Source organism: Neoarius graeffei, chromosome 11 (genome assembly GCF_027579695.1).
Source record: "Neoarius graeffei isolate fNeoGra1 chromosome 11, fNeoGra1.pri, whole genome shotgun sequence".
NCBI lineage: Eukaryota > Metazoa > Chordata > Actinopteri > Siluriformes > Ariidae > Neoarius > Neoarius graeffei.
Window position 1 is genome coordinate 50,462,214 of NC_083579.1, and position 144,179 is coordinate 50,606,392.

General features: G+C 41.8%; 1 protein-coding gene across 1 annotated transcript; it reads right to left on the bottom strand.

Annotated features, from left to right (window-relative positions):
• Window positions 1–74,421: 74,421 nt before the first annotated feature.
• On the bottom strand, window positions 74,422–77,442 carry sox11a (SRY-box transcription factor 11a). Its single transcript, XM_060933038.1, has one exon. The coding sequence runs from the start codon at window positions 77,345–77,347 to the stop codon at window positions 76,223–76,225; it is 1,125 nt and encodes a 374-aa protein (XP_060789021.1). The 5' UTR covers window positions 77,348–77,442; the 3' UTR covers window positions 74,422–76,222.
• Between the last annotated feature and the right edge of the window lie 66,737 nt (window positions 77,443–144,179).

The window sequence follows — 144,179 nt, forward strand, 5'->3', positions numbered from 1 at the left end:
CCAGAAAAGCAATTGATTATCATCACGTGCCACTGGATCAACAAAAGAAAAAGTAGAATGAACAAGAATAAATCACTTCAGAGACAAACAAACAAAGCTTCCCTCCATCTTGAGCCTAGTGTTCATTTTCAAGGCCCACAGATGGATAGGTGCTTTAGAGATAGAGGCCAAGATGAGGTCACAGCAATATAGGAAAGTAAAGGCACCTTAATTAACACATTGGTTGTTGCCATAATCAAGGGTCCCTTGATGCAGTAGTAATAGAGGCAGTGGAGCAGGAAGAGCAGTGAGAAAATCCAATGCTTAGTCTTGACACTTGATGATCGATTCACATATATTTTCTGCTTTGGCATAAACCTGCACACTGTCAACAAGCCATGAATTTGCTTTTCATTCTCCTCTGCACTTCCATCTCCCTATGCAATGCATACATCTCCAACACCATAACAATCACACAATGAGAGAAAATGGTCTGAGTACAGAGTTTATTGAACAGAACCTGACAACAAATCATAGTTTGGAAAAACAGGTCAGGTCAAAACACAAAAAATGCAAACATCCAATGAACTAATCCAAAGAGGCAGCCAAAAACAGCAAACATAATAAACAGCCCAAGATTAAAAATAACAGAATGTCCAGCATAAAGTGGCTTGGAATTGCAGGGTAAAATAGGCAAGACTTCGCAAAGACAAACTGTAAACTGGTGTACATTATATAACCTTTGATTGAAATAAATTTATTCAGAGAAAAACAAATCCCTCATCAATAAATAATTATTTTAAACAAAAACACGTGCTACTATTATTGGCAGTCCTAGAAATTATAATGAAGACAATGTAACTGAAGCATGTTTCCCATTTAAATTGTACATTTTTGAGTTGATTGAAGTGTGTAGGGACTTTGACTGACTGGGGTACAAATATGAGGTGACACACAGGCCAAATTCCCTTTGTCATCCATCAACATGGGAAAGATAATTATTTGGACAATAATATAAAAAGTTGACACCAACTGGAGCTGTTACAAACTTGCCTGGAAGAGGACCTAAGTTTATTTTGTCCTCACGTACAGTGAAGAGGATGGTAAGATAGCCAAAAAAAATCTCCAAGTATCACTGTTGGTGAATTACAAGAAAAACTAAAATCTTGAAGGTTCTAATTCTCCAAAAACACCATCAGATGCCACCTCCATGCCAACAGATTGTTTGGAAGGTATGCCAGAAGAAGAAGAAGAAAAAAAAAGCCTTTTCTGTCAGTTAACCACAAACATACATGCCTGGAGTTTGTGAAATGCTGCTACAACTTTGGAACTGTGTTCTATGGTCTGATGTAACAAAAATGGAGCTTTTGGGCAATAAACACTCAAGGTGGGTTTGGCATAAAAAGAAGGACGGCTATAATGAAAAGAACCCTATCCCAACTGTAAAATATGGTGGGAGTTCTGTGATGTTTTGGGGCTGTTTTTCCACCAAAGGTCCTGGAAACCTTGTTAGGGTGCATGGCGTCATGGACTCTATGAAATACAAGGACATTTTAAATCAAAATTTGGCTGCCTCTGCCAGGAAACTAAACCTGGGTTGTCATTGGATTTTCCAGCAGTAGAGTCATCCAAAGCATATATCCAAATCAACACAAAAATGGTTCGCTGACCACAGAATCAAGCTTTTGCCATGGCCATCTCAGTCCCCAACCTGAACCCCACTGGAAACTTGTAGGGTGAGCTAAAGAATAGAGAGCACAAGAGAGGGCCAAGGACCCCGGATGATCTGGAGAGATTGTGTAAAGAGGAATGGTCTCAGATACTCTGCTCTGTATTCTCTAACCTTATAAAATGTTATAGGAGAAGACTCAGTGCTGTTTTACTGGCAAAGGGATATAGACCCCTTGTGCATGATGTTACGTATCACATGATAATTCCTCCTGGAGGACAACCAGACACCGTCTTTCCTGTAAGCAAGGCTTAATCTGTCTTAAATATGGTCCATTTTTGCGCTGTATTTGGTTGTTCCAATTGTTCAAATAGAGAAAAGATAAAAGGTATTACTGTCTTCCTCAAACTTTGTCTTGAATTTCTGATTGTGGCTTAGGAACTTGACTTGGGCATTTCTTTAGAAAGGAAATAGCTCTGATCCAGGAGTAGGAGACTTTTTTCACAGCAGTAGGAAGAACCAAGTATGTCTTTTTATCTGTAACTGTCAGTGAATCCCTTTTTTTCCACTCCAGCTTTGAGCCCACAACAGCGATGCTACGTGCGAACAGCTCTCTCCAAGGTCTGCCATACAGTTGCAGTGTGTGGCCACCATCTTGCTATTTTTTTTCACTGACAATCCACAGAGTTAAAGGTTTTTCAGTCATTCTTTGTGAGTGGTTAACCTGGAATAGAATCTAGGTTGTATTCACTCATGACTTTTGCTTGCGAGTTTACTTCCGGCTAATGAAGTGGTGGTCAAACAAACCAATTCGGCTGCTGTTATGTAAAGAGCTTGTGAAACCATCTCCGACTATTTTCACAGTTTAGAGGCCAATGCACAGTCAAGATACCTTCAGAAAGTTAGGTTAACGTGGGGCAGCCTTGGACTGAGGTGCCCTTGAGCAAGGTACCTGACCCCTGACTGCCCACTGCTCTGGGTGTGTGTGTGTGCATGCATGTGTTCACTGCTTCAGATGGGTTAAATGCAGAGGATGAATTTCACTGTGCTTGAAGTGTGCATGTGACAAATAAAGATTTCTTCTTTCTTCTTCTTTGCCATGGGATAGATCCTTACACATTAACAAGGTAGGATTTTTCCTAGGAGTTGGAAAATCATCCAACCATTGAGTTTCCCGGCATCTCAAACTACTTGGTGCTGCAGACGTCATTCTACATGTACAAACAGATGAAAACCTGGAAGCGCATGGAGGCATACAACTTTTTATATGTGGCTGGGTTAAAGATCTGGGGATCAAGACCCTAAAAGATAAATCCTGTATCATTTATGTCCAGGTAAGTAGGCATTTTTGGGCTTTTTGTACGTCTTTGCGATGGTTACTAGGACGGTATAAGAATTAGCATCAAGTGTAAACAAGCCACAGCTGCTCAATTCTCAATCCTCCCTGCTCTTCTCTTCCAGCAAATGATAAGGGTTTTTTTTAATTCGAACAGAGAAAATGCAGTGAGAAGGTACATTCCACCATCTATGTAAGTAACGCTAGGCCACATATCTACATCATCACTCCAATCATTTTGACGAATGTTGGTACAGAACATAACCACTAATAAACTCTAATTTCCACATATATCTACCCTTTGCTTTCTGACTTCGATTATCCAAGTAATCTGGTAGTAAAGCTTTTTTAGCTGTAGTTTTCTTTGAACTACAGATGTCTGTCAATATCACTTGTCTTCAGTATGTAAACAAAGTTTGCTTGTCCCCCAGGACAAGGGTAGCAACAGTTGCTAACGTAAGTGTGACATCAGTGCAAGGGGTCTATTGTACAATGTATTAAATGCAGGGGTGTCAATAATAGTGGCACATGTTTTTGTTGAAAATTTATTTTAATTATAGGTTAGATTTTCCTAGTCCTTTTTATTATGTACCTTTACAAGGGATGCCAATAATCATGGAGGGCACTTTTATATATATATATACACTTCAATTATATTAATGGCATTTAGCAGAGACTCTTATTCAGAGCAACATACCCAGAGCAGCCTGGAGAACACTTGGGGGTTAGGTGCCTTGCTCAAGGGCACTTCAGCCATTCCTGCTGGTCTAGGGAATTGAACTGGTGACCTTTTGGTCCCAAAGCTACTTCTCTAACCATTAGGCCATGGCCTCATTAAGGTGGTAATGGGAATCAGGTGAGCTATATAACTCAGAAGTGGGTGAGTATTCAAGTGATGGGGACCTCTGGTGGTGTGGTGTAAAGTCATCAGGTGACAGACACCATGCATGAAGTACAAAAGTCTCTTTATTAATGTTTTTATTTACTTGCTTACCTAGTTTGTCTTGCTAGCAATATTAGTGATAAATTGAGATACTGTAGGTGGGTAAATTTTGTTTGGCTGCAGTCAGATTAAAAAAAAAAAAAAAGAAGCCATGTAGAAAAGCTGCTTTAAAAAAAAAAAAAATAGAGCCATAGACTCTGTTCACATCTGTCTAAGTCAGTAACATTTCAGTCCAGATTAGAAGTAGGTGTATGACCATGGAGGGTTGCGAGAAAGGAACAGAGTCTCCACTACTGTTATTTACATCTGTCTACACTTAATAGCATTACACACTCATTCCAGAGCATTCTCAGTTCACTGAGCCTGAGTGATCCTGAGCAGTTCCCAGAGCTTCACCTTGGGCTCGTTAGTGGAGTGCAGTGTTAACAGGGCAAGTGTGAAATCTATTCACTTCCTCCGGTGTGTTTTATTTGCTCCCTCGTTCCTGCTATCTCATTCAGCCTTGTTTACCTGGCAAGCAGAGTGTAACTAAAGGAAATTCCCACAGCCTGAGGTGGTCTCTGAGGGCGAACAGGAGGAGGGGAGCGGGGTATTGCTTAAAGTTGATGTCGCCCACCTGCCTCTGCCCCCATGGTTTAATTAACATGTGCAGCCTAGTGGAGATGAACCAGCAAAGACTCACACCCCTCGTGGCCCTTGCAAGGAGAATTCAGGCCTTCTCTGGCTTTTAGAACTGTTGATTAACTCATAAATCATATTTAGAAGAAGGAGTCCTTTGTTAAGTAATAAAACAGGGTTTCATATTCAGGTTAAAAAACAGGCTTAAACACAAAGTCCACTTTCAATCTGGGGCTGATTATATAGGAAATGTGCTATCGTTGCAGACCCTGAACTCTGTGATTGCAAGACAAGCAAATGATGGAATAAGGCAACATAACTAGCTTCTCCCTCTCCAACTGTCAGGACCTATTTGCAGAGTTTAGGCAAAGTTATGGGTTCACTGAGAAAAAACAGTGAAATGTTAAGTTATGGTGTGGATTTCTCTGGAGCTCTTCAACTTTTAATCCCATTTACTATAGGGGTCACTCCCTCTTTTAGCCACAGTGGCTTCCAGCCATGCAAAGATTAGCCACAGAGCCAAAAGGGCCTAAATGTGACTTTGAAAAAAGTAGCGGTGCTGCTCTACCAATTAGCTATACGTAGAGGACAAGCAAGAAGGACAAAGCTTTGCACAAAATTGAAGAATGAACAGAAAACTCTCTTCTTCTAACCATCCCTCTGGCTTCCAGTGGATCTCTCCATGACGGTTTTCATGACAGAGACCAGAGGAGACTGGCTTCAGATGTGCTTTAAACGCTCAAAAGCAGTTGCATCTCTACCTTTGTGCAGTGCAGAGGAAATAATAAATCATTTTTCTAAGGGTTAGTTTCTCATGAAGAGCTCATTGGGTTTGTGGAAATAAATTGAGAGTGCATCCTGAATGAACAGCATTCATGCAGAGAAATAAGCAGTAATGCTATTGGTCATGGGTGAAAAAACCCAATTTCAGTAAAAATACATCATGAGGTCCTGTTAGGTAAATATAATGTGATTTTTTTTGTATCACTTATGATACATTTATTTGTATACATACAAGACATAAAGGGCAAGTCACAAGTATAAACCCAAAGAATACAGTAAGTGTGTGACACATGAAGATCCATGAGCAAGCACTGCCAATGATATTTGGTAACACTGAGTAACTTGAGTTAATGAACAGACTAACTAGGTACACTCAGGCAAAGTCAGGCGTCACAAAACCCTTCATTTCCTCCTATTAACACAATTCACATTGGTTCATAAAGCATGGTCAGGGAATAGCACAAAGGTGATGGTAACGCTCTGGTGAACTTCAGGCCTGATCAAAGGAAATACCATGTAAGCTTTGGTATAGACGGTAATATCTTACACTTTCAACTTGTGTATATAAAGAAGACACAGAATGGTTCAATATGTTGATGTTCATAGAAGAATTATAATTTCTACTCAGGTGAAATTGAAAAACACTGAAAAAAGTGAATATGTTGTTGATTAATAATATTTTTGTTTTAAATTTCATATTTAATCATTTACAAAAATATTTAAGTTTCTCATCAAAACATGACTTCACTGCTTAAATTTAATTTAAACAAGTATGTAGTCTACTAGTTTGAGTTCTGTAGAGTGAGTGTGATCAATTCACGTAGCATGAATGTGATATAATTATGAAATCTTGCAAGGATGATGGCGCTGACAGGAAGAAATGACCATAGTATTAAATTAACCTGATTAATTCAATATGGCAAGATAGCACACTGAGCAGCATCACAACCTCACAGTGGCAGGGTCCTGGGTTTAATCCTGAACTTGTGTAACTCTGCAGAGATATTCCAGGGCTTTGTATACGCGCGATCAAACCCTGTTGTACAGTATATACAAAAACAAAGTGGGTAAATGCAACTTAATTTATTCATGTGAACCACTGTAAACATTTTAATTATTTTTTTTCATTGTATTGCTGAGTCCATCACTGAAGAGAACAGCCTCTAACTACTTATTCAATGTTTGTAAAAAATACATGAGATACAGATAATGTAAACTTGGGCTCATTATTTTAATTGCTTGTAACTTGAGTCCAGTGGAGAAAGAGTAAAATCAATATGCTATGCTTAATGGTGAAGTGCATATAGTATGTACAGACAGGAGAAAACATTTCAGGCTGTGCAGTTTCTCTCTGAACTACAATCCCGATTCCAAAAAAGTTGGGACAAAGAACAAATTGTGAATAAAAATGGAATACAATAATTTACAAATTTCAAAAACTGATATTGTATTCACAATGGAACATAGACAACATCAAATGGCGAAAGCGAGACATTTTGAAATTTCATGCCAAATATTGGCTCATTTGAAATTTCATGACAGCAACACATCTCAAAAAAGTTGGGACAGGGGCAATAAGAGGCTGGAAAAGTTAAAGGTACAAAAAAGGAACAGCTGGAAGACCAAATTGCAACTCATTAGGTCAACTGGCAATAGGTCATTAAAATGACTGGGTATAAAAAGAGCATCTTGGAGTGGCAGCGGCTCTCAGAAGTAAAGATGGGAAGAGGATCACCAATCCCCCTAATTCTGCGCCGACAAATAGTGGAGCAATATCAGAAAGGAGTTTGACAGTGTAAAATTGCAAAGAGTTTGAACATATCATCATCTACAGTGCATAATATCATCAAAAGATTCAGAGAATCTAGAAGAATCTCTGTGCATAAGGGTCAAGGCCGGAAAACCATACTGGGTGCCCGTGATCTTTGGGCCCTTAGACGGCACTGCATCATATACAGGCATGCTTCTGTTGCTCCTGAGCCCACGAAATGGGCTCAGGAATATTTCCAGAGAACATTATCTGTGAACACAATTCAGTGCCATCCGCTGTTGCCAGCTAAAACTCTATAATTCAAAGAAGTCGTCATATCTAAACATGATCCAGAAGTGCAGACGTCTTCTCTGGGCCAAGGCTCATTTAAAATGGACTGTGGCAAAGTGGAAAACTGTTCTGTGGTCAGACAAATCAAAATGTGAAGTTCTTTATGGAAATCAGGGACGCTGTGTCATTCGGACTAAAGAAGAGAAGGATGACCCAAGTTGTTATCAGCGCTCAGTTCAGAAGCCTGCATCTCTGATGGTATGGGGTTGCATTAGTGCGTGTGGCATGGGCAGCTTACACATCTGGAAAGACACCATCAATGCTGAAAGGTATATCCAGGTTCGAGAGCAACATATGCTCCCATCCAGACGACGTCTCTTTCAGGGAAGACCTTGCATTTTCCAACATGACAATGCCAAACCACATACTGCATCAATTATACCGTAGCATCATGGCTGCGTAGAAGAAGGGTCCGGGTACTGAACTGTCCAGCCTGCAGTCCAGATCTTTCACCCATAGAAAACATTTGGCGCATCATAAAATGGAAGATACGACAAAAAAGACTTAAGACAGTTGAGCAACTAGAATCCTACATTAGACAAGAATGGGTTAACATTCCTATCCCTAAACTTGAGCAACTTGTCTCCTCAGTCCCCAGACGTTTACAGACTGTTGTAAATAGAAAAGGGGATGTCTCACAGTGGTAAACATGGCCTTGTCCCAACTTTTTTGAGATGTGGTGTTGTCATGAAATTTAAAATCACCTAATTTTTCTCTTTACATGATACATTTTCTCAGTTTAAACATTTGATATGTCATCTATGTTCTATTCTGAATAAAATATGGAATTTTGAAACTTCCACATCATTGCATTCTGTTTTTATTTACAATTTGTACTTTGTCCCAACTTTTTTGGAATCGGGGTTGTATTACCATCCAACTCACTTCCAACTAACCATGACAGGTTGTGTTTATATGTAGTAATGGGCATTGTATTGCATACTGATTGCAAGAATATAAATCATGCTATTGAAGATTACAGCATATTTGTGGCCACATGTGTAGTTGTTAAAGTTACTGACTGCAAAGTCATCTGAAATTAAATTTTTTTTTTTTATTGTGCACGGCATTTTCCTATGTCCCACAAGAACAATATCATGCAGACGAGATGTGATCATTTTGATTTGCTGAAGGCCGCTTTCCTCCGTTGTGGGACTGAATATCCTACCTCTTGGAGCCAAACAGTATATCCCCACGGAAACAGCCAAACACGAGGAGCTTGAAGTAATTAACATAATTAACAAAATTCTTGCAGACATCCTTTTGGTTTCTATCACTTTTCTGGTGTTTTCTAGCTGATTTGCTTTCATATTTTTGTCTTCTTTTCTGCTGGCTTTTAGCTGACAGGAGCACAGAGTCCACCATGTTTGCCCATGCCGACTTGTTTGGGTTAAAAGTAGGTCAAACACACTCCACAGTGGTCATGTGATATTGTTGTTCACTTGCTTCGGCGATCTCCAGAATCGTAAAATTCGGGAACGCATTTTATCTTGGCAAAACATTGACACATAGGATACATGGTGTGTGAAGCAGCGAAACATCTCGAAACTACAAGAGAAATAGAACATTTTTGCCCAGAATTCAACTTTGCCGTTGAATTCCTTTAAATGTTAGCATGATAAAAATGCAAATGATTGAAAAAAAGAAGACTTAAAATGACTCATATGCTGTGTTTATATATATATATATATATATAATGTGTGTGTGTGTGTGTGTGTGTGTGTGTGTGTGTGTGTGTGGACATGTGTGCCTTATTGGGAAATACACCATTCATATTTTTCATACGAACTACATCTGGGACATGGAGAACCAAAACTATGACATAAATCTATGTCACTCATGAGGAAATTGATGAATTGTTTTGCTAAATGTGGGTACTTTTTGTTTGTGAATGTGTCTATGTAATAAAAAGAAAATCACATGTTGGTTTGAAGACATGAATTTTATCGTCTCATGTTGAAAAACTCGCATTTTTCAGACAATACATTGTGGTTCTGAGTGACATACTTTGATATTTCACTCTGATTGTCACTTCCAGTGTCTTCCTGCTGAAAAGACGCACGTTGTTAAAATGCTGAACCGGTTCAAAATTAAAATTCTTTTTGCTTAAGTTGCGTATTTTTTTTGGCTGTGTCTATATACAGTGGTGCTTGAAAGTTTGTGAACCCTTTAGAATTTTCTATATTTCTGCATAAATATGACCTAAAACATCATCAGATTTTCACACAAGTCCTAAAAGTAGATAAAGAGAACCCAGTTAAACAAATGAGACAAAAATATTATACTTGGTAATTTATTTATTGAGGAAAATGATCCAATATTACATATCTGTGAGTGTCAAAAGTATGTGAACCTTTGCTTTCAGTATCTGGTGTGACCCCCTTGTGCAACAATAACTGCAAATAAACATTTCCAGTAACTGTTGATCAGTCCTACACACCGGCTTGGAGGAATTTTAGCCCATTCCTCCGTACAGAACAGCTTCAACTCTGAGATGTTGGTGGGTTTCCTCACATGAACTGCTCACTTCAGGTCCTTCCACAACATTCCGATTGGATTAAGGTCAGGACTTTGACTTGGCCATTCCAAAACATTAACTTTATTCTTCTTTAACCATTCTTTGGTAGAACGACTTGTGTGCTGAGGGTCGTTGTCTTGCTGCATGACCCACCTTCTCTTGAGATTCAGCTTATGGACAGATGTCCTGACATTTTCCTTTAGAATTCACTGGTATAATTCAGAATTCATTGTTCCATCAATGATGGCAAGCTGTCCTGGCCCAGATGCAGCAAAACAGGCCCAAACCATGATACTACCACCACCATGTTTCACAGATGGGATAAGGTTCTTATGCTGGAATCCAGTGTTTTCCTTTCTCCAAACATAACGCTTCTAATTTAAACCAAAAAGTTCTATTTTGGTCTCATCCATCCACAAAACATTTTTCTAATAGCCTTCTGGCTTGTCCACATTATCGTTAGCAAACTACAGACAAGCAGCAATGTTCTTTTTGGAGAGCAGTGGCTTTCTCCTTGCAACCCTGCCATGCACACCATTGTTGTTCAGTGTTCTCCTGATGGTGGACTCATGAACATTAACATTAGCCAATGTGAGAGAGGCCTTCAGTTGCTTAGAAGGTACCCTGGGGTCCTTTGTGACCTCACTGACTATTACACGCCTTGCTCTTGGAGTGATCTTTGTTGGTGGACCACTCCTGGGGAGGGTAACATTGGTCTTGAATTTCCTCCATTTGTACACAATCTGTCTGACTGTGGATTGGTGGAGTCCAAACTCTTTAGAGATGGTTTTGTAACCTTTTCCAGCCTGATGAGCATCAACAACACTTTTTCTGAGGTCCTCAGACATCTCCTTTGTTCGTGCCATGATACACTTCCACAGACATGTGTTGTGAAGATCAGACTTTGATAGATCCCTGTTCTTTAAATAAAACAGGGTGCCCACTCACACCTGATTGTCATCCCATTGATTGAAAACACCTGACTCTTATTTCACCTTCAAATTAACTGCTAATCCTAGAGGTTCACATACTTTTGCCACTCACAGATATGTAATATTGGCTCATTTTCCTCAATAAATAAATGACCAAGTATAATATTTTTGTCTCATTTGTTTAACTGGGTTCTCTTTATCTACTTTTAGGACTTGTGTGAAAATCTGATGATGTTTTAAGTCAGATTTATGCAGAAACATAGAAAATTCTAAAGGGTTCACAAACTTTCAAGCACCACTGTAATATAAAGAATGTAACATGGTGACGCAAAGATATGAAGTTTATCTTCTTATGTTGAAAAAGATATCACTTGTTTGTTTCACTCACTCATGATATATCCACTCACCATTCGAAGATAAACTTCATATCTTCTGTGTAACTATGTAACATCCTCTCTATATATTAAAGTGTTACTTCACCCCACCTCTGAGGCTAACTCCACCCACAGCATAATTCTGAAACTAAAAAGTGGGCTAGGGGCTGAGAGAGGGGATGGGGAGGGTATGAGGAGGGAGGCGGGGAGGGAGGGAGAGATAGAGAAAATTAACCAAGTGATCAGTGGGCTGCTGATGAAAGCAGGTGTACCCATGCAGCAGAGCAGAGCTTTGTTTCTTCAGATCTCTTTACTGTGATCAATACTGATATAGCCATTAGGCTAATCTTCATAATGAGTATTAGGACACTTGTCCAAGGAGGAGCATTACTGATTTTTTTAACGCCTCTCTTTACATGCAAACTACAACTCCAATTCCAAAAAGTCGGGACAATCTGTAAAACGTAAATAAAAAGAGAATGTGAAGATTTGCAAATTATGGAAACCCTATATTTCATTGAAAATGGTACAAAGAAAACATATCAAATATTGAAACTCAGAAATTTTGATGTTTTTTGAAAAATATATGCTCATTTTGAATTTGATGTCAGCAATATGCTTCAGAAAAGTTGAGACAGGGGCAACAGACCGAAAAAGTTGTGCATGCTAAACCACCCCCTCCCCCTGCTTTCTGCACATATTAAAACTGCATGGCTCCACAGTAAAAGAGAATGGGGGCTAAACTGACCTGCCCACAGTCCAGACCAGTTCCCCATTTAAAACATTTGACACATTATGAATTGCAAAATATGATAAAGGAGACCCCAAACTGTTGAGCAACTGAAATTGTATCTCAGGCAAGAATGGGGCAACATTTATCTTTCAATACTGCAGCACTTGGTCTCCTCAGTTCCCAAACATTTACAGGGTGTTGTTAAAAGGAGAGGTGATGCAACACAGTGGTAAACATGCCCCTGTCTCAACTTTTTTGAAATGTGTTGCTGATATCAAATTCAAAATGAGCATATATGTTTCAAAAAACAATGAAATTTCTCAGTTACAACATTTGATATGTTGTCTCTGTACTGTTTTCAATGAAAAACAGGGTTTCCATGATTTGCAAAATATTGCATTCTGTTTTTATTTACAGTTTACACAGTGTCCCAACTTTTTTGGAATTGGGGTTGGAATAAACTATCATACATTTCCTTGTTACTGCAATAGTACTGTGGCAGCAGGGGTGTGGTCAAGCATCGGTCTGTGAATGGAGGGCGGAGTCAGGGAAGGTAAGTGGTGGAATCACTGCACCTGACAGGAATTAACCGGTGTTTGTGTGTCTTCCCCAGTGACTGCACCCTATAAGAGGAGAGGGAGAGCGGAGGAAGGGAGCTTCTCACCAACCTGGATACTTGTGTGTGTGCGTATAGTTCAAAGCTGAAAAGCTATAATAAAAGAGTCTTTGAGAACTCAGTTCTGGCCTGCCGTGCTTCTGTGCTCCACCCACCTAGAACACCTGCTACAGTGGTGCCGAAACCCGGGAACGGAGCGCAGGAGAGAACAGCCCCATGGAGTCCTCCCCCTTCAAGGACCTGATCCATGCCCTCGCCACGGCCCAACAGAGCCAGCACCAGGTGCTGATCGCCCTCTGGAAGGAACAGGAGCAAAGGTTCGAGGCCCTGGTGCTGGCGCAGCAGGAAGATTGCCAGGCGTTCCGGCACCTACTCGCGTCGGCGGGGTCCACCACCTCCACGGGCCTTCCCCACCTCACCCTAATGAAGATGGGCCCGCACGACAACCCCGAGGCCTTCCTCGCTCTCTTTGAGCAGGCAGCAGAGGCGTGGGGTTGGCCGGTGGAACAGTGTGTGGCGCGCCTCCTCCCCCTGCTCATGGGTGAGGTGCAGCTGGCCGCACTACAGCTCCCTGCCAACAGCTGGCTGGTCTACGCGGACCTCCACAGGGCTGTCCTTCAGCGCGTGGGTCACACTCCGGAGCAGCAGCGGCAGCGCTTCCGTGCGCTGCGCCTGGAGGAGGTCGGTCGGCCGTTTGCATTTGGCCAGCAACTCCGGGACACCTGCCACCGGTGGCTGAGGGCCGACAACCGCGACGCCAAGGAAATCATCGATCTGGTGGTGCTGGAGCAGTTCGTCGCTCGACTTCCGGAAGGAACCGCGGAGTGGGTCCAGGGCCATCGCCCGGCGTCGCTGGATCAGCCCATTGAGCTGGCGGAGGACCATATGGCAGCCGTTCCAACGGCAGGACAGCGTGTCTCCCCTCCTCCCCTCTGTCTCTCCCCTTCTGTTCCTCGCCCTCGCCCCATTCCCCCACCGTGGAGGCAGGGGCTGGCTCCACCCCAGCCGGCCCGCCGCACCCGCGGTGTCCTACCATTTCCTACTTCTGTGTCTGTCTTCCCCCCCTCAGGTGAGTGATATCTGGAACACCGGTGCAGAGAGAGAACCTGGGCCGGTGTGCTGGCGCTGCGGGGAGCCGGGGCACCTCCAGCATCAGTGCTCGGCGATGGAGGTGGGCGTGGTGGTCCGGATCCCCGACGCGCCAGGAGCCGCCCTTGATCGGGCCGGAGCGTATCGCATACCGGTGAGTATCCAAGGGGATACGTATCAGGCTTTGGTGGACTCCGGCTGTAATCAGACCTCAATCCACCAAAGCCTGGTGCAAGACGAGGCATTGGGAAGAGCACAGTTGGTGAAGGTGTTGTGTGTGCACAGGGATGTTCACAACTACCCTTTAGTGTCGGTCCACATTCTGTTTCGAGGGGAGAAATTTAGAGTACAGGCAGCAGTTAATCCTCGCCTTACCCACTCGATAATTTTGGGGACTGATTGGCCGGGATTTCAGGATTTAATGATGCACTTAGTGAAGAGTGGGGCCTGCCGTAGTTCAGCGGGGGGAGGTCCCGGTGTGGCATTGGCGGAAGCAGCTGTCACAGAGCTATCTACGTCATCACCGCATCAGAGTGAGGAGCAGCAGGCTCCTCCTCCCTCTCTCGGGGAATCCCTCGTGGATTTCCCGTTAGAGCAAGCGTGAGACGAGTCTCTGCGGCATGCATTTGACCAAGTGAGAGTAACCAATGGTCAAATGCTCCAGCCAAATGCCACCCCGTCCTTCCCCTATTTTTCCATTATTAAGAATAGATTATACCGAGTGATGCAAGACACTCAGGCTAAGGAACAAATAACCCAACTTTTGATCCCAAAGAGCCGCCGGGAATTGGTATTACAGGTGGCTCACTTTAATCCCATGGCTGGACACTTAGGGCAGGATAAGACACTAGCCCTAATAATGGCCCGGTTCTATTGGCCAGGGATTCGTGGCGATGTCCATAGGTGGTGTACGGCATGCCGCGAATGCCAGTTAGTAAATCCAGCGGCCATCCTAAAAGCGCCTTTGCGCCCTCTACCATTAATCGAGACACCGTTTGAAAGAATTGGGATGGATCTCGTTGGACCACTAGATCAGTCAATGCAAGAGTATCGCTTTATTTTAGTTCTGGTGGACTATGCAACGCGATATCCGGAAGCAGTGCCGCTTCGCAATATCTCTGCACATAGTATTGCGGAAGCACTCTTCCACGTCATCTCCCGAGTCGGAATCCCCAAAGAGATTCTGACTGATCAAGGCACTACGTTTATGTCATGCACACTGCGTGAACTGTATGGGTTATTGGGAATCAAGCCGATCCACACCAGCGTTTATCACCCACAAACAGACGGCTTAGTCGAACGGTTTAATTGGACCCTCAAAAACATAATTAAAAAATTTGTAAGCGAGGACGCACGTAACTGGGATAAATGGCTCGAGCCCCTGCTTTTTGCAGTGCGAGAGGTCCCATAAGCCTCCACGGGGTTCTCCCCATTTGAATTATTATATGGGCATAAGCCGCGTGGCATCCTAGATGTGCTGTGGGAAAATTGGGAGGAGGTACCTTCCCCGAGCAAAAATGAAATTCAATACGTTATTGACTTGCGCGCAAAAATCCACACACTCACACACCTAACCCAGGAGAATTTGCGGCAGGCTCAAGAACGTCAAGTCCGCCTGTACAACAGGGGCACGCACCTTAGGGAATTCACACAGGGAGACAAAGTACTCTTGTTATTGCCCACATCGAGCTCTAAATTAATCGCCAGGTGGCAAGGACCCTTTGAGGTCACACGGCGAGTCGGGGACGTCGACTATGAGGTGAGGCGAATGGACAGGGGTGGGGCGTTACAGGTATACCACCTCAATCTGTTAAAACGTTGGAGCGAGGAGGTCCCCGTGGCGCTGGTGTCGGTGGTTCCAGAAAAGGTGGAGCTGGGGCCGAAGGTTCAAAAGGGAAAATCGGCATCACCCACCACTCCGGTCCCCTGTGGAGCTCACCTCTCCCTGACCCAGCTCGCGGAGGTCACCCGGTTGCAAACAGAATTTTCTGACATGTTCTCGCCCCTGCCCAGCCGCACCCACCTCATAGAACACCACATTGAGACGCCCCCGGGGGTAGTAGTGCGCAGCCGCCCTGACAGACTGCCCGAACACAAGTAAAAGGTGGTTCGGGAAGAACTCGAGGCCATGCTCGAAATGGGCATCATTGAGGAGTCCCACAGTGACTGGAGCAGTCCGGTGGTCTTGGTTCCCAAGGCCGACGGGTCGGTCCGGTTCTGTGTGGACTATAGAAAAATCAACGTGGTGTCTAAATTTGACGCGCACCAAATGCCTCGTATTGACGAGTTGCTCGATCGACTAGGCACGGCTCGTTTTTATTCGACACTGGATTTGACAAAGGGATATTGGCAGATCCCCTTAATTCCACTATCCCAAGAGAAAATGGCCTTTTCCACACCATTTGGCTTACACCAGTTTGTCACATTTCCGTTTGGGCTGTTTGGGGTGCCTGCTATGTTCCAGCGGCTTATGGATAGGGTCCTCCGACCCCACGCCACCTATGCGGCCACATACCTAGATGACATTATTTATAGTAATGACTGGCCGCGGCACCTAAAACACCTGAGGGCCATCCTGGGGTCGCTGAGGCGAGCGGGGCTCACAGCCAACCCGAAGAAGTGTGCGATTGGGCGGGTGGAAGTAATGTATCTGGGCTTCCACTTGGGCAATGGGCAGGTGCATCCCCAAATCAATAAGACAGCAGCGATTGCGGCCTGCCCGAGGCCCAAGACCAAAAAGGGGGTGAGGCAGTTCCTGGGGCTGGCTGGCTACTATCGTAGGTTTATACCTAATTATTCGGACATCACCAGCCTGCTGACTGATCTCACTAAAAAGGGGGCACCAGATCCGGTCCAGTGGACGGAGCAATGCCAGCAGGGTTTCTCTAAGGTAAAGGCTGCACTGTGTGGGGGGCCACTGTTACACTCCCCTGACTTTTCTCTCCCCTTTGTTTTACAGACAGATGCATTAGACAGAGGGCTGGGGGCTGTTCTGTCCCAGGAGGTGGAGGGGGAGGACCGTCCAGTGCTGTACATCAGCCGCAAGCTGTCGGTGCGCGAGGGCAGGTACAGCACCATAGAGAAGGAATGCCTCGCCATCAAGTGGGCAGTCCTCGCCCTCCGCTACTATCTGCTGGGGTGCCCTTTCACCCTCTGGTCAGACCACGCACCCCTGCAGTGGCTCCACCGCATGAAGGATGCCAATGCGCGGATCACCCGTTGGTATCTGGCACTCCAGCCGTTTAAGTTCGAGGTGGTCCACAGGCCGGGGGCACAGATGGTTGTGGCAGACTTCCTCTCCCGTCAAGGTAGTCGGCTGCAGGCTGGATGGCTCCCCGGCCTGAGTCAGGCATTGGGGGTATCTGGCAGTGGGGGCGTGGTCAAGCGTCGGTCTGTGAATGGAGGGCGGAGTCAGGGAAGGTAAGTGGCGGAATCACTGCACCTGACAGGAATTAACCGGTGTTTGTGTGTCTTCCCCAGTGACCGCGCCCTATGAGAGGAGAGGGAGAGTGGAGGAAGGGAGCTTCTCCCCAACCTGGATATTTGTGTGTGTGCATGCGTGTGTGTATATTTCAAAGCTGAAAAGCTATAATAAAAGAGCCTTTGGAACTAAGTTCTGGCCTGCTGTGCTTCTGTGCTCCACCCACCTAGAACACCTGCTACAAGTACCTTCAATAGTACCTCATCATCCACCTTAGTGTGGATGATGAGGATTATTATTATTATTATTGGGCTGTTTCACAATCAGGGTATACTTTTCAGGTCCACAATAGTCCAAAAATCAAACCTCAGATTTTTGTGTTTCTCTGCTGCCAAAAATTACCTTTTGAGATTGAAATTAACTGCACAGAATTTCAGAGCTACAGGTCATATACTGGAAATGTTACTTGTGGTGAGAAGACAACATAGAGTGTATTTCTAAAATTGATCTACTTATAGTCCACAAGAGTAAGATATACAAAGTGAAAAGCTGTTGAAATGGATGTGATTTTAAGTACAGATTTTCAAGTCCTGTGCAGCAGTGCTTGTCCATGATGGTAACTGTAATAACTCAGCTCAACTCAACTTTATTTATATAGCACTTTTAAAACAACCGTAGTTGAAAACAAGGTGCTGTACATAAAGACATTGAACAATTAAAAGCAATGAAATAAATAAAACAGGCAGTAGAACAGTTGTTTCGTTGTTTTTTAAAAACAATTTGAAACAATACAACAATAAATAAAAGCAAACCATAAAACACTAAAACAAGAGCAGAGTCTCATGCGGAGTTAAAGGCCAAGGAGTAAAAATGGGTTTTAAGACTGGTTTTAAAATCCTGTAATAACAACTGAAGTGGTGATGATCCTTGTGGTTTTCCAGAGAGGACACTTTTTGACAGACACATATTTCAACCTGAAGCTCTGCTGCAAATGTGTCTCGCATCTGTTTTAAGTCCTGTTTTTCCTGTGCAACAACAGAGTATTCTGCTTCAGAAGAAACAAATATTTTCTTAAAAAATCATTTACAACATCATCATATGGTGAGTGTTGTCTGGAGAGGACATTTTTGACGGACAAAGGATACTGCCTGAGTCACTTAGGCTACGTTCACACTGCAGGCTGAAGTGACTCAAATCCGATCTTTTCGCCCATACAGTATGTGACCTGTATCCGATCTTTTATTGACAATATGAACGACACAGATCCGATTTTTTCAAATCCGACCCAGGCCGTTTGGATATGTGGTGCTAATTCCGATTCCTATCCGCTCTTTTCATATGCGACTTCAGTCTGAACCGCCAGGTCGCATTCATCCGACTTACACGTCATCAACAAGCCACAAACGTCACTATTCTGCGCTGAAGTAGGCGGCGGGTCTCTCAAAAAAGTTACAACAACATGGCGCATAATCACGGACGCAGATAGAGGGTGGGACGAGTCATATTTAAATTCACCTCGTTCGGTCCCCCCCACTTATAGGGAGGAAAAAACGTCTATGCTGTCTTTCTTTGCATAAGGCAAACCTCACGGAAAAATCAAAAGACTAATTACCATTCGGTTTATTGAGGTGCACGGCAGTGTATACATAGTTGTAACAACTCACATAAAACAAAACAAAGACTGATATTCGGTTGGTTGAGCTGCGCAGACTGCACAGGTTGCGAGCTCGAGCTTGGTTGCTATGGTTACTAACAACAAGTTTGACAGGCATATCGGGGTTGGGGTTGGTTTGCTGGCAGCTTTGTCCCCCCCCCCAGTTCAAAAAACGTATCTGCGCCCCTGCGCATGACATCAGTGCGAGGGACGCTTCGGGCTGTGAAGGTTCTGAATCTTCTCAATGGAAGGACGCAGAGGTTAGGGAGCTGATTTCCATTTGGGGGGATGCAGCTATTCAAGCTAGCATGAGTCATACCGCAACCGGGCGGTTTTACTTCCGTAAACACTGGCCATGCTCACTGCGTGTGACGTCGTCGTATCCTGCAATGCGCATGCGGAACACTTTTAGGTCGCTTTTCGTTCATACTGAGGATCACATACAAGTCGCATATATTTGTTAATGTGAACGACCTCACAAAAAAATCGGATTTCACAAAAAAATCAGAATTGAGCATTAAGCCTTGCAGTGTGAACGTAGCGTTAGTTTACAAAACAGAATGTGACTTCCACTTAAATATCTTTCTATTGTGAATGAAGGCATACTGTACATCCCAAAGTAAAACCCAGTTAGTGCTAAAAACATAATTTTGAATTTAACCAGTAACATCTAACAATAATAATTATAGTAGAAGTAAATGAAATGACCACAAGGTCAAAACTGGGTTCACATTTAAACATATAAGAGACATTACTGCTGTAGGTAGGGCTGGTGTGTCCCTGTAATATAAGGTATAACAAACTCCAGCATATATATAGTTGCAGGAGTTAGTTTGTGTTATTCAAAAAGACAACCGTGATTGTGAAACAGCACTATTATTATTATCCTTTAAAAAAATAATAGATCAATTTTTGAGAGGGAATAAAACTTCACTGTAAGGTTCGCTACGTGTGGGTGGAGCACAGAGGACGGCAGGACAGAGATCGGAGGGAAATAACGGCTTTATTGCCAAAACTTTTCAGTCTAACAATCGGTATTTAATACACAGAGACACACACGCACTGGCGTCTCGTTCAGCCATCTGCTCTCCTCTGCTCTCAGCTCTCCCTCTTTAAATCGGGTGCGGTCACTGGGAAGACACACAAACAGGTTAATTGCTCTCAGGTGTAGTGATTCTGCCACTCACCTTCCCTGACTCCGCCCTCCTGTCACAGACCGGCGCTTGACCACGCCCCTGCTGCCACATTCACCTGTCAATTTTCCTGGGATTGTGCTCTCCACAAAGAAAGCTAAAGAGAGTACCCATGCGCATGCATACTGTACATTCTGCTAAGGGGACCTGTAAAGTCTAACAAAGCATGGACCTTATATTTATTATCCCACTGGTAAATGATAATGATTGTGGGGGCTTTAGTATTTCCATATGAAGTGGCTTCATGGCCCCAGTAGTCTATGTTGCTAGAAAATGCTTACAGTGTACCTCCAACTCCAATTGTGCCAACTTAAAAAAAAAATGCACTAATAAACTGTATATGCTGTATATTTGCTGAGAATGCAAGGTTACTTTCTGAAAAGAGAAAAAAAGGAAAGAAATAGCAGACCTTGAGCCTTGCAAGTCCTTGGTCAAAGAGATCATCCATGAGGCATGATCCACTTCACCACTACCTTCAGCTCCTGGGACTGAACACCTTCAAGTCACTCAACACTCAAGAGAGTCCAACGTAATCATGTCCAAAATTGCTAACGTGCACAAAACCTGGCTAGACTGAAAGAAAGACATCTGGCTTTGCCTTTGCTTGGATGCTTTGACACATGCTTAAAAAAGAAGCGAATAAACAAAGGTGATATATGCACCAGGAGCACATGGAGGCTGACAGCTGAACTCAGAGAATGCAAGCTTTCTAGTGTGAACTACATGATATCCAAGGATCTTTTAAATAATTAAGTTAGTCTGTATGTTAAATGTTAATCATACAACAGTGCTGTTGAGTTATTCACTTTCTGGAACAGTAGTTCTGACAGTAATATCAATCACAGGTTTATATAAATGTTTGTCCTAGTATGTTGTAATTTCTATAGTAACAGTTTAATGACAGGGACTTGTATGGCGTATATGCACTATGCAATCTAAGGCTAATTATAAACTCATTTTTAAAATGTGTTGCTTTTTAACAAATAAGAGTATATAATTGTTGATATGGGTGGCACGGTGGTGTAGTGGTTAGCGCTGTCGCCTCACAGCAAGAAGGTCCGGGTTCGATCCCCGTGGCCGGCGAGGGCCTTTCTGTGCGGAGTTTGCATGTTCTCCCCGTGTCCGTGTGGGTTTCCTCCGGGTGCTCCGGTTTCTCCCACAGTCCAAAGACATGCAGGTTAGGTTAACTGGTGACTCTAAATTGACCGTAGGTGTGAGTGTGAATGGTTGTCTGTGTCTATGTGTCAGCCCTGTGATGACCTGGCGACTTGTCCAGGGTGTACCCCGCCTTTCGCCCGTAGTCAGCTGGGATAGGCTCCAGCTTACCTGCGACCCTGTAGAAGGATAAAGCGGCTAGAGATAATGAGATGAGAATGAATTGTTGATATGATGACACTTTCTGTAAGGAGCCATTTAGGAAACATTTATAAAAGGTGCCTTGGGTTTCAGAGCTTTGTAATGATCAGTAAGTTTTCCTGAAGGGTAAAAAAAAAAGTCTTCAGAACAGAACTTTGCATTTTCCTGTTTCTCTTTAACAAGACAAGGGTTTTTTTTCTTTTTGTCAAGAGACTGAGGATAGCTGCTGTAATGTAAGTGATAACAGAAACAAGCTTGTGTTCTGTAAAAAAAACCAAGCATGATATGCTTAAAAATTACAATTGCTGTGGTACAAGAGAAATAAAACATTTTAGGACATGCTGCTCTTGAAAAATAATCAGCATCTGCTTCCTAATATTTTTTCCTTTTCTTATGTGCTCAATTTTAATAAACGAAACATTCTGAACATGGCAATCGGATGAGCTCACTCTGCCCCAAGTTCATACTTTATTGGCATCACTGAATATGATGGTTTAGTCTTCCAGTCATGAGGAGATCATGTGGAACTCCATATAGACACCAATCCCTGAACCCTGGAGCTGTGAGGCATAAACATCTACTGCACTCCATGCCACTTGTTTCCTAAGAATTAAGTAAATATTAAATTAAGTGCACACTAATGAATTAATAACTACTGTGATGGTATTAAAAAGTTTCAGCTTCAGTGTCTTATTTATGCTTATTGTACTCGTGTTTACATGCAAAACTATGGCATCAACTCTGCACCCATTTTTTTTTTCTTTACAGCAGAAGCGTCTTTTTAATAGCGTGTCTCTAAACTCACTTTGAGATAGCACTGGGGGAAAAGATAGCTATTACGTTGTATTATTCACACTCTGAGAATAATATGAGTGACTTGCAGCATAATGAGCACAATTTTCCAGATGACAAGGCTTGAAGTCTAAGAAAAATAAAATGTTTTTATTTATTACTTGTGCACATTTTTTCTCTGAAACTAAGAAAAACAGCTTTGTCTCATTAACACAGACCACTCAATGCTGTTCGCCTGGAAACCACAGACAGCTTTCATATTATCACCACTTTCCTTACATTTGATCTATATTTTAATGAGTGCCTTATTTTCTCTTCAACATATGTTATGCACTTGATTGTTAGGAAGATCAGTTTGAGACACTGCTGCTAGATTATGGACCAGCAGGAGTGACAGCAGCTGAATTTTATAAACTCCCTGAATGTGTAATGTGCAGTGCTGTCTGTGTGAACTCTTTCTCATGCTAATACCTGTCAGCTTTTGTGAGGTGTGTGTGTGTGTGTGTGTGTGTGTGTGTGTGTGTGTACTGAGTGGAAAAAAATGCATAGAATAATATAATTACCATGTCAAACTTAACTATAATCAAGATTATTTTTTTCGAGATACAAATTGTAGAGTTGTGGAAGCAATGTGGGCTAAACAGTGATTGCAACTTTCCAGAATATATCCGTGCTTTAACAGTTATTTATGGTCAAAGTTAAATCCAGGCTAGACTCCTATAGAAAACTGTATGGTAGAGTCATCAGAAAAGGTGATTAAGTGTTTGAAAATAGAATGAGGAAAAATGGTGAAATAAGCTTTGGCTCTGAAATATGTGATTAGATCCAGCATTAAGAAAAAAATATATAAAATCCAGTTAATTGCATGCCTGAAGTGAAGAAATGTAAGGTGAGGCTGCGTTTAAAAAATAAATAAATAAATAAATAAAGAAAGAAAGAAATAAAGAACTCCCTGGTTATTTCTTCCCTCACAAATTTTAGTATTACCTTCATTTATTTAGCAGCAGCTACTGTATGTAGGATTCGAGGCATGATTTACTGTCACACCACACCACTGTCTCTGTGTGAGTTCGTAAATCAATCGAATCTCTGGAGAGTAGAAAGCTATTGTTTACGTGAGAATAACTCTGAATCAGCAACCTTCTGTTCGCTTATCATGGATCCGAGTGCCCCTCTGAACGCTATTTTTCTTTACCGTGCCTCTGTGTGATGAGACAATGATCACAGTTGGGATGTCTGCCCCTTACCCTTGCCCCTTGTCTGGCCAGGGACTTTGTTTGTGGTGGGGCAGTTGGGGTAAATTTTCAGCTGCTGGCCTTACCAGTGTGTTTACACACACTTGTTTGGCTTGTTGGTAGAGTCTCACAAAAAAAGAATACATAAGAACTTCCATCCACCCACTCACTGAATCCTCATATCAGTACACTGAGAAGGATTTTCATCTCAGAAATATTGCTAAGATAAGAAATTTAATGTCACTACATGACACGGAAAAACTAGTTCATGCTTTCGTTACCTCCAGGTTGGATTACTGTAATGCCTTACTGTCTGGATGTTCCAATAAGTGCATAAAAAAGCTCCAGTTAGTTCAAAATGCAGCAGCAAGAGTCCTTACTAGAACTAGAAAATATGACCACATCACCCCTGTCTTATTCACACTGCATTGGCTCCCAATCAAATTTCGTATTGATTATAAAGTACTACTATTGACTTTCAAAGCACTGAATGGTCTCGCACCATAGTACCTGAGTGAACTTCTGCTCCTCTATGACCCACCACGCCTACTTAGATCAAAAGATGCAGGCTATCTGCTGGTACCTTGGATAGTGAAGGCTACATCAGGGGGCAGAGCCTTTTTTTTTACAAAGCCCCACAGTTATGGAACAGCCTTCCAAGTAATGTTCGGGAATCAGACACAGTCTCAGTGTTTAAGTCTAGGCTGAAAACATATCTGTTTAGTCAAGCCTTTTGTTAATGGTGTATATGAGGTAAAGGTGTAGATCTGGAGGGTCCTCAGACATAGAGTGTTTTGGTAAACTGGGATGTATGGATGCTGTCAGTCCCCACTCGCTTGCTCACTCAAGTTTGTTGACGGTATAGTAGCTGCTGCTTTATGTCCCGGGGCTCCCTCATGCCTGTGTTACCTTCTGGCTCTCCCCTTTTAGTTATGCTGTGTCATAGTTAGTTGCCGGAGTCCCTGCTTGTACTCAGTGCAATATGTATACTGTTCCTACTTATTCAGGTGACATTGGGCATACCTAACAACCTGTGTTTTCTCTCCCCCCCCCCAAATCTGTCCCTCTGAGTTACATGTCGGTCCTGGGATCAAGATGCTGACCTCTTCTGCTCCTTGGACCTGCCTGATCCATCCTGGTGCCCTGTGTCTGGTTGGAGTCTCATCGCATCGCTCCTGTGGAGGGCGGCCCCATGTGGACAGTTGGGGGTCGCACCTGGAGGACACTCTGGACTCTTGCAGTGGTGCTTTTGTGGCTGGGGACTGCAGTTGACTTGCTGACTTTAGGACTGCAGTTGACTTGCTGACTTTAGGACTGCAGCTGACTTGGTGACTTTGGGACTACGGTTGTCATGAACGGTTTTGCGCTCGGGTTTCCGTCAATGGGGGTTTATAGCATCAATGAAGCTGACTTTATGTTAGGACTGTTAATGTTATAGTCATGTTGTCTGTTGTTGCCCGGATGGGGATGGGTTCCCTTTTGAGTCTGGTTCCTCTTGAGGTTTCTTCCTCATGTCGTCTGAGGGAGTTTTTCCTTGCCACCGTCGCCATAGGCGTGCTCACTGGGGATAGATTAGGGATAAAATTAGCTCATATTTTAAGTCGTTCAAATTCTGTAAAGCTGCTTTGCGACAATGTTTATTGTTAAAAGCGCTATACAAATAAACTTGACTTGACTTTTCAAATATATGCTGTAGGTAACAAAAATATGAACTATTCTGGAAGATTGAAAGAATTGGTCAGTATAGTCAATCAGTCAAGAACAGCCCAGAAGACCAGAAGACAGAATCTTAAAGTATCTGCATAAAAGCCAGAAAGAAGAAGGCAGGAACGTGATAATGATGCACTTAAAGCCTGAAGACACTGGTAGTTAATAGGAAAAAAGCCTGCACTATATGGTCTACTGGGTTATCCTGTTTTTCTTGAAGAGGGCAGGGGTGAGAGGGCCAAGTGGGACTTATCCATATGGATAATTGCTTCCTCAGCATTACGTTTTACCAATTCAAGGATTGCCTTTTGGCCCTTTAACAAAACCGGTAGATACAGGCCAAATCAATCATGATTCATTTTGCACAACATTGATTACATCTCCACCTGCCAGTAAACACAGCAAATATTATTTTTAAAATATTATTTTATTTAGTGATTTATCTGTTTCAGTCCTATTCATAAGGTGCAGATGGTAGTCAGTAGTCCCAGGGGAACTGGTGCTCTGGACATGGGAAGAGGCTATTACACACATTTTGGTGACCTATTAAGCGCCGTATGGTGTCCTGTTCACACATATGTGTATAATCTAAATGTGGAATTGATCTTTTCAAGGGTTGGGAGGCAGAGACACATAATGTAAATCTCTGCAATCAAGTATGAGATTGGAGGATGAAGTGCCCCCGAGTTCTACTCACCAGTGGATGAAATTCAGCTTCTAATGAGCAATGAGGTAATGACATTTCCAAAAAGTCTTACTTTAGTCCATGTATATTTGAGGCAAAAAAAAAGACAGGAAATGACATTATATGCATTACATGGAGTATGCATTACATGAGTCATTAATCGCCTGGTGTGTTGATTCCAGATCCTTTAATTTAAGTAAAATATGAAAAGTTTCACTTGATTTGCAAACAAGAAAGGCATATAGACATTTTACTTAATGCGTTTATATGTATTTGAGGTCTTTTATTGGTCCTACAAACAGCTGTGCTGCCCGGTTTATATGCTGTGTGTTCCTCAGCTGTGGTGTGGGATTAGGATTGGGCATTACTCACTGCCGAAATTTACATGACAGAGGAGGATAGGGCAACTTAACAGTCACCACTGTTTACTGGATTTTGGACGGGCTGTCAGATTCCCGTCTTCCAACAGATGGCTTCTCGGCCACAAAGTGCAGTGTTTAGACTTAGCTCAGGGGCACAGCGGGCCATGCTGACACAGCAGTGAACAAACAGCTCCCATATGCAGAGCTGGTAGGACTGCCCATCGTGTGTGTGTGTGTGTGTGTGTGTGTGTGTTGCTCTACAGCTGTATAGAGGTCAGAAAAACGCCTTTACTTCTTGAGTTACTGCTCAAATTTGAGAAGTTGAGTCAGGGTGAAAGGACACGAGAAGGCATGATAAAAAAAAATCACTGGAGTTAGTGCAGAGAGCTGGTCTGGTTTTTATAAAGGGTCTCTTGATGAGGCGACTTAGTCGGAGAAAGCTGGAGCAATGTCATGACGGGTAGCAGTAGATTTAGCACTAGAAAGTAAACACAGAGTGAACAGCACCAGCTGCTAGCTACATTTAGCCTCATGCGCTGCAGTTTCCACACAAACCTACAAGTGCTTAGTGGGAAACACAGACACACTGACAGAGGGGAGGGAAACTCTGCCCTGACCCTGCTTGACCTTAGATACAAAGCCTGAGAAGTCCTGAAGGCACAGAATTAATTGCAGACAGCTAAGCCTGAAATACATCAGGAATCTTTAGGCAGGGCAAAACAACAACCTGAGTGGGGGCATGGGCGAGACAAACACATATCCTCGATCAATATTAACATAAGAATGCCCGTACCTATCCTATCTATGGCATTCATCCTTACAACACTTTCTCTTAACACTGTCATGGCTCTGTGGAGGGAAGGCATGTTTGGCATGAGGGCAGTTTCCATGCCTTTTCTTATATTAGCTACACTGTGTTTTAAAATGGAAGCTCATCCTTGATCAGTGTAAAAGGACAGCTTATACCAATAAACCATTTTCCTGTTCTTCTGTAGGTCTTTCCCTCTAGGGCTTTTTTTCTCGTCCAAGTGTTTCTGCTGGCTACTCTTCCTGGCCCTACACTATCCGAGCAAGAGAAATTGGCTTCTCGGTGTGTATAGATTTCCTATCAAAGGCCTGCATCTAAGGAAAAAGGCAATGTCCAGAGCTATTGTTTCCTTTCCACAAAATACTTAGTGAGATTAATAGACTAGATAAACACCAGGCACTCCATTTCAGAAAAGAGAAAGTAAAGTGTGGTGAAGGAAAAAGAAGAAGAAGCAAAAACAGCTTATTGGCCAAATCTCAGCCACTACCTTTGTCCTGAAGGAGCTAAATTGCATTACAGTATGTGCCATTAGTCTGAAGGTTAGAGGTTTGAATCCATCAAGAGAAATTTTCCACAGACTTATACTTCAGACAGATGGATATTGTGCTTACAAATAACTTGTCAAGGCGAGTAAAGCATTTAGCACAGTAACATCAGTAGGGTTCAAGGAACCCAGGTTGCTTCTCATGAGTGAGGTTTCAGGGTGACATCAATAGCACCTTGATAGTCTCTGTAGTACAGAATGGATACAGTGTCATGTCAGGTCTGTGGCCAGTGGCATCCTGCGATCAATAGGCCCTGGTGTGGAATCTTAACAGTGCTATCTGTTTGACTGTTGCCAGCAAGAAATGCAGGATTAACCTTTCCATCTGTAGAGGCTGCTCAAGACCACCAAAGGGCATGCTTCACTGTGTACTAATTAACAGCAAAGTTCCTAGGTTCGTCTGATGAAAGACATGATGTGCATATTCGATTTTGTTTTTCAAGGTAAGAAAACAGTATTTTGAGAATTTGTGTGAAATCGAAAAATGTTTTATTCTGGCAGGAAAGCAGAAATCCTATGAATTAAGAGAAGCAGTTATCTCGGCGGTGTTAAGAGACATGCAAACAAATGGCGAGCAGAGCGATTGATTATTTAGGAATGTCCAGCCCTGGCTTTTGTGAGCAGGACAACAAGAGCTCTTTTCTCTCACTAGCCAGTTACCTTTGAGCTGGGGCCTCTCTCAGAGAAAAGCTGTGATCTGGTGAAGCCCAGATCTGGCCTGGCGCATTGCTCTCAGTCAGCAGGAACCTTCTTAAAGCTAAACAAAATTCCCAAAATGAACTCCTTTATACTGACCGACAATATTCATACAAGACATATTTGATTATTAATTTGTTCATATTTGTACCTGTATACTGTGTACAGATTGTTTTTCTTTTAAAATTAAACTTCTGTGGGAGCTGCCATCTTACTTTCTCTGAGAAGGTGAGCTAGTAGGTGAGCTGCCATCTTACTCTCTTCGAGGTTCTAATATTGCACTCTGAATACAAATTACGCAAGAGAATCTGAGATTGTGACATCACTTACATGCCACGTGACTTACCGAGGGTGAGATCTAGTGGATACATCGCTTCTAAATTGTTGTAAACAGCCCTGAAGATGCCCAAGTGTAAAGCACTTGGCTGTAAAAATAAGCCTGATCATTGAAGCAGTGAACACACACACACACACACACACACACACACACACACACACACACACCCAAGCTGTGAGCAGACACCTTTATCCGCCTATAAACGCTCCATCACCAGCTACTCATATTTTTTCAAATAATTAAAATTTTCCTTGTATTTTTATATGACACACTTTGTTTTTATTCACTGAGAAAAGTGATCTTTTTAAACAGCAAGAATCATGTTGCTTTGACAACAGCCATTGTTTACAAGTATTTGTATCAGTACTGCATATGCGTTATCTAGCCGAGTGAGATTTGAACTTCATAAAAGTGAAATCTGTTGATTAATGTATTTTGTTGCCAGTAAAAATCATGTTATAGAACATTTATGATTAGATTTTTAGAATTAGAAGCCTTTATTTGTCACATGTACATTACAGCACAGTGAAGTTCTTTCTCTGCATTTAACCCACCAGAAACAGTGTACACTCACACACACACACACACACACACACACACACACACACACACACACACACACACACACACACAGAGCAGTGAGCACCTGCACTACAGCGCCCAGGGATTAAAAAAAAAAATTAGTATTAGAAGGCTTTATTTGATGGTTCTGTGTTACTAAGAGAAACAGTAATAGCATTTCAGCTACGTCACAAGCGGATATCTGGTTTCAGTGCAAATGGCCGCGCAGAGTGAAGCTTATGCTTAAGAATATCGTAACTTTTAAAATGGATAAATTGTAGTTGTAAAGGGTTTTTTTCATTAAAATGTGCAGGGAGCGCATCAGGGCACTTGCTGTGATCAGCAAATGGCATTTATTTTGGGGTTTTGTTTGGCTTTAAACATAAGCACTCTCTCTCATGCACGCATGCACGCACGCACACACACTTTTTGGTCCTGCTTATGAGGACCTTCTATTATTGACATAATTAATAATGCAGCTAATTAATGTTATGCTGACACTTCAATCATTCAATAATTCAGTGACCAAAAATAAGTATTTAGCTCTTTTAAGTTCTTTTCTTTTTTAAGAAAGAGCTGCAGGTTATTATTTATTTATTTATTTATTTATTTTGGGGGGACACTTTTCCTTGTAGAGACGAGCCAAATGTTCCTGAAATGGTAAAACTGCTAGATATTCTTATCCTTGTGAGGTCATTTGATCCCCACCAAGATATAAAAACATGCTGCAATGTAGGGGCCTGCAGTTTAAGTTGCAAAATCTTATCTCCAAAATCTCCACTGTATATGGCATCCTGTGTGTGTGTGTGTGTGTGTGTGTGTGTGTGTGTGTGTGTGTGTGTGTGTGTTTTGACTGAGCAGGAGTCCCAGGACGCCTAAAAGGATGATGTCATCCTCACTTGGCTTATTTTGCAGAGTCAATGTGACTGAAAGCCCTGCTGATTCCGGAAAGCTCTGCAGCTTATTCGCTTCTCATCAGCCCACACCCAACCTCCAAATCTTCACACATGCAACCTGTAATTATGGAGCAAATGTGTGAATCTTAATACCACTAAATCCCCGAAACCGCAATGGAATAGGACTGCTTCTGTGTATGGAGGGAAGCAATGAACTTATTTCGGCCTGAGGTGGTGAGAACGTGGTTGACATTCGTGAGGGCAACATTCTTGATTCAGGTTGTGAGCTCAGCAGGAAGTGGGTTTGGAGCTTTCTGGGTTCATGGAGGAGTCAAACACTTTTCACTAAACCTTACTTTACATACAAACCACCTGCAGTCACTTTGACTGATCTTTAGTCAGTGAAGAACATCACCCACTGTTCTATGTTTAGCATCCATCATGTTCTACCTCTGCTGGTAATTTTAGGATTTTTACATGACCTAACAATAACAGCATAACAAACTTCGCCATTGTTTCTGCCTGTAGCATGTACTGATGTTCCTCCATAATAGTTTTCTTTTCTCTTCTGTCAATCTTTTAATATTGCACTTGTGCTGTTGTACTGAACCAAAGCAGTGAAAACAAATGAAATAACAGACAACAGCAGCCAATAACCATGAAAATCATTTCCCCTGTTTATGCTTCATTCATGACCTAGTGAACTAGGAGCTACCACCTCAGAGTGTTCCCAAACAGTGCACACATCTAGCCAAAATCAGCACAAATATGTCTGAACAATGTCATTTATTAATCTGAAAGACATCTGCACAGTCTCATTTTATATCACTGTTAATGCATGCTCTTACTATTCTCCTTTTATATAATTTTTGACAAGTTGGTTACTGACAGCAGTCAGTTGTGTGTTTCTCAGTTAAACAACTTCCCCAAAAATTAGCTTACAGTGGTGCTTGAAAGTTTGTGAACCCTTTAGAATTTTCTATATTTCTGCATAAATATGACCTGAAACATCATCAGATTTTCACACAAGCCCTAAAAGTAGATAAAGAGAACCCAGTTAAACAAATGAGACAAAAATATTATACTTGGTCATTTATTTATTGAGGAAAATGAGCCAATATTACATATCTGTGAGTGGCAAAAGTATGTGAACCTTTGCTTTCAGTATCTGGTGTGACCCCCTTGTGCAGCAATAACTGCAAATAAACATTTCCAGTAACTGTTGATCAGTCCTGCACACCGGCTTGGAGGAATTTTAGCCCATTCCTCCATACAGAACAGCTTCAACTCTGGGATGTTGGTGGGTTTCCTCAGATGAACTGCTCGCTTCAGGTTTTTCCACAACATTTCGATTGGATTAAGGTCAGGACTTTGACTTGGCCATTCCAAAACATTTAATTTTATTCTTCCAAAACCATTCTTTGGTAGAACGACTTGTGTGCTTAGGGTCGTTGTCTTGCTGCATGACCCACCTTCTCTTGAGATTCAGTTCATGGACAGATGTCCTGACATTTTCCTTTAGAATTTGCTGGTATAATTCAGAATTCATTGTTCCATCAATGATGGCAAGCCGTCCTGGCCCAGATGCAGCAAAACAGGCCCAAACCATGATACGACCACCACCATGTTTCACGGATGGGATAAGGTTCTTATGCTGGAATGCAGTGTTTTCCTTTCTCCAAACATAACGCTTCTTATTTAAACCAAAAAGTTCTATTTTGGTCTCATTCGTCCACAAAACATTTTTCCAATAGCCTTCTGGCTTGTCCACATGATCTTTACCAAACTGCAGATGAGCAGCAATGTTCTTTTTGGATAGCAGGGGCTTTCTCCTTGCAACCCTGCCATGCACACCATTGTTGTTCAGTGTTCTCCTGATGGTGGACTCATGAACATTAGCCAATGTGAGAGAGGCCTTCAGTTGCTTAGAAGTTACCCTGGGGTCCTTTGTGACCTCACTGACTATTACACGCCTTGCTCTTGGAGTGATCTTTGTTGGTCGACCACTCCTGGGGAGGTTAACAGTGGTCTTGGATTTCCTCCATTTGTACACAATCTGTCTGACTGTGGATTGGTGGAGTCCAAACTCTTTAGAGATGGTTTTGTAACCTTTTCCAGCCTGATGAACATCAACAAGGCTTTTTCTGAGGTCCTCAGAAATCTCCTTTGTTTGTGCCATGATACACTTCCACAAACATGTGTTGTGAATATCAGACTTTGATAGATCCCTGTTCTTTAAATAAAAACAGGGAGCCCACTCACACTTGATTGTCATCCCATTGATTGAAAACAGCTGACTCTAATTTCACCTTCAAATTAACTGCTAATCCTAAAGGTTCACATACTTTTGCCACTCACAGATATGTAATGAATCATTTTCCAAAATAAATAAATGACCAAGTATCATATTTTTGTCTCATTTGTTTAATTGGTTCTCTTTATCTACTTTTAGGACTTGTGTGAAAATTTGATGATGTTTTAGGTCATATTTGTGCAGAAATATAGAAAATTCTAAAGGGTTCACAAACTTTCAAGCACCACGGTATATCAAATATAATCCATTCAGCTAGCATGATATTGAACGAGTCGAAGACGAGTTAATTGGCACTGTATGCCAATTAACCAAATGAAGAAAGTGAAGGAAATTTGAGCTCAATCTGCTTATCACATGTTGAGAGTGTAAAGATTACAGCACTGCTGATTTCAACTCATTGCTCAGGGAGTAAGAGAAAGAAAGAAGCCCTTTTTTAAAAAGATATTCTGTAATATTGGTGTAAAGAAGACACCTCAGTATTCCAGCTTTAGTGATTTACACTGAACCAAATAAAGGTGCATCAGGGTGTGTTTTTATACTGTGAACTGGTGTTCCACAACCAGAGGCATGACATTTCACAATGGAGTGTCGATATCTAGGGTGACATATCTATGGTGTTGTAAATGTGAATACCCCAAGAATACTGGTGCGGCTTTAAAAACAACAGTGGGTGAACTGACTGATGAGGTGCTTTTGTTTACTGTGCACATTTATACCACTCTTCAAACACAAGCAAAGTTACTGAGCATCATCTGCAACATGTAATCTCATCTCATCTCATTATCTCTAGCCGCTTTATCCTTCTACAGGGTCGCAGGCAAGCTGGAGCCTATCCCAGCTGACTACGGGCGAAAAGCGGGGTACACCCTGGACAAGTCGCCAGGTCATCACAGGGCTGACACATAGACACAGACAACCATTCACACTCACATTCACACCTACGCTCAATTTAGAGTCACCAGTTAACCTAACCTGCATGTCTTTGGACTGTGGGGGAAACCGGAGCACCCAGAGGAAACCCACGCGGACATGGGGAGAACATGCAAACTCCGCACAGAAAGGCCCTCGCCGGCCACGGGGCTCGAATCCAGGACCTTCTTGCTGTGAGGCGACAGCGCTAACCACTACACCACCGTGCCGCCCCAACATGTAATCACTTCCGTTAAATAATTCACAGTTAAAGGAAGTAACAACCTCAATATATGTAAAGCTTGCGTCCTTTAGAGCATGAACTGAGCTGGCTTGTCAGAAAAATGTGTCATAGAAAGCTCACTCATAAATGGAGAGAGAGAGGAAAAGAAAGAGAGAATCAGACTGAAAGGTAATGAGGAAGAGAGGAGTGAAGAGTCTCATCTAAGCAACATATTTGTGCAATCAGAAATATGTTGGAGGAGAAAGTGAAGAGAAGTAAGAAGCAACTTGAGGCAGAAAGGCACACAGACCTTAGATGCCGTATACGGAAGACATTTGAATTTACGTTAGTCTTGGAAAAAAGAATGTCAATTTCAAAAACATTACACCCCTGTCCCACCATTCCAGCTGTTCCTTTTATACAGACATCGATTCCGGCTCTGTTACTACTAATCACTCTGGCTCAGAGGCGGAACAACACAGTCCCACATCCTGACATTTTATACAGAAAATGAGGTGGAATAAAGGTGTAAGATTCCTGATGTGAACAGGCAATATAAAAGGGGTAGAGCGAGCACAGTAATATATGGTTTAAACAGGGGTCAGGCGTGCCTGTAGCTCATCCCTCAAACGCCACCCTCCCACTGCAGACACACCCCAACCGATGTTCCCTCAAGTTATTTTCTTGCTGAACAAATCCTATTTCTCTTGGGCATATCCTTCAGCCATTTAAACAGAAATGGTTATCAACTCTTGACAACACTACTCTGTGAAGATTTAATAGGTGATTACGGAGTTGAAAAATTAACATCATGTGCTAAGCTCACTGAGCTAATGTACCTAGCTCACATTATTTATGGTTGAAACTGAATATAAGTGGCAGTGAGACTGTCTCCATTTTGAAAAACACAGTGCCAAGTATACTTGTAGCTGCTCTGAACTGCAATGCAGTCAACTGTCAGTTACTCCAATTGGATCACTGTTTTTCCTGCATGGGAGCATCATCAGCACACATAGCTGAGAGGAAACATTGGCCCCAGTTGCCTATGCTAGCTGGGTTTGTTTGAATAAAAAAAAAATGGCATAAAACAAATAAACACTTAAACTGCCCAGTCTTGTAAGTCGTAAAAGATATTACACACAAAAAGAAACTTGTGGGACTACAAAGCTTAAAATATGACTGGTATAGATACAGTATGCGTACTGGGTATTCTTATACAGTATTGCAACCCTCCAGCCTGGCTGTTACACTTTGCTGGAGAAAGAAAGCAGCAAGTTGTGTGATGATGTAATGTTACAATTTTTAGATTGCAAGCATGTGTGCAGCGAGTGGAGTGAAAATAGGGTGTGAAGAGACAGATATTCAGTAGAGTTAGTAAATGGGGTGGTGGATGTGGGTGTATATGGGGGTTGGGTTTGAAGGGTGTGTGCAGTGTTAGGATGCTTCTTGGGCTGCTCATTCCAGGCCTTCCTAGACAGATGGATGACAGCTCTGGCAGTCGCCCATGACACACACACACACACACACACACAGAGGAATTGGGGAGTTTAATATCTCAGGCTGGGATGCTCTAACTATTGCAGGTGGGAACACAAACACAAAATATGTGCAGCGAAGGGAAGTTTTTTTCCCAGTGCAGTTTTCAGTTTTCATTACAGTCCATATAAAATGAAAACACATGTTATCAGATGGTAAATCCATTTATGCTGGCCTAATTTTTGCTTGTGAGCATTTATTTTTCTAAAAGAGCTAAAAAGCATGATGAAAGAGGTACTATTAGCAAGAGGTACTGCACCAACTGGCAGAAAGAGAGAGGGAGAAAAAACACTGAGTCTGTCAAATTAAGAGAATAATTAGTCAATTAACAGAGGGAAGCCTATGGGCATTACTGAGCAGTGTAGCAGGCATGTCCTGTAAGCCAACCAGCCTTGAAGCATGAACTGTCACATTCTCAAGGACTAACCCAAACACACACACACACACACACACACACACGAAGACCATATGCATGGCCTTGAGTACATGTAGTGAGTTCAAGCCTCAGGGCTTGTTCCTGGCATTATATTTGTGCTCCAGGCCATTTAACGCTAAGCATGAGCTTAGGGATCCCATTGCACCACACAATCTAGCTTTACTGAGCCTTCTGTCCCTGTGAAGGACACATACACACAAGCACAGAGCCATGGGTCTGAACAAACTCAGGGGAAAGAGTATTGCAAGACCACCAATTGTGACAGATCTGTATACCACAGTACACTAGAACATTAGGTTGCAATCTTTTTAGAAATCATGGAGCCATGTGCATTTAGTTTGTTGCACCAAAGCTGTTCAACTCAACTGGCCTGAGTTTCCCAAAAGCATCGTAGCACAAAGATCATCATTAAATGGTAGAGCAAGCAGCACAATGCATGCTCTCTCTCCTAGTTAAGATGCTCTTAGCGTTAAGAGGCTTTTGGGAAACCCACCCCTGATTTCTAAACCTGTGTTGCTCTAGTTTTTATCCTGTGTTCCAAGCAAATGGCCAGGTGTGCCTCTGATCTTATATCCACCTTTAATGTGTTTACTAACTCATCGGACGCTATTTATGTCATATTATGAACATGGTTATATTTCCAAACCTTTCCACTTCACTGCTTCTATGAACACAGCTATAAGAGAAAGAGAGAGAGAGAGAGAGATCTGCCAGGAACCCTTGCTATAAAAGTGCCTCCATCATCATTTAAGAGGGACCCTTCCTGCAGAGGGCAGCGTTAATGCTACAGATACAAAGAAAAAGGAAAAAAACAGTGAGAGAGAGAGAGAGAGAGAGAGAGAGAGAGAGAGAAATGAGTGGAGCATTCCAGCTCCTCCCACACAACTCTGAGTTCTGGCATACTTGGCAGCCTTTCAGAGGTCACTAATAAAAAAATAAATAAATAAAGGGCACTGCAAGAAAAAAAAAATCTCCCAAACCACCGACACCCCACCACCACCACCACCCAAGGGGGTACTAATTTATCATTAAGTCATGGCTGCTTATGGGTGCAATGATTCTATTGCTGCAAATTGCCATCAGTTATTCCCTGGAGCGCTGGATCTAACTTTGGCCAAGGTGTTTCACTGCACTAGCAGACTGTAGCATCTGATATTATTTGGGACTTTCCACAGCAAAAACTTTTTTGCCAGTTCATTTCAAAATATTGCACTGAGTGACGTGAATGATGTGTGATTATCTTGCGAAGATCTTTTTTTTTTTCAAAAGTTGCTTACATGGATATTGACATAAGCATACTGAATTAAGTTTTCATAAATTTTTTTCACTCGAGCCAACATGCTCAGTCACATCCTGTACAGGATTCTTATTCACCCCTCCCTCCTGCTCCTTCCCCTGGCATAGCTGGCATATCACAGCCTCTTCTTGTTTCAGTGTATCAGTGTCATCTCATACTCTCGAACATTTCTTTGGGAATCAGAGCAGATAGCATCGCCAGGGCTGACACACAGGAATACGGGCAAATACCGGAGAGTGCCCACTCCTTCTCCTTCATATTCTTTGCTTCCCTGCTATGTAGTTCTATGCTAGGCTGAGAAACAGTTAAGGAATGTGTTTCAACACTGCTATGTCCCATAGCACTATGAAGGACTGGACAGGACACTGATTCAAAGTGTGTGTCAGGAGCACAAGACAACTAACCCTACATTCAGAGAAGCAAGCTACACAAGTGTTACTTGTAGTTGGTTGCGGTAGGTACATAGTATGATGTATTAAATATATAGAGGATATTACACAGTTGTGTGAAGTTATGAAGTTTATCTTTGAATGGTGAACATATTCACGAGTGAGTGAAGTGAACCAGTGAAATATTTTTCAACATAAGAAGATAAACTTCATATCTTCACACCACTGTGTAATGTTCTTTATATTATATGAACGTATCCACACAAAAAAATATGCAAGTTGATCAAAAGAATTTTAATTTTGAAGCAGTTCACCATTTTGACATGCGTTTAGTCAGCAGGAAAACAATGGGACTGACATCATCAGAGTGAAATATCAGAAATAATTATACATACAGGACACTTTTCTGATGAAATAAAAACATGTATTATATTCCCGTCTAGCGGGTTTCATTCATTTAGTTTGATAGCATGCAATATTGTTAGCATATCGCTTATCCTATGTGTATTACATCGCTCTACCAAATGGAGAATGAGCGTTGAATATGATTTGCGATATTGCATGGTTGTCAAAACAACATGACATCACATGTTAGAGTTGTTGTGAATATTCACTGAGAGAGTTTTCTGCTGCGCAGACTCAGAAGCATTTCTTTGTTTGCTGGGAAAGAGAAAGACGCGCTGAACACCCGAAAGGCTACCAAAACGTCATTAGATATTCTTCACACATATTTACAAGAGAAAAACATACCAACAAACATTAAAAAAACAGAAAAGAGACACATCGGAGACGTAAAACTTCCGCGCTAGTGAGTGACTGTTTGCATGTTTGTTTGTAAACAAACATGGCTGCCAGGTTTGCTTCATTAAATATGGAAGATTTTGACAGAATTTTGAAAAAGAAAGATGCACTGAACACCCGAAAGGAACGTGTATGTGTAATAATAATAATAATAATAATAATAATATTGGCTGGCTTTTTCATGGTATATCAGATATATTTCATTCAGCTAGCATGATATTCAAATCAAATCAAATCAAGTTTATTTGTACAGCGCTTTTAACAATAAACATTGTCGCAAAGCAGCTTTACAGAATTTGAACGACTTAAAACATGAGCTAATTTTATCCCTAATCTATCCCCAATGAGCAAGCCTGTGGCGACGGTGGCAAGGAAAAACTCCCTCAGACGACATGAGGAAGAAACCTCGAGAGGAACCAGACTCAAAAGGGAACCCATCCTCATTTGGGCAACAACAGACAGCCTGACTATAATATTAACAGTTTTAACAGGTATAACCCTCAACTGTCCTCATGGGGCCGTCCTTCACAGGAGTGGGGCGATAAAACTCCGACCAGACACAGGGCACCAGGATGGATCAAGCAGGTCCGAGGGGCAGAAGAGGCCAGCATCTCAATCCCAGGATCAACTCATCTTTGACTTGTTCAATATCATGCTAGCTGAATGGACTATATCTGATATACCACTCAAAGCCAGCCAATATTATTTAAATATGTCACTCAGATCCATGGTGTATTTCATATGAAAAATGAGTTTTTCAACACGAGAAGATAAACTTCATATCTTCAAACCAATGTGTGATGTTCTTTTTATTATATAGATACATTCACAAACAAAAAGTACCCAAATTTATCAAACCAATTCATTGATTTCCTCCACGTGACATTCAGACATTTATGCCACAGTTTTGGTTCTCCATGTCCCGGATGTAGCGCATATGAAAAATACAAGTGATGTATTTCCCAGTAAAACACTTGTGTCTGTATAATATATAGTATTATATATAGCTTCAAAAGCTAACTAGATAAACACAATGCCCTAATTAGTGTGAAGATTGGTTGTTTGATTTACATGTTGCATGCTAGACTTTGAAAAAGCTTCACTGACAGATTAGCAAAGCAAACTAACTGTACTAGCTGTATACACTCAACACAGGCACCAACCATCTCAGCTCCTTCCTTCCAAGCTTTATTTTGTTTCATAATGTTTCTGTCCACTGATGTCATATATCCATCCATCCATTATCTGTAGCCACTTATCCTGTGCAGGGTTGCGGGCAAGCTGGAGCCTATCCCAGCTGACTATGGGTGAGAGGCAGAGTACACCCTGGACAAGTCGCCAGATCATTGCAGGACTGACCTATAGAGACAAACAACCATTCACACTCACATTCACACCTACAGTCAATTTAGAGCCACCAATTAGCCTAACCTGCATGTATTTGGACTGTGGAGGAAACCGGAGGACCCGGAAGAAACCCACACAGACACGGGGAGAACATGCAAACTCCATACAGAAAGGCCCTCGTCAGCCACTGGGCTTGAACCCAGGACCTTCTTGCTGTGTGGTGACTGTGCTAACCACTACACCACCATGCAGCCCTTGATGTCATATCTGACAAGATAAAATCAAACTGTGGTTATACATTTTTTTCCCCATCAAACATTAAACAGGAACTAATTGTAGATTGAATGTAAAGTTGTGAGTGAGGAAAAGAAGGAATGTTGGATCGCATGTTTGGATTTGTTGCTTTATCATATCATACCTAATTTGCATAGACTTGACAAAACATCAATGTACATGTCACTTATCCTGCCGTTGCTCACCACTGCTCATCACAGCTCCATGTCCTGCACATACATTGAAAATAAACTCTCATCTGGTCACTTTATTTCTTACTAATGTGAACATAGTGTTAGCCAGGACAATCATCATCAAAGCAGTAACAGGTCCCAAACACTAACCAGCATGATACTTTACATCAACCATGTTATGTTGCGAATTGTGTGTGTGTGTGTGTGTGTGTGTGTGTGTGTGTGTGTGTGTGTGTGCGCACAGTACCTCCCACTTAGATACAACTTCTTGTATGATTGCATTTATTTTTAGAATATCCCACATTTTCAGTTGGCAAGACATTGAAAATTGGCAAGACTTCGAAGCTAAGAGCACATATAATCTAAAAAGTGTTAAAACAATATTCAAAAGTGATTTGATGACCACTTTGGCATTCTCAGTCAGCTTCATGAGGTGGCTATCTGTGATGCTTTTACAGCAGTCTTGGCTGCTTTTCCTACATTCTGAATGACAGCTACTTGTTTGAGGGACAGTTTTCTATTTTAAATTTTTTGACTGCAAAAAATGACAGCAAGTGAAAATATCTTGAAGATAGTTGAATTTACCAAATATCACTATGAGATATAAGTAAGAATATGATATGACAATAAGACAAATTAATCAAATACAGTAAATAGCAATACATTTATTAATTTCTTGACCTGTTTGCTCATTCAGACTTTGAAATTGTCTTGGCAGATAATGTTGCTTGTTTTAAGCAATTTTTTTTCCTAGTAGGAAAAAAATGGCAATGGAACAAGAAATTTACACTTTTAATACAAAGAAATATATAGATTTATGTTTAATTTTACATTTTGCAGTGTTATGGAATGAGAAGTCTGAGAAATATAATTAAATCTATTTTCATGAGATATTTTTGGTCGATATTTTAGTTGTTTTAGAAAAAAATCATAAATAAAACATCAACTTTATTATTGATCTTTATCTTATAAACAAATGTCGAGCATGAGACAAAAATGTAGCATCATAAATTCAATCAAGTGTATCCAAATTTTTTAGTGTGTGTGTGTGTGTGTGTGTGTGTGTGTTGGGTGAGAATGGCATGTTTGGTGTGGGTGCAGAGTGAGTATGTAACCAACACCCTTTGCTAGTGACACTATTGTCAGCTGTCTCTTAAGCAGATTGTTGGAGAAAATCCCTCACTCACTGTGTCCTTTATTTATCTAAACGCAGCTGAGAATGCAGGGTGGGGAATTCCTCTGCCACTGCTGGAGCAGGCGAGAGTCTTCAGGCTCACAGCATCAGCTTCAGAGCTATTTACTGATCTGAAAAAGGGAGCTGAAGTTAAAGAAATGCCTAAGAGAGAGAGAAAGAGAGAGAAAGAGCAGGACGCATAGAGGAAGACGGGGCTAACCTCTTTAATCAGCCGTTTCCGACCACAGGAAGCACCTGTAATCCATCTCTCCTTGCCTGGCCTGGAACCGCTATAGGGTAGGGATAGATGGTCTACTTTGAGAAAGGAAGACCTAATTAACTGATCCACTGAGTGATCGTAGCAGGTCATATTTGTCACAGGTGAAGCAGCATTTGCATTCCCATAATGCCACGATACTAATGGCAATGTCAGAGTTGCCACATGAGAATTAGAACTTGGTGAGTACTCTGGCCAGTCACTATTCAAAAGGCACGTAAAAGGGCCCCATTCGGTCAAAGAAAGACAAGATTTTGTTGATGTTTTTTTTCTCTGTGATGGAGTCTGTGAAAGACTGAGGTGCCTGTATAAGAGTTATCTATGATGTGAAGGAAGGAATAATACTAGGTGAGATAATGCTCTGCTAGATGATAGACTAATATAGTCTGGCTCGAGTGTCTAAAGCAGAAAAAAATCAAGTCGGAGTGTCTAAAAAAAGTCCTAATGTACACAAGGATTAAGGAATAATAACATTCCACTAAGATAAGCTGGGATGTATCGTTACACAACTGCCACAGCTTTCTGCCCATCCATTTCAGTCCTTTCCATACGTCCCATTTAGAGAAAGAGGGAAAATATCTTGCCAAAATCCCCTCTGACATGGGTATTTACATATATCCCACCGCAGACAAAAACAGAGGCCTCCTATTTGTCAAGAGATGAAAGGCCTGGCAGACACAGAGGGATCCTTGACACTGCAACCTCTAACAGCCACTGGTATCCATAACCTCCCAGCTATGAACCCATTCACTTATCAAGGAGTTTCACTCAGTAAGGAGTGAGGCTATGGAGGGCAGCACACTGGGGGGAAGGGAAAGGAGCTCCATGACTCAACACAGAGGAGATTTCAGACTGAACTCAAAGCATATTTTAGCCTTGCATGCCCAAACCATAACTTACATTTCTAATTTTTCAAGTAGATTCTGACCGGTCCATATAAAACCCAAGCTCTTTGAAGTACTGCTTGTGAATCTACGAAAGATGAGCAAATTTGAGACCAGTTGTTGAACCGCTTGCAGAGAGTCCCACAGTTCTAGGTTGAAAACAAAAGTGAGCTTGTTGTCGCCATGTGTTTTTATCATTAAAGCCATTAAAATCCTATCATCCCGTATAATAGCACCTGTGAGACATTTTCTGAGACATTGGGTAACCATCTATCTTCTAAATTCACCATGCATGCAGCATCGAAAAAGAGACTCAGGAAGACTGCAACCAGTTTGCTCCCAGTTTGTTCCGGAATGGTCCATTACACAGCTGGACTAAAGAAGAAAGCTAATGCTGTTGCTCCATGTCTTTATAATGATATCTCGTATTTCTAAAGGAAATGAAGGGATTTTCTGGGCTGGAAGGAAAGGTTGATTAAAGTAGTTGGTTGAATTAACAATTACATGCCTTGTTGCAGTTGCATGGGTTAATGGATTCATGCCTAGTAGAGTAGGAATGCAAGCACCATCCCCAGCTGTGCAGCCAGAGGTCATAGGTCACATAACATGTGACTTGATCCTCCCTCTGTGCCCTGACAGAAAGGAAAGCAAGAGAGAAGGTGAATATAGGGTTCATAAAAATTTCTTGCTTTTCTAATGCGGAATTTAAGACTGAATTGTACCACTCGCAGCTGGTAGATGTTTTAAAGGAATGTATTAAAATGAGATGTCAGTGCATTAATCCTGTTAGGTCAAGTGTTCAGAGTAATTTTTTTTTTTTAAATGTTGGCTGCTGGCTAAGTCTGATGAATGCAATGTCTTTTGCTTTACAGGACGACTAAGCCCAAACTGAAAACCTATGATTGTCTTAAACAGCTAAGGGTTCTATTTTATACCTACTCTTACACTGCACATTATGAGCGATGGTGGTATGTGTGTTGTTTGAATAGAAGCAGGTGTGATTTATCTGACGACTGAAATGCATTCTCAAAATAGAACTTCCAGATTACCAGTAAACGCAGCTGATGTAATTACAAAGATAATGATATTTACAGTAAAACAACTGTGTATATCCCAAACATCTGCACTCACAAACCAACCACTAAAGGCAGCCCATGTTTCCAGGAACTATTTTTTTAAGCCAAAGTAGTGCTAATTCTATATCAGAAATCCTTTTACTTATTATGCAAATTAGCCAGTGAGCTCTCTCTCTCATTGCTCTCGCTTGCTTAAGCTCATATGCAAACAAACATGTCTCTCTTTCTCTTTGGACCTCTGGAGGTTAATAGGTAATCCTCGTTTAAATAAGACACACTGGGTGTCACTCTCCTGCGCTGATTCTCTTCTTTCTGAGGGCCAAACCACAGAGTCCCATGGAAAAGCAATTGGAAGAAACAGGGGTGTGGGGGAAGGGAAAGCTATGTAACACCCAGATGGAGGAGAAGGGTACACAGATACCCCTTTTCCACCAAATCAGTTCCAGGGCTGGTTCGGGGCCAGTGCTGGTGCTGGTTCACAACTCGCTCAACTTGCGAGTCAGCTGAGAACCAGTTTGCTTTTCCATAGCTCGTGGTGCTAAGGGGAGCCACGTCATTACGTCGCTATATACGTCAGTTACGTCGCTGTGTTTGCATAAACCTTGGCGTGAATATCGAAGCAACAACAACACGGAGGAGAAGAAGAAGCAGCAACAACAACAATAATGGATTACTTTGCGTGTGTACAGCTGCTGCTTCTCGGCGCTTAAAAATGGCGACCTTTCGTGGTCTTGCGATTGTTGTTGGTCTTAACAACTCCCCCCCCCGCTGACATAAGCGGTTCTTTCCTCTGGCCCAGCAAAGAGCTGGTGCTAGCCTGGAACCGTTTTTTCTGGCCCCAGAGCCAGTTCTTTGTCAGTGGAAACAGAAAACCCGGTTCCAAACTAAGCACTGGCCCTGAACCAGCCCTGGAACTGCTTTGGTGGAAAAGAGGCATGAGAGACTCCAACCAAAGCCTCTGTACCTTTGCAAGTTTAGGTCTTGGACATTCAACGTTAGCTGATCAAAAGCATCACACACTCGCGTCTCTCTTTGTCTGCCCCTCCTCAGTCTTCCTTTTTACTTCAGAGGGAGGTAGCTCTATTTTCAAGTGATGTTCCTGGGCCTCATGCTGTTTTATGGTGCTATTGTGCTTATCTAGAAAAGGCCACTAAAACCAGCGATGTTATCTTCTTCTAAACTCATAGTTTCTCTTCTATGCGTCTTTTATTAACCTCCTGGGTGCTGTCTCAATAGGGTTTGTACAGCACTCTGCTCTTTTGTTTTGAAGAAGACAGCATCCCAAGAGTGAGCAAACAGGCCAGGGAAACTAACCTGAAAGTGTGTTGATTCATTTTAAAAACATCAGACCTGCTATTTATTTGAAGCAAACCATAAAAAGTAGGTAAAAGAGAATATTCTACGTCTCAGCACCTTGAGAGAACCTCAAAGACTGTTTCTTGAGGAGTATCTCTTGTTTTGTCATCTATCTTAACTTGTCTGTGCTTTGTTTTCTTAACCCCTGTGAATAAAGGCCTTAATGCAACAGTTATTGTAACCAGAGAGCACAAGCTTTCAGTCTAAATCCCTTCAGTACGCCACACATTTACCAGCAAACTGGCACACAAAGCTTATAATCTCCTCCTCATTATGCCTGATTCTCGCACGCACACTAATGCAATGACAGTCTGCAGCCTAATTACACAGGTAGGAGTTTGTGTGTGTGTCATCAGTTCGAGCTCTATTAAATGTGACCACAAGTTTACATTGAGAAAGCAGAAATTACAGCTAGGATTGATATTTGTCCTGCTGCATGGGAAAACATCTCATCTAAATGGCACGGTGGTGTAGTGGTTAGCACTATCGCCTCACAGCAAGAAGGTTCTGGGTTCAAGCCCAGCAGCCAACGGGGGCCTTTCTGTGTGGAGTTTGCATGTTCTCCCTGTGTCTGCGTGGGTTTTCTCCGGGTGCTCCGATTTCTCCCACAGTTCAAAGACATGCGGTTAGGTTAACATGGGGCAGCCATGGCCTGAGGTTGGGCTGTGACCTAACCCAGAACTGCTCCCCAGGCGCTGTAGCATAGCTGCCCACTGTTTTGGATGTGCGTGTGTGCTCATTGCTCACTTGTGTGTGCATGTGTGTGTTCACTGCTTCAGATGGGTTAAATGCAGAGGTTAAATTTCACTGTGTGCTTAAGTCTGTGCTCGAGTGTACGGGTGACAAATAAAGGCTTCTTGGCTTCTTATAAACAAGAGAAGACAATTTCCCCTCTCTTCACTGAAGATAGAAATAACTGAATACAAAAAAAAGCTAATTAAATGCTACAATGTGGTGCATTTTCCCTGACAAGTCGCCTATTGCACATAGAAATGACTCTTTTTTGCGCTTGTCAGGACTCATATAATTATCATGTACATGTCCATCAGCGTGGCTTTATCTGTTGCTTTATGTCTGATTTGCACTACGTAGAGGGCAGTTCAGTGGAAAGCTGGCAGGATGGAAAATATGTTGCACTCTTCTCACAAAGACTAGCTGTTGATTGGCTTGCATGTGTATAATGATGTTTCTCAGGCAAAAGAAAAAGAAAAAAGGAGCGATTAGATGAAACTTTTGATGAGGATGCCTCTTAACTGGCCAATCAGTTATTTGTACAGAGGAGAGACAGAAGAGTGAGGGTCATACTTTAATTTGAGAAAGGAGCACAGAAGTGTGTGTGAGTATGTGCTGATTATTGGGTCCTCTCTCCTGCTTTAATCACAGTGCAGACAGATACACACACACACACACACACACACACACTGACTCTTCACCCTGAGGGAGATACAATTTGCTCCTTTCTCTTTGAAGAGGTCTCGTTTTACGTGTTTGCTTTTGGTCTGTCAGCCTTCACGCTGTTTGGGAAAGCATGCATTACCTCTCACTCTTTGGTTTATTTTCTTCACCTCAACCCTGGAAATGAGCTTCTTCTGCCTGTGTCAATGCACTCACGATCCATAAACAGTGGACCTGCGCAAACAAACCAAGCAGGGTCTCAGGTAGTCTCCAGACATCACAGGTTAATGTTTATGGTACAGGTGTATCTTTCCCATAGGGCCAACTCTCGCATTCAGTTCCTGGGTTTTAATGATGCTAGCCTGAGCAACAGCGCTTTAACAATGAGTTGCTTTCACTACATACACATAATTTGGGTTAATATGTTATGAATGGCCATTCCAGTGTGCTATTGTGTTACAATTTGTGTATTTTCAGCTCAGTGTTTGGTGTAGATGGCCTACAGCACCAAACCATCCATCATTAATCAAGCAGGCCATTTCATGGTGTCTTAAAGAAATAGAAGCAAGAGAGGAGAGGGAAGAGAAAGAAATGTGGAGAGAGAGCATATGTGTATGTGTGAGTGGAAGAAAAAGAGACACAGCAGAGGACTGAGGGGTGTGAAAAGCCCGTGGGGCACACAATCAATATCACATTTTCCATTGCCACCTTCGCAGCTATTGTAAATGACTGATGTCAAAAATAATAACAGGATGAATCAGAAACCTTAGGTTTGCAATTTCGCTCTTCGCCCTAAAGCCACACCCTTCTCTCTTCTCCCCTCCAGAGCAAACTGATGTTTACAGTGATACCCGACAGAATAGTCCTCCGAACCATCAGAAATGGCTCTCATTTCTGTAGTAGTAGCATATAATAGTGAAAAAGAATGGAAGGAAGGAAACTATGTGCTACTTCCTATTATCACCCCCTTTGTGCATGTTTCGTTAGAGTGCGAAGAGGGAAATTGGATGTGCCTTCTGGATGAGGTTCCCATAGCTTTCTGCGCGGCGAAGATGATAATGATGAGATGCAAAAGCTCACAACCATCGACACAATGGTTCCACTGAGACACTAGTACACATAGTAGGCTATATATTTCTATCACATACTAGAGAGAGAGAGAGAGAGAGAGAGAGAGAGAGAGCACTACTGGAGTAGTAGCTATTCAAACTAAAAAGACACCATAGCCATTAGAGTAATCGCTGTGTGGCAGAAAGAGCTTGAGGGAGAAATAATAGGAAAATAAAAGAACTCTAGTTTAACGGGATGATTATGCTTTGTTATATTGCGTGAAGCCATAATTGTATAATAACATTTAAAGCAGAAGGTTGACAGCCTCAGAGGAGAACGAAAAGCTAACACAGCAAACGTACAATGAGGAGTAACAGTTGTAGTATGACCTCTTCGGGTATGTGTGACCCCCAAGGTTCTACGCCTGGACTGTTTTAAGAATGTGCAACTTTGTGCAATATAGGATGTAGGTTTACGTGCTGAGATAAATGGGCACAAATCAGAGAGAAGAGATGCACTGGTAAGATTGCAAATACTACACCATCTGTGTGTTATTTAAATTCACTCCTTATTCACAGGAGTCACTTCAGATTTCATCACATTAGAGGTTGCGTTTACTTGAATAAATACTATTGTACTGCACTTATGGTATAAGACCCGCAGTTATACTATGTTACAAGCATGTAGAAATCTCCAAATGTAAAAGTAGATGCTTGTCTGCTCCGAGCTACTGAGGAACTTTGGGATATTGGCAGGAGAATCAGCAGGAAGCAGCAGAAGCCTGGCTTAGCTGCCTCAGCAGGGAGTGTGTGGTTGTCTTAGTAGAGAGGTGCAGAAGACTGAGGGAGGAGCAGCAGGGATCTAGAAAAAGGTGCCAAAACCCACAGGACTCCAGCAGAGGCTGGCAATGAACCATAACACTAAGACAAGCAGGGAACACAGGACGACGAGTACAGAGGCGAGCAACCTGGACAGTTTCCACCACACAAGACTGAACTGACTAATGCAAGTGAAATGACCTCCTTAATGGCATAGCTAGCATGACAGATAATTCTACATACATGCTGGATGAACTGACAGATCTGGGAATGCTTTCTCTCTAGAGAAAGCTACTCCTAGAACATTGCCAATAATTACCTTCATCCAGCTTCAAACCCGGTTTTCATTTTCTCCTACATGGAGAGCTGTTCCAACAGCTCATAGCAAAATTGTGCTGCTTCCTGATAGGGAGGGACACTGGTACCCTGTAATGCATAACCCGAGGAAAGACCTCTAAAGGCTTCAAGGAGGCTTTTAAATGGCCCTGACCTCTGTATGAAAGCCTCTCCTATTCGTGGTCCAGAGAATGGACAGGAGGACTCCGAGTGGGTGGTCCACCATCAGCCTGCACCTCTCCCCTCTGCAAGGAAATTTACATGGCTTTAACGGCCAGTTTCCCCTATCCACCATAAATCAAGAGCACGGCACTGGGTGGAGAGGTTGAAAAGATGTCCACTGCAGGATAGAGTCCAAAGGAAATGGGTTTGTGTGAAAACAAGGTAGAACTGTTCCTTGATCAACTTGCACTCTGCTTAATCTTGCTTGGCTTGGCTGAGACACAGTGGAAATATGGTTGAAAATGCAAAGCATGGTGCATGGAATCTTCTTCCCCAGTACCTGCAGTCACTAACATGGTCAGCAGCAGAAAAGAGTCAAATAAGGTGTGTAATAATTGCTGCTTCAATAATACAGTCGGTTTATTTTCCTACAGGCCCTCTAAATCCACCTTGCCATTCCAGCGCTTAGCTAACCTACTCCCTTTCTCTCCCCCATGGTTTCCCAGTGCCATGCCACGAAAATTACCTCTACCGTAATCGAGATCCTTCCTGATTAATCCGGTCTGATTGTCTGATGACCGGCCGAATGGGATTCTTGTTGTAATAAGAGAGCCACCGCAGAGCCACAGTGGCAGCCACTACATTCTCATGCGATTAGCATTCTGTGTGGGACTCGTTCTTCTATGGAGAGCCTCAATACAGTGAACTGACTGTCCTCCTCGTATAGCACCTGAATTCTTTTCCTGACTTCCCTACGCTTTACCGTACATGAGAAGGAGGGTCATTAGATCTTAACTACTTATTGAAATAATCTGTTGGGATTGTAATGTAAATTTATATATAGGGAAAGAGATTTACATCACCATGCTTTTCCTACCCCCTCCCTATTACTCTCAGAATGGTTCCTCCTAACATAAATATAGAAAACAATTAAGCCAAAAACATATTATGTGTCAGGTCGAGAGACATCAAGGGGACGGGAGGGAAATGAATATCAGTGCATTTATGCTCAGTATATCAGAGAAAGGAAGAATGTGACAGTGATAGTGAGGGTGAAGGCCTTCAAGTACTCATGCATTTGTTCAGTGTTTAATCAATGGATTCATCAAATCATTCATTTCTTTATAGATGGTCCATATAAAAGCTATTTGTCGCAGCAATAAAAGTTGTCACTCTAGAGCTATTTCAATCACCGTCCTACTGTAGCATAAATTATCCATCATAGAACGCACTGGTGAAGAAAACTGGAACTTTGGCGAAAAACTCAGGCCTTGCTCAGTGTTATTGACCAGTGATTTTGGGGATTTTATGGACACTCCAAAATATATGGGCTTGTATCACACAACCCTGGTCATTAACTGCAAGAATGAGTTGCATGGTTTACAATGTAACTCAGAATTGGGGGAAACACTGTAATCCAGTAAGATTTTACTACAGCTATAAATAACCAAGAAATAAAAAAAGAAACATAAAGGGCCTTGGTCAATGTAGCATGTAAAAGTGGGCATCAATTGACTATATATAAACACACAATGGACAGAATTATTCTTGGCCAAAACATACTTCAGTAGACATTAACACTGGTTAAATATGGTATATACTGGATATAATATATGCATTTTCAATTTGTCATCATGAGTTGACTTATGTTAGAATGATCTCTCATAATTGTATTATTGTTTCTGTATAAGAGCAAGTTTCTAAGAAAATAAACATCTTAAACAGTATTGATATTTTGGATGAATTACTTTTTCATTGCCATCAGGAAAGCAAATTAATGTTGATTTCCATCTTTGGCAAATGATGAAGGTAATCACATCATTAGTTAGAATTTGTAGTTGGAAATAGCTCAGTAACTGGAACCATTGTGGCATGTGATGCTTGTGACTAACTGTAAAACCACAACTTTATTCAATGGACTGTGTTTTGAGCTGGTGTGGCATACAGTTAGGTCCATATATATTTGGACACTGACACAATTTTTTTTTACCTGTTTACTGAAACATATTCAAGTTATAGTTATATAATGGACATAAAGTCCAGACTTTCAGCTTTCATTTGAGGGTATCCACATTAAAATTGGATGAAGGGTTTAGGAGTTTCAGCTCCTAAACATGTGCCACCCTGTTTTTAAAAGGACCAAAAGTAATTGGACAATTGACTCAAAGGCTATTTCATGGGCAGGTGTGGGAAATTCCTTCGTTATGTCATTCTCAATTAAGCAGATAAAAGGCCTGGAGTTGATTTGAGGTGTGGTGCTTACATTTGGAAGAGTTTGCTGTGAAGAAAACATGCGGTCAAAGGAGATCTCCATGCAGGTGAAACAAGCCATCCTTAAGCTGCGAAAACAGAAAAAAAAATCCGAGAAATTGCTACAATATTAGGAGTGGCAAAATCTACAGTTTGGTACATCCTGAGAAAGAAAGAACGCACTGGTGAACTCATCAATGCAAAAAGACCTGGACACCAACAGAAGTCAACAGTGGTGGATGATCACAGAATAATATCCATGGTGAAGAGAAACCCCTTCACAACAGCCAACCAAGTGAACAACACTCTCCAGGAGGTAGGCGTATCAATATCCAAATCTACCATAAAGAGAAGACTGCATGAAAGTAAATACAGAGGGTTCACTGCATGGCGCAAGCCACTCATAAGCCTCAAGAATAAAAAGGCTAGATTGGACTTTGCTAAAAAACATCTAAACAAGCCAGCACAGTTCTGGAAGAACATTCTTTGGACAGATGAAACCAAGATCAACCTCTACCAAAATGGTGGAAAGAAAAAAGTACGGTGAAGGCGTGGTACAGCTCATGATCCAAAGCATACCACATCATCTGTAAAACACGGCGGAGGCAGTGTGATGGCTTGGGCATGCATGGCTGCCAGTGGCACTGGGTAACTAGTGTTTATTGATGATGTGACACAGGACAGAAGCAGCCGGATGAATTCTGAGGTATTCAGAGACATACTGTGTGCTCAAATCCAGCTAAATGCAGCCAAACTGATTGGTCGGCATTTCATAATACAGATGGACAATGACCCAGAACATAAAGCCAAAGCAACCCAGGAGTTTATTAAAATAAAGAAGTGGAATATTCTTGAATGGCCAAATCAGTCACCTGATCTCAACCCAATTGAGCATGCATTTCACTTGTTAAAGACTAAACTTCAGACAGAAAGGCCCACAAACAAACAGCAACTGAAAACCGCTGCAGTAAAGGCCTGGCAGAGCATTAAAAAGGAGGAAACACAGCGTCTGGTGATGTCCATGAGTTCAAGACTTCAGGCAGTCATTGCCAACAAAGGGTTTTCAACCAAGTATTAGAAATGAACATTTTATTTACAATTATTTAATTTGTCCAATTACTTTTGAGCCTCTGAAATGAAGGGATTGTCATCTCATCTCATCTCATTATCTCTAGCCGCTTTATCCTTCTACAGGGTCGCAGGCAAGCTGGAGCCTATCCCAGCTGACTATGGGCGAAAGGCGGGGTACACCCTGGACAAGTCGCCAGGTCATCACAGGGCTGACACATAGACACAGACAACCATTCACACTCACATTCACACCTACGGTCAATTTAGAGTCACCAGTTAACCTAACCTGCATGTCTTTGGACTGTGGGGGAAACCGGAGCACCCGGAGGAAACCCACGCGGACACGGGGAGAACATGCAAACTCCACACAGAAAGGCCCTCGCCGGCCCCGGGGCTCGAACCCAGGACCTTCTTGCTGTGAGGCGACAGCGCTAACCACTACACCACCGTGCCGCCCTGAAGGGATTGTGTTTTTAAAAAAATGCTTTATTTCCTCACATTTTTATGCAATCATTTTGTTCAACCCACTGAATTAAAGCTGAAAGTCTGAACTTCAACTGCATCTGAATTGTTTTGTTCAGAATTCATTGTGGTAATGTACAGAACCAAAATTAGAAAAATGTTGTCTCTGTCCAAATATTTATGGACCTAACTGTATGTAGCCATCTAATTATAAAATCATGGCAGTGGTAAGGGGCCACAATTTTAGCTTTGATTTAGATTTAGTGTGCCAGACGAGACTACTTTAAACATTATAAAGGTTTACATTATCATTTTTCTGAAGAATAACCTCAGTTGAAAATGAGTATATATGTGTGATCCAATATTTTCACCATAATTTTCACCATTTTATACTAATGACCTTCAGACTATAATCAAATCTTGACACAAACTGCCATTTACCAATGTTTTGTGACCCATTAATGATGGTGAACAATATGGAAAGTATTTTTAACCATCTGATTGTTCAAATATTGGAATCTGCATTAGCACCAGGTTGACCACAGGAGACCACATTGTCAAGAGAATAATCCTGAGCTGAAACTAAGATCATTTCATTACCAAAAAGTACCTTGATAAATAAATAAATAAGATCCATAAGCTCTAACTGCACATGATATGAAGTGAAACTGTTAAGTACTCAGAATCTGGCATTGCATTTCAGTATCATTAACTTCTACTAAAAGAAAGTCTGCGTTAAAAGCAGAGCAATAACACGGTTGAGGTCAGTGCTTAAAGGAGGAGGAAAGTATAGCTTCTATACTGAGAGCCAGAATAATTGGATTATTAGCACAAGAATCCAAGGCATGTTTTCATTTCCTGTAAAAGAGTGGCTTCCTGACTGAAAACTGAACCTTACAAGTACCTAAGAAAGAGATAACACTTTCTAATAAAAATGAGGACATCTCCCTCCATTAAAATGTGGTGTTTTAGCACTATTAATTCTTGAGGACATTTTTTTTTTTTTGTAATTCATGGAAATGTGGTGTTAAGTACCTAAAGCTTCCCCAATTGCTATGATTATATAAGTTTGCAACTCTACTTCTTTCTGGTTTGTTGCCGTTTGTCTAAATTACTATGTCTGTGATCTCTGTATGAACTTCAGAAATGGGACTTGCTTTACAATATATACATGGTTGCCACATAAAAATGCCGTGCATATTACATACACCTCATTTTAAAACAAACTGATTGTTTTGACCTTTATTATACAATAAGTGCTTGTAAGACTTGTGGCTGCACAAGTTGCATTTGGTCATTAATAGGTCACATGACTATAAAAGGAATATAGGCTGTATTTCGTGGAACTCCGCTTACAACCCTCTGTGGGATGTTCTTTTTATACCCAATTATGTTACTGACCTGTTGTCAATTAACTAAATTAGGGTTTTGTTTTTTTAGCATTACACAACTTTTTCAGTCTTTTGTTCCCCTGGCTCAACTTTTCTGAAATGTGTTGCTGGCATCAAATTCAAAATGAGCATATATATTTTTTTTAAATAATAAAATTTCTCAGTTTCAACATTTGATATGTTGTCTCTGTACTATTTTCAATGAAATATAGGGTTTCCATTATTTGCAAATCTTCATATTCTGTTTTTATTTATGTTTCACACCATGCCCCAACTTGCAGCACGGTGGTGTAGTGTTTAGCACTGTCGCCTCATAACAAGAAGGTCCGGGTTTGAGCCCTGTGGCCGGCGAGGGCCTTTCTGTGCGGAGTTTGCATGTTCTCCCCGTGTCCGCGTGGGTTTCCTCTGGGTGCTCCGGTTCCCCCCACAGTCCAAAGACATGCAGGTTAGGTTAACTGGTGACTCTAAATTGACCATAGGTGTGAATGTGAGTGTGAATGGTTGTCTGTGTCTATGTGTCAGCCCTGTGATGACCTGGCGACTTGTCCAGGGTGTACCCCACCTTTCGCCCGTAGTCAGCTGGGATAGGCTTCAGCTTGCCTGTGACCCTGAAGAACAGGATAAAGTGGCTAGAGATAATGAGATGAGAGAATGAGATGAAATGAGACCATGTCCCAACTTTTTTGTCCCAACTTTTTATACTTAAAGCTATACAGCCTTTCGATTTCATAAAAACAGTGAAATTTAGTTCCCTCTGAGATTTGGTCATTGTGATGTATGTTTATTTCTGCAATATCTAAGAAAAAACAAACAAACAAACAAACAAACAAACAAACAAACAAACAAAAAAAGCCATTCTGTGGCTGGAAGTTATTTAATTTGAGGAGATTCCCTAGCAAATAATGTGCACAAAATCACTCTCTTCGCGCAGTCAAGCAGACAGAGGAAGTTCATGTGTGTACATGCACAGGTTTACCTTCTTTTCCTTCTGCTTTTGGGTTTTACAGCAGCTGGCATCCAGTGTTGCATTACTGCCATCTAGAGGTTTACCTTAACTGTGCACTGACAGTTACATCATTCTGTCGCTAAACGAACAGCTGATCACACTGAGGTGCTCGCTGACCGCTGATATTTATTAGCTTGATCCTGCATTTCCTTTCCTTCACAACATAATGTCTTTTCTTCTCGCTTTCTGTTACTGTAGTCAGCCTTTCACATTTCATTCACATCCTCCATTTTTTCTCTCCTGTTTCAAATTTGTATCCCACAATGCCTTGTGCGAATGTGGAAAGCCCACCACGTGATGCATGATGTAGTAGCTTGAATAGGGTCATGGTGAAGCAGGAAAAAATAGTGGAGAATTTAGGGCCACATGGCCCTAAATTCATTAACTTATTTTTAAAAAGCCTAATAAAACTGGAAGACTAATTTGAACTCAGTAGCTTTTGGTTCACTAAACAAAAATAATTGGATGTCAGGGAAAATTCTTTTTATGACCTACACTTGAAAAATCTGAAAGGAAGTCTACTTTTAAATCCCCCAGAACCACCACTTCTCCAAGTCATTTTAAACATTATATTTTGTTGTTCTCAGCCAGCACTTTCTTTCTGGTTTCAATAGAAGATTATAAAAAGAATTGTCTTTATATTTAAGCAAAAAAAAAAAAAGATAAAAAAATTATATAATGAGAGAGACAGAGAGAGAGAGAGAGAGAGAGAGAGTGTGTGTGTATACATGCGTATATACACACATTATATATGCCTGTTATTTTGACAGGTCATTTTGTATTTTATAAAATAGCTGCACATACTGGCATGTAATCTCATTTGAACAGACTACTTGCAAAACCTCATAGAATAGACTACTTTTAAAGGGTACCTGCAGCGAAAAATAAACATAGGCTAGAAATATTACACATTCTACACAAATGCATTCTGACTACCCGATATTGTCACAGTGAGTTGCATAAAGCAGTGCTTTAAAATTCGATTGTATTCCTGCTCACTCAAGGGCACAGCCATATTGCCATTTTGTGAGCGGTGTCAAAGGTCAGCATGACATAGTATCATTGATGGGTTTCCTGGATCTGGATTGGCTTGCTGCTCCTGCCACCGCGATGTAGCTGGATGTAAAAAACATTGTTGAAAAAAGGCAGAGTGCAAAGGCTATAGTTGCAAAAATAATAACCATGATAATAAAGGAAAGCATTTGTTCTGTTTTCCATTGCAGACAACCAAGCAATGTAAATGACTTGCTAAACAGTGGCAACACAACTTGGGAACAGGTCACACTTTAGAAACACTCTCCTGTGGTAGAAATTCTGTTGTTTGTGAGGACCATTCTGAGCCTGATTGCTCTGAAAGGAATCTGCAGGCCAAGCTCTTGGGCTACGCAGGTCGCGTTAGACTCAAACCCGATGCTGTGCCAACAATATTCCAATATCGTTTATGGAAAAGGGATTCAGGCCATGCAAGACAATTAACTAGAACAGTATAGGACATTTAAAGCTAATATATAGTACTGTGCAAAAGTCTTAGGCACATGTCAAGAAATGATGTAGACTAAAAAATGGCTTAAAAAAATAATGAAATGAAATGTTTCAACATTAAAAAGATACTATAAACAGCAGTAAGCCATAATAAATGAAACAGTCAATACTTGGTGTGAGACAACCCTTTGCTTTAAAAAAAAAAAGTGGTCTCAGGTACAGTGAGTGCAGCTTTATAAGGAAATGAGCTGTAGGCTTTACTGAGCATCTTGCAGAACCAGCCACAGTTCTTCTGGACACTTTGACTGTCACACTTGCTTCTTACTTTTCCAGCAGCCTTCATTATGCTTTCTTTTTTCATCTGAAAGGTGGTCTCTTGTGTAATATGCTACTCAGATTAAAAAAAACAACAACAACAACAACAACAACTAACATTTAATTTTGTGCCGGAAAACAAAAGTTTGGAACTCTAAAATGTTTTTGTACTGACTCGATAATGTAGAATAAATAAGCTTTATAACTAGTATGGATACACATATATACATAAACACATGCACACACAGTTTCTATATATCATAGGCTGCTTACCGATTTGTGAGTTCTCCATCTGGTGCTGGTCCTCTCACATCAGGCTACCATGCTACACACAGGATATCATGGGCTGTATATAGTCCATTTCCAGTGCAGGCTTGTGTGTGACATACGTTTCCAAACCAGGTTTATCCATGAAACAATTCAATGTCTGTGCCTGTATTATATCATATAAAATTTTGTACTCTTGACAAACACATTCAGTGTCAGTTTTCCACTTGGCACACTTTCCACATCAGCACCAGATAGCTGCCAAACCCTTTTTCCTGCCATCCCGACTTTGTGCTTGCAAAGCACCACCGATTTCATCATTAGAATCATCTGATGATTCACTGCTGAAATAATTTACCAGTGTGAGGATGCAGGCACTTACAGATGTATGCGTGGAGGAAGACAGATTGCTGAAGGTAAACAAAGCCAAATCAAAGGACAAGAACCGGAGTCGGTGAACTAGTGAGAGTTGGGCGATCGGCGAACAACGTAATAAGGGAAAGACAAAGAGCGAGAAACGAGAAGAGAGCAGCAAGGGTCAGGAATGAATTCAGCAGTCAGAAAAGATACAAGGCTTGATATGAACTGAGAGAACAATACTTCACAAAGGTGTGTTTGTGAAGGGGACTTATATGGAGGGACTGGTGATTGAGGAAATGGAAGCCAGCTGTGATTCAGTAGGCAGGAGACAGAGGGCACTGTGTGTTCTGGGAATTGTATTTCGGAGGGTCCATGTTTGTAGTTTGCTGATTCTCAGTGGGTTTACTGACAGAGCCCCCCCCCCGGGGAGTTACCTCCAGGAGCTACAATCTTTCTGGAACAACCCCTGCCTCTGGGTGCTGGTTTACTAGGATGCTGGGCATGGAACTCTTGCTTCAGAAGGGGGTCAAGAATGTCTTTGGACTTGACCCAGCTCTGTTCTTCTGGGCCGTACCCTTCCCAGTCTACCAGGTACTCGACTTGGCCTCCTCTTCTTCTTGAATCGAGGATCTTGTTGACCTGGTAGATCGGCTCACCCTCAAGGTTGAGTGAAGGGTGTTCTTGGGTCGGTGGGTTGCTGGCAAGGGGTCCCGGGATGGCAGGTTTAAGATGTGAGACATGGAATGTGGGTGATGCTCAGCTGTGAGGAGGGAATTCAAGATGATATGATACTTTGTTGATGTGCCACAAGACTTTAAATGGATGTATCGAGGCCGGAGCTTTCTATAGGTGTTGGCCTTCCTTAGATTCTTAGTGGCCACCCAAACTCTGTTGCCAGGGAGGAAGTCGAGAGTCTCTCCTCTATGCTTATCTGCATATACAGTGCCTTGAAAAAGTATTCATACCCCTTGAACTTTTTCAGATTTTTCTACCTTACAACCACAAACTTAAAAGTTTTTTATTGAGATTTTATGTGATAGACCAACACAGAGTAGCACATAATTGTGAAGTGAAATGAAAATGATAAATGGTCTTCAAAATTTTAAACAAATAAAAATCTGAAAAATGTGGTGTGCATTAGTATTCAGCCCCCCTGCGTCAATACTTTGTAGAGCCACCTTTTGCTGCAATTACAGCTGCAAGTCTTTTGTGGTATGTCTCTACCAGCTTTGCACATCTAGACACTGAAATTTTTGCCCATTCTTCTTTGCAAAATAGCTCAAGCTCAGCCAGATTGGATGGAGAGCGTCTGTGAACAGCAATTTTCAAGTCTTGCCACAAATGCTCAATGGGATTTAGGTCTGGACTTTGACTGGGCCATTCTAACACATGAATATTCTTTGATCTAAACCATTCCATTGTAGCTCTGGCTGTATGTTTAGGGTCATTGTCTTGCTGGAAGGTGAATCTCCTTCCCAGTCTCAAGTCTTTTGCAGCCTCCAACAGATTTTCTTCCAGGATTGCCCTGTATTTAGCTCCATCCATCTTCCCATCAACTCTGACCAGCTTCCCTGTCACTACTGAAGAAAAGCATCCCCATAGCATGATGCTGCCATCACCATGTTTCACAGTGGGGATGGTGTGTGCAGGGTGATGAGCAGTGTTAGTTTTCTGCCACACATAGCACTTAGGCCAAAAAGTTCAACTTTGGTCTCATCTGACCAAAGCACCTTCTTCCACATGTTTGCTGTGTCCCCTACATGGCTTCTGGCAAACTGCAAACGGGACTTCTTATGCCTGTCTTTCAACAATGGCTTTCTTCTTGCCACTCTTCCAAAAAGGCCAGATTTCTGGAGTGCACGACTTATAGTTGTCCTGTACACAGATTCTCCCACCTGAGCTGTGGATTTCTGCAGCTCCTCCAGAGTGATCATGGGCCTCTTGGCTGCTTCTCTGACCAGTGCTCTCCTTGCTCGCTCTGTCAGTTTAGGTGGACGGCTATGTCTTGGTAGGTTTGCAGTTGTGCCATACTTTTTCCATTTTTGAATGATGGATTGAACAGTGCTTCTTGAGATGTTCAGACCTTGGGATATTTTTTTTTATAACCTAACCCTGCTTTAAACTTCTCCAGAACTTTATCCCTGACCTGTCTGGTGAGTTCTTTGGTCTTCATGATGCTGTTTGTTCTTCAGTGTTCTCTAACAAACCACTGAGGCCTTCACAGAACAAGTGTATTTATGCTGAGAGTAAATTACACACAGTAGGACTCTATTAACTAATTAGATGACTTCTGAAGGCAATTGATTGCACTGGATTGTATTTAGAGGTATCAGAGTACAGGGGGCTGAATACTAATGCACACCACATTTTTCAGATTTTTATTTGTTTAAAATTTTGAAGACCATTTATCATTTTCGTTTCACTTCACAATTATGTGCTACTCTGTGTTGGTCTATCACATAAAATCTCAATAAAAAATTTTTAAGTTCGTGGTTGTAAGGTGGAAAAATGTGAAAAAGTTCAAGGGGTATGAATACTTTTTCAAGGCACTGTACCTTGTATTTGGTGCAGACTGATTCTAGTTGTTGGTGAACTTCCTCCCAGATGGTTTGACTGCATTTGAACCAGTCATTGACAGCTTGTACCTGGCTGGGTCCATCGTCCCAGGGGAACAAGGGTGGTTGGTAGCCAAGTATGCACTGAAACAGTGTCAATTGGATGGCAGAGTGTTTCAGTGAGTTTTGTGCATACTCGGCCCAGGGCAGGAAGCATGCCCAGTCCCCCTGATTGCGCATGCAATAAATCCTCAGAAAGCAGCCGATTTCCTGGTTAGCTCTCTCTACTTGACCATTGGACTGAGGGTGGTAGCTGGACGTGAGGCTCACGGATGCTCCCAACCTCTCCATGAAACTTGTCCAAAACCTTGAAATGAATTGGGGTTCCCGGTCACTAACTATGTCTTTGGGGATGCCATAGTACCTGAAGACCTGCTGGAACAAGAGCACTACGGTTTGAGAGGCTGTGGGGATACCTGGCAATGGAATGAGTTTCAAGGCTTTCGAAAATCTGTCTATGGTGACCATTATCTTGGTGTTGGCTTGGGGGGGGGGGGGGGGGGATCTGTGATAAAGTCGATCGCCAGGTGTGACCATGGCCTTTGGGGAACAGGTAGTGATCATAGTTTGCCAGCAGAGGGGGGCTCTTGGAACCTTTGCTTGGGCACATTCGGAGCAGGAGGCAATGAACTGGTTGATCTCCGACAGCATGTTCTCCCACCAGTACCTGTTTCTTAATATCTGGTGTGTACGCTGGCTGTTTGGATGTCCCGTGGCAGGAGATGCATGTGCCCAGGTGATGAATTTACTACAAAGATGTTTAGGCACATAGAGAAGGCCAGATGGGAGGTGCATCGGCAGAGTTTGAGGCTGTAATTCATTTATTTCCTTGTCCAGTTCCCAGGTGATGGATTGCACAAAACACTTTGGTAGGATGATGGGATGTGAACCTGTTTCGTGGTGAGATGGCCTGAATGCCCTGGATAAAGCATCTGCTTTGATATTTTTGGAACCTGGACGGAATGAAATGGTGAAGTCAAAATGTGTGAAGAATCGTGCCCACCTGGCCTGACGTGGATTCAATCTCTTGGCCTTTCTGAGGTATTCTAGGTTTTTATGATCAGTAAGGATTACGAAGGGGTGAGTGGCTCCCTCTAACCAATGCTGCCACTATTCAAGGGCTAGTTTTATAGCAAGCAGTTCTCAATTTCCTACATCATATTTCCTCTCTGCTGAAGTTAGTTTCTTAGAAAAGAAGGCTACTGGGTGTAGCTTCTGTTTCTCCCCAAAATGTTGGGACAGGATGGCCCCTACTCCAGTGTCAGATGCATCAATCTCCACAATGAATGGCCTTGCAGGATCTGGATGCTGGAGTATTGGGGCTGAAGTGAAGGCTTACTTTAGCCGTTTGAAAGCTTCCTCTGCCTCTGGGTTCCAACGTAGGCCCTTGGGACCTTTCTTCAGCAGAATGGTTAGAGGGACTGCCAGAGTGCTGAAGGTTCGATGAACCTGTGGTAAAAATTTGCAAAGCCTAGGAAACGTTGAAGATCTTTGATAGATCTGGGTGTTGGCCAGGATGTCACAGCTGAGACCTTGGATGAGTCCATGCTTACTCCTTTGGCACTGATGATATAGCCCAGGAAGGAGATCCTGCTTTGGTGGAACTCACACTTCTCAGCCTTCATGTAGAGGTTGTTATTCAGTAGTCACCTGAGGACTGCTCTGATGTGTTCCTGGTGATGATGGACATCTGAGGAGTATATCAGGATGTTATCAATGTATGCAATGACATATTTGCCCAGCATGTCCTGTAGCACGTCATTAAAGAAACATTGGAACATGCTGGGTGCCAAAGAAAGGCCATAAGGCATGACCCAGTATTTGAAGTGTCCAGCAGTAGTGCTGAAAACGGTTTTCCACTCATCACCTCTCTTGATCCGGATCAGATTGTATGCATGGCGTAGGTCAAGTTTGGAGAAGATTCTCATGGACCAAAGATGTTCCAAAGCTGCAGGAATCAGGGGAAGAGGATAAGGATACTTGACAGTGACCTGGTTCAAACCTCTGTAATCTATGCAGGCCCTCAGTCCGCCCCCATGTTTCTCCATGAAAAAGAAGCCAGCCGATGCGGGAGATTTGGATGGGCAAATATATCCCTGTTTGAGGGCCTCCTGAATGTACTCCTCCATGGCAGCATGTTCCTTTTGGGACAGGGGATAAATGTGACCTCGGGGCGGAGACATACCTGGCAGTAAGTCAATGGTGCAGTCCTAAGGTCTGTGTGGTGGTAGCCCTCAGGCCTTCCCCTTACTGAAAACTTTGTAGAGGTCCTGATAGCAGTCAGGAACATTGTCCATAGAGTCAGGTTGAGGACTTTCTACAGTGGTAGAGGATACCAGGAACTGAGGACAAGAAAGACAGTTCTGGAAACATGTGGGCGACCACTGGATAATCTCCTTGTTTTGGCAAGAAAAGAGAGGTTCGTGAAGTTGTAGCCAGGGATATCCAAGAATAATATCATGGTTAACAGTTGTTGTCACATAGAGAGAGAGATGAGCTCCTTATGTAATGCTCCTACTTAGATCTGTACAGGTTGGGTGCGTGAGGTGACCAGCCCATCACCTATGGGTCCTCCATCGATGGTCCAAATGCTGAGTGTGCTGTGCAGTGGGGTGATAGGCAGGTTGAGCTTCTGCATGACAGTTTTATTGATAAAGTTCCCCTCTGCCCCTGAATCAATGAAAACAGATAGGACATGAATCGAGGATGCAACCTTTAGTAACACTGGTACTGGGAAGGACTTTGAGGAGAGCTTTTGCACCGGACTTGTAGATTGTATGGGTTTCTCGGCTGGGTTCTCATGGGCTGGTCAGATCAGACAGTTCCAGATGTTATGTTTGGAGCTCCCACAGTAGAAACACAACCCCTCCCTGCATCATTTGACGTGCTCAGCACGGGTTAACCTAGTGCGGGAGACCTCCATAGGTGCGCTGTCCTCCGATGGATGAGCAGTCCTGGCACAATCATGAATGGAGGATTGGTGCTTTAATAATTGGTCAAGATGAATGGCTAAATCTATGAGGAAGTCGAAAGGTTGTGTTAACATGTTAACATGGGGCGGCCTTGGGCTGAAGTGCCCTTGAGCAAGGTACCTAACCCCTGACTGCTCCCTGGGCACTCTAGTGTGGCTGCCCACTGCTCTGGGTGTGTGTGTGCATGTGTTCACTGCTTCAGATGGGTTAAATGCAGAGGATGAATTTCACTGTGCTTGAAGTGTGCATGTGACAAATAAAGGTTTCTTCTTCTTCTTGAAAGAGAGGTTTTCATCTCTACAGGCCAGTTCACTGATGATCTCAGGATGGAGACCTTAGTGAAAGACTGCTTTCAGGACTGAGTCATTCCATCCACTGGCGGCTGCTAGCATCCTGAAGTCCAGGGTGTATTTGGCAACACTACGATTACCTTGAGAACGGGCAAGTAGGCTCTCTCCAACCTCAATCCCTCGGGTTTGTGGTCAAATACTCTCTTGAAGAAAGAGAGAGAGGAACCGTTCATAAGACTTACAGTGGTGCTTAAAAGTTTGTGAACCCTTTAGAATTTTCTATATTTCTGCATAAATATGACCGAAAACATCATCAGATTTTCACACAAGTCCTAAAAGTAGATAAAGAGAACCCAGTTAAACAAATGAGACAAAAATATTATACTTGGTCATTTATTTATTGAGGAAAATAATCCAATATTACATATTTGTGAGTGGCAAAAGTATGTGAACCTCTAGGATTAGCAGTTAATTTGAAGGTGAAATTAGAGTTAGGTGTTTTCAATCAATGGGATGACAATCAGGTATGAGTGGGCACCCTGTTTTATTTAAAAAAACAGGGATTTATCAAAGTCTGACCTTCACAACACGTTTGTGGAAGTGTATCATGGCACGAACAAAGGAGATTTCTGAGGACCTCAGAAAAAGCCTTGTTGATGCTCATCAGGCTGGAAAAGGTTACAAAACCATCTCTAAAGAGTTTGGACTCCACCAATCCACAGTCAAACAGATTGTGTACAAATGGAGGGAATTCAAGGCCATTGTTACCCTCCCCAGGAGTGGTCGACCAACAAAGATCACTCCAAGAGCAAGGCGTGTAATAGTCAGCGAGGTCACAAAGGACCCCAGGGTAAGTTCTAAGCAACTGAAGGCCTCTCTCACATTGGCTAATGTTAATGTTCATGAGTCAACCATCAGGAGAACACTGAACAACAATGATGTGCATGGCAAGGTTGCAAGGAGAAAGCCCCTGCTCTCCAAAAAGAACATTGCTGCTCATCTGCAGTTTGCTAAATATCATGCGGACAAGTCAGAAGGCTATTGGAAAAAATGTTTTGTGGACGAATGAGACCAAAATAGAACTTTTGGTTTAAATGAGAAAGTTATGTTTGGAGAAAGGAAAACACTGCATTCCAGAATAAGAACCTTAAACCATCTGTGAAACATGATGGTGGTATTATCATGGTTTGGGACCAAAGAATTGCTAAAGAAGAATAAAGTTAATGTTTTGGAATGGCCTAGTCAAAGTCCTGACCTTAATCCAATCGAAATGTTGTGGAAGGACCTGAAGCGAGCAGTTCATGTGAGGAAACCCACTAACATCCCAGAGTTGAAGCTGTTCTGTACAGAGAAATGGGCTAAAATTCCTCCAAGCCGGTGTGCAGGACTGACCAACAGTTACTGGAAACGTTTAGTTGCAGTTATTGCTGCACAAGGGGGTCACACCAGATACTGAAAGCAAAGGTTCACATACTTTTGCCACTCACAGACATATAATATTGGATCATTTTCCTCAATAAATAAATGACTAAGTGTAATATTTTTGTCTCATTTGTTTAACTGGGTTCTCTTTATCTACTTTTAGGACTTGTGTGAAAATCTGATGATGTTTTAAGTCATATTTATGCAGAAATATAGAAAATTATAAAAGGTTCACAAACTTTCAAGCACCACTGTAGTCTGCTCCCTACATCTGTTCCAGATGGCAGTAGCCCAGCGGAGTGATTTGCCAGTGAGAAAAGACAGAAATTTAGCGATTTTATGCTCATCTGACAGGTTTGGCATGGTGGCGAAATACATAGAACATTGCAATAAGAAACCTTTACATGCAATGACATCGCCAGCAAACTTCTCCGGAGTGGGGAGTTGCAACACCGGACTAGGAGGAGACTCGGAGTGCGCTAGGATGGCCTGCGACATCACAGTTGTGAGCTTTGTCATCTGGGTGTTAAGATCGGTGAGCATCTGCTGATGTTCTCCTAGCAAACGCCCCTGCGCATTCAAAGCAGTCTGTTTGGAATCCTCTGCTACATCCATGAAGGTGATGTATCCTGTGAGGATGCAGGCACTTATAGATGTATGCGCAGAGGAAGACAGATTGCTGAAGGTAAACAAAGCCAAATCAAAGGACGAGAATCGGAATACGTGAACTAGCAAAGGTCGGGCGATCGGCGAACAACATAATAAGGGAAAGACAAAGAGTGAGAAACGAGAAGAGAGCAGCAAGGGTCAGGAATGAATTCAGCAGTCAGAAAAGATACAAGGCTTGGTATGAACTGAGAGCAAAACAATACTTCGCAAAGGTGTGTTTGTGAAGGGGGCTTATATGGAGGGACCGGTGATTGAGGAAATGGAAGCCAGCTGTGATTCAGTAGGCAGGAGACAGAGGGCACTGTGTGTTCTGGGAATTGTAGTTCGGAGGGTCCATGTTTGTAGTTTGCTGATTCTCAGCGGGTTTACTGACAACCAGATGCGGATAGTCCTTTTTCCAAGGTTCGTACAGATATCCGATTTCTCCGCTGTCCATCCTGACTTGAAGATAACTGTTTTTAATTCTGACTAAATCCAGGCTAACAAGTATGTTTCCATCGGCTACACTTAACTTCTGGTACCTGGTTATCAATGAATTTATGTCACATCCTGGACGCCATATTGGTTGCCCATGTGCAATAAAACATGACGTGCTTTTGGACTTTTAAGCTTATGATATCAAATCAGGTGGCTGCTCTTGTGTGCATTAATATAATTAAGGCTTGTACTATCGATGTTGATCATGTTTAAATGTTGTACAGGTAATCTTTAAACCTCATTTTAACCAGATTTCAGTCCTGCTGAGGAGTGAATGAAGAAAAACATGGAACTTCCTTTGATATCATCTGTTTGCAGTAAAATGTGTCTTTATGAAAATTGACAAGTAACATCTCTTTGGATCACAGACTTATCCTTCATATTAGCACACACTATAAATAACCAGTGGTCCCTGCTGAAAGAATATGGAATCACTCAATTAGTAAAGAAAACTCAATCATTTGCCTGGCTGACATTGTCACTTTGTATTGGCTTAAAAGCTTGACATGGAAAAAAGCAACTGAAGTAACTAATCTGTTTACTTACTCTCTGTGCCTCATCTAGAATAAGTCCACTTATAAGTCCACTTAAATTGTCTTTAGAGCCACAACTTTTGGCTTATTCCAGCTGGCCCCAGCTCTTTTCAGATACAACATAGCAATTTTTTTTCCCCTCAAATCAGCCTGATTTTCCCCTCCCTGGTGGACCACAGCACAGGACACTGCCATATTCTATAGTGTATGGAATGTAAAGTTTGACCCTTGGGACAGTATTCACACCTGTGCAGGCCATGGTATCAGCATATTTGTGTTGAAATTGATTGTACAGGATATAGGTTTAGCCTTGTGGCTTTGATCTCAATTCCAGAAAATGACACAGAAGCCTAGTTTTCAACTGGATGTAGGTCTTAGTCCTGAGGCTTTAGTTAGAAAGACAATTTTCAAATAAAATAAATCTCTTTTCAGTTTTCAAATAAATCTTACATTTTTAAACACATCTTTCAAATAAAGATTTCTTGTCTTTTTCTTGGAAACATTTAAGCGGTAAGTGGTACTGTACATGGTACAGATGGCTAACTGCTCCAAATAACATATTCAGATTGTATATTTATGGCAGCACGGAGGTGTAGTGGTTAGCACTGTTGCCTCACAGCAAGAAGGTCCTGGGTTCGAGCCCAGTGGCTGACGGGGGCCTTTCTGTGTGGAGTCTGCATGTTCTCCCCGTGTCTGTGTGGGTTTCCTCCGGGTGCTCTGGTTTCTCTCCACAGTTCAAAGACATGCAGGTTAGACTAATTGGTGGCTCTAAATTGACTGTGAATGTGAATGGTTGTTTGTTTCTATGTGTCAGCCCTGCAATGACCTGGCGACTTATCCAGAGTGTACCCCGTCTCCCGTCCATAGTCAGCTGGGATAGGCTCCAGCTTTCCTGTGACCCTGCACAGGATAAGCGGTTACGGATAATGGATGAATGGAGAGTGTATATTTATTCACTCTAACACAATGGAGAAGGAAGCAAAAATGGCACTAATACATAAGCCGTAATGTCTTAGATTTTGCACCATGTTCTGCATTTGTTGTACTACTTTGCTCTCATTAATATGTGAGGACCTCTGACTTTACTTTTGTAGCTGTTCATGAATGCGTAGCTAAAGTGTAAAATAATATTTAATTACTATTATATTTATCTATACTGGATATAAATCTGGCTGTATGTTTTTGAATTGAATTCAGATAGGGGCATTAAAATTCAAAGTGACTTTTTTTTTTATTGGCTCTGAAAATGGTGGGATCAGGAGGCCAAAAGTATGTAGCATATAATTATAAGCATTCTCAATATCATGGCTTACTTTCATAACATTAGACCTGGCAGTACACATAGTTAATGGCATTTTTGGCAACCGCTGTTCTGGTTGAGACACATCTGTGAAAATGTAGAGAAATCATTACCATGTTTGAGGAGCTACTTAACGAATTATATGTTCACTCAGCAAGCTTTACAGCGTCCCAGAAAGCAGGCCAATAACTAAAGGCCATGGTATCATAACAGTCATACTTTTAAGCATTTCGAAAGTGCTGTTAGGTTAAGCATATTCTCAGTTAGTGATGTTTCTGTTAACTTCAGGGTAACAGCATGGCTGTTTAGTCACTTAGAACATTCTGTGATTCAGAGAAATAGCTGATACGTACACTGTGTGAGAGAAACTACAGCTCTGTGTTTCACACTGAAATAAACAGTGGACTTTTCCATCAAAGGCTAATGGTCATTGCAACATGTACAGTTGTGGTCAGAAGTTTGCATACAGTGACATGAATGTCATCTTGGATATGAATGTTATGGCAATATTTGGGCTTTCAGTAATTTCTTTGAACTGTTATTTTTCTGTGGCAGAATGTACGGCATACATCTTTAATTTAAAAAAAAAAACTACGATTTGGTGCACAAGTTTTAATTTTCTTTGGGTTTTCTGAACTCAACACAGGGTCAAAATTATACATACAGGGTCAAAAATATACATACAGCACACCTAATATTTGGGTAAAATGTCTCTTCGCAAGAGTCACCTTGACCAAACATTTTTGTTTACCATGAACAAGCTTCTGGCAGAATTCTGGTTGGATATTTCATGACTCTTCATGGTAGAATTGGTAGAGTTCAATTAAATTTGTTTTTTTCTTGGCATTGACTCGGCTTATAAGAACGGTCAATGTATTTTGAAGACAGGACTTGTTTTAAGCTTAATGTTAGACTGCTTTATCCTCCACAACCAGTTCTGATGCATTTTTGGGTTCATTGTCCTGTTGCAACTCCCAAGTTGTGTTCAGGTTTTTGATAGTTTATGCTGAAGAATTCTAAGGTAGTCCTCCTTCTTTATTATTCCATCCACTTTGTGCAATGAACCAGTTCCACTGACAGTAAAACCACTCCAGAGCATGATGATCCTACCACCACCAGCAGCTGGTACAGTGTCCCTCTGTAATGGTGGTCATTATGGCCAAACAACTCAATCTTTGTCTCATCTGACCATACAGCTATCGTCCAGAAGGCATTTTCTTTGTCCGTGTGGTCAGCTTCAAACTTTAGTTAAGCTTGAAGGAGTCAATTTTGGAGCAGGGAGTTATTTCTTGGATAGCAGCCTCGTAGTCCATGGTCATCTGAACTATAGACAGTGATCCATCAGCTTCCAGTTCATGGCAGGATTCTGCCATGGTGGTTCCCAGGTTGTTCCTGACCATCCAAACCAATTTCCTTTCAGCTGAGGGTGACAGTTTGGATTTTCTTGAAGCAAAGTGGCTTGGCAAAGTGACTACACCTCACAATAACTTGGATACAACTGTTTAAACTGATCTTGGAATTTGCAGTTGTTTAGAAATGGCTCCAAGAGACATTCCAGAGTTGTGCGTACCTGCGGTCCTCTTTCTCAGGTCTGCACTGAGCTCCTTGGACTTTCCCATTTTACTGTGTGTTGGTCAATCCAATGAGTGCTGTAAACAAACCCTTTTTATGAAGGCACAGAGAAGCTACCAGCTGTAGTCAATCATGGTCATTAACAGGAAGTTGAGACCTCGGCCTTGGCAAGATAAGAGACAGTTTGGAAGTTTCAGCACCTCTGAATTAATAATCTAAGTGAGCGTATGTAAATTTTTGACCCTGTATGTATAATTTTGACCCTGTGTTGATTTCAGAAAACCCAAAGAAAATTAAAACTTGTGCATCAAATTCTAGTGTTATTTATTTATTATTAAAGATGTATGCTGCATATTCTGCCACAGAAAAAGAACAGTTCAAAAAAATTACTGAAAGCCCAAATATTGCCATGACATTCATATCCAGGATGGCATTCATGTCATTGTATGTAAACTTCTGACGACAACTGTATGTACTCTGGTTTATAATCAGCAAGTAGTTATTGCAAATTTATTTCATCACTTGTTTTTCACATAACAACAAATCTCCCTCACTTTGTCTGAAATGTGCCACTGTTTATGCAAGGACCATCAAAAAAAAAAAAATCACTGTGTGTGTGTGCGTGTGTGTTCAATATTAACCCTGAAAGGGACGCGTTATGGCAGAAGGTGTGCTAACTCAATTCGTGGCAGCACTGAATTCATTATGAAAATTTAAAAAAGCTTCTAGTCACCCACGCTTCCTCAAAAAGCCTTGAGGGGAGGAGGATGGGGGTTGATGTGCTAATTATTTACTCAAGCTGCAGAGACTTTCAAATTAGACCCCGTGCTGATGCAAACGGTGAAGGGTTGTCCTAATGGGGTAACCGGGGTAACATATGCATTGAAGGAGAAAGCAGGGGACATTGAGGATTACAATGGTCACTGGGCAGAGTGCACTGGAGAGGGCCCCTATAGAGAACAAGAAAAGGAGAAGCCAGGCCAGGGCCCCGGAGCAGTATTAGATTACAGCTACATTTGAATGGCCAAGCGTCCGCTGCTGGTCTGCTGAAAACCGCATACCCTGAAGCTATTGTCCTTAACTGCTTGTGCAGAGCTTGGGAGAAACTGTCTTTTCATTGGGCACTCTCCAAAAGGTTTGCTACCTTCATCGTTTGTCTGATAATTGGCAGATTAAAAAAGAAGAGGTAGAGCAATGGGGGCATTTTTCATCCATTTCTGTTCCACTGTAAATGCAGGGAAACAGAAATAGCCAAGACTGAATGAGATGAGATTAAATTGGGAGTGAGGGGTTGTGAGTGGCAATCAGTCTCCTTCTGGAGTTAACATCTCTCTCTCTCTCTCTCTCTCTCTCTCTCTCTCTCTCTCTCTCTCTCAAGGGAACCAAATCAAAAGAAGGAAAAGAAGGATTGCAGAAAGAATTACATACTTAAATCCATGCATCTGGGCAGCAGTCCAAACAGACTGCACCTAGTAGATAAAGAAAACAAGGGAACAGTGAGCACTAATATTGTTCTCAGTAAAACATTCAATGTTTATTTTCAGCTCTAGACCAATAAACCCCAATAATCTAGGCACTGTGTGAATTTTATAGAGACCATACATCAAAAACTTACTGAATATAAGCCCTTGATTTTGCATTTTGCTTTTTATAGGCTGCACTTTTTTTAACAGTAAATTAATGTTCTGTGCAACTATTCGTGCAACTGTGTAGTAAGATCCATCCCACACAGAGCTGTTTTGCAATTTTGGAAAAAAATAGCCAGATTTCACCAGAATCGTGAAAGCAGCCATTAATACAGGAAACACTTATTATTGTTCTTCTGAATTGTATTACGTTACCTTAAACTGTAGCAAGATTCTCTGTGTGAAGCATCCAAGAGAAACAGAGAATCATTTCTACAATATTTATGCTTTGTTTTGTTTTTGACAATGTGTTGCACATATTGGCCACTCTTCTAGAGAAAGAGAGAGAGGAAAAAAAAACACCTCCTGCCCTGCGGAGCAAACGAAACATCTGCTCAGAATGTTTGTACTTCTCTCTATTTTTTATGTGATCATTTAAAATGACTTACTAAATGAATTCTGAGGATCTACCAGGCTTGGGTAGTCAGACGGTTTGCCTGTAGTGAGTGACAGCTTTCCTCCCAGATCTCTGAGTCTGTCAATTTCCCATTTATCCTGCTCGTGGTTGATATCGAATGCACATCCCTCTATGCGGAGAGGTGTTGCAGTAGGGGCAAGGCCCCGCAAGGGCATGGCGAATATCAGCAGGCCAGATGGAGAAGACAATCTCTCAAGCATCTGTCAAAAGGCCAGCACATGCAAAACCGTTAACACAGAGCACAGTCTGGGGCTCAGGCAAAGACACTAAGGGGAGGTTAGCAAGGAAATGTTTTACTAGGGAAAAACTGACATGGGTATGGATAAACATAAAAATATGCTGATTAACACACACACACACACACATTTGTTTTACTTTCGTTGTAAGGAACTTCCAATGTCTAACACCAACATTAAAGGTAGACTGCCTTTCAGATTTTTCAAGTTTAGGTCATAAAAATAATTTTCCCTGACACCCAGTTATTTTTGTTTAGTGGACCGAAAGCTACTGATTCAAATCACAGACTTCCAATTTTATTATTATTATTATTATTATTATTATTATTATTATTATTATATTTTAAATAGAACAATTAATGAATTTAGGGCCTAAATTCTCCGCTATCTTTTCCTACTTCACCATGACCCAATTCAAGATACTACATCATGCATCACACAGTGGGCTTTCCCCATTCATGCAAGGCATTGTGGGATACAAATTTGAAACAGGAAAGAAAAGTGGACGACGCGAGTGTGCGAATGAAATGTGGAAGACCGACAACAGTAACGGAAAGTAAGAAGAAAAGACACTGTGTTGCGAAGAAAAGGAACCACAGGAACAAACTAATAAATATCGGTGGTCAGTGAGCATCTTGGTGTGATCAGCTGTTAATTTAGCGACAGAATGATGTAACTGTCAGTGCATGGTCAAAGTAAATCTGTAGATGGCAGTAATGCAACACTGGATGCCAGCTACCATAAAACCCAAAAGAAGAAGGAAAAGAAGAAGAAGAAGAAGAAGGTAAACCTGTGCATGCGCACACCAGACTTCCTCTGTCTGCTTGACTGCGTGAAGCGAGTGATTTTATGCACATTATTTGCTCGGGAATGCCCTCAAATTAAATAACTTCCAGTCACAGAATGGCCTTGGGGTTTTTTTTGTGGGTTTTTTTTTTTTGTGTGTGTTTTGTTTTGTTTTAAGATATTATAAAAATAAACATATATTACAATGACCAGATTTCAGAAGGAACTAAATTTCACCAATTTTATGAAATCGAAAGGCTGTCTACTTTTAACTTTGGTAACCAAATGAAAACATTTGGCTCTTTTATGTTTTTGAATAAAATCTGCAATTTTCTTCCCAATTATGGGAATTTTACAGATTTCCTCATGGGGATGAATCAAATATCCCTACAAGGTTAAAACTGCCAGGTATTCCTATCCTATTGTGGATACATTTGGTTCCCACCAAGATATAAAAAAAAACATCTCTCTCACACACACAAACTGTATATATATATATATATATATATATATATATATATATATATATATATATATATATATATAAAATGTGCTGCCTGGTCACACAGCAGGAAATTAGAAACCCAGGCTGAGACACCAGAAATAACATATACAGTACAGCAGGTACATCATCTTTTGGAAAACAAACAAACAAACAAACAAACAAACAAACAAACTGTTTGATAAGTAGTTCTGCTAAAGATGTAAATCTTTGGATAGCTCACTTGGTATCTTAGTAAAAACTGTATATATCAACAACAAAAAATCACACATACACAGCAAAGACAGAAAATAGCAGAAAATATCAATGAGTGAATGTACCAGGCGCACTGCAACATGCTTCCACTGATTAATAAATTGCCAATTGCCACAAGACATTACTATCTCAGTGATTCTGTAACTTTCTGCAATAAATAAATAAATAGCCTGCTGGACCTGCATCACAAAAGGAGGTAAAACTGATATAATTCTCAATGAACTGTTGATTGGCATGAAATTTCAAGAATAGTCCACAAATGAGAGAAACACACTTGATCTATGCAGGAGGCGTGTAATCATTGTCCAGTGAATGCATCTGAAAGTGTACAGAGGCCCACTGCTGTCAGTTATTCAGAATCGAACCGTTTTGCTTCCCTTCAGTTGGTTGTGATTTGTAGTGAGGTCTCGAGGCAGGGGAGAATCATCTGCCTTTTGATACAGTAGTGTAGATACTGCTGACCTTTTCTTTCCCTCTACAGACAGAAACAATGCCCCGGAAACACTATGGGTTAGTTAGAGAATCTTGATACCATTCAGCCTGCAATAAGATCTGCAAAATTACTAAGATTAAAATGACTGACTATTGCTAGAGGAGGCTAAAGAATATTGTATAAATGATAAATTTCATGCTTTCCTTGAAGCTAAGATTTCCTCTCATTTCAAACAAAATCTGAAAATGCCTCTGTGCTTTCAGCTCACTGACAGACTGCTTTATGTAGATGTCACATATGACATTTGGCCGAGACATCCTGCTTTTTTCTTTCTTTCCTTTTTTTTGTGAATGATGAGAAATTACATTTCCTTTGTCATCCCTGTTTCCCCCTACTGCATTTGGTGTAGATACCATCTCTCTCAGAGTCACCCGAGCATTTTGAATTTCGATTTATTTAAAAGAGGAAACGGGGAGGAACTGCAACGGGTCACTAATTTCATTTCGCCACGTTGCAGTGGTATTAGCCCTGAGCAGATTTTTCAGAGGAGCACAAAATCAATGCACACATTCTGTTGGGAATAGCCTCCCGAATCCATTAGTAATTTTGACCACCAGGTCAAGTAAAGTAATAGCTAGATAAATGTTTTATTACAGATTCTCATACTGACTAAATGACTAAGGCAAACATATATCGCACATCCATGCATGTGAAATATATTGTGTGTTAATACAGACAGATAACATTGTGTGTGTGTGTGTGTGTGTGTGTGTGTGTGTTCTCTCGGTGACCGCTGTCTGACATGCAAAAAGGGATTGTCTTTCTCTTTACTCTTAAGGAATGAATAGCTAGTCTTAACCATATGATGGATCTAAATTATTGCTCTCACTAGATAGATAGAAAGATGGCTAGATAGATGGATAGATTTGTTTTTTTTCCAGAGCCAGAACAGTTTTCAGCAAAGAACAGTTGCGTTTCATTAGTCAGAGTAGGCCTACTGAGTGTGTGAGATGTGTGTGTGTTGGGGGAGTAGACATTTGTGGGGCCCACGCTGTGCTTCTACTCTTCACTCTAACCTAACAGACCACCAGTGTCCACCAATCACAGTGCACAGCGTTCAAATGGCGCACAATTTGATTTCTTAAAGGAGCCGCAGTCTTGCCATAGTGGCAATGTGAGCTTCACTCAAGAGATGTTTTTCAAAACGTGCTTGAAAACTATTCAAAAATTACAGGCATCATACATCATATAGCTTCGACACTCATGAGTTAATTGGCATGTCAGTTCAGTATATGTTGTTGTTGTTGTTATTTTTTTAATCAAAGGTTACACAAAATTTGCTTGATGTGTATTTTGAAAAACCTGTCAAAGATTATTCAAGTAGCATTTTTTTCTTTTTTCAACAGACACACAAGCCTCCCACCACTTCCTCAAGCTGATATCCTTATTAAGAAAATAGAAGCATGGTTTATGGTGTAGATATTTATTTATTAAAACATGAGTCAAAGAGATTCACACTTGGAATGTGAGGCAACTGCTGCTCAATGCGTCACCACTTCTCTCGCTTTTCACATTCCTGAACACATATTCAAAACAGACTTCATGTAAGACCCACATCAAATAAACAAAATCTGTTTAAGTGCAAGAAACCCAAAAAAAAATACAGGTCTATGGTTGCATTTAGAAAAGAAGGCAGTTTTATGTTGAACATAAAACGTTCCATCATATGAAACAAGGATATGGAATGTACTTTTTTTTTTGCTTGCTTGACTTTTTTTTCCAGCCAGCTCACCTACAATCAGTACCTGCCAAATTATTATTATTATTATATTTAAAAAAAAAACTGGGCCATTTTCTATAGATTTCTTGTTGTAAATCAAACATTTTAAAAGGGCTAGTGATTTTTATTTTATTTTTCTTTTCCTCCACAGTAATGCATCGTGTCATGTGGTCATTTTCAATTTCTTATCCATCAGTTCCAGCTGATTGCTTTCCTTATCACTGTAAAGACAGACTTCAGCATGGTGACAGATCATATTGTTCACATCCCACATGTCTGCCTGGCCACCATTTGCTACAGTAAAAATGTAGATGGTCTGCATTTACAAGTAAACATATTGCACAAAAAAAAAAGATGAAGGGGAAACAGTATGTGCCGTAACAAATAATAATAATAATTCAAAAAAAAAATCCAGTTTCACACCTGCGATTTGGGACCCATCCACATATCACGAGTATGATATACATAAACTCCTAACTTTTACTATTTTACAGTACATATACAATCTGGAAACTAGTACCAGCATGGAGGTACATCTCTTTCTCTTTCTGTCTTTCACTCTCCATCTCTCTCTCTCACACACACACACACAAATGCTGTTATGTTCTACAAATACTGGACGAATCTGATCTACAGCTGTACAAAAAAAAAAAGCTTCAAATCACAAGGCATTGCTGAGGCGAGTCTGAATTGATCTGGGACTCGCTTTGCATGCTCAGACAAACTGATGTGAGAAAGAAGTGCCTGAAACTCACTGAGCGCGCGGTAAAGAACATTCCTTTTTTTTAATTTTTTTTTTGCACTGTACAAAAATACGCCTGAAAATAGTTTGCTTTTCTTTAAAAACATGAGGTCTGTTTATGTATCAAAAACGGGTCCTCCACCACCTGCGACTCTGGAGAGGATTAAAATATGCTGCTTTAAGGTTCACACTGGTAAGTAAACGAGAATCTGGTATCAAAACGGAAAAACAAGAACAGAAAACGACCGTGTTTGTTTCTTTCTTTTTTTTTCTTTGAATTGGCGTCCTGAATAAACGGTGAAAAAAAGTTCACAGATTCGCTTCGAGTCAGTCCACAGTCTTAATGAGTTCATCTCCCTGCAGTTAGAAAGAGGGTTAAAGATGCATAGAAGTTCTCAGATTTTTTTTTTCCCCATTGCGGCCCGACTGTAGTCGCTCAATATATTGTAGACCTACAGAAAAAAAAAATCCTTAAAACCCTGTCATGCTGCCAGAAAAAAAAGTCTGTTTTCATTTACTTATCCTTCTCTCTCTCTGCTACAGTACCGTTCTTCACACGCATCTACTCCTCCTCCAACCTTTCTCTCCTCAAACTGCTAAGCAGACCAACACCACAAGGTGATGGAGGATCACAACAAACAAACGTGTAGCCTACAGGACACGTGAAATCAATCAATCAATCAATAATCATCATCATTATCATCATCTTTTTTTCTTCAATCCTTCAGCCGCATGTTATTACAGTTTTAGTACGTAAACACCAGGTCGGAAAAGTTTTTCTCGAGCCAGTCACCGGCGATCATTTCGCTCAGCTCGGGTGTGCAGTAGTCAGGGAACTCAAAGTGTGAGCCGAGGCTGCCTTCACTGAACGAGTCCAAGTCCTTATCCACTAAGGAGAGGGAGAGATTTGAAGCCAGGCCGCCCGACTCGGAGTACTGCGACGCGGCTGCTAAATTGAGGCTAAAATCGAACAGCAGGTCATCCGAGTCCTCACTCGAGCTGGATGATATGGACACGGAGCGCGCCGAGGCTGGAGAGGATGAGGATGATGAGGAATAGGACGAGGCGCACGGCGCGCTCTGCTTGGTGATGTTCTTGAAGTTGTAGTAGAGGCGTGCGCTGTGTGGCGCTGAGCTCCGAGTCGCGTCCTCGTACATGCTGGCGGTCTCCAGGTCCGCGCCGGCGCTCAGAGTGGGACTGGCGGGGACTTTAGCCGCGCCGTACACGCGAGTCCGCTCCTCCTCATCCAGGTCCTTTAAGCGCGCCTGCATCCTCTCCTCCTCGTACTCGTAGTCGTCGTCGTCGTCATCATCCGTGAACTCGCTCTTCACGATCTTTGCCACTTTGGCACTCTTGTACGCGTAGTCATCCGCGTATTTGCTTGCAGACTTGTTCGTTTTCAGTTTGGGACACTTCTTGTTGGAGGAGCCGCCGCTTTTCGGCACCTTTGCGCACGACTTCTCTGGAGACAGCGACGATTTGGACGAGTTGTTGTCCAGCTTTGGTTTTTTCTTCGGACGGTACTTGTAATCAGGGTAGTCTGCCATGTGCTTCAAGCGCAACCGTTCGGCTTCACGGATGAACGGGATCTTCTCGCTGTCCTTCAGCATTTTCCAGCGTTTGCCCAAGCGCTTGGAGATCTCAGCGTTGTGCATATCCGGTGACTGCTCCATGATCTTTCGCCGCTCGATTTTGGACCATACCATAAACGCGTTCATGGGCCGTTTGATGTGGCCGGTGGCTGTCCGGCACCAGTCCGGGTTCATTTCGGAGCCGGGCACTGGGCTGCACGCCATAAACTCGCTCTCGTCCGAGTCGGTCGCCTCTCTGGATAAACTCTCCGTCTCGCAGTTCTCTGTCTGCTGCACCATGCTTCTGTTATCCACCCTCACAGCACCTCGTCTATCCCACTGCCACAGTCTCTGTACAGATAGTTCACCTGTGCGCGCGTGTGTCTGCTCGCAGCCCTAACCCACGCTCATCCACTCTTTCCAGAGTTACAAACCGCCTTCTTAACTAGTTTTTTCCTGGCCATGATGTCACGATCAGCGCTCCAATCACAGCCTCTCAGCTCCGCCCATCGCACTCACTGCGTCTCCTTAACCCTTTTGGCTCTCTTCTCTGATGCCTGGCCACTGCCAAGCGCAGGGTTACCAGATTTCACTCCCACCTTCCAGGATGTGCTGTCTCTATTTAAACCAGTTTAGGGAAAATAATAAAACAAAATCTGCCCTGGGATGTGTTAGATATAGTCTAACATGAACGCTTTTGTTGATTTGTTCCTCATTAAACCCCTAAATTCAGTAGGATGGTTTAACTGATTAGTGATTGAGCTGAAGCGGGTTGATTCAACCTGGCAACCCTGGATGGAGTCACGTTGATCGAGGACATATATCAGGGCATATTGTCAGTCTTAATTATAGACGTTAAGCAAACAAACAAAGATCCAATGATATACAATATGTTCAAGAGTAACACAGACGCAGAACTGAAATCTATGAATGTGGATGGAAGCAATTTTCTGCCCCTCCTCCACCGTCTTCAGGTTTCCCCCTCCTTACACTCTCTCTCTCTCTCTCTCTCTCTCTCTCTCAATAGGATACTGAAGGTGGCGCTTGGACACTGCTCCTGTGTGCACAAGCATGTGCATGTTGCTTTATCTGTTCTGCATGAATTGACTGAATATTAGAGAACATACAGTAGCTCAGTAAACAGTGTTTGATTTTGAAGTGTGTTTTCCTTTTGCCACATGATTTATATGTCAGGAAGTAACAGAAATCTGAGAGATGTGCTGCTGTTTCTTGTATTTTACATTTCCTTCATTTATAACAAAGCATCTCCCATGGTCTAAACCAATCTTCTCTGGTGACACTGAGGTTTAGTGTTTAGTGAATATTGTAAGCCCAGGAACACTAAAATATACTAACGATCACTAATCATTAAGCAAAATAATAAAGGTTCTCTGTGTCTCTAAGGGTGTAATCTATGTCAAGTGACTGTTCATATTTCTTGCCTGGGCCACTGTTCTAAGTAGATTATAAATAAACATTGCTTTTTTTTTTATCAATACTGCATGTGTTTAGTTTGCTGTATGTCCAGCCAAGTCTTTGGATCTAAGACTATGTGTCTATTCTCACTTCATCGTTCAGGGATGCTACTGGAAATGATATATTTGCTCAAATTGTGTGAGGTTTGATTTTTGTCCCCTAGAGGGCAATCACTAGCCCCATTGCCACCGTCACCTTCCCCCCCATACTGCTGCTATTAGTTTCCCCTTTTGAGACCTGTTTCTCTTCTTCTGCTTATTATTATTATTATTATTATTATTATCTGTAGCTTGTGCTTAGATCAGGATGAGGTATGCTGATTCTCAATGTGCTTTCAAATCAGTTTATACCGTAAGCCTGATTTAGCCTGTACTCTGTAAGTATTTAATAGCCATGTCATTAGTGTTCTAGTACTTGCGACTGGTCTTAGTCTCGAGACCAGTCTCAAGACCACTTTTTGAAGGTCTTGGTCTTGTCTTGAAATCGACCACAGTTTTACTCGGTCTTGTCTCAATCTCAGATAAAGAGGATGCTGGATTTTATTTCAAGACCACAACTGTGGGGATTTCACTAAACCGCCTGTGCATTATCTGATTTATTTGTTATTAACATTGTCACTGTGATTGTATTGTATTGTCCTGCTTCAAATGCGACCAATAATGTGATTCATTGCTAATTCGAACTTTTCATTACTATTACGGTCACCCCTACCCACCCCCCGTCACACACACTGGTCTGGTCCTGGTCTTGACTCAGTCTCGCCCTGCCTTGGTCTCGGTCTTGATTTGGTCTTAACCCCTCAAAGTCTTGGTCTTGTCTTGGTCTCGATGCACTCTGGTCTTGGTCATGACTTGGTCTTGGTTTAGGTGGTCTTGACTACAACATTACATGACATAGCAGGGTTTTTTTTAATAGTGTTTTATTTCCTAAACTGTTGACTCAGAAAGCCCTGCACAAAAATTCCAATGTGTTTGAACTGTTGGTTTATGCGCAAATGGCAAATAAAATCTAATCTACAGGGTTTCTACAGGTCTCACACCCCTATGTGTGTTCGCTCATTTTTATTTGAAACTGCTCATACCTTTTGCAGTCATCACAGTCATTTCTTCAGAGCAATAACAATAACAACCTTTTATCCAGAATCCACCTATTACATTGGAGAGAGCAAGAAGCCTGTCTCTGTCCCTTGCGGGAAGAAAGAGAGGACAGTTGTGTGTGTGTGTGTGTGTGTGTGTGTGTGTGTGTGTGTGTGTGTGTGTGTGTGTGTGCGTGCGCATGTGTGTGTGTCTGGTTGTATGTACAATCTTGCTGCAATTTAGTCTGGGTTGCATCATCACACACACACACACACACACACACACACACACACACACACACACACACACACACAGAGGGCTGAATAAGAGTGGCTTAATGATGTGCTGCTCATTAGCATGGCTCGTTAAGGGCTGTGAATGAGGTGTGAGTGTCAGCTGCTGCAGAGGTGGGAGTCATACAGAAAAGGGAGGGTCCCTCTGAGAGAAATCTGAGACACCCTCTGCCCCATGCCTCATACACAGTCCCACATACAAGGAATGTGTGCGTCTGTAAACAGATGAGGCACGAATGCTGGTGGTCTTTTGTCTTTGCATACGATCCTAAGTTTGGGGATAGTTTCTCACTTGTCCTGTCTCATGACCAGGAAAAATAATTAGGGCTGATGTAACTGGACAACAATCTTTTCTGAACACATTTAATAAACTGGACGCATGTTAAGTATGTATTTAAATATTTGTACATTCATTCAAAAGACAGCCCATAAACCATGCAGGGTTACACTTATCATTAACATGCAATTCACATGCAGAATAAAATCTTTGTTTGCTTATCTAAATCTCCCCAGAGCAACTGCTTTTCCTTCACAAGAGCAGTGAAGCAAGGATCAATACAAAAGGCGAACTGGGGGCTATCTGATCCTGCAAACACAATTCATCTCCTCCACATAGCTTTGAGACAGGTGAGTCTACTCTGCATGTTATCTGATGGGTCAACAAAAGGCGGAAAGGGAGTTGTTTTGGAGGCACTTAGAGACGCAAATGAAGTTCTCACTCATGTTGCACACTTCTGAATGTTCTATTCTAACAGGACAAAGTGTTTCCCTGTTTAAAGGATGTTTTTAATGCTAATGGAACGAATTCAATATGTATTCAAATACTATGTAACTATCCAATAGGTGAATTATTCATCCCTGGAGTTATTATATGCAAGCCTATCTGATCATTGTAGCTAATGTTGAATTCTCTAAGTAGTCTGAAGAAGATAAAGTGATATATGTGGAATGAACAATGCTAGCTTTTTAATGTGGACAAATATCATATAGAGCCTGTAAACTCTCTCCCAAACATCAAATAATCCTACTTCTAATAATACAGAGAACTCTATTTAGAAGACAGTATAAGATAGTAATGAGTTCTGCACCAATATCATTCTGAGTAGTTCTGTCTAGGATTTGAAATAAAAGTAGGAACAGTTTCCTTGGATTAGGTAGAAAATAAATAGTTTATTAACACTCCATAATTAACTTTCCCCATATAGTAATTCTTCTTTGCTATGTTTTGCTCGGATGACATTGATACACCAGACACCAGAGTTCGAGTGAGAGTAAGGATGAAGTGAGGAGAACATTGTTGCTTCATATTTTCCAGCCAACGCAAATGCAACTCCACTTAGCAGTGTCTTGACAAAGGCATCTTGCCATGCGTAAACCAGCTGATGGCTGGCACTTCTTTAAAATGCCATTAAGTAACCCTCAAACCAGACCAAAGCTGGGCAGATCCTCAGTTCCCAGCTCTACTCCAACCCCTAGGGCAGGGCACTATTTACCAAGTCTCTTTCATGGCTGGAATCTTAAATGACCAATTTAGTGAGAAAGCCAAAGCCACCAAAGCAAAGTGGTGGAAAAAATGAAAGCAAAAGAATCACAGGAATTGAAGTAGCAACAGCTGTGAAACTGCCTTCCAGCTCCTGGAATTCATTGAGAAAACACATGCTGAGACTTCTGTTCAGTCACTCATTCACCCACGAAGGTGAAACATGGGCTGTAGTCACGCCGCTCCTTCGAGCTTAAAAACTCCCACAGTGACATTCGCCTATTATCATTTTGCTTCATCTCTCAGCTCACCTCAATTTTGCTGTGGCATTTAGGAAAATTTTCATTCAATGTACAACTACCTTCTGAGTGTTTGTGTGTACTCTGTCTTGGGCCAATAAACATGCATTGAGATTGCCCTCGGGGCCCAAGAACCTGGGTAATGAGAGCGTGTTTAGTCTAGAGAGACTGGGACAAATGCTGATGGATTGCATGGCTATGGGTTAACTTCCTCTAACACAAAATAAAGCACTGAGAATGAGTGAATGTTCTGCTGATTTTTGTGTGCCTAGAAGGTATGTGAGAGAGAAAAACTAAAACCTTTGAGTGACTTTCACAGTTACTTTTGAACAGAAGAGTGCATGAACATAAAATTCTCAATTTATGGTTAATCAGCTTCATCAACAAGAAACCAGTCCATTGTGGGGGAAAAGAAAGCAGGTTTTCTTTGCCAAGTCAAAACACATGAAGATTCATGCAGCAGCCGTGAATGTGCTTAGTCACACTTTCAGGCAAGCTTTACTAGTTTATGAGCTCTGCACTACAAGCACTACTGCGCTACATCAAGCAGCACTACTGACGTGTTTTAAAACTTACAGTTAACAGCCTCAGTGATTTATAAATGAGTAGCTAGATTACCAAAAACTACAAAAGAGCAAATGCATATTTGAGTGATTCCATGATTGGGGTGCCATGTATCCTTGTAACTTAAAAAATATGATTTTTTTTTTAAACAATCAGCTATCATTTATTAAGCAATTCAACATGGAATTTATGAAAATGTGGATGAAGCCATTTAAAACTATGGTAATATGTTATTTCAGGTAACTATCAAATTTTTTTACAAGGTGTCTTTGCCAATAATAACTGCATATTTTTCTCTCAAATGGGCAACAGGGTTGATTTTTTTAGCAAATACAATCAAAATTAGTAGCATTTTATTGAGGTTATATGTTTATTTGAAACATGCATGTAAGTTGTTATGAAGGACTGTTTAACCATGCTTAAAACACATTTTGCCTTTATGTTACTTACTAACCCGATTTCCAAAAAAAAGTTAGGATATTTTCCAAAATACAATAAAAAACAAAAATCTGTGATTTGTTAATTCATGTGGACCTTTATTTAACTGACAAAAGTACAAAGAAAAGATCGTCAATAGTTTCACTGACCAACTTAATTGTATTTTGTAAATATAAGTGAAGTTAGAATTTGATACCTGCAACACACTCAAAAAAGCTGGAACAGAGGCATTATTACCATTGTGTTACATCGCCATTCCTTTTAATTACACTTTTAATTACATTTTTTAATTATATGGGAAATAAGGATTGTTGCAGTTTTGCAAGTGGAAATTTCATCCACTTTTGCGTGATACAAGACTTCAGCTGCTCAACAGTTCGTGGTTGCCACTCAGTGCGTTTACATGCACATAGAGAAAATCGAATTTCTGCCGTAGCTCGTCTGAAATCGAAGCTCTAAATGGCATGTAAACACCTTAGCTAGGCTGAAATTGAATCAAACTTGATTTCTCGCAATCGAGCTACATGACCTAGATTATGCGCTTTTTGCCGAGCTACTTAGTGCATGTATACCCTATCGAGCCACGCAGTCCAGCTACTTACTTCAGCACTGCCCCTTCCGGAAGTGACAAGTGACGAGACCACAAGCGGGAAACACAACAGCCTCGGTCAGGAAAAAAAAAAAACAGCCTCGGTCGGCATGACACTTCACCTTAGCCGCCCACTTTATTAGGAACACTTCTGGTCGTACATACAAACTACAAACACTCTTCTTAGAGTTTAGAGTTTATTTTATTTTTAAAAGGGACAGTGTACAAATTAACCATTATCCTTGTGGTAAGGACAGACGTCTGTACCAGGTTATAGCAGTACATGCTAATTTCCGCCTGTAGTCCCTTTGTTTATACTCTTGAATAGCTCTTCTTCATGACAACAACCGGAAGTGTACCAACACGATGGGGCGTGTAGTACCACCTGTGGCTCGGGTGCACAATGCACCTCATAACAATAGCTCGATTTAAACACTGTGCATGTAGGATTGGATTTCTCTGGCACCCCTGCTGGGACCCTTTGCTCGATTACTGACAGTAGCTCGATTTGGATGTGCATGTAAACGTAGTGACTGTCTGATTCTCCTCTTCATGATGTGCCATACATTCTCAATAGGAGACAGATCTGGACTGGCAGCAGGCCAGTCAAGCACACACACCCTGTGTCTATGAAGCTATGCTGTTGTAGCCCGTGCAGAATGAAGCCTGACATTGTCCTGCTCAAATAAGCATGAACTTCCCAGGAACAGACGTCACCTTGATGACTATGTCTCTCTAAAATCCCAGTACATCTCTAAAATCCCAATATATCCCAACACCTTTCTCTGATAACAAACTGGATGGTCATTTTCACCTTTGGCACTGAGAGCTTGACATCCTGTTTTCCTGAAAACAAGCTGAAATGTGGACTCATGTGGACACAGCACATGTTTTCATTGTCTTTTGGTCCATCTGAGATGAGTTCAGTCCCAGAGAAATCGGTGGTGTTTCTGCATAGAATTGACAAATGGCTTCGTCCTTGCGTAATACTTCAGGTTGTATTTCTGGATGCAGTGGAGGACTGTGTTAAGTGACAACAGTTTTCCAAAGTACTCTTGAGCCCATGTGGCTATATTTGCCACATTAGCATGACAATTTCTCAGGCAGTACCGCCTGAGGGCTCGAAGGTCACGCACATTCAACAGTGGTTTCCGACCTTGGCCTTTACACACCGAGATGTCTCTGAATTCCCTGAAGCGTTTCACAATATTATGTACTGTAGATTTTGAAAGACCTAAAATCTTGCTTTGAGAAATGTTCTTTTTGAATTGAGTAACAATTCTCTCACAAATTTTGGCACAAAAGAGTGAGCCACGACCCATCCTTGCTTGCAGAGACTGAGCCTTTGGTGCATGATCCTTTTATACCCAATCATGTTACCAATTAACCTGCTTATTGTGGAGTCTTTCAAAATGGAGTTACTTGAATATCCTATAAATTTTTCAGTCTTTTTTTGCCTCTGTCCCAGATTTTTTTGAGTGTGTTGCAGGCACCAAATTCAAATTTCGCTTATATTTACAAAATACAATTAAGTTGGTCAGTAAAACTATTGAAAATCTTTTCTTTGTATTTTTATAAGTTAAATAAAGGTTCACATGAATTAATAAATCACAGATTTTTGTTTTTATTGCTTTTTGGAAAATATCCCAACTTTTCTGGAAATGGGGTGAGGTACATATTTGGGTTAACGTTAGAGTTAGAGTAATGCAATATTAGTGGGACACATTTGGTACCAGAATCATGGAATCATCTGTTTTCTCAATTTTTTTTTTAAATTGCAGTGTCTTTGAATTATCTTGATCAAATCAATACATGCAAATTCTAGTTTTCTTCAGACAACATAAAGTAGACATAGTGGATTTTATTTATTTATTTATTGATGGAGATGTTTTATCAATGGGGCGGCACGGTGGTGTAGTGGTTAGCATTGTCACCTCACAGCAAGAAGGTTCTGGGTTCAAGCCCAGTGGCTGACAGGGGCCTTTCTGTGTGCAGTTTGCATGTCCTCCCCATGTCTGCGCGGGTTTCCTCCGGGTGCTCCGGTTTCCCCCACAGTCCAAAGACATGCAGGTTAGGCTAATTGGTGGCTCCAAATTGACCTTAGGTGTGAGTGTGAATGGTTGTTTGTCTCTAATACCCCTTTTCCACCAAATCAGTTCCAGGGCTGGTTCGGAGCCGGTGCTGGTTCACAACTCGTTCAACTTGCGAGCCAGCTGAGAACCAGTTTGCTTTTCCATCGCTCACTGTGCCACATCATTACGTCGCTGTATACGTCATTACGTCGCTGTATACGTCAGTTACGTCGCTATGTTTGCTTAAACCTTGGCGTGAATATCAAAGCAAAAACAACACAGAAGAAGCAGCAGCAGCAACAACAACAATAATAATAATAATGGATGACTTCGCGTTTGTACAGCTGCGGCTTCTCGCCGCTTAAAAATGGCGATCTTTCGCGGTCTTGTTATTGTTGTTGGTCTTAACAACTCCGCCCCCCCGCTGACGTAAGCGGTTCTTTCCTCTGGCCCAGCAAAGAGTTGGTGCTAGCCTGGAACCGGTTTTTCTGGCCCCAGAGCCAGTTCTTTGTCAGTGGAAACAGAAAACCCGGTTCCAAACTAAGCACTGGCCCCGAACCAGCCCTGGAACTGCTTTGGTGGAAAAGGGGCATATGTGTCAGCCCTGTGATGATCTGGCGACTTGTTCAGGGTGTTTCCTGCCTCTCGCCCATAGTCAGCTGGGATAGGCTCCAGCTTGCCCGTGACCCTGCACAGGATAAGCGATTATGGATAATGGATAATGGAATGTTTTATCAATGCCTTGATGCCTCATACTGCCTTGATTTAACCCCTGATGTATTTGATCCATTAAGCTTCCAGGGCATCAGTAGGTTCAGATTTAAATTCTTTCCTTTTGTAAATACATAGTTGTTGTATGAGTTTGACAGTAGTTCATTCATCCATCCATTATCTATTCCACTTATCCGTCTGGGTCACAGGGAAAGCTGGAGTCAATCCCAGCTGGCTTTGGGTAAAAGGCAGGGTACACCAATCCACCTGGGCAGGTCGCCAATCCACCGCAGGGCAAACACAGAAATGAACAACTATTCACACTCACATTCACATGTATAGGCAATTTAGAGTAACCAGTTTACCTAATCCACATATAATTGGACTGTAGGAGGAAACTGGAGCACCCAGAGGAAACATGCAAGCACAGGGAGAACATGCAAACTCCACACAGAAAGGCCCCAGTCAGCATGAGTTTCAAACCCAGAACCTTTTTGCTGAAACACTGCTAAACACTGCACCACCATGCAACCCAACAGTAGTTCAAAACCTTCATAATACTTACTGAATTATATGTATTAAAGCAGGGGTTCCCAAACTAGGAGTCATAACCCCACATGGAGACATTTGATTTACAGATGGGGTCACAAGAGGATCTCACAACTTCCTTTTTTGTTTCATTCAATTATTTTAGTATATGAAATAATTTGGAAATATTTTGAAATGTTATTGGGAGTCACATTCAGGCAAGCCATGTTTAAATTAATAGGCACTATATTAGTCTTTTTTTATTTTTTATTTTTACTATGCTGATACATTGTAGTAGTGCATTTCAAGAAAAAAAAAGATATATTTCCTCATCCATTTACCTTCACTAAATGAGTGCTAGGTCTCAAATGGCATTCTTATGTACTATTCTAGACAATTATTGAGTATTAATACTAACCAGATTCCCTGTTACAGTAATTGTTTGAATTTTAAAAATATCTCATGTGGCCTTTAACCTACTGAAAGGTCTGTTTTGTATCCCAGGTCAGAGTTTTCAATTTAAGATGGAACCTCATGACAACAATCATGATGACAGTGGAAAGTTCTAAGAGAGAAAGAGCTCATCTGTCTGTTTAACATTCGCTGTACAAAAAAATAATGAAACAGTTTACAATTGTGACTTGGAAACTTTCAGCTGGGATGTTTTGGCTCTGATGTGCAATCTAGTGAATGCTTCTTTTAAATCTTCCGGATAGTAGATAAGATACGCAGCAAGGGTGCAAACAATGCTGCTTGCATTACCGCAAAATCATGTGTCAAGTATAAACCATACTGCTTTGTGTCAGGTCATATCATACCACCTTAGCAACACAACTCTTACACCATGTCACACCACCCTATAACAACACAACACAACACAGGTAAGTCAGTGCAAGGAATATTCCATTGGTTTTAAGTCAAGTACAGTACAATATATGTACATTACTAACAAAAAAAGTTCAAATAATACCGTAATCCTTTATTATAAATCTGGAAAGAAAAAAAAGGTGCTCAAGCCTTGGGGACCCCTGTATTAAGAGAAATAACAGAATAATGAATGTCATCATGGATATGAATGTCATGGCAATATTTGGGCTTTCAGTAGTTTCTTTGAACTGTTCTTTTTCTGTGGCAGAATGATTGTACAACATACATATTTAATTAAAAAAAAACTACAATTTGGTGCACAAGTTTTAATTTTCTTTGGGTTTTCTGAAATCAACACAAGGTCAAAATTATACATACAGGGTCAAAAATTTGCATACGCTCAGATTATTAATTCAGAGGTGCTGAAACTTCTAAAATGTCTTTTATCTTGCCAAGGCCTCTTAACTTCCTGTTAGTGATCATTGATTGACTACAGCTGGGAGCTTCTCTGTGCCTTCATGAAAAGGGTTTGTTTACAGCACTCATTGGATTGACCAACACACAATACAATGGGAAAGTCCAAGGAGCTCAGTACAGATCTGAGAAAGAGAGCAGATGTACATAACTCCAGAATGTCTCTTGGAGCCATTTCTAAACACCTGCAAATTCCTTGGAACCACCATGGCACAGCCCTGCCATGAACTGGAAGCTGATGGATCACTGTCTACAGTTCAGTGAGTTTTACATTACTATGGACTAAGAGGCTGCTATTCAAGAAATAACCCCATGCTCCAAAATTGAAACCTTCAAGATTAACTGAAGTTTAAAGCTAATCACATGGACAAAGAAAAAGCTTTCTGGGGGATAGCTGTATGTTCAGATGAGACAAAAATTGAGTTGTTTGGTCACAATGACCACCATGTACAGAGGGACACTGTACCAGCTGCTGGTGGTGGTGGTAAGATAATCATGCTCTGGGGCTGTTTTGCTGCCAGTGGAACTGGTTCATTGGACAAAGTGGATGGAATAATGAAGGAGGACTACCTCAGAATTCTTCAGCATAAACCATCAGAAACTTGAACATGACTTGGGACTTGGGAGTTACAACAGGACAATGAACCCAAACACACATCAGAGCTGGTTGTGGAGGATAAAGCAGGCTAACATTAAGCTTAAAACAAGTACTGACTTCAACCCTATTGAAAATATATGGACCTTGCTTATAAGTCGAGTCCATGCCAAGAAAAAAAAAATTAATTGAACTCTACCAATTCTACCATGAAGAGTCGTGAAATATCCAACCAGAATTCTGCCAGAAGCTTGTTCATGGTAAACAAAAATGTTTGGTCAAGGTGAATCTTGCGAAGAGACATTTTACCTAAATATTAGGTGTGCTGTATGTATATTTTTGACCCTGTATGTATAATTTTGACCCTGTGTTGATTTCAGAAAACCCAAAGAAAATTAAAACTTGTGCACCAAATTGTAGGTTTTTGTTAGGACTGGGACTGTTTTGGCCTCTAGAGGCTGCTGTTATTTCCATCTTGTCATGTTTGTTTTTGGCCTCTAAAGGCCGCCACTGTGTTTTTGTGTTTGTCTTCATTGCTTGTTTCCTGCCCCGCCCTGTTCCTTAATTAGTGTGTGTATAAATACCCCTCTGTTTGTTCCCTTGTCACAGAGTCTCTTTCCTATGCTATGCCTGTTAGTGCTAGTTCCCTCTGTTCCATGTTCCTTGCCTGTGTCTTTGTGGTTTTTGTACTTTGCTTTCTTTTTGGACCTTTTTGAATTTTGTTTTTTACAATTTTTGAGATCTTCTGAGCGTTTGCATTTTTGCCTTTTCTTTTCTTATTTTTGGACTTTGTACTTTTGGATATTTTTTATTTTCCCTTTATCTTCTGAGCTTTTGGATTACTTTTGTTTTTTTTGCCATGGATTGTATATTTTGTAAATAAACTTTTTGATACTTTTCTACTTCTGCCTCACGCCTCTGCACTTGAGTCATCCCCCTGGTGGCCTAGTGGGGGTTTGCTGGATTATCACAACAGTGAACCAGGCTCGAATCCCAGCAAAACCCTAACAGAAAGACTCCGTCATGACCGACTCAGCAGAGGCTTCTTCATCTGTCTACCCGGCCAACCTTCAGGGAATGATGGCTGCGTTAACACGCCTTGGATCCACCATGGACACTCATGGACGGACTCTCGCAAGCGAACGTGAGACCCTTGCTCGCCACGAGGTACTGCTTCAGCAGATTGGGAAAACCCTGGCACAGCTGACTTCTCTGCCCCCATCTCCTCCGCCTGATTCTGCTCCTGTTCCACCATTCGCTCCTGCTCCAGTGCCTCCTGCCATGCTGCTTTCTTCACCTCACGAACCCAGCCTTCCTGCAACACAGAGGTATGACGGCAAGCACAGTGAGTGTCGAGAGTTCCTTACCCAGTCCCAACTCACCTTTGAGCTTCAGCCTACCACCTACACTATGGATCGCCGCAAGATTGCCTTTGTGATAACCTTGTTAGCTGGTAAGGCCTGGGCCACTGCTATCTGGCAGAGACAGGGACCCGAGTGCTCTGATTTCCAGCTGTTTACTGAGGAGATGCTTCGTGTCTTCGATCAAGCAGACATCAGTAAAGACGCAGCCAGAAAGCTCATGTCCATCCGGCAAGGGGGAAGCATCGCAGACTACGCCATCTCGTTCCGGATGCTCACAGCAGTAAGTGGATGGAACGAGACTGCCCTGGTGTCAGCCTTCCACCATGGTCTGTCTGACCCCATCAAAGATGGTCTGGCTTCTATCGGATGCCCTAGTGACCTCGAAATGCTGATCTCACATTCTACTCATCTGGACAACAGGATGAGAGAACTCCGCCAAGTTCTGAGCCTCCCCGGCCTCCCTACCTCTACCTGGAGCCCACCTCCAGTGACTGTCCAGAACCCATGCAAGTGGGTCGTACTCGCCTCTCCGCATCTGAGAGGGAGCGCAGAAGGAGGGACAAGTGCTGCATCTACTGTGGCAAGCCTGGTCACGTCCGAGCATCATGTCCCGAACTCTCGGGAAAAGGACCGCCCCGTCCAGCCGAGGGAGGGTTGTGACGGGGCCTACCCTCTCTCCTGAACTTCCTGGCCAAGGAGTTTACATCCCGGTCTCCATCTCCTGGGGTGAGTCCGTCCACTCTTGTCAAGCCTTGTTAGACTCCGGGGCGCCTGGAAACCTTATGGATGTTCACTTCGCCCAAAGTATCAATGTCCCGACTGCACCTCTTGAAGTCCCACTGTCTGTGTCTGCCCTGGATGGCCAAACCTTAGGTGACGGAAGAGTCACCCAAGTAACTTCTCCAGTCTTCCTCCAGTCTCAAGGTCACAAGGAAGAAATATCCTGCACCTGATTCCTTCACCTGAGTTCCCAGTTATTCTAGGTCTTCCTTGGCTTACCCGCCACAACCCTCATATAGACTGGGTCACCAGCCAGGTTGTGGAGTGGGGTCCTGCTTGCTATGCCTCTTGTCTGCTCTCTAGCTCTCCTGTGTCTCCTGCCGAGCCTCCCGATCTCACCGAGTTATCTCAAGTTCCCACAGAGTACTGGGATTTGAAGGAGGTATTCAGCAAGAGCAGGGCCGCTGTTCTTCCTCCACACCGGGCCTATGACTGTGCCATCGACTTGCTCCCTGGGACTACCCCTCCTCGTGGTAGACTGTTTTCCCTCTCTCAGCCAGAACACAAGGCCATGGAGGAATACCTCAAAGACGCCCTGGTCTCTGGGTTCATTCGACCCTCCACCTCACCTGCTGGTGCCGGCTTCTTCTTTGTCGGCAAGAAGGATGGGGGGCTCCGACCATGTATTGACTACAGGGGCCTGAACAAGATCACTGTGCACAACCGATATCCCCTTCCGCTGATGTCCACAGCATTCGACCTGCTCCAAGGTGCCACCGTCTTCACCAAGTTGGACCTACGGAACGCATACCACCTCATCCGTATCCGACAGGGAGACGAGTGGAAGACTGCCTTTAACACCCCGTCTGGGCACTACGAATACCAGGTGATGCCCTTCGGACTCACCAACGCACCAGCTGTTTTTCAGGCCCTAATCAACAACGTCTTGAGGGACATGATTAACCTGTACGTTTTTGTCTACCTCGACGACATCCTTATATTTTCCAAGACCGTGCAGGAGCACCACCACCATGTCCGCCAGGTTCTCCAGAGGCTGCTACAGAACAATCTGTTCGCCAAGGCCCAGAAATGCGAATTTCATGTTCCCGAGGTCTCCTTTCTGGGTTTTATTGTACAGACAGGCCAACTCCAAATGGATCCAGCCAAGACCCTGGCTGTCCGGGACTGGCCCACTCCCAAGTCCGTCAAAGAGGTTCAGCGGTTTTTAGGATTTGCTAACTTCTACCGCAAGTTTATCAGGAACTTTAGTTCTGTAGCAGCACCCATGTCGGACCTCACCAAAGGGACAGGTGGATCTTATGTCTGGTCTCCTCAGGCGGAAAAGGCGTTCAAAGACCTCAAGCACCGCTTCTGCACGGCACCCATTCTGGTCCTCCCGGACACCTCCCAACCATTCATCGTGGAGGTGGACGCCTCGGACAGTGGTGTCGGCGCGGTACTCTCTCAACGTTCGGAAGGAAAGCTGCACCCCTGCGCATACTTCTCCCACCGCCTGAGTCCTGCGGAGTCCTGGTACGATGTGGGGGATCGAGAACTGCTAGCGGTCAAACTGGCCCTTGAGGAGTGGAGGCACTGGCTGGAGGGAGCGCAACATCCATTCCTAGTTTGGACGGACCACAAGAACCTGGAGTACCTCCAGCAAGCCAAGAGACTGAACCCATGACAGGCTAGGTGGGCCCTGTTTTTCAGTCGGTTTGACTTCACCCTATCGTACCGCCCCGGCTCCAAGAACACCAAACCTGACGCACTGTCCAGGCTGTTCTCTGCCACTAACAGGGAGAGTGAAGTCGGGCCTATTATCCCTGTGTCCCGGATTGTGGCCCCTGTCTGCTGGGGTATTGAGGAGGCCGTCCGACGAGCCCAACGCCAGGACCCCGGTCCTGGGACGGGGCCACCAGGCCTTTTGTACGTCCCACATCAAGCCCGGGCCAAGGTTCTCCAGTGGGGTCACTCGTCCCCTCTCACCACCCACCCGGGAGCTCGAAGGACCCTGGACTTTTTGAGAAGGCACTTCTGGTGGCCTAGCATGGAGAAGGAAGTGAGGTCATTCGTCCTTTCCTGCGAAGTGTGCACCAGAAGCAAGAACCCACGACAGCACCCCCAGGGTCTCCTGCATCCTCTGACCATTCCCCGGCATCCCTGGTCCCACATGGCAGTCGACTTCATCACGGGTCTCCCTGAGTCACAAGGTAAAACTGTCATATTGGCCATAGTTGACAGATTCTCCAAGGCCTGCCGCTTTTTACCACTGTGCAAGCTCCCTTCTGCTCTTGAAACTGCTAAACTGTTGTTCACTCATGTCTTCCGAGTCTTTGGTCTCCCGCAGGACATCGTCTCAGACCAAGGGCCCCAGTTCTCCTCCCGAGTGTGGCACGGGTTCTGCAAGGTCATTGGAGCCACTGCCAGCCTCTCCTCTGGGTTTCACCCACAGTCCAATGGCCAGACGGAGAGGCTCAACCAGGACCTGGAAACCACCCTGTGAGGCCTGGCTATGGATAACCCGACATCGTGGAGCACCTGGCTGCCATGGGCAGAGTACGCCCACAACACCCTGCAGTCATCGGCCACCAAGCTGTCGCCATTCCAGTGCCAATTCGGGTTCCAGCCACCTCTGTTCCCGGACCAGGAGGAGGACGCGGGGGTACCCTCGGTCAACCAATATGTGAGACGGTGTCGCAAGACCTGGAGCAAGGTCAGGAAGACCCTCATCCAGACCTTCAGAACCAACCAGACTCAGGCCAACCGCCATAGAAGACCTGCCCACGCTTTCCGCCCAGGGCAGCGGGTTTGGCTGTCCACTAAGGACCTTCTGCTGCGGGTGGAGAACCGCAAGCTTGCTCCTCGCTACATTGGCCCCTTCAAGGTGGTGCGCAGGGTGAACCCTGTCGCCTACCGGCTCCAGTTGCCCCGGACTCTGAGGATCAACCCCACATTCCATGTTTCCCTGTTGCGGCCCGTACTGACATCCACATATGCCCCTGCCCCTAGGAACCCCCCCGCATCTTCCAGGGTCAGACTGTGTTCACTGTGCATCACCTGCTTGACTCCTGCCAGGTCTGCGGCGGGCTTCAATATCTAGTAGATTGGGAGGGCTATGGCCCTGAGGAACGCTGTTGGGTCCCCGCCCGGGACATTCTAGATAAAGGACTATGCCAGGACTTCCATTCGGCCCATCCGGATTGCCCTGGGAACGTCAGGAGACGCTCCTGGGGGGGGGGGGTCCTGTTAGGACTGGGACTGTTTTGGCCTCTAGAGGCTGCTGTTATTTCCATCTTGTCATGCTTGTTTTTGGCCTCTAGAGGCCACCACTGTGTTTTTGTGTTTGTCTTCATTGTCTGTTTCCTGCCCCACCCTGTTCCTTAATTAGTGTGTGTATAAATACCCCTCTGTTTGTTCCCTTGTCACGGAGTCTCTTTCCTATGCTATGCCTGTTAGTGCTAGTTCCCTCTGTTCCATGTTCCTTGCCTGTGTCTTTGTGGTTTTTGTACTTTGCTTTCTTTTTGGACCTTTTTGAATTTTTTTTTTTGCAATTTTTGAGATCTTCTGAGCGTTTGCATTTTTGCCTTTTCTTTTCTTATTTTTGGACTTTGTACTTTTGGATATTTTTTATTTTCCCTTTATCTTCTGAGGTTTTGGATTACTTTTGGGTTTTTTTGCCGTGGATTGTATATTTTGTAAATAAACTTTTTGATACTTTTCTACTTCTGCCTCACGCCTCTGCACTTGCGTCATCCCCCTGGTGGCCTAGTGGGGGTTTGCTGGATTATCACACCAGCGAGCCAGATTCAAAACCCTAGCAGGTTTTACTTTAAATTAAAGATGTATGCCATACATTCTGCAACAGAAAAAGAACATTTCAAAGAAATTACTGAAAACCCAAATACTGCCATAACATATACATACAGTGCCTTGAAAAAGTATTCATACCCCTTGAACTTTTTCACATTTTTCCACCTTACAACCACGAACTTAAAAGTTTTTTTATTGAGGTTTTATGTGATAGACCAACACAGAGTAGCACATAATTGTGAAGTGAAACGAAAATGATAAATGGTCTTCAAAATTTTAAACAAATAAAAATCTGAAAAATGTGGTGTGCATTAGTATTCAGCCCCCTGTACTCTGATACCTCTAAATACAATCCAGTGCAATCAATTGCCTTCAGAAGTCATCTAATTAGTTAATAGAGTCTTACTGTGTGTAATTTACTCTCAGCATAAATACACTTATTCTGTGAAGGCCTCAGTGGTTTGTTAGAGAACACTGAAGAACAAACAGCATCTTGAAGACCAAAGAACTCACCAGACAGGTCAGGGATAAAGTTCTGGAGAAGTTTAAAGCAGGGTTAGGTTATAAAAAAAAATATCCCAAGGTCTGAACATCTCAAGAAGCACTGTTCAATCCATCATTCAAAAATGGAAAAAGTATGGCACAACTGCAAACCTACCAAGACATGGCTGTCCACCTAAACTGACAGAGCGAGCAAGGAGATCACTGGTCAGAGAAGCAGCCAAGAGGCCCATGATCACTCTGGAGGAGCTGCAGAAATCCACAGCTCAGGTGGGAGAATCTGTGCACAGGACAACAATAAGTCGTACACTCCACAAATCTGGCCTTTTTGGAAGAGTGGCAAGAAGAAAGCCATTGTTGAAAGACAGGCATAAGAAGTCCCGTTTGCAGTTTGCCAGAAGCCATGTAGGGGACACAGCAAACATGTGGAAGAAGGTGCTTTGGTCAGATGAGACCAAAGTTGAACTTTTTGGCCTAAATGCAAAGCGCTATGTGTGGCAGAAAACGAACACTGCTCATCACCCTGCACACACCATCCCCACTGTGAAACATGGTGGTGGCAGCATCATGCTATGGGGATGCTTTTCTTCAGCAGGGACAGGGAAGCTGGTCAGAGTTGATGGGAAGATGGATGGAGCTAAATACAGGGCAATCCTGGAAGAAAACCTGTTGGAGGCTGCAAAAGACTTGAGACTGGGAAGGAGATTCACCTTCCAGCAAGACAATGACCCTAAACATACAGCCAGAGCTACAATGGAATGGTTTAGATCAAAGAATATTCATGTGTTAGAATGGCCCAGTCAAAGTCCAGACCTAAATCCCATTGAGCATTTGTGGCAAGACTTGAAAATTGCTGTTCACAGACGCTCTCCATCCAATCTGGCTGAGCTTGAGCTATTTTGCAAAGAAGAATGGGCAAAAAATTTCAGTGTCTAGATGTGCAAAGCTGGTAGAGACATACCACAAAAGACTTGCAGCTGTAATTGCAGCAAAAGGTGGCTCTATTGATGCAGGGGGGCTGAATACTAATGCACATCACAATTTTCAGATTTTTATTTGTTTAAAATTTTGAAGACCATTTATCATTTTCGTTTCACTTCACAATTATGTGCTACTCTGTGTTGGTCTATCACATAAAATCTCAATAAAAAACTTTTAAGTTCGTGGTTGTAAGGTGGAAAAATGTGAAAAAGTTCAAGGGGTATGAATACTTTTTCAAGGCACTGTATCCAAGATGACATTCATGTCACTGCATGTAAACTTCTGACCACAACTGTAGGAATTTAAAGAGATAACTAAAAACCTAATCTCAATTACGTCAAGAACTTTTGGTTCATGTAATAACATCCAACAACAACAGGCTGACACACTTAAAAATTAGCCCTTCTCTAAAATATTCAAGGTAAAAAAGGGCACACAAGAACAATGTAGCTCCCAGTACTCTTATAGCTTAATACTCTAGTGATAATCCCAATAAAAATGACTGTTGAGCAGATAAAATGGTTCAATTTAACAAGACAGATTTTTCTTCCATAGCTTATTTCTCTACAAATGGAAACACATGAGACTTTTTGTAGAGCTGCCGCCTTTTTAATGAGGGAAAAAGGAGATCTGCTTTACCATGTTTGATCGTTCAGAGCCTGGATGGAGGAAATTGTTTAAAAGTGAGCATGTTTTCACAGTAAATTTGTTCAATGTGGCCACAGCTCTGCTTAATAGCATAATGACCTGCGAGGGGGTTTGGGGGGGGGGGGGCAGAACATACCAATAAACATCTGTGCAGAATAAATATGCACATTTTCATTCAGTTCACCTCTAGACTTCTTTTCATATATTGGATCGTGAGAGGCTGCAAAGAGAGATGTTTAGGAGAAACAAATTCCTTGCCATCGCATGGACATTCCATATTCTTATGAAGATTCAAACTCCATTAAGTCATACAAATCATCACTGTGGTCTGTGGTAATGGGCATTTAAAAACAACTTCTAATAATTAGTTTCAGCACCACTCGATTAGTTGTTTGTCACTTTGGGAAATTTGATCCAAGCTGATGCCTTTAATGTGCAAGTTTAATTATGCCACGTGTAATTACATCGTCCCTCTCAGGTACGCCGAAAAACAAATTTATATAATGATGTGACTGACCTGAAAATATTGCATGCTTTTATGTGTACATCTGAGGCATATTAAAGAATATTAAGACCAACATAATCACATAATAGTTTATATGTGGGTTAACCACAATGGTCATTTAGAAAATACAAAAAAGGTCAACAAAATAAAAGATGCTGTTTAATTTTGGCCGAAGGCTGCTCATTTTACAGAAAACTGTTAATAACGTATCAGTATCAAATGTTTTTGAAAACATACAAAGCCCAAATAAAATCACAAATGAACAAAACACAACAGTGGCATTTTTTTTTAAACAAAAGGATGTTACTTTTTAGGGCGGCATGGTGGTGTAGTGGTTAGCGCTGTCGCCTCACAGCAAGAAGGTCCAGGTTCGAGTCCCGTGGCTGGCGAGAGCCTTTCTGTGCAGAGTTTGCATGTCCTCCCCGTGTCCGCGTGGGTTTCCTCCGGGTGCTCCGGTTTCCCCCACAGTCCAAAGACATGCAGGTTAGGTTAACTGGTGGCTCTAAATTGACCGTGAGTGTGAATGGTTGTGTCTATGTGTCAGCCCTGTGATGACCTGGCGACTTGTCCAGGGTGTACCCCGCCTCTCACCCGTAGTCAGCTGGGATAGGCTCCAGCTTGCCTGCGACCCTGTAGAACAGGATAAAGTGGCTAGAGATAATGAGATGAGGTTACTTCTTATTTTTAAGAAAAAAAAAACTTTTTGTATTTAACCCATAAATAAAAATAAACTAAAAATACTATTTTTAATCTGTCATTTTTGCTACTGAACAAGCAAACATAATTTCACTGAGTGCAATAACTGAAATGTATTGCAAGAGGGACAAGTTTAAAACCAATCGCCTAACATGTTCAAATTCAAGATCTAACCATATTAATGCAGCCCTATCATCAATTTGCAGTAGTATAATAAAGAATGTGTGAATAAAGAATGAATAGCAGAGAGAACCTTTTAATACTAAGGTCATATTACACTGTATATGTAATACTGTGTTTGAGCTGGGGGGCACGGTGGTGTAGTGGTTAGCACTGTTGCCTCACAGCAAGAAGGTCCTGGGTTTGAGCCCAGCGGCTGGTGAGTGCCTTTCTGTGTGGAGTTTGTATGTTCTCCCCATGTCTGCGTGGGTTTCCTCTACAGTCCAAAGACATGGAGGTCAGGTTAATTGGTGGCTCTAAATTGACCGTAGGTGTGAGTGTGAATGGTTGTTTGTCTTTGTGTCAGCCCTGCGATAACCTGGTGACTTGTCCAGGGTGTACCCCGCCTCTCGCCCATAGTCAGCTGGGATAGGCTCCAGCTTGCCTGGGACCCTCTAGAACAGGATAAGCGGCTACAGATGGATGGATGTTTGAACTGCACACATTTCTGCTTGAGAAAATGACAGTTGATCTGAGATGTCCTGTGGTAACTGTATGGAAAATTTACCATTCATATAATTAGAAAGCCTTATCAAAGAGTCTCTAAACACAGACAGAATATTCATACAAAGCCATTATATTAAAATGCTAATTTTCATTCTGCTCTATATTGAAGTCTTTTGTTATCAAAGTATTAAGTGTGCACTGGCTACCTTCCTGATCAGTAAAGACTGTTATCTTAGGGCTGCTATAAATTCTGTCATTAGAATGCACTGGGTCAAGGATAAATTTGACAGACAACATTCTTTGCCCATTATTCTCAAAGAGCAGGTAAATGGAGTCCTGTACTTGTGCTGAAAAACAGAATAATCATTCAGGTCACCGTGCCCCGGCCATATTCATTCTTCAGCCAAGCAATAAAGTTAAGAGGTCACACTGAGAGGGACAATGACCACTGTGGCCAAGATTGATGAGCTAGAAAGGCCAAAGGAATCCATGTTAAATCAAAGACATTTAGTGCTAATGAAAAAACCCACTGTAAATTATCTTATGAACTAATCTATTAGCGATAATGAATTCACACTGGCAGTTTAACCTTAGTTTTGTGATTCATTATAGCTGAGATTAACAAGGGATGGAACTTAAGCCGAGTGTCTGCGGGGAATTACGTCTGGGGGCCTGTTGTCAATCACAGCTTGCGTTCTGGTGTCTTCCATTAGATGAGACGAATTAAATAAGACTTTCTTCAATGTGGAGAGACGCTTTCCCCAAGATAGTTAACTCTTCATTACCCAAATTAATAACATCCATCTTGTTCACTCTTGCCACACTGAGTTGACCTCTGGCTGTCAAAACTTCCCTGTAAGATGTGATGGATGAGGACCTCCAAACTCATTTCCCAAAAATCAACTGACGGTCCACCCCAATCCCATCCATCCATTTCCTGAGGCTATGCCACTGGCCACAATATAACGGTGAGCAGCCAAAGCAATAATCGACTTGAATGGAAATTAGGACCTGCATTTTAATTATATCTCCTGCAGCTGTGTGTGAGTTTACAGAAGTAGCTAAAGATTAGTGCTCAGATTTTCTGGGAATTGTCTCAACACCCAAGCATAGATGATTGATAAAGAAACTGAGAACTTGTTCATGTAGACGGTCATGTCTTTCACATAGCTGTTATGTAAGGTTATGGTATGTTGTTTAATTCATACTCAAATGAACCCATTGCCCTTAGTTGCTTCCTAAACAGAGTCTGTGAGCAGTCCAGCTCAGACTTACTTCCTGAGATGACATTTGGTCCTTCCTGGGAGAGATTTATCTTCTTCCCAGGGGTGTGTGTGCGACGTGCGTGCGTGCGCACGCATGTGAGAGACAGAGAAGACAGGTAGCAATGAAGAGGGCACATCAGGGAGATGTAGTGCAGCTCTGGGTGCTTCCTTTTTCCTCACCAAACTCCCACTTGTACCTGTCACTGGGTCAAAGGGTGTGTGCTCGGCCCACAGGATGAACACAAGGGTGACCTCAATGACAGGAGGAGAATATGGGAATATGCTGCTGTAGTTTAAAAAAGAAAAAAAAAAACCCTCTGTGTCAGGCTGAGTCTCTGAGGCTGAAGCAATGAGCTCATCAAGCCTGGGAGGCTGATGCTGACCACATCTTCATCTCACTCAGGATTATACCTCACTCACAGAGGCTTATAGTGCTTAGGTAATTATTTAATCAAGAGCTGGACATGTCAATAGACTACAGCTGAAGATTAATTAGTAGGAGAGGTGACATCTTGGCTCTTCTTCCCCTCTGACTGAGTGAGTACGATTGCTCAGGATGAGTGCAATAGCTGCTTGTAGATGGGAAGATACATATCAAGTGTAGCACTTTCTTTGGCCCAGTCTTCAATTATGAGTGTTAATACTATTCATGAACTCAAAAACAGCAATGATATATAGTTTCTTATAGAGTTTAGCTGTGATTGATGGAGGTGGATTACACTGGCATGCTAATTGCGGTCAGGCCAGCCTGAGCTTGGCGAACGCTCATGACTCAGTTGGCTCATCCTGAATAACCCACCATTACTCACGTACTGCCTGTTTGCTGATGAAAGCAGAGGAAGGGCTTCAGTGCTGATCCTTATCATATAATAGCACATTAGCAACTCCTGACAGGTTTTACACCACAACTTCACACAAACCCAAATGCAGACATAAGCATGATGAATGTAGTTCTTGGATTGAGTTCATCAGCTTTTCGGGTTCTGGAAATGCTGTCGTCTTGAATTTAATAGTGTAAACTGACAGCATGAATGCAGAGCTCAAGCAAACTATACAATATCTCAAGAGACACATGGAAGGTAGGTAATCAGGAAAGAGGGCAAGGTGTTTACCTGAGTGTGACAGCTGGAGGAAATCTCCAATTATGCCTAAAGACAGGCCTGCAGTTCTTTTGCATAGTAGTCACCTCTGAGCAGGAAATGACTAAGAGAAACATATAGCTTCCAGAATGACAGCAAAATTTAAAAATCTCTCATTATGTAAAGAAGTGACATATAAGAAGTGAGTGTAGAGAAGTGTAATTAGGCTGTATAGTGACCAAGGCTAGTGGTAAACTAGGGGTGGTGGCAGGATTTGGGTTTGCACGAATGGTTTGGAGCCTCATGGCAGATGGTGAGACTGTGGAGCCATGGCTTCTTGCGTCTTGCATGTAAGATATGTGCTGGCTGAGATCCATGCCTTTCAGATCACTGCTCTTTCTTTATTGCTACGATTATACTCTCTCACACACATAGCTGCGTTAGTCCTCAGAGGGTGGTTTGTCAGAAAGGGATCAAAACAACATGTGAACTTTTAAATAGCATGTGAATAACTTTGGAAATTGTGTTTTTGTAAGTGCTGTGACCAACACCCGTATGACCAATTTCATGTGTTTTATTGTACTACATTGTGATAAATTATAATTCCAATACACAGTACCAGTCAAAGGTTTGGACACACAAACTGATTCACCATTAAATATCCCAAAGGTTTGAACTCGCAAAGTTCTTTAATGCAGAATTACAGCCACCACGGGCATTTTCAAGAGCTGCAACATACTTTCCTGAAGTTGCCCATTTTCTTTTCTTATCTCCTGTATTGCATCAAGGACCTCATCTTTATCCCTTGCTGGAGTAATAGGAACGTTTATCCTCTTACCACATTCATCAACAAATGCAAGGAGAGGTGTCATCCTGGCAGATCCCTCATAACATTGCTGGTGGTAACTAGAAAAGGGGTAATAGTCCACACTGTAGTCTTCAAGGTAAGTTGGATGACACGTGAGATGAACGGCCCGAAGGGGGACTATGATGTGGCGATGTCCGTCCGTCTGTCCGTCCATCCATCCCGGGAAAGGTACTCATCTTCTGAAATCAACTCCTCTCACAATTTTTGGAGGAATTTCATGAAACTTGACATAATTCTTTGTGATATGACGGTAATACGCATATTGCAATTTTTTTCAATTTAGTTGCATTTTACCAGAGTTATGGCCCTTGAGTACCAAACTTTGACAATTTCATGAGGGTGTATTAAGCACTTATAGCATAGACATAGTTGTCAACAGGGGATATTGTGCTCTCAGAACACTCTTGTTCTATATTGTGACTGTTTTCTACAATACTGAAGACATCAAAACAATGAAATAACACATGGAACATATGGAATTATGTGGTAAACATATGGAATTATGTGGTAAACAAAAAAGTGTTTAAAAAAACAACTTATGTGTCATATTTTAGATTTTTCAAAGTAGCCACTGTTTACCTTGATGACATTTTGCACACTATTGACATTATCTTAACCAACTTCATGAGGTAGTCACCTGGAATGCTTTTCAATTAACAAGTGTTCCTCGTCAAAAGTTAATTAGTACAATTTCTTGACTTCTTAATGTGTTTGAGATCAAACAGTAAATAGTAACTAATATAAACACAGTAAATATCCCTATTTCCCACCTGTAATAATCCATATTATGTCAAGAACTGCTCAAATAAGTAAAGAAAAATGACATCCATCATTACTTAAAGACATGAAGTGTATTTTAATTAATAAAAATAAAGAAAAAACATTGAATTAGAAGGTATGTACAAACTTTTGACTGGTACTGTATGGTGAGGCACAAATTAATACACTTTTTCAAGCGAGACTGAGCAAACAGCATTACTAGCATTGCATGTAAATATGAATGGTGCATACTGTATATACAGTGGTTATAGCTTAACTTCATAAAAAAACCTCATTGTGTAATATATGTTTGTACGCTGTTTAGGGATCATAAATATACTGAATTCACATCATATTTAGGAATTAGATGTTAATCCTTCTCTTGAAATGTTTGACAGGAAGTAGGGAATAAAAGTATGCATGTACAAAGTGTTCATGCAGGTGTTTCCAATGAAGCTGCTCTCCCAGGAGGAATATCTGACAGAAGAGAATGAATGGAGATGATAGTGAAACAGGAGGATGAGGAAAAACATCAAAAGATTTGGTTGCAGTTCAAAGGACAATACTTTTGAACAGGACAGTGAACAGGACTTTGTAACAGCAGACAACTCACAATAAATTTGCTACATATGAAATATTTGCACAAAACTTTGAATTTGCACAAATCTTTGAGCTGTCCATTCCCAGGTAGATATGCTGAAAAGCTGTCCTTACAGGAAGTAAAGGAGTCACTGTGCTCTTATTATTCATGCCAGTTTTTAACACTTGTTAGGTGTAGCTGAGAAATTCACCTTGATTTATAATGTTTTTTTCTCTGAAAAGTGTCTGGTCCTATATTACAGAGCAGGAGTGGATTGAAGGAATCTTTTCCAAAAATCAAAATTTATTTTAGAAGGAAGCATGGAGGGGAACTTCACTGTCTGGCTAGTAAATTGCCTGTTAGTTGTCATTAGGGAAAGAGAAACAGAATGATCCTGTTATTATTCAAACCCAGTTGGTACAAATGAGCACTGAATGCAACGTTCTTTCTTTCTTTCTTTCTTTCTTTCTTTCTTTCTTTCTTTCTTTCTTTCTTTCTTTCTTTCTTTCTTTCGCTAAAATGTTTAAGTAATGTCTTGGCTCCATTGGAACTCACATAGTTCTTAGTTCTGAATATCTACATGTCAAAACAGGGAAATGACACAGTTATACTGAGCATAAGGAACATGTGAATGCTACCCATAGAAATGCTATGTTTTTAGCGGCGTGGAGGCCCATACTTAAAATAAATGCATCAATCTGACTTTTGATGGCTTTGACTGTATGACATCTATATGAATGACGAACATATCCCACCACAGGGAACCCGACCATAAGTGCAAGGCAATGTATCTCATAAATACTTGACCACCGGACAACGGAATTTGTATCTTTATTTCCATAAGCTAGATGGGTTTTTATCCAGCGCTGATTTTTAATTTTTTTTTTAAAAAATAACATGGGATTATTTACTAACACCTTTTACAGAAAATATTCACGACACTTTCATATAAAACTAGTTAAAACAGTTTTATTAGTCTACTAGCTTGTTGGACAACTGACAGTTTCTGTCACATAAGGGTGATAGATGGATGTAAGTGCAGGAAGAGTTTTATTGAAAACACGCTAGCAAACAGATAGACAGCAAATGTAGACAATGTCAGAGTCTCAAACAGACAGTGGTCCATTGAGATACAGACAGGATATCAGAGGTAATACAACACTCAAAGTTCAAAAACACAATTAGGGTCAAAACCAGAAAAGCGATACAAAATAGAAGGCTCTCGCAAAGTCTGTGTGTTACTGAAAGTCCTTATATGTATACGCTGTGACTGAGCTTCAGTCAGGAACAGGTACATGCTAATTAGTCCTAATGGTATGCGTGCACTTTGCAATCTGTGGTTGCGTGCTCGGAGCTCCAAAGCACATAGCTGTGAAAGATGTAATCAGACAACTGTTTGACATCAAGTTTGATATTTGATCGTAACTATATAGTAATGATGTAAAGTGAAAGCGCTGGTTCACTGCTGTCCACCAGGCACCCAGCAGAGTCACACCATAATAAATGTTATGGTGTTGTTTCTGGTGCATGACATGGTGTCACAGAAAGGAATAAATATGGATTTGTAACTACAATGCATATCTCATTATTGGTATCACTGTCACAAGACAATGCAGCAATTTACTGATGTGAAATACACTATACAATTCGATGGTTCATATGCTATAATATTATTATTCTGTTCAGGTTGATTGTGTTCTTGTAAATATTTTGCTCATTCACTCATCAAGAGCTCTGCTTTTAGGTAGTGCTTAAATATCTAGAATATGTAATGTATGCCAGCAGAAATGAATAATAAGTGAAGTGACAAAAGACTTGGATGGTAACAGCACTGAAAATGCAGAGGTTGTTTGTACAGCAGTGAATACACTGCATACAGAACTGGCAGGAGGTAATTTAACTACCCTCCGTTTTAGATGTGTGCAACATCAACATTTTCAAACACTTCCATTTTACCCCATTCAGAGTACAATGTGAAAATTGCAAATTGTATCTGAAGCAGGAGAATGTTTTCAAAAACATGTATTCTCAGTTATCAGAAATGATGTTTCATTGTGGACAGGCCAAATCTCAGAAAGAGTTGTAATGGTAACATATTGGTGGACATGGCCTTGGCCTCATTCTATATTGTCTTAGATTGAAGACATTGGACTATATGATATCCTGAATTCCCTCTAACATCAATTTATTAATTCGTACATTTATCAGTACCTTGGTCTGGGCCACAGTGGATCCACCCAAGATGAGGGGGAAGTCCATCCCAGACAGCCATGCACACATTTAATCCATTACCAGTATGTTTTTGGGAGGTGGGAGGAAACTGGTGAACCAGTTAACCTACATGTTAAAAAGATAACCTACTTGGACACAGGGAGAAAATGCAATATTTCACACAGACACAATCAAGGGACCCTGGAGCCATGAGATGACAATGCTACCAACTATGCCAACATGACTTCCTCAAATAATTTTATTTCTACATAATATATTTTATCACAAACTATCAAAATGGGGATGCAGCTGATAAACTGTGAGTAAGTGCTTGGCAGTTATGTACAATGAATCAGAGTCATAAGTGTACAATGAATTAGATGAAAAGTCACTCAACTCTTCTGTCTTGTTTACAAGTGTTGTAGACTATGCGAACACTTTCACGACAATAAGTGGTCTCAAGTGTAAACATGTTTAAACATGATATGTGTAAATATGGCTGGCAGTAGGGTGAGGCCATGTCTGGTTCTGTGCACTATGAAAAGAGCCATTGAAAGGGCTCCAAGTGCAGGAATTTATGTTATGTAACATGCCCTATTACACTGCTGTGTAGATCACTCCCTTGTGCTATGCTTTTAAACTCAGTGGTCTGATGGCAGTAGCACTGTATACCATCATGCTTCAGATAAAATTGATCTTCATCCATGCCATGGGGAGAACGAGGGAAAGAGAGCTATAGACATCTTAGCTTTTAATTATAAGTCCTTGTTTTTCATAGAAGAAATCCCAAATTTATTGCTCCTATTTAAATATCGCTTCTATTTAAATGAGTAATCTTGATGATACATATTATACCAGAAATAGAATATTAAAAAAAGCAACAGAAATAAATATAAATGAGTATCATAGTGTTCTAAAAGCCATTTCACAAAATATGAATACAGTTTGGACTATGCAAAAAAGAACAATTTTACATTTATTTCAGTGTTATATTTAACAGTTATTCCACAAAATCGATTCGTACATGAGCTGATCGCCGATGAGGCGCATATTGCTGAGTTGGCTATAAGCCATGCATAATGAGGTTGAGTGGAATACCTGTTTTATTCTATCCACATTCACTGGATTTTGAGAAACAGAGCATTTTTAGTTTTAGTTTTTGCAAATTTGATAAATAAAAACTTTATACAAAATGTCCGACAAAATAATTTTTGCTTAGAATGTAAACAAACTGGCGAAATGACAGTAGCAATTTATGAAAAATGCTATAATAATTCTTGAAAAATAAAAAAGATATGTTCTTACCATCAAATATTTGTATTCCATATTTTGGGGTTTTTTTTTTATTTTTTGGGGTTTTGTTTTCAAGTAGATTTTTTGTTTCATCCTTGGTTGGTTCAAGAACATGCGCTGCCATTTTGTTTTTCTCTACTCACAGTATACGAGCTGATAGCCTAGTAATAGAGTAGCCAATCAGAGTGTGTGATTGCTCATATCCTGTGAATGTGGATAGAGTACAAGAAGAAGAAGAAGAAACCTTTATTCGTCACATGCATACTTCAAGCACAGTGAAATTACAAATAAACTTACTGCACAGATAAATGGCAGATAGCATTGAGGACAAGCTAAGCCATTTGAACACTGTTGGAAGCAAGTGAACATGGTGACAACTATTGATGGATGAAACACACACACACACACACACACACACACACACACACACACACACACACACACACACACAATGAATTGAATTTAATCTAGCATGTCATTCCATATGGTCTGATATACTCAGACCAACAAACATATAATAAAGCAGAGGTACAATGATTTATTTCCAATGTCCAACGCGTTTGCAAGATGACGTCCTCATTTTAGTGTCCAAAATGGGAGCAGTGCAACTCTAGGCTGGTTTCCATTGAAGTTTTGCGGTTTCCATAGAAGTGATTTTTTGAAAAAAAAAAGTCAACAAAACATAATTGCGAATGGTCTGTGTTTCCAATGAGTTATGTTATGCTATTAAAGCAGAGTTTTCTCCTCACGATACTCATTCTAACTGAATGTGGCCATGGATCTCCAAGACCTGATAAGCGTTGGCACGGTCATTTCAATTGCATTCGTGTAACTTAAATGCAAAAAATGTGTGTCCATTTCAGTTTTGCGAAACATTGCTTTGTTTAATCATCTGAAAAATTCACCTCATGTGAGCATGTAAATATTTTTGTGATATTTGAGTTCTTTTGAAATGCATGTGTTTCCATTACTTTTTTTTTTTTTTTGCAAGTTCAAATTGTGCATTAATCAGGTTAATGGAAGCCTGCCTTTTGACACTTCTTTGTCCCGGTGCCATTATTACCACTGGCCAACAAAACACAACAAAACAGATTTGTAAATTCCTTTACACTGGCTTTCCCACTGGTTTAAAACAGCTAGATTACAGCTAACCATGTTAGTGCTACCTATGTGAATCCATCCATCCATTTTCTTTACCACTTATCCATCAGGATTGCAGGGGAAGCTGGAGCCAATTCTAGCTGACTTTGGATGAGAGGCAAAAAGCCAACGAAATGCTTTCATAGCAGTTTTATGAGTTTCTTAAATAAATAAATAAAGTCACAGGCAGTTTTGACCATCATATGCCAGAATACTCTTCAAAAATTACACATATTTCCCACCATCAGAGGCACATGCATTGGGAAGGGGCTCCCATTGACCCAACAAAAATGTCTATATTTACCACATTCATTCATTCATTTACAGTAACTGCATTATGCTTGTCAGGTTCACTATTAAATTACAAATTTATATTTTAGAAAAGAGAATCAACTAAGTTTGCTAAAAATATACAATAGGCTGGTACAAACAAAAATAACAACTGTGTAGAGGAGTAGGAAAGATTGGTAAATATTTCTGGGGGGAGTGTGGGATTGAGGGTAAGAAGGGTGGGGCAACAGGAGGGAATCTCATGCATGACCAAAAGGTTCAGTGATTCAAACATTGACCAGTTTAATGGCAGATGAGCAAATCTTGGCTAACATGGAATGGATCACAGTTAAAGCACATCTGCAAACATTGACAGATAAGCATATGCAAACTTAAAAAAAAAATCCGTTTTATAATCATGAACCACACAGCAACTGCTCAAAATGAACTATTGTGTGATTTGTTTATCTTAGTGTCTCATTCCAAAGGACAGAATCATTTATGAATGAATCATGTTTATGAAGGAAGACTACAACTTCGATTAAGGCCACACAATGTAGGACTTGCTATTTTAGGGACCATTGATATCAACCATTTGGTAGTGATGATGGCAACAATCACAAAAGATAAAGCGGGCATGTTAGCACTGAAGCCAATGATTCATAATTTGGTTATCATAAAAGGGGTCTATTTTTACCCCACTAATCATTTATAACATAAATAATTCTTTATGCACATGGACAACATCTAGAAATAGGTTTTTCTCTAAAGCTATCGGTTTTGTTTTGTTCAGGGCCCAGTGTTTATAGGTGGTGTAGTGGTTAGCATTATTGCCACCTCAGTTTCCCTGGTCTGTGTGGAGTTTTGCATGGGTTTTCTCCCACGTCCCAAAAACAAACTGCTATGTGGATTGGAGGTGCTAAATTACCCATAGGTGTGAATGTATGTGTGTATAATACCCTGTGATGGACTAGTGCCCTGTCCAGGGTGTATTCCTGCTCTATATCCAGTGTTCTGAGGATAAGCTTGGGATCCACCATGAGCAGGATGAAGCATTTACTGAAGATGAGTGAATAAATGAATGAATGTTCACAGATGGTTCGTTAGCTAATGTTATTGTATGGCGTAATTTTCTTTTTTCCCTTATCAAAGTCAAAGCACATTTTTGGATAAAATGACATTGGTCAGAAGTACTGTACATATTATGGGCATCCGCTGGTCCTCACAGGCGAGATGAAGCTCGCCTAGTCTTTTGGGAAATACTTCTGATGTGTTCTTCTCTTGATTTCTTTACAGTGCTTCCACAATTTGTGTTTTTTAAGAATAAATATTTAAGTGCAAATGAATACACATATACAGTGTCTTGTAAAAGTATTAATCCCCCTTGGTGTTTGTCCTGTTTTGTCACATTACAAGCTGGAATTAAAATGGATTTTTGGAGGGTTAGCACAATTTGATTTACACAACATGCCTACCACTTTAAAGGTGAAAATTGTTATTTTATTGTGACACAAACAGTAATTAAGATGAAAAAACAGAAATCTGGAGTGTGCATAGGTATTCACCCCCTTTCTTATGAAACCCCTGAATATGAGCTGGTCCAACCAATTCACTTCATAAGTCACATAATTAGGCGGCACGGTGGTGTAGTGGTTAGCGCTGTCGCCTCACAGCAAGAAGGTCCGCGTTCGAGCCCCGTGGCCGGCGAGGGCCTTTTTGTGCGGAGTTTGCATGTTCTCCCCGTGTCCGCGTGGGTTTCCTCCGGGTGCTCCGGTTTCCCCCACAGTCCAAAGACATGCAGGTTAGGTTAACTGGTGACTCTAAATTGACCGTAGGTGTGAGTGTGAATGGTTGTCTGTGTCTATGTGTCAGCCCTGTGATGACCTGGCGACTTGTTCAGGATGTACCCCGCCTCTCGCCCGTAGTCAGCTGGGATAGGCTCCAGCTTGCCTGTGACCCTGTAGAACAGGATAAAGCGGCTAGAGATAATGAGATGAGATGAGTCACATAATTGGTTGATTAAGATCCACCTGTGTGCAATCAAAGTGTCACATGATCTGTCACATGATATCTGTATAAATCAACCTGTTCTGGAAGGATCCTGACTCTGCAACACTACTAAGCAAGCAACATGAAAACCAAGAAGCACTCCAAACAGGTCAGACACAAAGTTGTGGAGAAGTATGTATCAGGGATGAGTTATAAAAAAAATCCCAAACTTTGAATATCCCAGGGAGCACCATGAAATCCATCCATCCATTATCTGTAGCCGCTTTTCCTGTTTAGGGTCACAAGCAAACTGGAGCTTATCCCAGCTGACTATGGGCGAGAGGCAGGGTACACCCTGGACAAGTCACCAGGTCATCGCAGGGCTGACACATAGAGACAAACAACACACTCACATTCACACCTATGGTCAATTTAGAGCCACCAATTAGAGCCCTGCACTCCTGCGGGAGTCCCGTGGGACCCGCGGGACCAGACGCAAAGCAGTGCGGTGCGGGACAAATTTTGAAAGCTCATTGCGGGCAGGTGGGAGGGGGAGTGCACAATGCGGGAGCAGACGGGAGAAGTGATAAGCTGCAGTCCCGCTAACTAAAAACGTGTTTAAAATAAAATTTATAAATTATTAATTTATGTCTATCATATATAATTTGTGCTGGATATTTTATTTGGCATTAATAAAAACATTTTAAGATGCCTAAATTTGCAGATGTGGTCTAATCTCGCATACGTTTCCGATTACTTTCCGCTCTTCCGTGTTTGAGATTTTGGTAGGTGTGTTGGGTATCTCTGTAAAGCCTCAGTTGCGCATGCCACCTGGCAACGCGCACCCTCGCTACGTGCGCTAGGTGAAGGATCGGTCAGTGGAGAGCTCAGCTAAGCTCAGCATGTTTAATTCCCCAAGCCAATGACAAGAACTTTCGTGAGAAATAACGTGAACGTCTACATCATGCGGGATTTGCGGGCGGGAGCAGGACAAAATATGGCAGGCGCGGGCGGAAGCGGGATTGAAATTCATAATTCTTTGTGGGAGCGGGCGGGAGCGGGACTGCACAATGCGGGAGCGGGACTGAAAATTCTGTCCTGCACAGACCTCTACCACCAATTAGCCTAACCTGTATGTCTTTGGACTGTGGGGGAAACTGGAGCACCCGGAGGAAACCCACACAGGCACGGGGAGAACATGCAAACTCCACACAGAAAGGCCCTCATCGGCTGCTGGGCTCGAACACAGGACCTTCTTGCTGTGAGGCGACAATGCTAACCACTACACCACCGTGCTGCTGCACCATTAAATCCGTTATAGCAAAATGGAAAGAATATGTCACCACTACAAACCTGACAAGAGAAGGCCACCCACCAAAACTCACAGACCAGGCAAGGAGGGCATTAATCAAAGATGCAACAAAGACACAAAAGATAACACTGAAAGAGCTGCAAAGATCCACAGCAGAGATGGAAGTATCTGTCCATCAGACCACTTTAAGCCGTACACTCCACAGAGCAGGGCTTTATGGAATAGTGGCCAGAAAAAAAGTCATTGCTTAAGAAAACATGTTTGGAGTTTGCCCAACAGCATGTAGCAAACTCCCCAAACACATGGAAGAAGATTCTCTGGTCAAATGAGACTAAAATTGAACTTTTTGGCCATCATGGGAAATGCCATGTGTGGCGCAAACCCAACACCCTGAGAACGCCATTCCTACAGTGAAGCATGGTGGTGGCAGCATCATGCTGTGGGGATGTTTTTCATCTACAGGGACAGGAAAGCTGGTCAGGACTCAAGGAAAGATGGATGGCACTAAATACAGGGTAATTCTGGAGAAAAACCTGTGTGTCTGCCAGAGGTTTGAGATTGGGACGAAGGTTCACTTTCCAGCAGGACGATGACCCTAAACATACTGCTAAAGCTATACTGGAGTGGTTTAAAGGGAAACATTTAAATGTCTTGGAATAACCTAGCCAAAGCCCAGTCCTCAATCCAATTGAGAATCTGTGGCATAACTTGAATATTGCTGTACACCAATGCAACCCATCTAACTTGAAGGAGTTGGAGCAGTTTTACTTTGAGGAATGGGCAAAAATCCCAGTGGGTAGATATGCTAAGCTAATAGAGACAGACCCCAAGAGACTTACAGCTGTAATTGCAGCAAAAGGTAGCACTAGAAAGTATTGACTTTTTTTTTTTTGGGGGGGATACCTATGCACACTCCAGATTTCTATTTTTTCATCTTAATTATTGTTTGTGTCACAATATTACTGTATGTATTGTTGTATTGCTGTGCTGTTGTTTCTTTCCTGTCTTGTTTGCTCTGTCTCATCTGTCAGTACTGGTACCTGTATATTCTGTATATTTTGTATTTATTTCTTTTAATTTATTTTATTTTATTTTTCTTATTATTTTACTGTGAAGCACTTTGGTTTTAAATGTGCTATACAAATAAATTACTTACTTACTTACTTACTTACAATAAAAAACCAATGTGCACCTTTAAAGTGGTAGGCATGTTGTGTAAATCAAATGGTGCTAACCCCCCAAAAATCCATTTTAATTCCAGCTTGTAATGCAACAAAACAGGATAAACACCAAGGGGGATGAATACTTTTGCACGACACTGTATCTTGATTTCATCTCAGTCTGATTTGATTTGTTGTTGCTTTGAATTTCAGACATTTGTTCAAAATCCCCAAATAGTTACTAATAACTTCCAATGTGTTTCAGTGTTATGTAAACCCAAGATGGTGATAAAGTGTGTTCAGTGCTCAAAGTATGCTGACTGACATGAGGAGGAAATGCAAAGCTGCCATAATTGGTAACAGATTTATGGGGATAGTCTCTCTCTCTCTCTCTCTCTCTCTCTCTCCGAGTGCCTTCACCTTGCCCTCAAGCTAGGGGCCCTATTTGTTGAAAATAAACCAAATCCACTCAAATGACATGTTGAAAACGTTACCTTGATTTGCTGATTTTTCTCTGGTGAGAAAGAAAGGATGAGACCAACTGATTACTTTTTCCCCCCACTACAAGAAAAGGTTTCCATGACCAGCAACAGAGATGGTTAAACTGAAAGGCACTGGGCCAGACAGAAAAGTCTTGAAGTTACAACAAGGAGAAGTATTCAATAACTCTGAGTGTCCAGGCTGGGTTCCAGCACCTGTTCTCTCTTGTCCTGGGTTAACGTTTGAAACATATGGGTTTCAGCAGAATCTTTTTTTTCCCTGTTGCTTGAATACCCCTTCAATCAGTCCCCAGCTGTTCACAGTAACATTTTACATGTTGCTTTTAAAGAAAATAGAACTAGTCCCCTCCCAGTTCCACCATATTTTCCTTCATTTTATATCCTCATCTAGCATATGTATTTTTATGCTTTGGAGTTTGCTTCATGAAAACATCTCAACTTAAAAAGGAAGCAGGTTTCTGGTCTAAATAGGACTTGGAAATATAGAGCATGTGTTGTCTAGTAATTGATATGTAAATCTTCTTTCATCTCAGAAGCCGAAAATATATCTGAGTTAAAAGCATGGCACATCAGGGAGAACACTGTATGTCTGAAGTAACAGTGGCCTGCCCTGGTTTTATTCTTAGCGCGGCAGTGTACAGTCAAAACAAGGCTGATTTCCTGAGAAGGGCTGCTGTGTGCTCCTGCTGGCCTTTGTGTTGTTCTAGTTTAGAGGCTACGCCACTGGTGAGACGCAGGCCTCTCTCTCTCTATAGGGGCTTTGACTGAGGCAGCACTCAGTGAGGGGAGAGTGGAGTCTGGGCTGGTACTGTTCTTGTTCTGTGCAGCAGCTCTGAGTACTTCCAGCTGCCTGCAATGAATAGCACTCTTTACACACACACACACACACACACACACACACCATCTTTATGCACTCTCCATACATTCTCCCTCTTGTTTTCTTGCACACACGCTCCCATATCCAGACCGAACTCTGCGTCTCCAGAATCATCATAATCAATCTCATTTTCTGTCATAAGCAGCATCTCTACCTTTAATTATCTATCCCTCTGTCCTCCTGCACTCATACAGTATCTCTGCAAGTTGGAAGTTGGTCTCTTTTTCCAGCCACACAATCACACCTCATCTGCCCGATCTCCTTCTATTACACACACACACACACACACACACACACACACACACACACACACACACAGAGGTTCCTCCCTTACCCCCTCATCTCATTTTCCCTGCAGTCTAGAAGGATGTGGGTGATGATTTATAGAGCATGTCCAATCGCTTGCATTTGTCAGAGTCAACTTGGTTTTTTCTATCTCCCCTGTCCGCTCCAAGCCGAGGGGTCGCCGGCCAGTGCATTTTCTCGGTAACATGCCAAAGAAAACATCTCTTAGCATGCACACTCCGAATGGCCATCTAAGCAAAACAGGCAGGAGGAACGCAGACGCTCAAATTGCTCGCTCTAATTACAGACACGCTGCATTAGATACACAGTACAGCACACACAGTAATGAAACACTATACAACTCAACAGCCGAAGCTGCTGCCAGCTGACTATTAAAAATAATACAGCAAATTACTATACAAGATTCTGTTGTTTGACTCAAGACAAAAGATGATGAATTATTAGTAGAAAATATAATTTGCTTCAAAATATAAAACTCACTAATATCTGATGTTTAAGCACCGTACATCAGAAGATGGTAATAGAGCAACTGTACTGGTGTATGATAGATTCACAAAGTTTAACATTTAGCCAAAAGATCTGAAGGCATTTGAGTCTGATTCCAACATGCTCCATAACTCTTTTTATGTGCTTGTGTGGGCTGCAGCTGTCCCGAAACAGGAGACGTCCGTGTTAAGACACTGGAGTTCGTGTTTTTGTTAGGCCTTCTGCAGGTGGAGCTTTTTTTAAGACTATACATCATTTTCAGACCATGCATAGTTCACTTTAAGACTCTGTGGAGCAGACTGGATTAATGACGACCTCCTGTAATCTTGTCCACAACCAGTTCAACCACAGAAAACCACAACAGCGTGGCTCTGCACCGTGATCAACTTCTAAAGTTTCATTTGCCATTCAATAAATATTATTCCATTCAACCATACACCACTAAATCATTATATGTGGATTATACCGAGACACCATTCTTTTTAAGAGAGTAGTGTATATGGTACAAAATTGCTTTAGTGTTTAATCCAGTCATCCAATATTAGGTAAATAATCGACTCCTTCAAATAATTATGGCATTTTATTATTCTGTCCAGTCCGTGCATTTATAAGGTAGATTAACGTAAAATAAAACTTCTCATATTTTATGTTCTTCAAAGCAGCTGTGATGACAGCTTTGCACATTCTTGGCATCATGGACAGGCTATGGTTTTCCAACAGAACAAGTTAGCTGTTTTATTTGAAAGAAAAGTAGATTTGGAATGTATATAGTAACACTTCCTATAGATCCTGTTTCGACACATTATTGAGCCACACAGTATACCGTACGTATATAATACTGTACACAATGACTGGTGGAAGCTTTGACTTTACTTATAGCAGTTATAAAGCATAACTTTATATGATATGGCATGCCACATAACAGGCTACATTAAAAATGTACCATCATCTCTGTATTTTGCTCTTTTAAGCAAGGTTTTGGTTCCAGGGTCCCTGATTCGATCCTGGGTTACTGTCTATGTGTCTAAGCTTCTGTGCATAAACACAGGCTCTGTGCATGTTCAAACGTTCTCCAGGTTCCTCCAAACTCCTAAAACATGCCAGTAGATAGTTTGACAATGCTAAAGTTCCACAGGGTGGCAAAGTGGTGCAGTGGTTAGCACTGTCGCCTCACAGCAAGAAGGTTCTGGGTTTGAGCCCAGCGGCCAACAGGGGCCTTTCTGCGTGAGTTTGCATGTTCTCCCTGTGTCTACATGAGTTTCCTCTGGGTGTTCTGGTTTCCTCCCACAGTCCAAAGACATGTGGATTAGGTCAACTGGCTACCTAATTTGCCCATAGGTATGTATATGTACGTGCCACCAGATGAGGGTTTGGGTCCCTCTGGTGTGCTATACTCACCCAAGAGAATTCAGGGAAGCTAGTTGATAGCTTCCTGGCTCGCCGACCCTCAACTGTGAGGCTGGCGACAGACAGACAGAACGTTCCACAAGGTGTGAATGTCCGTGCATGGTGCCTTGTGATGGAGTAGCGCTACATCCAGGGTATATTCCAGCTTCATGCCCAGTGTTCCCAGAATAGATTTGGCTCCAGCATGACACTGACCTGACTGGTCAGAAGTGGTTAGTGAAAGTGAGTGAGTAAATTTTTTAAGCAAACTAAGTCAAATGAGTGATCTAGCGAATAATGACAGTATTATTGACATCACACCCAAAATAAGTGGAAGTTACGTTCATAGCATGTAGAAAGTTTTAACTTAACTTCCACTTAATGGAGATGGAAGAGTTGCAGATAAGTTCAGCAAAGCAATGTAACACATCATCTCTAATATAGCTGCTGGTGTGGATTTTAAATTATTATGTAATTCTATATCCTATATGTGTACAATAAGGTGCTCGGCTGACTATGGAGGCAGTAGAATATCATTTATATATATTTTCATACTCATTAAAGCATCGGGGAATTACCTTATATATATATATATATATATATATATGGCGGCACGGTGGTGTAGTGGTTAGCGCTGTCGCCTCACAGCAAGAAGGTCCTGGGTTCGAGCCCCGGGGCCGGCGAGGGCCTTTCTGTGTGGAGTTTGCATGTTCTCCCTGTGTCCGCGTGGGTTTCCTCCGGGTGCTCCGGTTTCCCCCACAGTCCAAAGACATGCAGGTTAGGTTAACTGGTGACTCTAAATTGACCGTAGGTGTGAATGTGAGTGTGAATGGTTGTCTGTGTCTATGTGTCAGCCCTGTGATGACCTGGCGACTTGTCCAGGGTGTACCCCGCCTTTCGCCCGTAGTCAGCTGGGATAGGCTTCAGCTTGCCTGCGACCCTGTAGAAGGATAAAGCGGCTAGAGATAATGAGATGAGATGAGATATATATATATATATATAAACCACATTCACTGGATATGAGCAATCACACACTCTGATTGCTTATTCTACAACTATGATATCAGTTCATACACCATGAGAGAGAAAAACAAAATGGCAGAGTGTTTTGCTGAATCAACTGAGGATGAAATAAAAACTCTACTCGAAAACAAAAACCCAAAAAATACAAAATAAAAAAAAAGCAACAAAATATGGAATGAAAGTATTTGAGGGTAAGAATGTATCTTTTTTTATTTTTCAATAATTATTATTGTAGCATATTTCACAAATTGCTACTGTCATTTCGCCGGTTTGTTTACATTGTAAGTGGAAATAATTTTGTCGGACATTTTGTATAAAGTTTTTATTTATTGAATTTGCAAAAAATAAAAATACCGTATTTTCTGGACTATAAGCCACTACTTTTTCCTAGGTTTTGAACCATGCGGCTTATACAAAGATGCGGCTATTCTGTGGATTTTTCTTCCACCGCTAGGGGCGCTCTAACCGGAAGTAGAATCAAAAATAAGATAGATGAAAAATCAATGCAAAGAAGAATTAGCAGATCTTTAGCAGATAGAACATGCACGACAAATTACTAACTGGTAATTATTTTCAAATCCAGCGAAGATGATTAAAGTGACTTGTGGTTTCAAACACAGGAGAAATGAAGGTAAATAAATACCGGTTATTTTCTCTTGGTTCTGTTCCGTTTTAATCAGCAAAGTTACTGCCGTGTTAAAAGGCACTGTTCGGAAAGAATCTGTTCAGGTACATACATGTACATTTACAGTACAAAATCGTTCTGTACATGCAGTAAATATCTAATTTTTCAACATAGATATCTGCGGCTTATAGCCCGGTGCGGCTTGTATATCTTTTTTAAAATTTTTTTTAAAAAATAGAGCAGATGCGGCTTATATACAGGTGCGCTCTATAGTCCAGAAAATACAGTACTCTGTTTCTCAAAAATCCAGTGGATGTGGATAGAATAAAACAGTTATTCCACTCAGTCTCGTCATACGCGCCTCGTCAGCTATCAGCTCATGTACAACAAATATATATATACACACACACACACACACACAGAGTGGTGCTTGAAAGTTTGTGAACCCTTTAGAATTTTCTATATTTCTGCATAAATATGACCGAAAACATCATCAGATTTTCACACAAGTCCTAAAAGTAGATAAAGAAAACCCAGTTAAACAAATGAGAGAAGAATATTATACTTAGTCATTTATTTATTGAGGAAAATGATCCAATATTACATATCCGTGAGTGACAAAAGTATGTGAACCTCTAGGATTAGCAGTTAATTTGAAGGTGAAATTAGAGTCAGGTGTTTTCAATCAGTGGGATGACAATCAGGTGTGAGTGGGCACCCTGTTTTATTTAAAGAACAGGGATCTATCAAAGTCTGATCTTTACAACACATGTTTGTGGAAGTGTATCATGGCATGAACAAAGGAGATTTCTGAGGACCTCAGAAAAAGCGTTGATGTTCATCAGGCTGGAAAATGTTACAAAATCATCTCTAAAGAGTTTGGACTCCACCAATCCACAGTCAGACAGATTGTGTACAAATGGAGGAAATTCAAGACCATTGTTACCCTCCCCAGGAGTGGTCGACCAACAAAGATCCCTCCAAGAGCAAGGCGTGTAATAGTTGGCAAGGTCACAAAGGACCCCAGGGTAACTTCTAAGGCCAAGTTTACATTAGACCGTATCTGTCTCGTTTTCTTCGCGGATGCACTGTCCGTTTACATTAAAACGCCTGGAAACGCCAGGAAACGGGAATCCGCCAGGGTCCACGTATTCAATCCAGATCGTGTCTGGTCCGGTGCTGTGTAAACATTGAGAATACGCGGATACGCTGTGCTGAGCGTCGTCATTGGACAACGTCACTGTGACGTCAACTTTCCTGATTCGCTGGCGTTGGTCATGTGACGCGACTGCTGAAAAACGGCGCGGACTTCCGCCTTGTATCACCTTTCATTAAAGAGTATAAAAGTATGAAAATACTGCAAATACTGATGCAAATACTGCCCATTCTGTAGTTATGATTGTCTTTAGGCTTGCCATCCTTCCACTTGCAAGTGGTAAGTGACGCGCATACCCGATATGCACTGAGAGCACACACACAGCGGCTCAGTCCCGAATTACTGCTCGTGCACTTCACTCGCGCGCTCTGTGAGCTGCGCAGGGCTGGAGTGCGCACCCTCCAGAGGGCACTCGCTGTTCAGGGCGGAGTGATTTGGAGCGCAGGATGCCTGCGGAGCCGAGCGTATCCGTGTATTGGCGTTGCTATGTGCACGCGAATCGTGTATTGGCGTTGCTGTGTGCACACTAATCGTTTTAAAAATGTTAATCTGATGAGCCGCTGATACGGTCTAATGTAAACCCCACCTAAGCAACTGAAGGCCTTTCTCACATTGGCTAATGTTAATGTTCATGAGTCCACCATCAGGAGAACACTGAACAACAATGGTGTGCATGGCAGGGTTGCAAGGAGAAGGCCACTGCTCTCCAAAAAGAACATTGCTGCTCATGTGCAGTTTGGTAAAGATCATGTGGACAAGCCAGAAGGCTATGGAGCACTTGCATGTGACGTCACAGCCGATCCAGATTGTGACGGACGCCATCGTGTCGGTCAAACGCCATATTCCACCTTCTACTTCTACTTCTGGTTCTACTTCTGCTTTTACTTCTACCTTTTCTTCTGGAAAACCCTACTATATACAATTCTACTACAACGGCTGCGGCTACAAGCTCTCCCTACCTGTGCACGTTTTTTATGTTTTTTGTGTGTATTTTTGCGTGTTGTTCGTCTGTACCGGACTTCAATATCCACTACAACCGTATGGACTTACTGGACATTGGTTTCCAGCAGAAAATGACGGTTTGTAGCGATTTCCATCGCATGCACAACATTCCGGACGAGAAAAAAAAATATAACATTCCGGACGAGATGGCGAGACCAGCGGGGTCTCCGTGGATTGTTATTGGAAGCAAAGCGAAGGAGGCGGCGCCGGGAGCCGAAGCAAAAGCGAGGCTGCAGGCAGAGCCGGCCTGTTGACTAAGCTCAGAAAACAGCCACTCAAACCTCCACTGCCAAGCCTCTACCTCTCCAATGCCAGATCCATGTAAACAACACGGACGATTTGGAATTACCTTATTCTATTCTACAATCGGCTGGTCAGTGCTATACTCAATACTTAAGTGACTTACCCATCCAATGAGTATTATTTTCTTGTTTACAAGATGCCACATCTGAGTCGTTGACAAATCCTGAATTTCTGTAAAGAAAACTGTCCAGAGATTTCTAAGCACGCAGTGCTTCACCACTGAACAGCGAGGGAAAGTTAATGAGGTAATCATACACGTCTGGGTATTCCGCTGGCAGTTCAAAATCCGGTCGTGAAAACTCCGTCCGGAAAGCCATAAGGGTCACAAATCTGTAGATCGTTTATTTTAGACATACATCTAGTTATCTGTTCATTAGAAAAATGAGCCGTGTAGTCCGTCGGTTGAAATTGATCCATTCTGTACACGAGTGCAGCAGTATTCAGCAGTGTTTTTGACCGACAAGTTGGGGGTTGTGTACTTTCCGGTCACGTGACTGCAAGATCTCTATTGGAAAAATGTTTTGTGGACGAATGAGACCAAAATAGAACTTTTTGGTTTAAATAAGAAGCATTATGTTTGGAGAAAGGAAAACACTGCATTCCAGCATAAGAACCTTATCCCATCTGTGAAACATGGTGGTGGTAGTATCATGGTTTGGGCCCGTTTTGCTCCATCTGGGCCAGGACGGCTTGCCATCATTGATGGAACAATGAATTCCGAATTATACCAGCGAATTCTAAAGGAAAATGTCAGTACATATGTCCATGAACTGACTCTCAAGAGAAGGTGGGTCATGCAGCAAGACAACGACCCTAAGCACACAAGTCGTTCTACCAAAGAATGGTTAAAGAAGAATAAAGTTAAATGTTTTGGAATGGCCTAGTCAAAGTCCTGACCTTAATCCAATCGAAATGTTGTGGAAGGACCTGAAGCGAGCAGTTCATGTGAGGAAACCCACCAACATCCCAGAGTTGAAGCTGTTCTGTATGGAGGAATGGGCTAAAATTCCTCCAAACCGGTGTGGAGGACTGATCAACAGTTACCGGAAACGTTTAGTTGCAGTTATTGCTGCACAAGGGGGTCACACCAGGTACTGAAAGCAAAGGTTTGCATACTTTTGCCATTCACAGATATGTAATATTGGATCATTTTCCTCAATAAATAAATGACCAAGTATAATATTCTTGTCTCATTTGTTTAACTGGGTTCTTTTTATCTACTTTTAGGACTTGTGTGAAAATCTGATGATGTTTTCGGTCATATTTATGCAGAAATATAGAAAATTCTAAAGGGTTCACAAACTTTCAAGCACACACACACACAATTTATATTAATATATACATAAGTGTGTGTGTGTGTGTGTATCCATCCATCCATTATCTGTAGCTGCTTATCCTGTACAGGGTCACAGGAAAGCTGGAGCCTATCCCAGCTGACTATGGGTGAGAGGCGGGGTACACCCTGGACAAGTCGCCAGGTTATCACAGGGCTGACACAGAGACAAACAACCATTCACACTCACACCTACAGTCAATTTAGAGCCACCAATTAACCTAACCTGCGCGTCTTTGGACTGTGGGGGAAACCGGAGCACCTGGAGGAAACCCACGCAGACACGGGGAGAACATGCAAACTCCACACAGAAAGGCCCTCGCCAGCCACTGGGCTCAAACCCAGAACCTTCTTGCTGTGAGGCGACAGTGTTAACCACTACACCACCATGCCGCCCTATATATATATATATATATATATATATATATATATATATATATATATACACACACACGGGGGGGGGGGGGGGGGGGATGAGAAGGAGGAACAGGGAGTTATCCCCATTAAAGCATTGGGCAAAGACTCTGATTGACAGCTAATACTGAAACAGCAGAGAAACAAAGAAGAGAGAAGGTAGAGCATAAACAGCCCCCAAACTCAAACATGTCATGGGTGTCAGAGCTGTGTCAAGATATCCTGAGACAAATGTGAAGGAAAGAGGTGAATTGCACAAAGAGCTGCTAATGATGTGCTGCTTCACTAGTGGAAGAGACAAGGAGAGACACTGTATGCCCACTGTCAGGGGGGAGAGAGAGAGAGAGCGAGCAGTGGCCTCATACTGTTCATGTTTTTTATTCCATAACTGGGTTTCACTCTAAATGCTTGAACTATATTTCAGATGTTACTGCTTATGAGACAACCATGAAAAAAGAGCATCATTAGTGTATCCAGTTAGTAGATGTCCAATTGTTCTGTACATAGTTTTATGTATGTATAGCTTTATGTACTGGAGAGGCTGGAAGATTCTTGAAAATCAGGATCTATTAGTATGTGAAGAAATTCATTCCAGCAAAGATAATGAATAATGTGCTTTTGGACAGGATATGCATGGCCAAGAGGAGAGGTCACTGACCAGCACAGCAAGAGAAACTTTCATCCACTTGCCTTACAGGACGTAAGGGAAAAACAAAAGCAGGAATTCCCCCTGTTGGAATCTGCAACATGGGCTTTATTCACCATCTGTTCTGCCTGTCAATCATACATGACCTCCAACACATGGGCACACATTAATATGAACGCTCATACGAAAATGTACACACACACACACACACACACACACACACACACACACACACACACAGAGTCATTTGTTAATAAATAAGCTGCATTAAGATGGAAAATATAGTCACATGGTGCACTCATACAGAAGCCCCTTTTGAATCACTATTTTAAGTTCTTCACACTTGTTGATCTTGTTACAAGCCAATCCTCCGGTTTTAAGAATGTTTTCAGAATGTCACCTATTTTCCTGATCTGCTATCTGTTCCCCACATTTCAAATCAGAAAGACTTCCCAGAGAGGAAACAGTGCAGGCCTGCTCCACGATGTCGACATTAATTTGGGCTGATCTTTTAATCTGGCTGGGTGATTTGCTAGCATGGCTTGGTGGCAGAGTTAATTGGACAGCAATGGGAAAGATCCGGGCTGTTTGCAGCAGGTTCATTCAGGAGGCACAGTGGGGAATGAGCTGCGAATGAAGAATGTCACTTTTGTTTTAAGCCATTCACCCTGAATAACTTAAATCCCAATCTGCCGACTTCAAAGATGAGTCCATGGAGACAGTCGGTGCTTTAAGGCTGAGAGATGGAGGGCAGAGGGAACGTCAAATAATGTAGGCAAGCCGTGGCAAGGTTAACTCTGGCAGGGTCGGTCGCAGATGAAGTTCTCTGCTGCAGATTTTGCGTTTGAAGTCAGGGTGCAAGCAAAGTCATCTCATCTCGAGGCTGCATGTGGTTATAGTATGTGGGAGGCAAGGGTTCACTTAGATCTATCTCTGCAGAGCAGCTCATAGTAAACATTAAGTGAATAAATCACACCTGCATAGTTATGCACATACAGTAGGTATGTGGTGCACTTAAAAAAAAGAAAAAAACAAAAAACAAACAGACAAACAAAAAAAACAACAACCCTCCTTGCCCTGAAGTTAATGAGTCTGTTTATACTGCTAAGGAGCTGGGGCATACTTTGAAGATGTTAAGTAGCACAAGAATCTGTATTTTCAAGCTATTAAACTTTAGCATGAATTTCTCCAGGGCTATAAGTCTAGATAAATGTCAGTATTAGTTCAGGTTTGTTAAAAACAAAACAAACAAACAAAAAAACCCTCATCCTAAAAGTGACTAAATTCCACTAAGACACTGCAGTTAAAGAGAGCACGCCCCGTCAGATACTACACATAAAATAGGGCCGTGAATGCAGTGCCTCTGTCTGTATCTGTTTCATGTTCCAAATATCCATCCATCCATCCATCCATCCATTATCTGTAACTGCTTATCCTGTGCAGGGTCATAGACAAGCTGGATCCTATCCCACCTGACTCTGGGTGAAAGGCGGGGTACACCTTGGACAAGTCACCAGGTCATCACAGGGCTGACACACAGAGACAAACCATTCACACTCACATTCACACCTACAGTCAATTTAGAGCCACCAATTAGCCTAACCTGCATGTCTTTGGACTGTGGGGGAAACTGGAGCACCTGGAGGAAACCCACGCAGACACGGGGAGAACGTGCAAACTCCACACAGAAAGGCCCCCGTTGGACGCAATGCTCAAACCCAGGATCTTCTTGCTGTGAGGCAACAGTGCTAACCACTACACCACCATGCCACTCCATGTTCCAAATATCCATATCTGTATTTGAATGTCAACCTTGAAGTGGGTATGGCCTAAAGTGGAAAGGTTTTTTTTATTTATTTATTTATTTATTAAATTAAATAATTGCCCTATCAATATGTCATTGGGTAAAAATTCTCAGAGGCAGAAATAACTACACTGTAAGCATAGTCTGTGAATTCTGGTTCCGACACTTCCTAAACCTCAGCTACATCACTTGAATTCATAGTTGGTCTCACCTAAAGATACTGCACAGGACTGTTCTTCTTCTTCATTTTCTTCATCTTTTTTTCAGAATTCTGTTTGGGCAGTTAGTATTTTTGTTTGTACATTACATTCCTGGCATTTAGTAGATGCTCTTATCTAGAGCGACATACAACATACCCAGAGCAGCCTGGGGAGCAGTTAGGGGTTAGGTGCATCTCCTATTCATATCTGCATTTGTATCTGTTTAGAACACATAATCTGTTCTAAAATTCCACATGATGTATTCATATTTATTTTCAGTCACATCCCTAACATCCAACCATGATGTGTGATCTGTCGTCAGATTTAGTTACTCCCCAGAATAAGTGGCGGTGAACACATTTTCTAAATAAGAAAGCCATGAGAATAATGAATCCCTACTGTCCCTGATGCCAACATTGATTTCCCATACAGTTAACTGGGAATTACCTCAGTGCCCGTTACATCCTAGCTCAACCTGCAAGCTGAACTCTGAACTTTTTAATACCGTTCTGGTCTACAGCATGAAATCTGATACAAAGTCCATGTGAAGGGCAGCGAGGACCTGCTATTGTGTGACTGCAACCCAAACAAACAAGTTCCATCCATTTCCTGGTGAAATAGAAGTACGCCGGTGATTTGTGCTGAGTGCTTACAGAGGGATCTTGGGGATAAGGTCAAGTGTGGCCTCACAGTGTCATGGTCCTTATATTAAGGTTTAGATTGGAATAAACTGGTCAGCAATGAAGGGTAAAAACAGACAGTATAGAATGTCTTGCTGTATTGAGCCATGTAATTATTATTTCAGACCTCATCCTGGACTAGACGTTGTTGTCTTTAGATCCTGGAGGTGGTGCATTTAACCCCTGCTAATTCCAAGTCTAATGAAGAACTGTTCACAGGCCCAGGCTATTAGAGGATGCAGTGTGATATTACATCTAAAAATCTTCCATTTGAGTGTCTGTAAGATTAACACAGCTGCACAGGCTGACCAACACAGTACAGAGCTGTCACTTGAACGCTCCCTTACTGCTTGAACTAGGCAGAATCATATTTCACTCTGCTCAGTTCCAAACTGACTTTGAATAAACTGCAGATGTCACTGCAGAATTCATTAATGAGAACTAAGACTAATGGTGTTTAGTCCACTGGTGGTGGCCTAGTCATGTGTCTCCTTTCTCCGAAATGTACAGATGTATGTAGATGTATGTAAGATGAATGCTAGTTAGTTTACATTTTTTTAATGTAAAAAAATGGGCCTAACTATCTTTCAAAACTATTTTACTGTGGTTATATCTAACTGACTAGCATCCCATGCAGGATCTATTCCTGCCTCATGCTCAGTGTCCCCTGCAATAGGATCCAGGGCAACTCTGACAAGCATAAAGCAGTTACTGAAGACGAATGCATGATTGCATATAACTAACTAACTAACTAACTAACTAACTAACTAACTAACTAACTAACTAACTAACTAACTAACTAACTAACTAACTAACTAACGGCTTTGTAACAATCTTTTGCAAATAATTATACATACATATATATTATATAAATGCAAGACATGCAATGTTTGTTTGGGAATGTTTGCAAATACAAATTAAATAATGATAATTCCTATATATCATATTGATTTTTTTTCTTATTAGGTATTCACATGACAAACTGTTTGTCAAAGGTCATGTGCATGCATGTAAATTTTCCAGACTATGATTTGCTCAATCATAAAAAAGCTATAAGATTCCCTTTCTATGCATGTAAGCATGTTGTTAAAAATTGAAAGGCAAAATGAAAACATTTCATATATTACACTTGGCTGAAAAAATGATGCCATCAGTGGCCATCTGGTACTGCGCATATCCGAAACTTGGCTTTGGAACTCACCAATAATTGCTAAATATGTGCTACCAAATGGTTATTTGTTCCAGTGATATGATTCCTCTACAGGAAATGGAGACGTTGGCTATGGCATAAATGTGCCACTTTATGAATGAATCAAGACAAAATGAATGCATTTATCATACCCAGCAGTGGGCAATTGTAAAAATGAATGACCTCGCTTTCTCCTCTAAACATGCAGCTGGATGACAAGTAAATTTAAAGTACTAGAACTCCAATATCAAATGACATTTTGGATGCAGAAGAGATACACAGAAGAGCCAGTGCATCACCAACCAATTCCTGCATATGGCACATAAACAATAGTGTGCCATCTGATTCTTCCTTTAAACAGACACACCCAAGTCATAAAGCAACCCTTTACAATAAATAACAACACAAAATGCTGTCATGGCCCCTTTGAGGCCTTTTATAGTGCATTCTCGCCATCATCTACAGAGCGGATCTGAACTTGTACTCCTCCATTGTCCCTGTTCCTCATTGGCTCTCCTGCTTCTGGCACTTTACCAGATTGCTTTTGACATCCTGACAGCCTGGCTGACTGGAGGTAAGAATCAGCAATGACAGACAAGTGGCTTTTATCAGCACCGACAGGGTGCCGTCTGAAGATTGAGCCCCTGTACCATACTGGCCCCAATCTCACCTGCTGCTTGACTCCTTGCATTTATTTATTAGTTTATTTTTAATGAAAACCCTAGTCACCAACACTGGTTGCTTTGTTAATTGGCCCATTTTCTGACTACAAAGTGTCTGGGTTAATTTACTTTTGGTAGCCTATTTGTTGGACTGGAGATGGCGTAAATAAGAACCAAAAGCAAAGGATATGAGAGGGAGAGAGATGTTGACTTGTGCTCAATCATTCAGTAATAAATTGTCAGTTATGTCTCTCATCACTCTGTCATGAAGTATATGAAGCATGATTTTTCTTTGATCACAGTCAATATACGATGTCCTCTTAATGCAAATTCACTTTAAAAAATGTAACAGTCTTTGACAGATATGCAGGTTTTCAAAGCAGCAGCATATTTAGGCCAGAAACATTGCTTCAGAGTTTCCTTACGTCACATATGGCCTTCCCCTGATGGAACAGTTATAAGGTCAGATCTTATGAAACAGCTTGGAGAAGAACTTGTCAATGCAAACGGACAAGAGCCATAACAAGCCCTCATGATTTGAGCATGTGGATTATGATTAATGCAGCTCAGGCCCACAGAGACAAACCCAAATCTAGGCTCGATGTCAGTTTCAATAAGCTTTTCATATGTAACCCAACACGCCAGAGCTGATCTGGTGAAACATGGCCTAAATGTTGTTGAAGCCACAGCTGGAAGATGACAACTTTGGAGACACATGCACACTGCTATGCCACAATTCCTCCTATAGAATTAAAAATTCACCTGGGATTGGGTTTATTATAGAAAGCTGTCAGCCAAGTTTCCATTTTATGTTGTGCACAAACACACATACGGTGTCTCTTTAGCTGCACCTCCATTAATATGCTATAGAACACTTTGCATATGCTGACAGCTTGTGTTAGCAGTTTTGTTTGCGTGTACGAGTGGGCAGAGGTTTCCCTCACAGCTCTCTCTTTCTTTCACGAGGCAGTGGGAGCTCTGTGGGATTTAGGTGGTAACGAGCTCTAAGATTCCTTGCCCTGACTCTTTGCGCCATATGACCAAAAAAGAGCTCACACTGGCCATCACTGCAGCACACTACCATAAATCTGACCACACTGTGTGGGAATCTGGGATCAAATACAGCTTATCTAAGACAGCTCATCATTAGTGGGAATGGCTGAAAATTCACAAAAATTGGAGAATGGCTGTCATGAACTTGGATGTAATTGCAAGTTATTTCTTAACAATTGCAAATCGGCAGGCAATCAGTAAGCATGCTTAGATCAATAGATCAAGCAAACAAATTCAGACCTGGAAGTAAAGCATAAGTTGAAAAAAACAAAGAGTACACTCATATAATGGCAAATAATTGCAAATAAGTAAAATGAGAGAACCATATAAATACACCAATGTAATATGATAGAAACAGGAAACAGGTGCACAGTAAGTGGGTGAGAGTGACGAATGTCCAGACTAGAGTGGGATGTGAAGTTGTGGTGAAATCTAGATGCCTAGTTGCTTTGTAATGGTAATAAGGATACTAATATTGATGAATATGGTACTTGGGTGAAGAATCAAAAATGGCGTATGTCTCTTATGAATTTGTCCACTCTGTTCACTTGATCCAGCACACAGCTGTCGAATCTCTGAACCCTCTCCACAGCACCTTGCTCACTCAGCTGTCCCACTCACTTGCTGCCAAACCCTCTGCTGCCTCATCTACTGCACCTGCTGTATTTTTGATTCACCCGCTTCTACACGGTACCCTGCTGACTCACGTACCTGCTGCCTCACTCACCGTCTGGACCTGGAAGCTGCCATTGTACACACTTCAAAGGTTTCCAGCCACTCAACCCATGATCATCAGCTCTCAAACACAGGTGGCATTCCTTCGGTCCAGTGCTTGAGCACGATTAATCTAGGCATTCCATTCTGGGCAATCTCAGAGCTCTGCCTACCACAGCGGCATGAAAATGAAACTTGTGTCAAAATGAGATTTAAGCTATTAATTGGAAGCACCTGCTCCATGATGTTCCTATAGTCACTTGGTTGGTCTTGCTGGAGGCTTTCCTACATTATAAAGGTTTTCCTCATACTTCAGGCATTAATGATGTCTGGATCTGAATCCTGAAATGAGAATCATAAGCCATAGGGCCATACATTAAGAATAGAGAGTAAGTGCTGGTAAAATCAGCTGTTTGGAAAAGGCACCTGTCAATCATACATAAGGCAACATGACTGGTCAAACAGGAGATGCCCAAGCACAACAGGCATGGGACAGTAATGGCCCTTTTCCACTACCCTTTTTCAGCTCGCTTCAGCTCACTTCAGCCCGACACGGCTCGCGTTTCGACTACCAAAGAACAGCACGACTCGGCTCGCTTCAGCCCTGCTTAGCCCCTAAAACTCGCACAGTTTTGGAGTGGGGCTGAAGCGAGCCAAAGCGAGCCGAGTGAGACTGGGGGCGTGAGCAGACACTCCCCTGTGCACTGATTGGTGAGGAGGAGTGTCCTCACATGCCCACACACGCCCCGCGAGCACGCTGGGATCTGTAAACACCGTAAACCCGGAAGAAGGAGAATTACGAATTACGAGAATTTCTGAAGCCTTATGCGCCTCGCCTCATCTATACGCTCTTGCCAGTATCTGTTGGCGTTGTCGGTGACAACAAGCCATAGCACCAAGACCAGCAACACTAACGACTCCGTGTCCTCCATGTTTATTGTTTACTATCCGGGTTGTGAGACTACCGCTTAAAAGATCACTGATGTCACTGTTTGTGCCGCTTAACGACATCACGTGACGTCCATCCACTTTCGCTAACTCCACCCAATGTGTCCACCCACTTCCAGCCAGCACAGTTCAGCGCGGTTGTAGTCGAAATGCAACTTCAACAGCCCCGCTCAGCTCGACTCAGCCCAACTCGGCACGGCATGGCTCAGCCCGACTCAGCCGCGTTTGTAGTGGAAAAGCGGCATAAGTGCTACAAAACCTGCTGTTTGGGAAAGTCAGCTGTCAATCACATATCAGGCAGCATGACTGGCCAAACAGGAGATGTCCCAGCACAGCAAGCCAGAAACTAGGAAGTGAGGAGCCATCTGGATGGAGTCTGGAGTCTGAAAGGACCATTCAGCGGACCATTGACACACAAGGAGGACTCACTGTGATCCAACAATGTCCGTCACACACAAAAAAGCATATTTTGACATCAGGTTCTACTCTGATTATATTAATTCCCTGAGTGCTAATACTTGACCTGCATGTTGTCATCTTCATTATCAGGACAGTTTATACGGCTCTACAGACTTCTAGTAAATACGAATCAGCAAAATATATTATCATAGTATATTGATTATAATTGTACAACAGACATTGTATGTATTTGACTCTAATATTATGTACATGTGTTATTTTGCCAGTGGAATCAATTTATTCATGGGCCTAAAAACAAAAGATGAGCTATACCTAATTAATGACGACACTGCAGTCATTATGGAAATGTGGCGTGATCTCTTATTAATGTTTATTGTCTATGTAGTGTAAATCAGTCCTGAGACTGTTATTTGATGTGTACTATGATAAATCCCAGGGTTGTAGATTTGTCAACGGAAATGGAAGAGAATGCAAATTTTTTGCGCTACATTTACTCAAACATCAATATGATTAATAGCAGATTACACACCATAAAAATTACTGGCTGTAAATTACAACCCTGCAATGCCACCATGCTAATAAGTACAGCATATATAACATCATATAATACACTGTAATCTGATTATAATATATAATATTATATAGTGTATATGCTATGATGCTGTGAAAAGAAAAAGAGAGAACACAGCCCCCAGTATATCCAGTTGGTGAAGGTTCTTTCTTTTTTTTTTTTTTACTGCCTGCTCTTGGTGGAGAGGATATAGCAGATAATTACCAACTTGAAGAAATGTCTCTTTTGTGCACTGGACTGAAAGGAGAAACTCTCCAAGCATTGAGAAGCTAAATCCCAAAACAAAAGCAGGCCTGAATAGTAGCAAGATTAGCTTTAATAGCAGTAATTACCAGCAGGGAGAAGCAGCCAAGGCTCTCACTCTGTGTCCATCATAGGCTGGAGGTTGGGTGAAGTTGGGGGTGGGGGGTCCCTAATGTGTGAATCACAGCCTCTCCTGGCCAGCCGGCCGCCTGCCTTCTTCACTCCCTCCCTCACTCCCGTTCTCCACATTCATTTGTAAAACACTTGGACGAGCCCCATCCAGCCAGACCCTATTTGCCACTAAAAGCTATCTCCCCTCTGTCCTAATAATGGGGCATACATAAAAAAGCGGGCCCTCCAACACTGCTGCTCCTTGAATTACAATCCAGGGTGATGGCACAGATAAGCGCAGACCTTAAATTACAAACGGCACAGGCAAGGCTGCGCTCCGAGCAAGCCCCCACCATGACAACACATTCAAGCCACACAAAAAGCCCAGATGAAATGCAATTATCTGCCTTTGGAATAGAGGAAAGCTGCATTACTTAAAAACAAGAGTGATTGAATTTTTTTTTTGTGCTTAATCTGTGGCACAATGTAGCCATACTTTTGTCTGTTGTAAAGAAAACCAAAATAATGGGTTGTGGTGGATGTTCAACAGATCCTGTATTGAGGACTGTTATTATTTCAGCTTTCATTCAACTAGTGTGTTCACTGTCGAGACAGGTTGGAGTGTCGAACTGAGATCAAGCATCAACCTCTCCCTGTTCCTTATCTAAGCCACTTTATGCAGGGTTTTAAAAACGATCCTGAAACATCATTTTTAGGCCAAGACATGAATTAGTTATTTAAGCTCAGTATGATAAGCTTCACCCTGAGTTGGAAGTGAGAGTAGACTGAGTGTATAGTCATTAAACTTAATGGTATATGACAATCAAAGCTCATATCTCATCTACACTTTTAATCCACACTGAGTAATCATTTCTTACTGTTTCACTATGGTAATACCTGTTCAAAAACCTGCAAAGCCTTAATGTTCAAAGCTCCTCACCTACAAAGCCTTAAATTACTTGATCCAGGTAACCTGTTCTGCTCATATACACTTTCAATATATGAGCTGTAGATTTAGATTTACACTGGCTGGTTCTTTTGTGTGGTGGCAGCAAAGCTTTGGAATTCTTTCAAAATCTTATTTCTAAATGGGCTGTTTCACAATCATGGTTGTCTTTTTGAATAACACCAACTAACTCCTGCAACTAGGTCCAGTATATAGATAGTTTTCACATGACGTCACAGAGTCGGGGATTCCCTAGTGGCGGCCATCTTGCGGGTCAAGCTTACTGTATGGGTCACCGAGCACACATTGTAACACGCGAGTACAAAGTCTTCAAAAGAACCCAAGCAGGCTATTTAAAGCTAGCAATGGTGCACACCTGTTGTATTCATGGCTGTCGTAATAGGTCAGATGATGACGTCAAGCGGAGCTTTTATGGAATTCCCACTGTACGGGAGCACGAAGGCGAGCAAACAAAGAAACTCAGCATACAAAGGAGAAATATATGGCTTGCAAGAATCAACCGCAAGGATTATCAGCCTTCCAAACACAGCAAAGTCTGCTCCGATCATTTTATAAGTGGTAAGTTGTTTAAATAAACAATCAATTGTGTTTAAGTTTGTTTTTGGAAACCAAAACATCGTGCAAACAATCTCTGGAGGATGCCTAACTGGAACTGACATGGTACTGTAATACCACTAATGGATGTAAAATTTGTCTTAAATCAACTCGATATTATACACATACATATTTATATGCAGTGTTGAGAGCTCTAAAATTCCAATGTTTACATACCTTGGCTGTAATTAGGACATGACTGTCACTTGGTTTTATATGGTGGACTTCACGGACCCAGCCACAGACAAAATAATTGTATGACTCCAGCGACTTGTATGCTTTGAGGTCGTCAAGTGTGTAGGCACTTTTACTATTCACGAAACAGTTCACAATATCAGGGTACGATATGGATGGCAGCCCTGCATAGTCACTTGAAAATGCATCTTTGTCCACTTCGTAGGGGTCAATTCCCCCAATCAAGGCCAGTTTGGCTGCATACTGTTGTCATGAGATGTCGTCCAATGTATCCATATACTTCCGTTTGCTTGATTTTACCGACATTGATCTTTATTTTAGAAAACTGACTATATAACTTTATAAATTCATCCGAGATACCATAGCTGGTAATAGCGATGGTCCGTTTTGTTAGCCCCACAAGATGGCGGCTGGAGGGCGTTCCCCGGAATGCCGTGACGTCAGTGAAAACTATCTATATACCTTAAGAAACAGGGACAGGGACACACCAGCAGACATTACAGCAGTAATGGCTCTTATAAGTTCTTGTAAATATGTTTTGTAATAGTCAAATACGAGCCAAGCTTTGATGTTGTGGTCATTTAATTTAATTCTACTTTAATTATTACAGTTAGATTTTACTGGTTAAATTCAGAATTGCTGGGGGGGGGTTAGCACTAACTATGTTTTACTTTGGGATGTCTACTTTCATTCACAATATTTGTTTGGAAGTTACATTTTTTGGAAACTAAGTGCCTCAGGTGGGGTTTACATTAGACCGTATCAGCGGATCATCAGATTAACGTTTTTAAAAACGATTAGCGTGCACACAGCAACGCCAATACACGATTAGCGTGCACACAGCAACGCCAATACACGGATACGCTAATCACATGACTAATTCGGCACGTAAGTTGAAATGTGTCAGTGCGGCTCATCGCTTCCTCCTCAGCGGCTGCGCTCCAAATCACTCCGCCCTGAACAGCGAGTGCCCTCTGGAGGGTGCGCACTCCGGCCCTGCACAGCTCACAGAGCGCGCGAGTGTAGTGCACGAGCAGTGATTCAGGACTGAGCCGCTGTGCGCAAGTCACTTACCACTTGCAAGTGGAAGGATGGCAAGCCTAAAAACCATCATAACTACACAATGGGCAGTATTTGCATCAGTATTTGCAGTATTTTCATACTTTTATACTCTTTAATGAAAGGTGATACAAGGCGGAAGTCCGCGCCATTTTTCAGCAGTCGCGTCACATGACCAACGCCAGCGAATCAGGAAGGTGGATGTCACAGTGACGTTGTCTAATGACGACGCCAGCTAGAGCTCAGCACAGCGTATCCGCGTATTCTCAATGTTTACACAGCACCGGACCAGACACGATCTGGATTGAATACGTGGACCCTGGCGGATTCCCATTTCCCGGCGTTTCCAGGCGTTTTAATGTAAACGGACAGTGCATCCGCGAAGAAAACGAGACAGATACGGTCTAATGTAAACTTGGCCTCAGACAGTATCGTTTGTCTGTCAAAAATGTCCTCTCTGGTAAACACTCTCCATATGATGAGGTTGTAAATGATTTTTTTTAAAGAAAATATTTGTTTCTTTTGAAGTAGAATACTCTGGTATTGCACAGGAAAACAACAACTTTATTTTATCACATGTGCACTTAAGCACAGTGAAATTCCTCTGCATTTAACCCATCTGAAGCACTGAACACACACATGCACAATGAGCACACACACATAACCAGAGCAGTGGGCAGCTATGCTACAGCACCCAGGGAGCAGGTGCCTTGTTCAAGGGCACTTCAGCCCAAGGCCGCCCCATGTTAAACTAACCACGTATTTGGACTGTGTGGGAAACCGGAGCACCCGGAGGAAACCCATGCAGACATGGGGAGAACATGCAAACTCCACACAGAAAGGCCCCTGTCAGCCACTGGGCTTGAACCCAGAACCTTCTTGCTGTGAAGCAACAGTGCTAACCACTACATCACCCTGCCGCCCAGGCAAGTCAAAACTTGAAACAGATGTGAGACACATTTGCAGCAAAGCTTCACATGTGGTTGAAATGTGAGTCCATCAAAAAGTGTCCTCTCTGGAAAACCACAAGGTTTATCAGAACTGATACATTTACATAGCTTATGTAAATGAGCATGTTAATTAATGTACACTCTCCCTTTTAAATAAATAAACATAAACATAATCATAAACTTCAGTTGTTATTACCGTTACCACTGTGAACAAACTTCGCTGCACAGTACTGGAAAATGTGTATTTAAAATCACATACATTTCAACACTTTCACTTTGTATACCTTACTCTTATGGACTATAAGAAAGTGGGTCAGTTTTAGAAATACACTACATGCTGTCTTCTCACCGCAAGTAACATGCCCAGGATATGACCTGTAGCTCTGAAATTCTGTGCAGATAATTTCCATCTCCAAAGGTAATTATTGGCAGCAGAGAAACACAAAAATCCGAGGTCTGATTTTTGGACTATTGTGGACATAAAACGTGTACCCTGATTGTGAAACGGCCCAAATGCCATCACTCCGTAGTTGATACATAGTTCCTCTCTTCACTTTAAACTCTTCTCTATATCTCTTTCTGTGTGTCTTAATTTTCTGTGTAAATGTTCCCATTGCGGGCGGCACGGTGGTGTAGTGGTTAGCGCTGTCACCTCACAGCAAGAAGGTTCTGGGTTCGAGCCCCATGGCCAGCGAGGGCCTTTCTGTGTGGAGTTTGCATGTTCTCCCCGTGTCCGCGTGGGTTTCCTCCGGGTGCTCCGGTTTCCCCCACAGTCCAAAGACATGCAGGTTAGGCTAACTGGTGACTCTAAATTGACCGTAGGTGTGAATGTGAGTGTGAATGGTTGTCTGTGTCTATGTGTCAGCCCTGTGATGACCTGGTGACTTGTCCAGGGTGTACCCCGCCTTTCGCCCGTAGTCAGCTGGGATAGGCTCCAGCTTGCCTGCGACCCTGTAGAACAGGATAAAGCGGCTAGAGATAATGAGATGAGATGAGATGTTCCCATTGCTTTATGCCCATTATGCCATAGCTTCATTTCAATTATTAATCAATATCTATCTATCTATCTATCTATCTATCTATCTATCTATCTATCTATCTATCTATCTATCTATCTATCTATCTACGGTATCTTAACTGAAATAAATAAATAAATAAATAAATAAATAAACAGAACACATTTCTGTAGTAGGTAAGTGTGGACAGGTTCAAAAATGCAAAAATCGTGCTGACTTTATGTTACCATGTTACATTCAAGTAAAAATGACAAATATATTCAGCTAAAATTCAGCTTTAATATCATTACATTCGGGGAAAAATAACTTTAAATACCTGCAATATAAGCATGCTGTTAAAACAGTTTCTTTGAAGAAAAAAGTGCATGATACTGGTTAGTCATTTTAATATTGTTTATGTTTGTTTTCACTTTTCTTAAATGGGTTAAGACAGGCTAGATCTGAATAACTTCAAGAGAGGAATTAAACTAGTGGGCAAGTTTCAGTCTCTTCACACATAGCATGTTGATGATGCAGACTGAAATGAAAATTCCAATCCAGCACCATGTAACTGAAACATTAAACTGAAAAAGATGAATAATGCTACCTGGAGATGAAAACAGATATTGGCTGAGGTCAGACATATTGTTTCAATAGTACACTAGCTTGCTTAAAAACTCTGCTGACCCCTTTAGGTTGGAAAAAAAATAAGGATGCAAATACAACACAAAGCCCAGTGTGAGTGTGGTCAATACATTTTGTATGAAACTCCCATAGTAGCATATGTTTATGAGTTTCCTAGATAGGTGAGTGGACTTGTTTGAGGCAAAGAGCAAACAAGCTGCTTGGGCAGACGTCTGCTGTCCATCTCATGCATTCAAAGGGTAGTTAAAAATAATAAGAAAAAAAACAAATAAACACATATTTTGCCCAGCTTGTATAAGAGTGCTGGCATGTAGTTGGATAAGCTACAAACCAAATCCCAAACCTCAAAACACACACTCACTCTCTTAGGGTAAATTTGAAAATACCCTTTTTATGTTTTGGCAACATTGGGGTTTTCAGTTTGTTTCCAGTCCACAATAAAATCTGAAAATGCTAGAAAACTAGAAGGCATGTGTCCTGGCTGTCCAACTCCTGACCTTTACATAATTTCTGCCATTTTGTTTATTCTGATGCTGCAGTTGTATGGCATGTGAATAGCTATAGAAATGGCATGAAAGACACCAGACAGCATCCACTGCAAAAAAAAAGCAAAAAAAAAAAAAGAATTGGACGTTTACCTATGTAACCATGGTCCTACGATTGCCAGTGTGGTTTCCTTTGGAGCAAATGCATATAGCTGTGTGCTCACGTCCTTGCTGAGTAACAGTAGCAAAATCATGACTCCCTGACTGTGACATTATGAGGGGTAGCGTATAAAAGGTCATTGCTATATCACACTCTGGTCGTTCTCATCAACCCGAGGGACTGTGGTGACTGGCAGTCCTCCACCTAGTCCTAGAACTATGGTTACATATGTAAACTTTTGTTGTACTTCCTGGCATTCCAGTGAAATGGAGTCATCATGAGGGCTCTTCTTCCTGATGCCCCAATACAACCCACATTCATCCTAGCAAACCAATGTGTGCTTTTTATTCAGTGTCTGTCTTATATTCCAGCCTTTATTGTTTCTACTGGAGGCATTGATCTCAACTTTAGTGTTTCTACATATGCCATTGAAGCCTGTAGGCTCATTCTTTTATTGGGTCACGGCTTTAATGCACTCTTGAGCATGCATAATAGCTTTAAAAAATGGTACACTGTGGAATAACCCAGACACTGGCTTTGGCAATTATACAATGAAATGGGTTAAGCATTTGATCAGCTATGGTGAATGGAAGAGTCAGCTTTAGTTGCACTAAGATAGCTTTATTCATTGCTGCTGAACTACATCTCCTGTAGTGGTTAGCATTCAGCACCTCGGTGGGCTTATCAGGGTCTATGTCTCATCCCATTCACACTCCATATGAAATATACAAACTATTTACCACTATTATGCTGTACTAGTGTCATGTGGGAATGGGAGCAAAACAGTAAGGTTGAAATGTTAATCTATCTCCTAGTGACCTCATAACATTTATGGTAATCTTTTGCCACAGCTCCAGTAGGAATTAAAAGCATGGAAGACTGAGTGGGAATAAAAACTTGTTGTCTATTCCGTATTGTTTTTACCTCATACAATAACAGGTTTTGTGTGTGAAAGGGGCTTCTATATGAAAGGGAATTGTATGAAGCTCCATCTTTGATTAGGTCCAAAGGAAAATGCCCTGCAATTCTGTGACATGAGGTACACCATAAAACATGCTTTCACAATATTACAAGTATGTAAATCATGACAATAAGTCATAAGAACTTATTTTTTGAAAGGTTGCAAGATTTGCTTTTCAGGTATATCCAGTTTGGACAACTCATTTGGTGTTTCAGTGGTCAAAAGGTCTGTTTTGTTGTTGATGGAAAGGTAAAATTGATAAGAAAAGATGTATGGACCAGACTTTTAACCTTAAAACATTCACTGAACATTCAAATAACATGCTGTGTTCACTGGGGAGTGGGTACATGCCATCATACTACTATCTGCTTTCATTTTAGAACATGTCTACATGAACACAGGAACATACTGTACTTCTGTTTCTGTGTGTAAACACATGCAATGAATTCAAAAGCTGTTATCATTGTACTTGCAGTACACCCAAAAGAAAAGAAATCATTGTTGCAGAGCATGAACAGCATGTAAACTGACTGACTCAAAAAGAAAGGCCTGAGGGAATATGAACCTCATGCAGCTGTCCATGGCTTCGTTTGCTGACTGGAGGTGCTACACAGCCCTTGCTGATGAAAGTTGAACTAATCTAGGGAGTATACGTTTATTAATTGATTGATTAGATATTTTTTCCTCCTAAATGTGTCCCAGATAAAACATAATATCAGAATACCATTCCTGATAAGCACCAAGTGTAGATTTAGTCTCAATATAAGAAACCAAGCAAAAACTGTCCCTATTTGTAGTCTGATGTTAGTGTCTCTCTCTCTGCAAGCTCATTCTGCCTCTCATAAATCACCTTTTTTTCACATTAAGACCCCTCCATGAAGCACACAGGGGCCTCTCTGTGTCTCTAGCCGCAATTAAGCTTTGAATAGGAAGTATCATACTCTGTGACCTGCTTCGACCCATTCTTTGTCACCTTGTGAAAGACTATTCTCTTTCCAGTGAGCTGGTTTTTGGCATTCAGGTCAATAGTCATCAATTTGGGCAGTATTATCTTTAGTTGGAAACAAGGTCAAATGCTAAATTTCCCAAATGTTGCCTTTATAATTAAGTTCTGGTGAAGAATGAGCCAATGCAGGAGTATTTAAAAAAAAAAAAACAGCTAAAGGGAAATTATTGCTTTGGTTCACTTGAGCTAGCCAAATTGTGAGTAAATTATGTTGAACATCATGAATGTCACTGCGAGACGTATGTATGCAACTGATATGCTGTACTGGGCAAAAGTCTTAGGCACACTAAATCTTTTATATAAATTTCCTGAGATTATTAATTGATGTTTTCTGCATTAGTTTGTCAGTAGAAAAGAGCAAATGATTCATTTCCATACCACTGTTCAGATCAGAAACATTATTTAGGCTGCCCAGGAAAAAGATCTGCAAAACAAAGTTAGCAACTTCTTCCAGGTGTTTAGAGCAACCTACCAGTTGATTTCCTTATAAAACTGCATATGGCATGAATAACTAACCCAGATAGCACACCTATGTCAGTCCACCGTCGGCTGCACTGATGGTCCATCAGAGGTATGACCAGCGGGCCTTCATCGGGCCAACATTGGCAAGCCAATAAAGGGGAAAAAAAGAATGCAGATATTCACTTTAACTGTTCTCATATTTTTTATTCTAAAGATTATTCAATTATAACAACAGCAGGGTAGTATTTTAACTTTTTATTTTCAGAATCTGCAGAATATTTTCAGAATCCAGCGGCCCACTAGCGATAGTGAGCGGCAAACACATCTGGTGGTCTGTTATTGGACCACCAGCACCTCGCGGGTGGCAGGAGATGCGAGAGTAACGAGATCTCCTTTTTTTTCCCTTTATCGGCTTGCCGACATCGGCCCGATGAAGGCTCGCTGGTCATACCTCTGATGGACCATCAGTGCAGCCGATGGTGGGCCAACGTTGGGCCGATGTAGGTGTGCTATCTGGGAAATTGTTGCAGTTTTAAACTAGAAGGGCACTCGGTAGAGCGCATACATCCGCCAAGGCACACATTCAGATTTGCATTAAAGTCTAATCAATTGTTCCTTGGCCCATGGCCCACCTTTCCTGAAAATTTCATCAAAATTCATTCCCTATTTTTTGAGTTACATTGGGAACAAACAAACAAACAGAGGCGAAAACATAACCTCCTCCAACAAAGTCGGCAGAGGTAATACTGTAAGGGCAGCTAGACCAAATATTGATTTGATCTAGTTTTTTATTGTTTACTGCTCTGTATATACTCTATTTACTTATTATTTTTCAGAAACCATATTATGTAATACCTTTACATAGGCATTTGTAGCTTAGCATGTGCTTCTGAGTTACTCAAATATGTTAAGACTACTGTTGTTCATTGATCTATACAAAGTCCACTGACATTTTTAATTGTACTGCAGTCTTAAGGCTCCTTGGAATGTTTCAAATCAAATATTATAAGTCTATACTGAATATTGTAAGTCTATACTAAGTCTATACTGGATGACCTTGAGCTCATTTTCAGAGTCAGGAAGTCCACGCTGATAACCACAGACTGCATTGAGTCTTCATGCTGATGGTAACGGAACACTTCACTGTACATCACCAATGATTTTTACAGTAGCCCTTCCTGCTCTCAGGGTCATTAGAGGTAAGTATATTTAATCACCATTTACTCAGTCGATACAGGGGTTAATTAGTAAAGCATGGTCCAGGCATTTATTCAAGGACAACAGGTGGAAGGAGCAACAAAGTTAAATCTGCCTGTTGTCTTAAGATCAGAGTTTGTGTGTCTTTAAACCTGCTGTTTCACCTTCAAGCTCCTCCAGCCTCTGTCCAAATGCACATCATGAGCAGCTGTACACACAGCGGCTGGCCTCTGTAAATGCTCCTGCATCAGTCCCCTGCCCCATTTCATCCATAATTGTGGTGCTGCCTTTCATGAGCAGATAAAACCAAATATTACCCATCAACTACAAAAATATATATCTGATCATTTTTACCAACAGGATTTCTTTACATCAAAACACTAACTGTGTGCTTATACAGATTTTTATATTACTAATAAAACCCTAATTTTACAATTTGCCAAATATTTTAAGGCCCATTCAGTACAGATATGATGTTTTATGATGTCAGATTTCAGGATGGAGCTGAGCAATAGCAGACAAAGTGACAGGGCCGGTAATGGACACACAGTGAAATGTCATGCTGTATCACAGCCTGAGAGGAGCACAGATGCAAGGCTGTGAGGTCAAGGTCTGGTTCAAAAATCACTGCTGCTGCTGCATGTGTGTGTGTGTGTGTGTGTGTGTATTGGGGGGTTAGCTAGAGTTTGGGCAGATGTGACCTCCTCAACACACACAGAGGCCCTTTTGTGTTTGAGTCAGTCAGAGCTCCCCCAATCCCTCTTCCTGCCTTCTTAAGCATTTACAAACCACAACTAGAGCGCAGAGAGAGAGAGAGAGAGAGAGAAAACAGAGGCATGTACAATGCATTTGCACTCATTTAGTGAAGATTTTGAGCACAAACCCTGACACATCACTTAATGCAAGGAAAATGGCAAAACTGCTAGTTAAATGAAATATTGGTTAAAATTTACATTCTTAAAAACTGTCTTGACTAGTACATGATTCCTTATACATTCTGCTGTTACCAAAAATACCAGCATTTATCATTCTGATACATTTCACATTTATCCCAATATAAATCATACCAGTGTGTAAGCACATTACTATGAGCATATCCATCACAGCCAATGCTTACACATCAGCGGCACCGCTTATCATTTCCTCTTCAAAATTAGTAGAATAAATTTTCCCAAAAAAGTCCCAATGTCTCTAGCAGTGGCCCAAGGCTGCCTTTTTAACCAGCTATCTCTCTTGCTATCATTTCTGTTCCTAAATCACACAAACCATCCGTCGACTTGTCAGTTTGTCAGTGGCACCACAAGTTTTTTTTGTGTGGTTTTTTTTTTTAATTCTATCATTCTTGGCCCAGGACATGCTCAATCCATGTTGAGATGCTCCAACTGTCTGCTTGTACCTGATATCATTCCCATCCATGATAAAAGTGTCCTATATAGCTATCACTATGTGAACCATCCATTATAAAGAAACAACATGCCAATATAACTAAGCCACTGAGCGACGACCTTCTACCCTTGACCTTTAAGCAGGATGATTCAGGCAAGGCTTCTTGTCTGCCTGGGGATATTTTCAGCTAGACTTCAATAGGGGAAGGGTTTAAGGACTTGAAACCTTGAAACAATTGATTTTTCTCAGATGTAACAATTTAGTGTTGTTTATCATACTGGAGTCTGGAATCTAAAAAGACCTCCTGAGTGACAAGTTTGCAGACGTCTGCATTTATCTATCTAATAATAGCGAGCAAACAGTTTAAACAGTTCATCACAGTGACACAGTCAGAGGACTGGTAACAAGAAACTTATGTATTTAAACACATGATAAACAAAGAGTACAAAATTTTATTCTGAAACATAAATTCTTGTTGTCAGAGTGTCAGTCTTTTTTTCCCCCACAAACTGCATTTTTCAGCTTGTTATAAAACTTACATAAGTGACATCACTTTCTTAGGCATTTCATGTATCCCTCTGGTAAATAAAACAGTAGAGAGTGCTTTAAATCGAGCTGGCCCCCGTCGCTCACCATTAATGCTGTGGACAAAAACATCTGTAATGAATCGGCACAAATGGAGCTCAGCTCAGACCAAATTTAGCTTGATCCCAAACAGCTGTTTCCCGAGCACAACACAACTACATAGCTGGTTGATACAGTCGGAACAACACTGAGGCCAAGCAGCACAACAGAGCACAGGCAGAAGGGCAGCCTCAGAGTCAGAGAGCAAAACAGCTCTGTATTATCTTACTGCCATACAGACTATGCTGCTTTCATACCCCATTACAACATTTACATCTGCATATAAAGCTGCAATTACCTCTTCCCGAAGCTGTTTCTGATTCTATCCCATTTCTGTGATGCATTTCTGATGATTTGTGGAGGTTTATTTATTTATTTATTTATTATTATTATTATTATTTTTTTTTTTAGATGTCCTCTTTGGGGCGGTGTAGTGGTTAGCATTGTCGTCTCACAACAAGAAAGTCCTGGGTTCGAGCCCAGCGGCCGGCGAGGGTCTTTCTCTGTGGAGTTTGCATGTTCTCCCCGTGTCTGTGTGGGTTTCCTCCAGGTGCTCCGGTTTCCCCCACAGTCCAAAGACATGCAGGTTAGGTTAACTGGAGGCTCTAAATTGACTGTAGGTGTGAATGTGAGTGTGAATGGTTGTTTGTCTCTATGGCCCTGTCCACACGGCAATGGATTCAGGTGACTCTGATACAATTGCTTATCGTTTAGGCCTGGTGTCCACATGGCACCAGCGTTTTGGGTGCCCAAAACGCAATCTTTTTGAGAACGGGTTCCAGAGTGGAAAGATCTGGCAACGTTGCCGTTGTGAAGTCGTCTGGATGAGTAGAACGGATTTGTTTACGATGACGTCACAACCACATGACTGTGAGTGCTTCACGCCGGGTAGAAGTGTAACGAACTCAATGCGAGTTGTCAACAAATCCTATAACTTGGTTCATGAAACGCGCTTACAAAATATATTCACTGTGAATATTTATTGTGTAATGGTGCAAAGTGAGAGAGAGAGAGAGAGAGAGAGAGAGAGACTCTGCCCTTAAGGCCCGGTCCCACTGCACTTATGGATGCAAAGAGGATGTAAAACGTAAAAAAATCTTTGCCAGCCGTTGGAAAACGCTATGCATCCGTTGTGTACTCATTGCATACGTGCTTCATACGCTCTATCCATCGAGCATCCGTCCACTGTGATTTCATCCGCGCAAAAAGTTTTGAGCTGCACAAAACTTTTAGAACGGATGAACTTTCCGCCGTGTACGATGTAAATCCGCGACATATACGAGCAACAAACGTTCTATGTCCGTTATCATCCGTTAAACGTCTGCTGTATCCTCTCTGCATCCTCTGGGCATCCTCGCAACTCACATCCGCTGCAGCTGAAAACAGAAAGAGGGAGGAAAGATAAGGTACATGAAACGTCTATTCATCGTTAGTAGCACGGAAATAGAAAGGATGTAAGCGTATGCATCTCGTATATAAAGTATTCAAAACGGACAAATTGTTTATATCTGGGAT

Bases quoted from the DNA above. Each gene is read 5' to 3' on its own strand.
- sox11a (XM_060933038.1), bottom strand. From the start codon at position 77,347: ATGGTGCAGCAGACAGAGAACTGCGAGACGGAGAGTTTATCCAGAGAG.